The sequence below is a fragment of the Bombina bombina genome, chromosome 2, assembly GCF_027579735.1.
Source record: "Bombina bombina isolate aBomBom1 chromosome 2, aBomBom1.pri, whole genome shotgun sequence".
Classification (NCBI taxonomy): Eukaryota; Metazoa; Chordata; class Amphibia; order Anura; family Bombinatoridae; genus Bombina; species Bombina bombina.
In genome coordinates, this window is record NC_069500.1 from 1400840216 (window position 1) to 1400984394 (window position 144179).

Genomic DNA, 144179 nt, shown 5'->3' on the forward strand with positions numbered 1-144179 from the left:
GCAGGCTCCATCTGCCTTGGCACTAACACACAGTTGTGGGAAATATATCTACATCGATGTTTATACACTTTTCAAATAAGAATATAATAAAGACAGAAAAATAGATAGATTTTAAAGGTACATTTTAACATAAGTACCTTTATTTGTATATGTATTGTTTTTAGCAATAGAAGTGATATCACTTTGAAAATAGTCCAATTTAATTTTGTTTTACAGCTGTAAATGATATTTGCTATTTCACTTTTGTTTTCAACCTGTTAAATGTAACTAATTTACCTAACCCCTTAATGACCACAATGTACCCTGTATGTCACTGGTCGTTAAGGGTTTTTTCAGGACATAATAGCACAAGTCTAGCAAGAACACGCTATTAATGCCCTCCCTCCAGAAGGCTTTGTGGAATAGGGCAGTCTTAACTCTGGTGGCAAGACCGCTCTATAAAACAATCAAGTCCCAAAAAAAGGCCAGCGACATACAGGGTACGTCGCTGGTCCTTAAGGGGTTAAGACTGATGCAGACTCATACAGTACATAACATGAAACACCATGCACTTGATCCAGTTTAATTCAATCATTTTTTATGTAAAAAGAAATACAATATTTAATAGTGTGAAATATGTTTCATAGGTAGAAACCAAACAATTCAATAAAAATATACTTGTTTGTTTACAATTATTCGGATAGATTACGAGTTTTGCGTTATGAGTGAAAAAACAGCGTTCTGGCTTTTTTTCACTACCGCTGGTATTACGAGTCTTGCAGGTATATCTGTACCGCACACTTTTTTGGCCGTAACACAACGTAACTACCACATCTTTCAAAAAGTCCTTTTTCAATGGGACTTCCACAGCGCCTGTATTAATACTAGTTTGCCTGTCCGGCCAAGAGCGGTTCAGCCTATACTGTCAAGATCCGTACCGTAAACTGAACGTTAGTAGTTATGGGTTTTATGTTACAAAGCCGTAACATAAAACTCATAACTAAAGTGCTACAAAGTACACTAACACCCATAAACTACCTATTAACCCCTAAACCGAGGCCCTCCCGCATTGCAAACACTAAAATAAAATTATTAACCCCTAATCTGCTGCTCCGGACATCGCCGCCACTATAATAAACATATTAACCCCTAAACCGCCACACTCCTGCATTGCAAACACTAGTTAAATATTATTAACCCCTAATCTGCTGCCCCCAAAATCGCCGCCACTATACTAAAGTTATTAACCCCTAAACCTAACCCTAAGTCTAACCCTAACACCCACTAACTTTAACATAATTTAAATAAATCTAAATAAAAATTAACACCTAAATAATTCCTATTTAAAACTAAATACCTGTAAAATAAACAATATTATTAATTACAAAAAAAAAATTAAACACTAAATTACACAAATAAAAAAAGAAATGATGAAATATTTAAACTAATTACACCTAATCTAATAGCCCTATCAAAATAAAAAAGCCCCCCCAAAATAAAAAAAACCCTAGCCTAAACTAAACTGCCAATAGCCCTTAAAAGGGCCTTTTGCGGGGCATTGCCCCAAAGAAATCAGCTCTTTTACCTGTAAAAAAAATACAAACAACCCCCCAACAGTAAAACCCACCACCCACACAACCAAACCCCCAAATAAAATCCTATCTAAAAAAACCTAAGCTCCCCATTGCCCTGAAAAGGGCATTTGGATGGGCATTGCCCTTAAAAGGGCATTTAGCTCTTTTTCAGCCCAAACTCTAAGCTAAAAATAAAACCCACCCAATAAACCCATAAAAAACCTAACACTAACCCCCAAAGATCCACTTACAGTTTTTGAAGACCGGACATCCATCCTCAACGAAGCCGGGAGAAGTCTTCATCCAAGCGGCAAAAAGTCCTCAACGAAGCCGGGAGAAGTCTTCATCCAAGCAGCAAGAAGTGATCCTCCAGACGGGCAGAAGTCTTCATTCAGACGGCATCTTCTATCTTCATCCTTCCGACGCGGAGAGGCTCCATCTTCAAGACATCCGGCGCGGAGCATCCGCTTCTTCCGATGTCTCTTCAAGAATGAACGTTCCTTTAAGGGACGTCATCCAAGATGGCATCCCTTGAATTCTGATTGGCTGATAGAATTCTATCAGCCAATCGGACTAAAAGTTGAAACATTTCTATTGACTGATCCAATCAGCCAATAGGATTGAGCTTGCATTCTATTGGCTTTTCCAATCAGCCAATAGAATGCGAACTCAATCCTATTGGCTGATTAGATCAGCCAATAGGATTGAAGCTCAATCCTATTTGGCTGATTGCATCAGCCTATATGAATTTTTCACCTTTAATTCCGATTGGCTGATAGAATTCTATCAGCCAATGGGAATTCAAGGGACGCCATCTTGGATGACGTCCCTTAAAGGAACCTTCATTCTTGAAGAGTCGTCGGAAGAAGAGGATGCTCGGCGCCGGATGTCTTGAAGATGGAGCCGCTTCGCGTCGGAAGGATGAAGATAGAAGATGCCGTCTGGATGAAGACTTATGCCCGTCTGGAGGACCACTTCTTGCCGCTTGGATGAAGACTTCTCCCGGCTTCGTTGATGACTTCTTGCCACTTGGATGAAGACTTCTCCCAGCTTCATTGAGGATGGATGTCCAGTCTTCAAAAACTGTAAGTGGATCTTCGGGGGTTAGTGTTAGGTTTTTTTTAAGGGTTTATTGGATGGGTTTTATTTTTAGCTTAGGGTTTGGGCTGAAAAAAAGCTAAATGCCCTTTAAAGGGCAATGCCCATCCAAATTACCTTTTCAGGGCAATGGGGATCTTAGGTTTTTTAGATAGGATTTTATTTGGGGGGGCTTGGTTGTGTGGGTGGTGGGTTTTACTGTTGGGGGGTTGTTTGTATTTTTTTTACAGGTAAAAGAGCTGATTTCTTTGGGGCAATGCCCCGCAAAAGGCCATTTTAAGTTTAGTTTAGGCTAGGGTTTTTTATATTTTGGGGGGCTATTTTATTTTGATAGGGCTATTAGATTAGGTGTAATTAGTTTAAATATTTGATAATTTCTTTTTTATTTTGTGTAATTTAGTGGGTTTTTTTTGTAATTTAGTTAATTGTATTTAATTAATGTAATTTATTTAATTTTAGTGTAAGGTTAGGTTTTAGTGTAACTCAGTTTAGGTTTTATTTTACAGGTAACTTTGTATTTATTTTAACTAGGTAGCTAGTAAATAGTTAATAACTATTTACTAACTAGTCTACCTAGTTAAAATAAATACAAACTTAGCTGTGAAATAAAAATAAAACCTAAGATAGCTACAATGTAACTATTAGTTATATTGTAGCTAGCTTATGGTTTATTTTACAGGTAAGTATTTAGTTTTAAATAGGAATTATTTAGGTATGAATTGTAATTTTTATTTAGATTTATTTTAATTATGTTAAAGTTAGGGGGTGTTAGGGTTACGTTAGGGTTAGGTTAAGGGCTTAATAACTTTAGTATAGTGGCAGCGACGTTGGGGGCGGCAGATTAGGGGTTAATAAGTGTAGGTAGGTGGTGGCGGTGACGGGGGCTGCAGACTAGGGGTTAATAACTGTAATGTAGGTGGCGGCGACAGTGGGGGAGGCAGATTAGGGGTTAATAAGTGTAGGTAGATGGCAGCGACATTGAGGGTGGCAGATTAGGGGTCAATAAGTGTAGTTAGGTGGAGGCAACATTGGGGGCGGCAGATTAGGGGATCATAATTGTAATGTAGGTGTTGGCGATGTCGGGGGCAGCAAATTAGGGGTGTTTAGACTCAGGGTTTATGTTAGGTTTAAACATAACTTTTCTTTCCACATAGAAATCAATGGGGCAGCGTTACAGAGCTTTACGCTCCTTTATTGCAGGTGTTAGGCTTTTTTTTAGCTGGCTCTCCCCATTGATGTCTATGGGGAAATCGTGCACGAGCACGTAAAACCAGCTCAAAGCAGCGCTGGTATTTGGGTGCGGTATGGAGCTCAATTTTGCTCAACGCTGACATATTGCCGGCTAATGCCGGGTTTTTGCAAACCTGTAATAGCAGCGCTATAGGGAGGTGAACGGTGGAAATAACTTGCAAGTTAGCACCGAGCTGCTCATAATGCAAAACTCGTAATCTAGCCGATAGTCTTTATTAATAAAGTTGTAAACCAGTGTCACATGGGTTTGTGCGTCCTCCATTAGTAGCCCCCTATTAATGTGTGTGACTCAAATAGAAAGTGTTGATGTTTTAAGCAGGAATGTTTGGTGGACGTAAACGCACAAACAAAAGACATACACACAAACTGAACAAACAGATTGCATCCTGAATGTTGCTCTATAAGAGTTTTGAATGTAAATGATTGGCTCTTCTCAGGCTGCTTATAACAGATGTTTCAAAACTAACACAGTCAAACAAAAGAAGCTTTACAAAATGTAGCAAGTAAGGTCCCTCTAGGGTTGTCAGTAGCACAGGAGGAGCCAGAGCTACGTCAGCTTAAAAATCTAGATTCAAGTACTCTGCACATGTTCTGTCTCCTGGATGAGTCACCGCTTGCTATCATCTGGCTCTTAACACCACCTGGCACTGTCACTAGTTGGGCCCCTTTCAATTGGGGCCCGGCCACCGTTCCCTCTAATGGGAACTGAAATTTCTAAATATCATAGTAATATCTCAGGACCAAGTTACTGTGCCCTGCTAGTTCTCTTAGCTCCCGGGGGTCTTCCCACAGCTGCTGGCTGTAAACTGTGAGGGACAGTATGAATGTAACTTGCCCCCCACCCATGTGGTAGTGTCCTGCCAAGCTGTCATAACAGATTGTGTTGGTGGTATTTGGCAAAACTGGACTCCTCCAGATATACATTGAGCAGGGTACAAGAGCAGCACACACAAAGGATGCTATTTTTTTATTAGCATAAACATTTTGTAACTCTTACCAAACTGATGGATGTCAAAATTTCTATAAAAGTCTGGATCTATGTCTCTGTGTGTAAAATATAATATGCTCAATTTATTCAAAATATTTGTGTTTTTATTTATTATACCTACTTATTGTTTGATTGGGCTTACTATGTGTGTCCAGAACTATAACGTCTTGATCTTCTCAGTTATCTGCTGTCCTCACTCTTACAAAAACAGCAATATCAGAGAAGGTTTAGATTCTTGTGGGGCTGCTATTAAATGTATGTAATGTACCTATGTAGTGCAATATGGGTTGGGCTGCTATTTAAATGGACCTTTATTATCCCCCTGTTGGGTCCATAGGAAAAACAACAACAACAATGTTTCAGGCCTGCAATAGGCCCTTAATCATGTATATGATACATGACTAAGGGCCTGTTGCAGGCCTGAAACGTTGTTGTTTTTCCTATGGACCCATGAAGGAGATAATAAAGGTCCTTTTAAATTAATTGGAGACTGGAATATATGTGGTAATTTGTGATTATAGAAGACTTGGCAAGTCTGTGGTTTCGTGCCTCAGTGCTTTAAGTGTGCTGTTTTCCAATTTGTGTGAAGAATTGCGCTGCTATTTCTAAGTAAGGTTAAATGAGAAATGATATGCTACCCCCAAGCTCTATACTACCATGTGTACACCCTCAGTTCCTTAGTTGCATAAATTATTAACAAAAACACTGTAAATAAATAGTATACAAATTGTCCTTATAGTGGGAAAAGCACCTGTAATATAAACAATGTTGCCCCCTCACCTTGTTTGGTCTATATCTGTCATGTTTGTAAGTACTACGATCAAGTCCAATCTAGGGCAGTGTTTGCTGCAGAAGGCAAGGAGGCTCCGGAAGGGAGTGAGCGGTACAGTGTAGGAGTGTAAGGCAACAAGGAATCTAAAGTGCAGTGATAGCAGTGCTGCTCTATTTTAGTGGGTAAATAAGTGTTGAGCTCCAATTGAGAACACAGATACCCATGTGAGTGCATCCTTCTATAAGACTGACAATTATGCTTTGAGGGACAATTTTTGAACCATGTATTGGAATCTGTTTGGGAGGCCTGACCCATCGAAAACTAGACTATAATTTGTTTGGCTACATCACTGTAGAATTTTAGAATATTCTATTATAATCTGCAGAAAATACTTTTTATTTTGCAAGGGCAATGACTGATTGGGCTATATTTTGTTTAGCATTGAGACAATGGAACCAATTTATTAATGTCCACCCCACATCGATAAATGCTGACAGCATATGCTTTCAGGATTTAACATTACACAAGCATTTATAGTGAAATGCTTGTGCAATGCCGCCCCCTGCACATTCGTGGCCAATCGTATCCGATCGGGGTGATTGCAATCCGCTGCCTCAGAGGTGGTGGACGAGTTTTCTCGAGACCGAGACCGCTGCTTCTTAACTTAAGTTTCCGTTGAGCCTTAAGGCTCAAGCGGAAACAGCAGCATACACTGCTTCTTAAATCGGCCCCCAAATCATCAATATATTCCACTTTTGTATTTGTGTTACACAGAGTCTAGTAATTATTTGTTCACATGAATGTTGGTGTGTATATATACAGTATATATATATATATATATATATGTGTGTGTGTGTGTGTGTATAGAAGTATATGTGTGTGTTTATAAATGTATATGTGTGTGTTTGTATAAATGTGTGTCTGTGAATAACTGTTTGTTGTATAAAAGTAGGTGTGTGTGTTTATAAATGTATATGTGTGTGGTTATATAAATGTGTGTCTGTGAATAACTGTTTGTTGTATAAAAGTATGTGTGTGTTTACAAATGTATATGTTATTTTTGTATAAATGTATGCCAGTGTTAATTTTGTCTGTATGTAACGGGGTTTGGCCTAGGCCCACAATTACCCCTGTGGGTCTTTACCCCAGCTACCTCCATGTGCTCTGCAGGCTGATCCTGAGTCTCCGCTACCTGGGAGTTGGGGTACATGACTGTGGCAGTGCCTCCACCTGACTGGGCATCCAGGGCAAGAATGGGTTTCCCAGACAGGAACATAATAAATAACTACAACACACACAGTAATAACAGTAAAACAGTATGAACATGTATTAAAGGATTATGGTAAATAAAAATAAGGCAAGAAATACAGTGGCTAACTAACACACCGACTCTCTCTAACCAGGCCCAGCACCCTCCCAAACCACCTGCGAACCCACCCTCAGGCTTCACCCTAATGGCTGATGGGTACCAGTTGGTGCACATAAATGTTGGGGCCCTTTAAGGTAATCCACATGCATTTAAACAGTTGCAGCTCATAGGAAACTGCAATCCACAGGAAGAGCTGTTTATAAGTTTATGTGATGGACAGAATGCCCTGTCAGTATGACAAGGAGAGAGGATACTTCTTACCACTGACAGGATTCTGCACAGGCTGAAAGAAAACTCCAAGGTCTGCCAGTCATTTACTTTGTCTGCATTCTTCTCCACAGCTCTCTAACAGGGACAGACTGCAGCTGGCAGCATACACTAAATCAGCAGAGGGATGCTGTTACTTTACAAGATGAAGTCTGCAGCTCTCACACAGCCAGGCCTCACACACACCTTCACTGCTCTGACATGTCTGCTTCCTCCTGTGTCTTACACTCTTCTTTCAGTTTCACTTGATCACATGACCAACCAGTCTAATAGTTGCCTAGGCAACTTCTCCTGCAGAATGTATACAGGTGCAAATGTTCAACAGGAAGGGCTACATTCTCCCCCTTGTAAAATCCTTGCCTTCCACTGGCAAGGTTCCACCAAGAGGTAAATTGAAAAAACAAAACATATAAATAATAATAAATGCACTAACAGTCCTATAAACAAATGTTAACTATCTTACAGTTTATTCTAGTACAGAGAGGTTCCAACATTCATAATGTCCGCAACCGCATACAGTAAATCAACCATTTTAGATTGTACCTGGGGCATATGTACATAACTGGGTTCTCCGACTTGATCGTAAGTAAGAACCCTGGGAGGCTGTCGTATTCTAGTACCCAGTCTCTGTTCTCTCTGAGGAAGTCCAGAATGTTCCTGGGAATCTTCAGCTCTGGCCACTTGGGTGGGGAGGTCACCAGATGCTTGAGACCCTGGCTTTCCCATGATACAAGAGTCTCCTTTTGGGGTCCCAGGCACAAAGTTGGGGCTGTTGGGATTCAATGTAGAGGAGGCTAAGGGAGGAGAGGAAGGAAAGTGCTGTGTTTCCTCAGCAGGAGGAGACCACCATTGATCATCAGCACTAAGAGCTTCTGGGGTCTCTACTGCCTCATTTTCAGGACTCTCCGTTGTGCTTTTCTCCCATTCACTACTACTCCCTTCCTCTTCATCGATATAGGCTATTGGTAGTAGATGGTTCCTATGCCAAGCTTTGATCCGGCCTTCTGGGCCTTTTATATTATACACTGGCAGCCCCTTTAGCTTAGACACAACTTCAAATAGGGTATCCTTCCATCTGTCTGCTAATTTGTGTTTCCCAGGTAGCCCTAGATTCCGGAGGAGAACCTTATCTCCCGCTTGGACTTCCTGATGCTTCACTTTGGTATCGTATCTTCTTTTGTTGCGTTCCTCCATTTTTGCCGCAGCTTGAGTGGCCAACTCGTAGGCACTGTGAAGGTTTTGTCTGAGGGTCCTCACATACTGGAAGTGAGAGTCTGACTTTGTACCATCTGGGGACACCCCCAACCGGACATCTATCGGTAGTCTGGCTTCCCTTCCAAACATTAGGAAATAGGGTGAGAATCCTGTAGACTCATGCCTTGTGCAATTATATGCGTGGACCATGGCTTCTACATGCTTACTCCAGGACCGCTTCTCTACTTGTTTCAGAGTCCCGAGCATGTCTAGGAGTGTCCTATTAAAACGCTCAGGCTGGGCATCACCCTCAGGGTGGTAGGGTGTTGTTCTGGACTTGTGAACCTGCAACATATCCAGCAGTTCTTTGATCAGCTTACTCTCAAAGTCTCTACCTTGATCAGAATGTATTCGATTGGGCAGACCGTAGTGCATAAAATATTTCTGCCAGAGGACCTTGGCTACGGTCACAGCCTTCTGGTCTTTAGTGGGAAAAGCCTGAGCGTATCTGGTGAAATGGTCTGTTACTACCAGAACATTCCCAATTCCGGTAGTATCATTCTCAATACATAGATAGTCCATGCACACAAGATCCAGGGGTCCTGTACTTCTCAGGTGGCCCATAGGGGCAGCTCTCACAGGCAGAGTCTTTCTCTGAATACATCTTCTGCAGGTCTTCACATAATGTTCAACATGTTCTCTCATGCGAGGCCAATAGAACCGGTCTTGTACCAGGCCATAGGTCTTGTCTACCCCAAGATGCCCATGTTGATCATGGAGAGCTCTCAGGACCATTCCCCGATATCTATGAGGTAACACTAGCTGCTTTCGACCAGGGTGGTCATGGTATTTTATAACTCTATAAAGGATTCCATCTTCTAGATGTAGTTTACTCCATTCTCTCCGGTACAAATCTCTTTGTCCAATGGGAAGGGAGCTCAGTAATTTAGGGTTCTTGGCTCTCATTGCCTTGAGGACTGTACCTATATACCAGTCCTGTGACTGGGCTTTCTTCTTGTCTTCATTGGTTATGTGAGACCACTGTTGGAGCATTGCTGGAGCACAGAATACCTCTGGTACGGCTTCTGGGGAGTGACATATGGAGTCTATTCCTCTGAGTTCAGAGAACTCATCCTGCCTCTCAGCCACTACATATGTTTGGCACAGGGCTCCTACCCCAGGCACAGGGATTTCTTCCCATTCCTCCTTTTCTTCATGAGGAGGAAGTCCAGGTCTGCGGGACAGAGCATCCGCACTGACATTCTTAGGGCCTGGCTTGTATTTAAGGCTGAAACTATAGTTTGACAATGCTGCCAGCCACCTATGCCCTGTGGCATCCAGCTTTGCTGTTGTTTGAATATAAGTAAGCGGATTGTTATCCGTCCTTACCTCGAATGTTGCTCCATATAAATAGTCATGTAACTTGTCCACAATTGCCCACTTGAGCGCCAAGAATTCTAGCTTATGGACCGGATAGTTTTTCTCTGCACCAGTTAGACTTCTACTTATGTAGGCCACTGGTCTTAACCCTTCTGGGTAGCTCTGATGCAATACGGCCCCTAGGCCTTCCATACTGGCATCAACATGGAGCACATATGGTTTCTCGGGATCTGAATATGCCAATACAGGAGCTTCTGTGAGTCTTTTCTTCAAGATTAAGAAGGCTTCTTCGCATCCTGAGGTCCATTTCTTTCCGAAGGAGTCTTTAGGACTTGGCGCCTTAACACCCTCTATAGCTGAGGTAGTCTTTAACAGGTTGTGTAGCTCTCGAGCAATCTTTGAATAGTCTTTCACAAACCTCCGGTAGTAACCGCAGAATCCAAGAAATGAGCGCAGCTCACTGATGTTATCTGGCCTGGGCCAGTTCATCACCGCTTCAATTTTGGTCGGGTCAGTTGTCACACCTTGTGCGGAAACAATGTGACCTACATATGTAACAGAGTTCTGGGCAAATCGACATTTGTCTATTGATAATTTCAGACCCTCTGCTTGGAGTCGATCCAACACCTTCAGCAATCGCTGTTCGTGCTCTTCTGGTGTCCTTCCAAACACTATGAGGTCATCAAGATAGACTAGGCACTCTTTGGGATTCATATCCCCCACAGTCTTCTCCATCAGCCTTTGAAAGGTGGCGGGAGCTCCAGTGACCCCTTGAGGCATCCTGGTAAACTCGTAGAATCCCAAGGGACAGATGAAAGCTGTCTTTTCCTGATCCTCCTTCTTCATGGGTACCTGATAATACCCAGACCTCAAGTCCAGGACGCTGAACCACTGGCTTCCAGAAAGGGCATCTAGCAGATCTTCTATCCGTGGCAGAGTATATTGATCTGGCACAGTCCTTTTGTTTAAAGTCCGATAGTCTATGCAAAGCCGGACTGTGCCATTCTTTTTCCTAACTACCACTATGGGTGAGGCATATGGACTTCTGGACTCTTTAATAATGCCAGATTCTTCCATCTGTTTGAGTATATCCCGGACATCTTCCACATCTCGAGGGGGTATTCTCCTTGATCTTTCTCTGAAAGGAGCTGGGTCAGAAAGTCTCATAGCATGTGTGGCACTCTTTGCACATCCCACATCCATTTCTTTCCTGGAGAAAACTTTCTCTCGAGTAGCTAATTTGGATCGGAGGCTATCTCTCCACTTTGGTGGTAGAGGAGAATCTTCCAGTTCAAAAACTATAGGTCCTTCATGATCACCTCCCTGTTCTGCCTTTACAGACATTACTGAAGAGACTTGGTCCAACAAGTGAATCACACCAATCTTCTGGTGACGATCAATTCTGATCTCTGTGGGTGTTAAGTTTCTTATCATTATGGGAAAATCTTTACACCAGTGATTCCGCCAGTCTTTCACCTCAGGTATGAGAGTCCACCCTTTTTTTGCATCCTCCTCAGGCAAGGACTCAATGAGGTATTGCCTGGTTCCTCCTGATATTTCATGGTGCATAGATGCTATGGCTCGTAGAGTCTTAGTCTCTCCAGGCCTTACAAATAAAGGTTCTTTCCCCGAGTAGTGGCATGATCCTGGTCTAGCTTGTAGGGCTAGTCGATGGCATTCTTTCCCTAGAACAGGGCTGACTTCCATCAGTCTGGTTAGAGATACATCTCCCACTTCAGTTAGGTAGGCCCTGAACATGTCCTGCACCATTCTTGCGTTGGTACCCAAAATTATTGGGGCGCACATTGTTTTCTTCATGGAGCATACAAGAGCTTCCAATTCCATAGGGCAGATCATTCCTGTGTTTAACTGTGGGATTGTTATTGTCACTCTTATACATCCCTCTACAGGCTGGGCCTGAGATCCCACTCCCCACAACTGCAACTCTCCTGCTGGCTCCAGGGGAATATGTTTTAGATGATGGTCATAGAAGTCTCTATTAATGATGGTGACCTGGGATCCAGTATCTAACAAGGCCGAGGCATGAATATCTTCTATTTGTAACTGTATCAGAGATTTGGGCCCGATCTTGGCCCCCACAGATAATATGGGTGTGGTTCTTTTTCCTCTTTTCCTGAAAGGACTGGTAGCTTGAGCCTCCTCCAGCTCAATAGCTAGCACATCCACTTCTGTATCTGATGAATTAGTGGGACACTTCCGCTTGAAATGCCCTGATTTTCCACACTTAAAACAGTTCCCTCGGGGGGACTGTTCCTCTGGGAATAACCTTCCTGTGGTCTCCCTGCGGTGCTGCCTCCTGGTAGGAGAATAATCTGTTCTTCTTGGCGATGACTTAGACAATAATTCTAATTCAGCTACCTTTTTTTTAAGGACGAACAGTTCCATATCCTCTTTATCTGCAGCTTTAGAAGAATTTCCTTTTTGTGGAGGAGATGGGGACATTTGGTTCTCCAGTATTTTTGCTTTTCGGATCAGTGTGGAATAGGACAAGACTTGATCATCCAACTTAACTCTTAACATGATCATGACTGGATCATTGCTAAGGCCTCCCTTCTGAATTTGTTTGGATAGTCGAGCATCCAACTCAGATGCAGTGACTGCTCCATTATGAAACAGTTTTCCCAGTGACAATTGTAATCGATTGATATAGTCTGAAGCTTTCTCATGTTCCTTCTGTTTAGTGGCTAGGAACTTGATTAATAGATCATCAGAGTCCTCAGATTTTCCATACGCATCCTGCAAAACTTTCAGGTAATCTTGTGCGGTAGCTTGTTCATTCACTCCCCTAAACAGCCTTATCATATTTGTAGCTGGGAAACGAAGACTCTCCATTATCCGTTGTTTTTTTATGTTATCCGTACAAGACCATTCTTCCAAAAATTGTACAGCATTATCCTTCCAGGCCTTAAAGGGCTCCTCCCCGGCAGGAACAGGTTGATTCCCAGAAAACACTTTCAGCTTACGGTAACTGTGGGTATGGGTAGCTGTTACTATGGCTTCTGAGAGTTTTTGCAGTATTTCAGATATGTTACTCTCTCCTGAACTTGTGGTTCTCAATAGGGAATCGCCTGGTTTTGGGGATGTTGGAGATGAGGGAACCACTAGATCTGGGGTCTTAGGGGCAGTTGTCCCTTGCACACTGGAAAAGTAGACATTTCGTTTGGGGATGGCCCCAGTCTCTACAGGGGTAACCGGTAATCTCCTGGGGGGTTTCTCTGACAAAGGGGACAGAATCTGGGAATAACTTGATACATTAAAGTCTCTTTGGCCTATAGTGGAGGGTTGCTGCAGTGTAACCCCTTCCTCCTTATCAGGGAGAGCGTACACTAAGCGACATCCTTCAGGAGCTGTTTCAAGAAGGTATAGACATGTAGGCCTATGACGGCCTCTCAAATCTGCATGGGAATATACTAACATGTAAGTTTGACCGTATGAATCATGCAGGATGTCTCTGATGGTAACCATCTCTATTCCCAGTATAATCTCTACGCACTTGGTGACATGTTTTATCTCACTATAGGGAGGTACCTGGCATATCATCACTGCATGATGCAATGGTACCTTCTGTTGCTGGGCCCAATCTGTTACAAATGGGAGTGTGGGCCGGGGAATTAACGGATCCTTACTGGGTGTACCCCAATTTATCTCAGCAGTACCACCAAATGTAACGGGGTTTGGCCTAGGCCCACAATTACCCCTGTGGGTCTTTACCCCAGCTACCTCCATGTGCTCTGCAGGCTGATCCTGAGTCTCCGCTACCTGGGAGTTGGGGTACATGACTGTGGCAGTGCCTCCACCTGACTGGGCATCCAGGGCAAGAATGGGTTTCCCAGACAGGAACATAATAAATAACTACAACACACACAGTAATAACAGTAAAACAGTATGAACATGTATTAAAGGATTATGGTAAATAAAAATAAGGCAAGAAATACAGTGGCTAACTAACACACTGACTCTCTCTAACCAGGCCCAGCACCCTCCCAAACCACCTGCGAACCCACCCTCAGGCTTCACCCTAATGGCTGATGGGTACCAGTTGGTGCACATAAATGTTGGGGCCCTTTAAGGTAATCCACATGCATTTAAACAGTTGCAGCTCATAGGAAACTGCAATCCACAGGAAGAGCTGTTTATAAGTTTATGTGATGGACAGAATGCCCTGTCAGTATGACAAGGAGAGAGGATACTTCTTACCACTGACAGGATTCTGCACAGGCTGAAAGAAAACTCCAAGGTCTGCCAGTCATTTACTTTGTCTGCATTCTTCTCCACAGCTCTCTCACAGGGTCAGACTGCAGCTGGCAGCATACACTAAATCAGCAGAGGAATGCTGTTACTTTACAAGATGAAGTCTGCAGCTCTCACACAGCCAGGCCTCACACACACCTTCACTGCTCTGACATGTCTGCTTCCTCCTGTGTCTTACACTCTTCTTTCAGTTTCACTTGATCACATGACCAACCAGTCTAATAGTTGCCTAGGCAACTTCTCCTGCAGAATGTATACAGGTGTAAATGTTCAACAGGAAGGGCTACATGTATATAAAAGTATACGTGTGTGTCTGCGTATAATTGTGCGTGTGTATAAAAGTATATATACTGTATGTTTTTTTGTATATAAATGTGTGTGTGTATATAAACGTATATGTGTGTGTTTATAAATGTATATTTTTTTGTATAAATGTGTGTCTGTATATAATTGTGTCTGTGTTAAACAGTTAAACAGCTCTTTTACCTGTAAATAAAATACAAAGTCCCCCCAACAGTAAAAACCCATCACCCAACCAAACCCCCAAAATAAAAATAAATGGTAATATATGTTAAATTATTATTTAAAAAAAACACCCTGTATGGTTTTAATGTGTAATAAGAACTTTTCATTTAAATAGTGTTTGTTTACATTAAAAATAACATAATAATGCAGATATAAAATTCTGAAAATTATCGTTATTCTTAGTATTCATCTTTTGAAATTACATTTGTGTCAATAATAAAAACAGGGTTGTGAAGTATATACTTATTACTTATGATAACTTGTTCAGTTAACGACTTTTACATCACTCGCAGCGGTATGGTAGCAATGCTATTGGTTTGATAGAGTGGACGGATCACTTCCAATTGGCTTTACTTCCTGATTGTCAGCGCATAAAAAAACATTGATACAAGGAGGGGGCGGATTCTGCAGCTTACAAGACCTAAATAAAAAAAAAAGTAAAATAGAAGTGTAACCTTTTTCTTCCTTATCATCAGAGAAGACTACTCTGTCGTCTTATACACTATGGGCTAGATTACAAGTGGAGTACTAACTAAAGTTTTCGCTCTAGTATTATATGCGCTCAAAGTAAAGTTTTAATGCGGTTGAATTAATGCTCACATTACAACTTGAAAGTAAAAATGTGCTCTAACTTTAGGACTTCGGATATCGCAACTGAGCTAACTTCTTCTCTCCATAGACCTCAATAGGGCGCATTATTTAAAAAAAAGGAAACCACTCGCTCATTAACCTCACAATGCTTTAGACCAACAACACTAAACCCGAAGGTAGTAATGGTAATGTTCTTCAGATAGATGAAAATGTTCTTTTTACTTGCAAATATTTCTTTACACACACACACATACTGTATATATAAATATATTTATATACTGTATATATATATATATATATATATAAATATCTATTTAAAAATACAAAAAACATTTTCTTCTAAGTGAATGTAAAATATTTCTATTCAAAACCCAGTAAAACAAACTTTAACCTCTTCACCCAATCTGACGTATATATACGTCCTGCGGTACTTTGCCTATCGTACTGCAAGACATATACATATGTCTGAGCTTCAGGAAGCTCCAACAGTCTTGGCTGTTAAGTTACAGCCGAGAGCTGGAGTTCCTGAAGCTCCAGGCATCTGCTGCATATGGAACCAGAGCGCGATTGGTGCTCCGGTTCCATATAAGGGCAGATGCCTTATCGGTACAGGCGGTGACACTGTGTCTGCCAGGTCTTAAAATGGGGGTGAACAGTGGTTGGTGGGGGAGGAAAGAGAGTTGTTTGGGAGGGATCAGGTAAGGATCAGGGGGTGGGGAGTGTCAGGTGAGAGGGTAATCTCTACACTAAATCTAAAAACATAAATTATGCTTACCTGATAATTTTCTTTCGATGGAAGGAGTCCACAGCTGCATTCATTACTTTTGGGAAATAAGAACCTGGCCACCAGGAGGAGACAAAGACACCCCAGCCAAAGGCTTAAATACTCCTCCCACTTCCCTCATCCCCCAGTCATTTTGCCGAGGAACAAGGAACAGTAGAGGAAATATCAGTGGAAAGAGTCCACAGCTGCATTCATTACTTTTGGGAAAACAATTCCCAAGCTATAGAGGACACTGAATGCCAAAACAGGAGGGTACAATAGGCGGCCCATTCTGAGCGCACCAGGCCTGAAAACCACTACCCAACAATAAAACCCTGCTTCGTCCGAAGCCAAGAAAACAGGAAGGGAATAGGCCCCAAGGACACTGACCAGCAGATAGCCCGGAAGCCTAGCTAGAGACCGCAACCTCAGACTCAACTGAACCAACAGTCCTCCGGGAGACACCGTCGCCCAACAGTCGGTCCCACACCACACACCCTTCACTAGCGAAGGGAACTCCAGCCTACACTCCCAAAGGAATAAGGCAAGGAAGAACCAAATGGAAACTGAAAGGTTACCACAAATGCCACAAAAGGAAAAACCCCCAAATCAAACCAAGCTCGCAAGACCTAAATGGATCCTGACAATAAGGGGAGGCAATGTCCAATCCAAATAGATTTAAAACCAGGTAGCAGAACAGAGAGAAGGTTCTCCCAACATCCTGCAAGGATTGGAACAGCTAGCTAGCACACGATCAAGGCGCAAACAGCTACAGCTAGTTTCAAAGAGCAACCCTTCACTTGCCAGGCAGTAAGTCAACCAGCACCTAGAAACAACTGAAAACGGAGACCAAACATCATCCAAACTCAGAACACCTAAGTATTCAGGCAAAAGTACCTGTAGCAGATCCAGACGAAGGTAAACACCTAAGTCAAGAACACGCAGCAATCCTCAGGATGACACAGGGGAAATACTTGCTAGAAGCGGCTTCCAAAATGTAGAGTGCTAAACCTCCACTACAGAAGTCACACTCTAGGCAACCTAAAATGCTAGACCTACACATAGGTCTCGAAAATAAAAGGAGAGCCCAGAACCTCAACTAGGACCATGTGCCCCCAAGATCTGAGAAGAACAACGGATCTCAGGACCTACCTCCAGCCGGGCCAGCCCAAGCATCGGCAGATCTGAAACCATGGGATCAGAAAAGCCCCAGCTCAAAAAATGAGTTGAAAAATGGCACAGCCCTTGCAACAGTGCTTGGATACCAACCCGAAACACCCAACATAGACTCAAGGCGGAGCCAGCAACTCTCCAGATGGACAGAACAACCCAGAGAGCATACCTCTCTCCAAAATAGGATAATCCATCTGTCCCAACCTCTTGAAGACAGAAAAAGCCCTAAGATAAGGACCACACTTCCGAAAGAAAGGTATAAGCACCCCCCAAGACAAAGGAGGTTGTCAAAAGGGCCGGAAGGACAGAGCACCTGCCCCAGGACACAGCCATAAGCAGAACCGAGAAAACAAATCTCTAACACCCTGACCTGGAAGGAATCCCCTGAAGATTTGAACTTGCTAGCATACAGACAAGGTGCCATAGCTGTAGTGGTTCCACAGCGAACCCTCTGCTTGCAGAGCAGCGAAGCTATCACACTATTTTAGCAAGTTGACCAAGGGAAACCGACCATAGGTGAAAGGCAAGCCCAAGGAGCATCGGCACCCAGAGAAAGCTGGCCAACTTATCCAGTTCAACTAGCCCAATCAAAGGACCAAGCCCAAGTTTCCTAGAACTGGGGAACCTCAGACCAGCACTAGATACTAACAGTCTGGTACAACCCGCAACGGGATCCACAAAGGAAACGGTGAGTGAGAACCTCAGCCACGGAAGAACCAGAGCGAGGAGAGGTCTGAGCCCCCAAACAAACAAGAACCCAGAAACTGAAATCTCCGATGTAAAAACCAGACCCCCGGGAGATAACAATACAATGTCCAAAGTAAAATGGACAACGAGAAAAACTCGTAAGTCCCGACCAAAAGACGAGACCACCCCTTGCCCGAGTCCAATGCTCCAAGGAGCTAAGGAAGCAAAGACCGAAACAAGGACACTAGAGCCCTAGGCGGAACAAGGGGATACCTCAAGGACAAAGTCACTCGTGTAAAGGCTAGTCTCCACATCACCCCCATACACCAGAGGAGAAGATGAAAGAAGAATGTGGCTCCAGGGAAGAAACCCTAACAGAGCTCAAGGAGACCACACTGCCCATGTCCCTACAAAGGAACCAACTCCCGAAGGGAACCAGGTCCCCCTAGGAACCAGAGGAACGGACAAAGTCCAAAAGGTCTCAAGAAGAGAACCACAGAAGGAACAAGTCCAAGGACAATTCCAGAGCCTTAGAAGGCCAAACTGGCCAAAACAGTGGGAAGGAGGTGCTAAGCCCCCAATCCTCCCAAGAGAGGAAATAAACTCTAGGCCCAGAGGAAATCGGAGCAAGAAGAGTGATGCAGTGGAACTCCACTGACCCGGTCAACCAGACTGAAGGCTAAATAAGGACTGACACAATCCTCCCTGCTGTACGGATCCTTTTAGAGTTCTTAGCTGAACTTGTAAAGAAAGACAAGAAAACATACAAATAATAATGTGAGCACTCAGCACCCCACCGGACCAGGCAGAACAGGTGCCACGTGTCTGAATAAGCCACAGGACAGAAGATCTGAATCCCAGCAGGACCAGCCACAGCTGGGGTCATAACTGTCAAGTTGCCTAAATCCTCCATCAGAGGGGAAGGTAAAACAGACAAACATAGGACTAACGTGTCCCCTAACAAACTTCCGAAGAAGCAACCAGAGAGAATCGATCCCAGAAGTTCCCGAAGGAAACTCACAATCAAAATTAAAAGTCATCCGAACCGGATAAAAGAAAATATAAGGAAACCCGTAGGTTAACGCCCAGGAAAAAAACAGGCATACACGCAGGGCCAGCCAAACGAATCCCTGCTCTTCCAACAAAACACTTGGAAAGATCTCAATAAGCAGACAATTTGGAAATTACGTCATCCCCTCATGTCTAATGAGGTGTGCCATTCGAAGTAGAATACTGCAAATTCCCATATCTGTTAAGGATAGGATCCTTTAATAACTCAAAAACGTGTCTGAGTAAAACGCGGACGCACTATTCTGTAACAAAAGGAACAACACTCAGGGACATCTACACCTGCAGGGAACTGTATAGGCCCACCCAAGGCCGGTAGACCCGGGACGATCGGGCACAAGCACAAATAAACGTCTGGACTTTGCAGACGTATAATCGCCAAAAATATGTGACAGCGAAAACGAGCTGCAACCTCCGGAGGGAACAAGCCGCCCTGTAAGGAGGGATAAACATAATCTGGGTTACCCACATGTGTAGTAGTAGGGAGCGGTAGGGAACTCGCCCCTCGGAGGGCAGAACCCACAGAGGCGGATGGCTCAGCAGACCCCTGGTTCCCTGAGCCCAAGTAACAGGGCGCTCTAGTACGGCATATCGAACATAACTAATTGACCTGTGTCAACAGGGTCAATTCGCATTCTTCACAAGTCGAAGAATCTGAATCTGAAATTTGAACAGTCTCAGCATCAGAATCCTCCATAACTACATAGAGAATATAATAATAATGGACTAAAGAAAAAACTTAAACAGCACCTGACACCCACAATGGTTGGGGCACTCACCACCTCCTAGAACCAGACACTGGCAGACTTTAATTTTTCAGTCTCCATCAGGAATGCGGAAATGGAAGACCAGAACGTAAACACATCCAGTCACAAGATGAACCGTACAGTCCACAAAAAGTGCGCCCAACTATAAGGTTGCGTCACTTCCAAAGGCTCTTATGTTCTAAGCCAAGAGCCCAGTAAACACTACACATAAGCAGATTAAATCACATAACAAACATTATTAAAAAAAACCCTGTTCAATAATCCCTCTCGGGAGATATTAACCCTCGATTCCAAGATACCAAAGGAGTCTCACTGAGGCCCTATATATGTATATACTTAAGAAGTCCCGCAAGATAGTTCCTTACGGGAAACAAATAAGTTACAGTACATTCTGATAAAGTAAAATGAAACGATCTTACCGGCATCTACGCCGTGGAACAGGACCACGGCCCTTCAAGTGTGACGAATAGTAGCAGCACCTCCGCCATGAACTTGAGAGAAGAAAGCAGGCAACGAAGCAAAGTTTGACAACGCTGATTGCTTGTGGAGCTGTTAATATGAGTCGGGATGGTTTCGCAGAAAGTCTCCCTGCATTTCTGGACTCTAACTTTCATCCAGGCCTTCACTGAGAGACTGATAGGATTACATAAAGCTCCCATCCCATGTCGAAGAGCACTACCCTCCAAAAGAGACAAAACAAACTTCTGACACTTCTCTGCCAACCTCCTGGGATGAAAGGCAAAGAATGACTGGGGGATGAGGGAAGTGGGAGGAGTATTTAAGCCTTTGGCTGGGGTGCCTTTGCCTCCTCCTGGGGGCCAGGTTCTTATTTCCTAAAAGTAATGAATAGAGCTGTGGACTCTTTCCATTTAGGAAGAAAATTAACTTTACAAGCTCCCTAATTAACCCATTCACTGCTGGGAATAATAGAAGTGTGGTGCGCAGCTGCAATTAGTGGTCTTCTAATTATGAAAAAGCAATGGCAAAGCCATATATGTCTGCTATTTCTGAACAAAGGGGATCTCAGAGAAGCTTTTACAACCATTTGTGCCATGATTGCACAAGGAGTATGTAAATAATTGCAGTGAGAAACCCAAAGTTTGTGAAAAAAAATGATATTTTTTTTATTTGATCATATTTGATGGTGAAATGTTGGCATGAAATATACCATGATTGGCATAGATCAATATCTTGGGTTATCTACTTAAAATATATATAAACGGCTAGATTTAGAGTTCTGCGGCCAAAGGGGTGCGTTACCGCTGGTATTTAGAGTTCACAGAATGGCTGCGTTAGGCTCCAAAAAGGGAGCGTAGAGCATAATTTACCGCCACTGCAACTCTAAATACCAGCGGTGCTTACGGAGGCGGCCAGCTTCAAAAACGTGCTCATGCACGATTCCCCCATAGGAAACAATGGGGCATTTTGAGCTGAAAAAAACACCTGCAAAAAAGCAGCGTTCAGCTCCTAACGCGTCCCCATTGTTTCCTATGGGGAAACACTTCCTAAGTCTGCACCTAACACCCTAACATGAACCCCGAGTCTAAACACCCCTAACCTTACACTTATTAATCCCTAATCTGCCACCCCCGCTATCGCTGACCCCTGCATTACACAATTAACCCCTAATCTGCCGCTCCGTACACCGCCGCAACCTACGTTATCCCTATGTACCCCTAATCTGCTGCCCCTAACACCGCCGACCCCTATATTATATTTATTAACCCCTAATCTGCCGCCACCAACGTCGCCGCTACCTACCTACAATTATTAACCCCTAATCTGCTGACCGGACCTCACCGCTACTCTAATAAATGTATTAACCCCTAAAGCTAAGTCTAACACTAACACTAACACCCCCCTAAATTAAATATAATTTAAATCTAACGAAATAATTTAACTCTTATTAAATAAATTATTCCTATTTAAAGCTAAATACTTACCTGTAAAATAAATCCTAATATAGCTACAATATAAATTATAATTATATTGTAGCTATTTTAGGATTAATATTTATTTTACAGGCAACTTTGTATTTATTTTAACCAGGTACAATAGCTATTAAATAGTTAATAACTATTTAATAGTTACCTAGTTAAAATAATTACAAAATTACCTGATGGCGTCCCTCGAATTCCGATTGAACTTGAATCTGAATGGCTGATTCCATCAGCCAATCAGAATTTTCCTACCTTAATTCCGATTGGCTGATAGAATCCTATCAGCCAATCGGAATTCGAGGGACGCCATCTTGGATGACGTCATTTAAAGGAACCTTCATTCGGACTTAGGACGTCGGAAGAAGAGGATGGATCCGTGCCGGAAGTCTTCAAGATGGAGCCGCTCGTCATCGGATGAAGATAGAAGATGCCGCTTGGATGAAGATGGTTGCCGGTCCGGATCTCCTCTTCTGCCCGGATAGGATGAAGACTTTGGAGCCTCTTCTGGACTTCTTCAGCCGCTTGATAGAAGACTTCAGCCGGATGATGGATCTCCAGCCCCCGCTTGGGCTTGGATGAAGATTTCGGAGCCTGGACGGATCGGTCATACCCGGTGTGGTGAAGATAAGGTAGGAAGATCTTCAGGGGCTTAGTGTTAGGTTTATTTAAGGGGGATTTGGGTTAGATTAGGGGTATGTGGGTGGTGGGTTGTAATGTTGGGGGGGTATTGTGTTTATTTTTACAGGCAAAAGAGCTGAATTATTTGGAGCATGCCCCGCAAAAGGCCCTTTTAAGGGCTGGTAAGGTAAAAGAGCTTTTCTATTTTAATTTTAGAATAGGATAGGGCATTTTTTTATTTTGGGGGGCTTTGTTATTTTATTAGGGCGCTTAGAGTAGGTGTAATTAGCTTAAAATTGTTGTAATATTTTTATTATGTTTGCAAACACATCTCTGAGGATTTGACCTGGTCTTTGAACACCTCAACTTTAGTGAAAAAAGCACAACAACGTCTCTATTTTTTAAGAACACTGAAAAAAGTTAATTTATCTACTCAGATTTTAATTAATTTTTATCGCTGTACTATTGAGAGTATTCTCACCAACTGTATCACAGTATGGTATGGAAACTGTACTAATTCTGATCGCAAAGCTCTGCAACGGATAGTTAAAACCGCCCAGTATATCATAGGTGCTCAGTTACCTACCATTGAAGATCTTCAAAGCAGACGTAGTCTTTTAAAGGCCTATCGAATTATTCATGATCCCTTCCATGTTAGCAACAGACTATTTGCCCTTTTACCATCTGGGAGACGTTATAGAAGCTTAAAAGGAAAAACTGCTAGGTTACGGAATAGTTTCTTTCCAAGAGCCATTACTCTGCTAAATAATAACTTTAAAAAAACCTCTCTTATGCTCATAGCCTTTTTTAATTTTTAAATTTTTATCCTTCTGATGATTAGATTTTTTTATTATAATGAAGAAAGTGCTAAATTAATGGTCTTAATTTAATTTGATTATCCTGTTAATGGTCTTTTTTCACCTCACTCTACATTCACATAACATATATAATATAAAATACACATATGATTCATATAAAACACTCACGACTCACATCATGTATATAATGTAAATATACACATATGTGTGCAAGATGACTAATTTTTTATTAAATTTTTTTACACATATATATACTTTTTTGTATGGAACTGATTTTTTTTGCACTTTCACTTTATTTCACTTGCATTGTACTTACTTTTGTGGTATAGAAATTTTTTGCACAAGTCACTTGAACTTTTTGCTATCTACTAGTTTTACCATTATAGTGCTATCTGTGTATAGGATTGGTTAGATTTTCAAATATAATTTCGTTGTCTCTGTTTTCCTACTTTGTACAATGACAATAAAATGAATCTAATCTAATCTAATCTAATTATTTTTTTTATTTTTTGTAATTTAGCTTTTTTTATTTTTTGTACTTTAGTTAGTTTATTTAATTGTATTTATTTGTAGGGATTTGTATGTAATTAATTTATTGATAGTGTAGTGTTAGATTTAATTGTATGTATTTTATTTAATTAATTTATTGATAGTGTAGTGTTAGGTTTAATTGTAACTTAGGTTAGGATTTATTTTACAGGTAATTTTGTAATTATTTTAACTAGGTAACTATTAAATAGTTATTAACTATTTAATAGCTATTGTACCTGGTTAAAATAAATACAAAGTTGCCTGTAAAATAAATATTAATCCTAAAATAGCTACAATATAATTATAATTTATATTGTAGCTATATTAGGATTTATTTTACAGGTAAGTATTTAGCTTTAAATAGGAATAATTTATTTAATAAGAGTTAAATTATTTCGTTAGATTTAAATTATATTTAACTTAGGGGGGTGTTAGTGTTAGACTTAGCTTTAGGGGTTAATACATTTATTAGAGTAGCGGTGAGATCCGGTCAGCAGATTAGGGGTTAATAATTGTAGGTAGGTAGCGGCGACGTTGGTGGCGGCAGATTAGGGGTTAATAAATATAATATAGGGGTCGGCGGTGTTAGGGGCAGCAGATTAGGGGTACATAGGGATAACGTAGGTTGCGGCGGTGTGCGGTCGGCAGATTAGGGGTTAAAAAAATTTAATACAGTGGCGGCGATGTGGGGGGACCTCGGTTTAGGGGTACATAGGTAGTTTATGGGTGTTAGTGTACTGTAGAGCACAGTAGTTAAGAGCTTTATGAACCGGAGTTAGCCCAGAAAGCTCTTAACTCCTGGTCTTTTTCTGCGGCTGGAGTTTTGTCGTTAGATTTCTAACGCTCACTTCAGCCAAGACTCTAAATACCGGCGTTAGAAAGATCCCATTGAAAAGATAGGATACGCAATTGACGTAAGGGGATCTGCGGTATGGAAAACTCGCGGCTGCAAAGTGAGCGTTAGACCCTTTAATGACTGACTCTAAATACCAGCGGGCGGTAAAAACCAGCGTTAGGACCCCCTAACGCTGGTTTTGACGGCTACCGCAGAACTCTAAATCTAGGCGAAAGTTTTTACTGGTAAACAAAAAACCCAAGGCTCTATTTTTGCTTAAATGGAGTGATAGCAAAAATGCTAAAAGTTCTCTGGTATTTTAGGCAAGTATTTATCTGAAAGTCCTGCTAGTGAAGGGGTTAAATAGTAAAATTGCTAAAAAATAATTTTTCATGTTTCAAGGTATTTGACTAAAAAGGGCTCAAAAGTGTATATATATATATATATATATATATATATATATATATATATATATATATATATATATATATATATATATATATATATATATGTTTATGGGGCATATTTACACATATTTACACATATAAACACATAAATACACATTACTCATTCCCCAAGGTTCACTTGGGGTGGATGCTAGAGGATCGGCGGTGCGACTTCCTTGAACCCCCAGGCGGAAGCAAGAGAAATAGTGTAGATGGGGGAATTACAGTACATCTGGCTTTACTCACAGCTGCTTGGGTAATGTCCGTTTTACCCTGGTAATCCTAGGATTACACAGATTTTTTACTTTACTTATAACATATACACATTATAGCCCTTTCCAGTCAAATACCTTGACATTTACCATATCCGTTTTAACCCTTAGAAAACATTTTTATTAATATTTATATGATTTTTTTTTTATCAGAAAGTGTTTTATATGTGTGTAATAGTTTATTTTGATGAGTATGGTAAAAAAAAAAAAAAAATAACCCTAGGGGGCCTATCCATCAAGCTCCGTATGGCCACGAATCTGCAGGGGGTGGCATTGCACAAGCAGTTCACAAAAACTGCTTGTGTAATGATAAATGCTGACAGCGTATGCTGTCGGAATTTATCGATGTGCGGCGGACATGATACGCTACATTGTATCATGTCCGCTCACACTATGATAAATCTACACCTAGGTCTTCAGGAGCGTTAATACTTTGAGTGGAAATTTTGTTTGTGCTCGAGCACAACCTTTTACTTTCATCTCATAATATGTGTGTTAGCAAGGTCGCGATATTGCTAATCACACCTCACGCTAACATACTTACGCCACTAATCTAGCACTATATTTTCAAGACATTTATAACTAGTGTAACTTACAGTGCCTCAGCTTACTAATAACAGACAGCAATGAGACAGTGAGTAACACATGTATGGTAATAGACCAGTTGCCATTTACTAAAAGGAGGAATATAACATGATTATAAAGAGGGCAGTATAAGACAAATGAGCAACAGTAATAGATATTATGTGGCATTAAATAGTACAATATGAAACAAATGAAGTTACAGTTGCCTGACTATCTAAATGAATGAACTAGAACTACTTGCGGTGGCATAACAACAATATAACAAATAGTTCAAACATTCTAAGGGGACCCTCCTCACAACAGACCACAGTACAGTTCCTCTATTGGTGGTGCACATTGGAGCCCTTGATGAGCTGCAGGTAGCACTACCTGTTATTGAGAATTAGTGAGTAAAGATGTTTCACTCCTTGAATCCTCCTGTAAAATAATCTGGATTAAAACCTGATTTTCCTGGCTTCTCATTTCTCACTACGTGATCACTTCACCAGAGGGTTGGGGGTGCAGTCAGGACTCCATAAGAGCACAGGTGCACGTGAACCCCTTGAGAGAGAAAAAAGAAGAAAAGCAGAAAAAAAAAACATTTTTGGCTGAATAAATATCATTTTTTCATTAGCCTGCCTATTGCTGAAATTATATTTATTCATTCAAAAAGGTTCCACTCTAGTTTTGTAATAATAAATAAAATAAAATAAAAAATGCAATTTTTACTTCTATCTATCACACCGCACGTGTGATAGATAGAAGTATAGGCTTCAAGTCCTTTGCACTTATTTCTAAGTGCCTGTTAGCGCCGCCCCCAACCCAGCCCTATACCTTCTTAATCGCACATCTTTTGATGTGTGAGTGAGAAGAACCAGCCTAAGCCTTTATTGTTGTGCTGACGAGGCTCCTCCTCCCACATGTGCGTGATGACGCATACCTGGCCTCAACTGCCTGCAGTCACTGTTCCCTCAAAGCAGGAGCTGGACTATGACTGTGAGGACACCAAAGGAGGTCTCCACTGTGGTGATGGCTGACAGACACAGAAGTCGGATCATCCAGCATCAGGGGGTGCCGTCACAGCTAAAGCAATGTGTGATGGGCTGTCTCAGTAGGTGACGTCTGGGGCAGGGGCGCCATGATGATTGGGAGTAGCCGGTGGTTGAGCGCTCTTATTGCACTGTATTTGGGGATCCCAGCCGCAGTGTCTTTTTCTGGAGATGAAGGAGGTAGAAAATGAAGCCAAACATTACCCAGATTTGCTTACAATATACTGCTAATAAATTCTGATGTGTCCTTATATAGAAAATAACCGTACATATCATATAGTCCGTATAATCATAAAGCAAAAGAAGAAAAATAAAGATTGCAAATTTTATCCAAACATATTTTATTATTTAATTATATATAAAAAAGAAATATAATAAACACAATGTCATGAGAAAATAAATAGTTACACAAAATAAATCATATTTGAGTACTCAAATAAGAAATATATAAATAATAATAATAATAATAATGAAATTAACTGCAAATTGCAGGACAATAAGCAAAATAAAAGTGACACATTTTTTATTTTTATTCTATTACATCTAAGAAATAGTGCTTTAAAATATGTGATTTTTTATTTATTATTATTATTTATTGAATTTATTTTTGGAAAACATATACTTCTATACTGAGGGAAAAAACTCATATGTTTTTGTCTTTATGCTTGCAAGACATGCATCCCTATGTTAAGGTTTTTTGTTTTTGTCTTTATCACTCACACACACACACACACATATTTAAACAACACTCAGGGCTTGAAATTTCCCCCCAGACAAATAAGAAATTACATTGTTTTTGTCTTTTTTTTTTACTTTCACATTCTTTTCTGCTCCTTAGCAGATGGTTGTAGTGAGAAACCAGGAGTTGCATAGAATTGAGTTATTTTTTTTCTTTAACGTACAGATGGCAATATTTATGCATTTTTGGAAATATATACTATCCTCTGTTTTGTTCCACTGGGTAAAACTTTGTGAAATCTCACCCTTAGTTTTTTTAAAACTTCAAAATAAAGCCAAGTGGTTTTAGGAGTTAATTCACATTTAAACTTCAAGCTTATTTAATTCCTCAATATAATGTAAATAATGAATAGATAGATAGATAGACTGTATATCTATCTATCTATCTATCTATCTATCTATCTATCTATCTATCTATCTATCTATCTATCTATCTATCTATCTATATACAGGTTAAACTCGAAAAATTAGAATATCGTGCAAAAGTTCATTTATTTCACTAATGCAACTTAAAAGGTGAAACTAATATATGAGATAGACTCATTACATTCAAAGCAAGATAGTTCAAGTGTCATAATTTGTCATAATTGTGATGATTATGGCTTACAGCTCATGAAAACCCCTAATCCACAATCTCAGAAAATTAGAATATTACATGCAATCAATAAAACAAGGATTGTACATACCTGTAGAACAATATTGGACCACTGAAAAGTATAAGCATGCATACTGTATGTACTCAGTACTTTGTTTAGGCCCCTTTTGCAGCAATTGCTGCCTCAATGTGGCGTGGCATGGAAGCTATCAGCCTGTGGCACTGCTGAGGTGTTATGGAAGACCAGGATGCTTCAATAGCGGCCTTCAGCTCTTCTGCATTGTTCGGTCTCATGTATCTCATCTTTCTCTTGGCAATGCCCCATAGATTCTCTATGGGGTTCAGGTCAGGCGAGTTTGCTGGCTAATCAAGCACAGTAATCCCATGGTCATTGAACCAGGTTTTGGTGCTTTTGGCAGTGTGGGCAGGTGCTAAGTCCTGCTGGAAAATGAAGTCAGCATCCCCATAGAGCTCATCTGCGGAAGGAAGCATGAAGTGCTCCAAAATCTTCTGGTAGATGGCTGCGTTGACCCTGGACTTAATGAAGCACAGTGGACCAACACCAGCAGATGACATGGCTCCCCAAATCAACACAGGCTGTGGAAACTTCACACTCGGCTTCAAGCATCTTGCAGTGTGTGCCTCTCCATTCTTCCTCCATACTCTGGGTCCTTGGTTTCCAAATGAGATGCAAAATTTGCTCTCATCAGAAAAGAGGACTTTGGACCACTGAGCAACAGACCAGGTCTGTTTTTCTTTAGCCCAGGTAAGACGCTTCTGAAGTTGTTTGTTGTTCAGGAGTGGCTTGACAAGAGGAATACGACATTTGAAGCCCATATCCAGGATCCGTCTGTGTGTGGTGGCTCTTGTGAAAGTCCCCAACACTTTTACATGGCCTTTTCCTGACAATCCTCTCCAGGCAGCGGTCATCCCTGCTGCTTGTGCACCTTTTTCTTCCACACTTTTCCCTTCCACATAGCTTTCTATTAATGTGCTTTGATACAGCACTTTAGGAACATCCAACTTCTTTTGCGATTACCTTTTGTGGCTTTCCCTCCTTATGGAGGGTGTCAATGATGGTTTTCTGCACAACTGTCAGGTCAGCAGTCTTTCCCATGATTGTGATTCCTACTGAACCAGACTGAGAGACCATTTAAAGGCTCAGGAACCCTTTGCAGGTGTCATGGCTTAATTAGCTGATTAGAATGGGACACTTTGAGCCTAGAATATTGCACCTTTTCACAATATTCTAATTTTCTGAGATTGTGGATTTGGGGTTTTCATGAGCTGTAAGCCATAATCATCACAATTAAGCCAAATCACGGCTTGAACTATCTTGCTTTGCATGTAATGAGTCTATCTCATATATTAGTTTCACCTTTTAAGTTGCATTAGTGAAATAAATGAACTTTTGCACGATATTCAAATTTTTTCAGTTTCACCTGTATATATGTATAGCGCAAGAGAGACAGGGCGAAACGGAGTCGGAGCAAGTGAGAGGAGAGGCAGTATTGTGAATCCCCTTTTGAATAACCCATGAGCCACCACTGGTCAGGAGTCCTCTGAAACAATGGAAGCCTGGCAAGTCCTTTATGTCCAGAAGCAGAATGTGGGAATGTGCTAAAAAAACGCTAAGAGCTTACCCATTTGTTTCCGGGACAGTTGTAGATCCAGGATAGTTCTGGCTCTGGTCTTATTGGCTCTGCGTCCCAGACATTTAAATGTCTCCAATGAAAGATGATTCAATCGTTGAAACGCGTTGAGCTGTACAAGAATAAAAGCTGTTGTTTTATCAGAAGAATTCTGCTGTTTTTGTCACATCACTGAAATCTTAATTTTATACCAGTGAGTATTCTGCATTTATATACATTGGCTTTGTGCTCATACACAACTGGAGTTTTATTCCTAGTGCAACCAAGAAGTCATTCCAAACTGACAAAATCTGTGGTTGTGTGGAGACACTCGATTGAGCTGATAGATACCCCTGGACCTGCGCCCCTATATTCAAAACATCAGAATACCACCTGCTTCTTGCTCTGGGGTAAGTCAGATTAGTCTCACTAGAAGGCTAGAACCTTCTAAACTCACACCTGCTCCTTATAAAACACCAGCTTCTTGCTTCTTGGGTTGACCTAACTAAACCTTCAGGGAGCCAGTGTACCACATACCTCTCACACGTACTTGTGCACTGACAGCAATTCTACAGCAGCTCACTTCAGCCACAAAATGACCCTTAGAATCACCTCCAGATGTGATGTCCAGCAGGTAAGGCTTCTGTCACCCTTGGGATAGTTATTCTTCTTGCACACAGTACTGATTCTTCCTATCTTCCCTCTCTCACAAGGGAGCATGATTGGCTCTCACAACCATGTGAAGTAAGGGAGGACAGGGCACTTAGCTAAGCAGTCTGAAACCTGTGGTTACATAAGGTTTACGTGTCATTATGGTGAGCCGCATGTAAGTACCCTGCTTTTTATTAATGACACCTTTACTATTAATTTAACCTTTAACCTTTTATAGTCATTATATCAGCTAAAAAGTGAATACATTTGTCGTTTTATTTCATTTTTATTTATCAGCAGAGCTCAGTAATTGCTGTCATGTGCCCAGCTAATACAATATGAATCACCACAGTAAATTAACTCAGAAACAAATATATAATTTAAATTTGGAGGAATTAAAGGGGCATGAAACCCCAAAAAATTAATTCATGATTCAGATCATACAATTAAAAACAACTTTCCAATGTACTTGTATTATCAAATAAACTGCATTCACTTGGTATCACTTGCTAAAGGAGCTGCAATGCATTACTGGGAGCTAGCTGAATGCATCAGATCAGCCAATGATATGAGGCATATATGTGTAGCCACTAATCAGCAGCTAGCTCTCAGTAGTGCATTGGTGCTCAAAATAGTATACCAAAAGAACAAAGCAAATTAGATAATAGAAGGGAATTTGAAAGTTGTTTAAAACTACATGCTCTACATGAATTATGAAAGATTTTTTGGGGGTTTAAGCTGCCTCTGTCACTACTGAAACGTGTCAGTAGTGACAGAAGCCTTTTAAATATGTTAAAGTAAAGCTTTGTGATGACATTTAAACAATCTCCTATACTAATAGAAAATGAGTTGTTACGCAAAGACCGTATAGATTATACCTCTAATGAAGTACGGTGTAATACTAATCTATAAGATATGTGGGTAATTTAGTTTTACATATGTGAATCTAATGATAATTTACAAACATTAAGTGTATCGGTATTCGGCTCATATCTGACTCACATCCGGGTACTTTAAACTGGCTCATGAGACCGTTGAAACCGACGTAACAATAAATGGAGCTTACACTGTTAGCTTAACAATAGTAAATCTCCTACTAAATGGCAAATAAGTAATACCTTAATATAACAAATATACAGGGAGTGTGGAACCTCAGTAATTGTATTATAAGTTCATTTTGGAGTAGTTTATTAAATCTCCAAAATCGGACAACATCCGGGCCATGAATGAAGGATTGACGGCTTCTCTGTATACAATATAAAAACCTATAGCAGTTTTACAATCAAGCTTACATAGATAAAAATCTATTATAAGTATCAAAAATTGGGAGGTGGAGCTAGCAACCAAAGGAAGCAGACGCACAGAGTGAGAGCTCTCTGACTTAAAGCAATAAAACCGGGTTTTCTGCAATAAAACCCAAACTAATTCAGGACCGGTTTACCCCTCCAGACTAGTAAAGCGTAACCCAGTTATATTGGGGGTGAACACTTACGCATCGGGCACTAATAAACACTACCTGACCTGACGGTGTGCAAGGAGAAACTGCCCGCATGTAAAAGCGCAGTCTGGGCGGATCGGATCGTACCCCATAACAGAACCTCGGGATTTTCAGGTCAGGACCGGTGTTACCTGGTCTCCGGGGGAATCTGCACATTGACCCGACACAGCGGAGTGCTGAAGCCGCGCTGAGAATTGGCGCGAAGATCCGCCATCTTGCCTGATCCTCCATACTTCGCCCGAGCAGGGCCCAGAGAGACGGCGGAGACCACCGGAGTTGCCGGGTGCCATCGGACTTACACATCAGCAGGGAGGAACAAGCATCTGAAGGTAGGGGGGACCTGGGGAGGAAATTGTGGAGGTGAGGTGGCCCACAATCTGAGAAACAGCATACGATCCGGCTTAAGGCCCCACTCACTCCCAGTGAAGCTTAACAAACCCCGGACTGTCAGTGGCTATTAAAATAGAGCGCTCAGGAATAAAAATCAAGGAGCATAATTCTAAAGCTCTTCCTGTAACTACAGAACTAGCATTGCCCTGACCTCTATCATATAGATACCTTAGCTTCACTAACCCTCTCGTCAATACTTCTCCCAGGCACCCCCAGAAACAATCACAGCTGCAAATCCATTGCAGAAATTGGACATTGTGAACAAAGCTTACAAGCCAGGGACTGAGCCATAACAGAATATTGTTCCCCTTTCAAGCAAAAGCTTCACTCACCCTGGTGTTCCCGAGGGCTACATAATTAAGCTGAAAAACATACTTTGAAAACGGTTTTGCCTTGACCTGCTCTGTAAGATCCCAAGCCTCCTCAATATAAGCAAAACATAAAGGGGGAATTTTCCTTTTAATACAACTTGGAGCTTATCCAGTACTCTACCGGACATTATACTTATTTGCATGTTAAGTGAGTACACCTTCCACAACTTTAAACCCCATCTAAGCAACATGTAGCCTATGGTAACAGAAGGGGGGGGACACCTGCTTCTACATATGCTGCAAAAGAGACTAAGCAAGGCGCTGCCTGTTACTTAAATGAAGAAGAACCGCTAATATATAATTATACCTTAGTGGGGGATTTTGCCTCCCCCCCTTCTCTCTTTTTTGCCTCTTCCTCTTATTGCCCCAACTCTCTCGAAACATTAACCCCATCTGGGGAAACTACTGCTCCTGGGGCTGTGCTCCACCATATCCTGAGACAGAGAAAGACAAGGAACTTTTTAACCACCCTAAACTACAACAGTAACCCCTCTTTCTGGCGCCACTAGAGTCAATACCTGCTATATTCAACATACCAAAGCAATGGCGACCAGGAGAGGAGGGAAGGGAGAGAAAATAATTAACCCAAACACCCCTTCAACGGTATCTTCCTTTTTTAAAGCCTCTCATCCAACAAAAATTAATAAGGACATGGAGACAGACAAAGAATTAGATCAACCCTCACAGCCACCCAATATAGATCAATCCCCTATTACTAGAGCGGACCTGCACTCCCTAGTGTCCAAAAAAGATCTAACGGATAACTTTGAAAAGCTGTGGGAGAAGATAGATTCCATACACACGTCAGTGACGTCCAGTCTTGCTGAAATTAAATTTGATCTCACAGACATGGGAAACAGAATCGATATATTGGAAGACCAAAAAGATGCGATGGTGGAAAATGTAGACGAAATAGCGCAAACTGTCTCTAACCAACAACAGCTCCTACAGGACATGCAGGATAAGATGGAGGATTTAGAGAACAGGAGCAGAAGAAACAATATTAGGTTAAAAGGAATCCCAGAAGATGTCACAAATCAAAACATTCCAGCATATATTGCACAACTCTTCAGTCAGATAACAGGCTCACCCCCTGAGTACATATTCCACGTGGAGAGAGCACACAGAGCTCTTAAAGCTAAAACCAAAAATGGAATACCCCCAAGAGATGTGATAGTTAAATTGACATTCTTTCCTGATAAAGAAAAAATACTGCAGGCCTCTAGGAAAAACCCTACCTTTAAATTTCAGGGAAATATAATAAAATTTTTCCAAGATCTGAGTCTGCGCACCCTACAGCGCAGGGGATCACTGAGACCACTAACTACCATCTTACGCAAACAGCAAATCCCTTACAGGTGGGGATTCCCCTTTGTCTTAAGCATCCTCAAAGACTCTAAAACAATAAATATTAAAAACCAAGAGGATATCCCGGAGGTATGTGGCTTACTGGGCTTGGAACCACCGATCCTCCCGGAACAAGATTTACCACCACCACGAAAGGAACCCTCAGGGAGCTCTAAAATCCAAATAGCCTGGCAGAAGATCAACAACAAGAGGCAAAAAACCAGTGAACTCAGAGAAAAAGTATTGTGAATTCTTTCCCTTTCTTTCTTGGGTTCCCTTTCATACAACAAGAGACTTAGAGAAAGGGGAAACCACAAGGATTCTTCATAGACATGAGACTTCAACACTTGAGTACCACTAACCACCCTAGGGAACTAACCCCCACCAGCTATCTGATATGCATAAGATTAACACCATATCATGGACAGATATTATCCTTCCATCACTTATCCTAGCTGGTTGGGAGGTAGACGCACTTTGCGGTTACTCTCGCCCTGTTAACATTTCAGAGAAGTGGACAGTTACCCCCCACTACCTAAGGTTGAGTGACTATCACACAACCTTTAAGATGCCCTCGGGCACTGTTAAGTTGTCCCATTGTTAGGGACCAGTTAGATATTGTCTGTTTAATATGTTGTTATTTATCCTTTGCTTTCCTTTCTCCCCCTCTCAGCGATCCCTCCGAAATAAAGGCTCACAAACTACAACCCGCCACAGTGGACCAGACTTCCTGGGGTAAGATAACTCACTGTCTAGACCACATGTACTTGCATAGCCCACCAATCATGCACATGCAAATCTACACAAACACCTATGAATAATAAAATCAGACTGATATCTCACAATGTTCGGGGCCTCAATACTGATATTAAACGAAGGATGGCAATGAATCAGTATAGGGCACTGAACGCTAATATAGTATTCCTGCAAGAAACACACTTTCTTAGAGACAGCCCCCCGAAATACTGGACAAAACAATTCACCACACATTATCACGCCACAGCACCCAAGAAGACCCGAGGGGTGTCTATCCTGATACATTCTTCGGTAGGGTTCCATCATGACAGCACACTGGCCGACCCTGAGGGTAGATATTTAATAGTGAGGGGACGCATCCTGGACAGTGAGGTCACCCTGTGTAACGTATATGCACCCAATGATAACCAGCATACATTTTTTGCCAATGTGGCTCGTCTCTTGACAGGTTGGTCACAAACTAAGATTATATTAGCAGGAGATTTTAACATAACTATGACCCCTATTCAAACCCCACGCATCAAAACACTGACTCCCAAACACCACAGACACAACCGCATTATCAAAGACATACAAGACTCATTTGCACCACACACTCTTAGGGACACATGGAACACGCTATATGGTACTACCACAGACACTACCTTTTACTCAGCTGCACATGACTCCTATACTAGACTGGACTACATCTATACAAGCCAGATACTACTGCCCATGTTACAAAGCTCGAGTATACACGCTTGCGTGTGGTCAGACCACTCCATAATTTCGGCTGACTTAGAGGGATTAAGGGATATTAATAGAACCAGGACTTGGACATATGACACCACCTTACTGAGATCCAACCAAGATCATAATGACATACTTCGTGCTATGACTGAATTTTGGACTATTAACACCGACTCCACCACCAATCCTATGTACTCTTGGGCTGCTCATAAAGCAGTGCTTAGAGGTCTATTAATCCAACTCAAAGCTAAACATACCAAGAAATATAGAACCCACATAGCACAATTACATAACGATATCGAAGCATTGGAGAGACAGCACAAATTGACCAAGAGTCCAGCAGCGCTGCGAATCCTACAAGACAAGAAACAATCCCTAACTACACTATTAAATACACAAGCAGCAAGAGCGGCGCAGCGACTTAAATCGCAATACTTTATCTATGCGAACAAGCCAGACAGATTTATGGCACATAGGATAAGGGAGAGATGTAAAGCATCAGCGATACCCTCAATAGAAACAGAGGGGGGTACTCTAACCTCCCATCCCCAGGAGATAGTTGATACCTTTGCAAATTTTTATGGCAAACTATACGACGGAGAAAAGGTGATCCATAGCGTAGAGACAGTGACCCTAACAGGACAATTCTTAAATGACTGCAGACTAACATCACTTACAAAAGAACAAAGAGACACCCTTGATGCCCAGATAACTCCTGCAGAGATCCTAGGAGCCATTAAAGATTTAAAACCGGGGAAAGCAGCAGGCCCGACGGTTTCCCAGGAGAGTATTATAAACTTTTCAAAAGCACACTTGTCCCTCACTTAACTAAGTTTTGTAATTTTATTCTGGAAGGTAATCCCATCCCTCGGGAGTTATTAGATGCAAAAATAGTAGTTATCCCCAAACCAGATAAGGACCATAAAAAATGCAGAAACTATCGCCCTATATCTTTAATCAATCAGGATCTTAAGATCTTTACAAAAATTTTAGCCAACCGCCTTAAACCGATCATGCCATCACTAGTTCACCCTGACCAAGTGGGATTTATACAACACAGAGAAGCCCCAGATAACATCAGACGAGTGATTAACTTGGTTCACTACCTAGAAAAAACACAGACGCCTTCTCTGATCCTACCACTGGATGCGGAGAAGGCGTTTGATAGAATAGATTGGAAATATATGTTTGCAGTCATGGAGGAGATGGGCTTCGGAGACACTTTTCTGTCTGCTCTGCGGGCTATTTACTCCAGCCCACAGGCCCAAGTAACTTCGGGGGGGTATAGATCCAATTCTTTCCCCATACTGAACGGGACGAGACAGGGGTGCCCTTTGTCACCCCTGTTGTTCGCCCTCTGTATTGAACCACTGGCAGCCAAGATTCGAGCCCACCCGGACATATCGGGAGTTCAGGCAGCCCACTCTGAATACAAAATCTCTTTATTTGCGGACGACATCTTGCTCACCATCACTAAGCCACTCATGTCGCTTCCTAATCTACATTTGTTACTTCGAGTTTCGGTGGGTTCCCAAAACAATAAGATATCTAGGGATCAATCTCCCGGTTCAAATGCAACTATTGTATAAATACAATTATACTCCACTCCTCAACCAAATTAGAAAAGATCTGGCAAGGTGGCGGATGTGTGGCTTTTCCTGGATGGGAAGAGTAGCGCTGGTCAAAATGAACATGCTCCCACGCATACTATACCTTTTTCGGGCCCTCCCCATTCAACTGATCAAAACAGATTTTGTTAAACTACAGGCTGAGATATTAGCTTTTATCAGAGGGCCAAAATCGGCCAGAATAGCAAAACAAGTGGTCTGTAGGAGTAGAGCGGCGGGAGGAGTGGGAGCCCCAGATCTCCTGGAATACTATAAAGCCGCCAGATTAGCCCAGGACTCCTGCCTCCTGAGAAGGTCAGAAGAGGCCACCTGGGTGCTCCTGGAGATGGAACTGGGGGGATGGGAGGAAAGAGACTCGATTCTATGGGACGCACAAACCACTCACCCAACTAAGACATATACCAAAACATACACTACGGACCTGACTATAAAGACTTGGACACAGACACTTAAAAGAGCAGACTTGTTCCCGGAATTTTCTTTATTGACACCAATCAGATGCCTCTTATCAGGAGACTCCCGCAGACTAGTGGCCAAATGGGAAAACAAGGGGCTTTACAGAGTAGCGGATGTAATACAGGGGGGACAATTAATCCCTTTTACCCAACTGCAGACAAAATTGATTCCTATAAAACTCCACTGGTACCTATATCTTCAGTTACGTTCTTCCTTGCACTTATTCCTGAAAAACTCAAAAAAGGGACCAAATACGGTGTTAGAGACCTATGGCACAAGCCTTACAAGGACCAAACACAATATCTCTAAAATATACATAACACTACAGACACCTCCAAACAGATCTAAATCCAGGATAATGGTAAAATGGGAGAAAGACCTGAACATAAGTAAGGAAGTACAGGAATGGGAGGAACTATTCCAAACAGCTGATAAAGGGTTAATTAGTATGGACCTGAAGGAAAATGTCACAAAGACCCTATTTAGATGGTACTTAACCCCAGTGAGGACAGCCCATATACAGCCAAATAGCAGCAACTTATGTTACAGAGGGTGTGGAGAATTGGGATCCTATAAACACATGTGGTGGGAGTGCAGGGAAATACAGGGGACATGGCAAAAACTTTCCGCCCTCATTAGCCAAATACTAGAAGAAGAAGTTACACTCACCATCCAACAAGCATTACTACACGACAACATAGATAGATTCCATAAATACATCAATACATTCATTAGAATTCTGTGCACAGTGACAAGGGTTTGCATTGCAAAATATTGGAAGATAGGATCACCCCCATGGTCAGAAGTATACAATAAAATATGCCACACCTACACTATGTATGAATATGCAACAGACACGTTAAACAATAGGGCCACTTTTCAAAAGACATGGTACTACTGGATTAGCAACGCAACACTCCCAAGAGGAGAACGAGCTGGCCGACCTGACCCCTAGAGGTTGGGTCTGAACATCTTCCGTAGGCCTTGGAGGATCGCTGGGAGGGGGGACACTATTTCCCCCTCCTTCTCCCTTTCCCCCCCCCTACCCCCCCCCCCTACCCCTTCCGAAATCATTATGTTTGAAAAGAGTTTTTGAAGAAAACTACATACCTAAATCTAAATGTTTACTTGATTATTATGAAAATTTAGAAATTATCAACCTTGTTTTTTTTTTTGCTGTCCTATTACTGAACAACAAACATACATGATGATTATTTTGTAACGATCAATCTGGAACAACCTCCAGGATACAAAGACTCAACTTGGATTACTCTGAATATGGATGCAATATTTCAGAACCCTCTACACACAAAGATAGATCTCTTTGGGACTATGAAAGGTATTGGGATGTGGAGAAGGGTGGAGGAGAACACTGCTTGGGTATATTGGGATTGTCATCTACTGTTATCTTGATGATTATGTTTCTGGAGAAATGGTTGATAAGCTTTTGTATTGTAAGTAAACAAGAATTATATTACCAATAAAAATATTTAAACATAAGTATCAAAAATTAGCCACAATCACACAATTAGTTGCTACAAGGTTGTGTATCAAATACAAGTCTGCCAAGAATTACATATACTCCAAATGAAGTGACTTTATGACAAGATTACTGTGGAGCAGCATAATAACTCGTTCACAAACGGATAATATCCCTGCAACTAATGAAGGGTTAAAGGTCTTGTTGTATTTATTGAGAAACTAATGTGAGTCACACAACCTATAATATACAGATAAGAGCGGTTACTAAGTACATATACAATACACAGTCATAAAACCAATTTATATAGGTTATGCAAAGGACATAAACCTGCGTAGGATTATATACACATCCAATGCACATAGAATAAAAAATATAGAGGATTGTGGCGTTGAAGGGATAGTGAGGTAGTCCAACAGTCGGCAGTACACTGTATATAATTAGCAATCCAGCATGTATTACTGTGAATCGCCATAAAACTAAATATAAGTATTTCCCGAGTGCTTGATAATATTTAAAGGGATATAGTACTAACACACACTAGCAATTAATACTCACAATTATAATAGTGAGAAACCCTAACGCAAGCCAGCAACACCACTAATCAGTGATTGGCCAATAGATGTGGTGACACACTTAGATGTGTAAGACAGACTAGCAGACAACGTATCCACAATCACAAGATCCGAGTTATTGCTATCTCCACAGACATATCTATAAAGAGCGTATCAAGGGGGAAAGAATAACAGGATTAATATTCCTGATACATAAATCGGTGTACATAAATAGATTTCACCTATAGATTAATTTTGTGCTATGGGGGTGAATGCTAAGGAGGATAAGACAAGCACTGAGTATTTCACTTGTATAAATATAAAAAAGGAACCAGTATCAATACTTTTACAGTTCATTGTAATTATATTGATCTATGATACTATAATAAAACCCTTTTTATGAGAGGTTATTATAACAACATCGGTGGCAATATACCACCTACTCATAATATATAATTTATATGAACGACTGAACATACCTCTGTGTTCCAACAACTTATATAATATATTTGTATCCTCATTTTATTTAAGCTTGATATAATTGCTATAGAGAGATCGTTTCACTATTAAACAAACCAATCACAAGGAGACTAGTTTTAGCTATTATTTGTAAATGTTATACATCTCCAGACAAGCAACTCATACAGACAAACTCAAGTGCCTGATTATACTTCAATGTTATAGTTGCGAGGAGAGACCCAGTCATCAATAGTAAACGTTATACATCTCCATATGAGCAACTTATATAGACAAACTCAAGGGCCTGATTGTACCTTGTTATAGTTGCTAGGAGAGACCCACAGTATACACCCATTTGCGGAATAATTTATATAAATATTACTACTGATATCCACCTATATGAGGTACTATTTGCATAGGAGATATTAATATTGCAATGCTACTATAATCTAAGTGACACATCGGTATAGAACATTAAAGGCATTTACCTAATATTTGTGTTCACTATATTTAGCATTTAACAAGCATAGCTTACTTTGAGGTTTTTAATACCTTGTGTGTTGAATGTAATTTGTCTATAGTTTTTAATCAATTTGAATAAAAGTTATATTTTAATTATTTTCTCACATTTAGTACCACTCCCAAGGGCAAAATTTATCAAGCCCCGAAAAAATGCGCCTAAAAAGTTGCGATTATTTTCGCAATAGTTCGCAATGTGTGAATTCAAAAATGTCGCCAGTATTTATCAAGATTCTAGAGACATTTTTGGGGCAAAACTTTTTTGCGATGTCAAGCGAATGGCTGATCCTAGTTTTCTTGCGAAAATGTCATTTTCACTTTATTTATCAATCTTAATTTTAGACACCAATAAATGGTTTATTGTTTTAATCAAGTGATTGTTTAAAAGAATGCTATTTCTTATATATTAAAGTTAGTTTTATTTTGCCCCTTCTTTGGCTCTCTTTCATTAAGGAAGGTTGCCCGTTTTTTGGAGCTCATCTTCGTTCTTTTTAATATATTTATTTCAATTGCACTTAAATTATTTTACTTTTTTATAATATATTTATTATTATTCAGGATCTGCGCCTTGTTGTGGGCAATTTCTAACCCTAGATAAAGCAAGTAAAAGACATATTTCTATTTTCCCTCCAGACAAACAACAATATTGCTCTTTATTTTTCACTCCTCGCAACCTACAAATTGGCGAGATTAAAAGCAGTGAATATTACATGCACCACTTTTCATAAATATATGAGAACTGCGAATATATACGGGCATTTTAAAATGCCAATAGAGATTAATACAAGAATTAGGCATTTCCAGACAATTTATTCGCATATACTTAAGACTTGCGAATGTTACGAGTCAATTTGTTCGCACATATGAAAAGTTGTGACTTTATTGGCGCATTACCTTTCATAAATATGGTGATATAATTTGTGAGTTTTTTTTTTACGACAAATGTGAGAATTTTCTTATTCTCACTTTGATAAATCTTGCCCCAAGTCTGGGCGTAGAGTGCTGGAGGTGCATACTGTTTCGTGGTAAGTGTCTATACTTCCACAACTCTAGTTTGAATTCTAATTTATGCACAGCACCAACCCACCCACAATACTTCCATTTCAGAAGTGTAAAGAATTCTAGAATATACTTAGGGCAAGCAACATAGTGGGGATCGCCTAAATAGTGCCATTGTTTAAATTGTTTCTTGTACTCCTCGTTTTATCTGGTTAAACCAGATTTTCCAAGCAATAGAGCACACAGACTTAACAGCAATCATGGACTCAATATGGGACAAGGATAGACAAGCTAGACAGTTGAAAAGAACAGCTGATCTAAACGAAATATTTGAGGGTAGTGATACTGCAACCACTAATATTATTCCAACCTCAATGGAAGGATTATTAAGGGATGCTCACAAAACCATGTTCAAACAGGATAAAAGCTGGTGGAATCGTCACTTTTTTGAAAAGTATATTGAAAAAAAGCTGATACCAAGAGGCTTACGAATTCAATTGTTTCCGGCATTCGAATTCAAAGATCAGTCACTCACTATGGAATGGGAAGATGCCTTAACAAAATGCTCGAATAAATTAATGAAAATACTAATGAAACACGACCAGGCGGAATACGATCTATTAGAGTGAACAGTGAATTTGAACAACTTTATAAAACATTCCAGAAAGAGTTAGACAAATATGAAGCCGAACTAAAAACAACAAAACAAAATAAACTTAGCAGAGACATCCAAGACTTTAGGGATAACAAAGTTTACAAATGGAGGAATAGAGGTTTCTTCAAGAACCCAACCAAAAATCCCAAAGTAACTTTGGTACAAAGTGATGTCTCTGACACAGATGGCGAAGAAAGCAGCACCAGTGAAGCATCCAGCTCAGCCAGAACCCCAGTAACATTAGCCCCGAGATCCTCCAGTCGCAACAAAAGGAAAGATTTTTTACACTCAGGCGACAAAGAAGACGAACCAGGAGAGGAAAGGGGAAGAAACAAAAAACTGGCAAGAGGTCATGGACAGACACAAGTAGGACATCAAGGGAATTGGAGACAAATGAGAAGACCACCGAGCCCGTTCTCACAGATAAGACTGAACAACTAAATGTCATTAACCTATCAGAAAAAATAACGTTAACAGATGATCATATTTCAGTGCTCTCAAAAGGCTTATCTTTCTGTCCAACAAATAAGATTGATACATTTGAAACAGTAAAAGATATCCAATTGTATCTAAGAAAACTGGCTCTCAAAAACTTCTTTGCAACAAAAAAGAAAAATGAGGAATGGAGTACAGAGGAATTAGAAAGCATTCAGACTTTGGAGATTCTATTGGAAGAATCCAATCCTAAAATCAACTACAATTGGAGAAATAATATTAAAAACAAATCAACTTTCATCCCAAGCAATATCAACTTACCTCAACTGGAAGTTTTAATAAACTGGTTTGTGATGAAATTACGGATTTACACATAACAGCTACTCAAAGCAATCTAACTTTTAGGGAAGTAAAGCACTAGAGGAACTCCAACAACAGGAAGAAATTATTATACGCAATGCGGATAAAGGAGGGAATATAGTTATCTGGCCCGTAGATATGTACCTCAAAGAAGTCAACAAACAACTAAAAAATACTACATGTTATAATAAACTACTGTGTAATCCAATGATGGGATACAAGAAAATCTATGACCACACGATAAACCAAGCATTTGGCCATGGGATCATTTCAGATAAAGAAAACAAATACTTAACTGTGTCTGACCCAAAAATACCAACCTTTTATCTGATACCTAAGATCCACAAAGATCCTAAAAACCCTCCCGGAAGACCTATTGTATCCGGTATTGGATGCCTCACTGAAAAAGCAAGTCAGTATATAGACTTCCGGTTGAGAGAATATGTATGGGAATTACCCTCATACATACAAGATACGATGCAACTACTTCAAAAACTGGAAAACATTAATCTCAATGAAAACACTTGGCTGGTAACCACGGATGTGGAATCACTATATACTTCAATAAACCACAAGGATGGAGTGTCAGCAGTACAATACTTCCTGGATCAAAAATCGGAGGAAGATGAAGAACACAACGAACTGATAATAAAATTGTTAAAGTATATATTGAATTACAACTTCTTCATATTCGATGGTAAATTTTACCTTCAAACCCGGGGAATAGCCATGGGGACAGCATGCGCCCCCACGTATGCGAACCTATTCTTAGGGTGGTGGGAGGCGAAGTATGTATTCACAGATATGAACACAGAATATACTAATATGATTCCTCTATGGCTCCGCTTCATAGATGACATATTTTTCATCTGGGAAGGCTATGAAGATCTACTCAAATTTTTTAAAATATTGAACACAAATAACTTAAACATCAGATTAACACATGAGGCAAACCAGAGTAAAATAAACTTTCTGGATGTCACCATCTATAAAGACCAACGGGGCAATATTGAAACAGATTTATATAGAAAGAAAACTGCCACAAACAGCCTACTTTATAGTACCAGCTCTCACGCACCAGGAACCATCAAAAGCCTCCCGGTAGGCGAATTTTTAAGAATTAGACGAAATTGCTCAAATGATGAGATCTTCAAGATAAGAGCCAAAGAATTATCGGAGAGATTGATGAAACGAGGTTACAGTAAAACCAGCATTAAAAAAGCAAGATACAGAGCCCTTCATACCAACAGGAAATAATTACTATATAAAAAAACGAAAAAAGACACACAAATTCCAAGACTTATTCTCACGTATAACCATAAAACATCAGAGGTGGTTAAAATCATAAACAAACATTGGAATATACTCATGTCTGATGCAAATTTAAAACAACAAATAGGAGATAAACCAATGATTGGATATAGAAGAACCAAGAACCTAAAAGATCTGGTAAGCAGTAGTCACTTTCAAACCAAAAAACTACAACGGCTTTTAGACCAGGTTCTTATAGATGTGAAAATTGTAGCACCTGTAAATATATGATTCCAACTACAGAAATAACCGATAGATTTGGAACAAAATATATGATCAAGAGATATATCAGTTGCAATACGGAGGGAGTAATATATGCTCTAAGATGCAGCTGTAATTTATTATATATAGGCATGACCTCACGTAAACTCCACACACGACTAATGGAACACCTAAGGAATATAAAAAATGCGGCAACAGACAGAGAAAGAGGTAAAACACTTACAAGTGTAGCAGCCAATTTTTTAAATTACCATCAATCCAGCAAACAAGATCTCTGTTGCTGGGGGATAGAGAAAAAAAGTTTGGGAATTAGAGGAGGTGACCTGGAAACGGCACCCCTCAAGGCTGAAACTAAATGGATATATCGGTTAAACACAGTGGTCCCTAAGGAAATGAATGAGCAGAACAACTACTATATATTCTTATAAATTACCAACCTTTCAACAAGAGTTGAGTAATTATTTGACGCTAGCATGTAACCTAAAATTAAGCTTTACGTCAACCACAAATTCCGTAAGACATGTATCTTCCAATAACATCACCTAATATCCTAAAGTACGCACTCCCCAAATCACTAAGACACTGGTCTAAGAAACAGATCAACTCACGATATTATTTATGTAATTTAGAAATCACTTTATGTATATTTAATCCTTGTCTAATATAAAAAAATTCTTCACTATTTATACACAAAGAATTTTAATAATTTTTATTTATTTAAAAACATTTTTTAAAGAAAAAATAAAAAAATGTTGTCACTACACTTTGTGAATCTTTTTGCCCCTTATTTTGATCACTCAATAACACATTGATAACCGCCACACATAACTAATTGTCTTAGCAGGTAAATTTTATTTAAAATACAACCCACAGAGAGGCTATCACACCCATTGTAAGTCACACAATTTTAAGCATGGTTAAGTGATGAAACACAGCAACACATTCACACCCACACAAAATTATAGCACAGTTCAATACGAGATATAATATAATAAAATAGTATGACATCAATATGTAGAGGATAATACAAAAACCTAAAGCAGAATAGCACAATCAAGAATACATAGAACTAACTAATGGGAAGGAACTAATTCCAAATTCCATAACAAGACCACTGCCAGATGTGTTAATATGTAGAGGATAGTATAAAAACCTCAAGCAGAACATCATAATTTAAGAATACAAAGAACGAACTAATGTGAAGGAACTATATCCAAATTTCATGATAAGATCATTGCAAAGATATGTTAAAGACCGTATTTGTACTGTACCGAATACACAAGTAGAACAGTACCAGATCCTCACTGCACAGAAAATAAGAAGTAAAAAAGTACCATACATAATGAATTAATACTTCAACATTGGTAAAGTATAAAATATGGAACTAGTAATCCTTTAAGTAAACAATTTCTCCAGTCACTATTTAATATAAAAATAAAACCAATAACGGGGGGGCGGAGCTAGCCATTGCAAGGGTCAGACGCATATTTTGAGAGCTCATGCTTATAGTTGATAATTGGACCCAAATAATAGTATATTTTTCTCAAACTTCTACCTAAATCCATTGGAAACCTCCTTGACGCTAATCCAATACTAGAATTTGTAAAGATTTAGATCCTACACTGAACACTGGATTGCCCGCACTCTGGTTAAAGCAACGTGGAAGATCTTGCTAAAAGACGAGGCTTGGGAGCTGGTCTAAATCTCTCTAAACGAGTGTTCTGTTAGCTCTACAGGCTGGGATCTTACATTTTTATTATACACTGGCCATGGTGGACATTTTTACGACTATCTCCATCTTATTTGATGACTTTGCACTATCGCTGCAACAATTGGTGGTTTGTACACTACAGAGGGCCCGACCTGGGGAGCCGACTCGACAGATGTTGATACATGCGGAGGAACTGCCGCATAGTCAGGCAGTTACTTCGCCGTTGGAATCCCCATTGCCTACCTCATTTGTTTCTCCGCCGGAGGTGGCGGCCGAACCCTGGTGGGGTGATTTGATTGTACGAGACAGTTTCCTTCAGGCAGATGGGGAACCTGGTGGTGCGGCAGGGGATCAGCTTACCAGGGTCTTTGATGTATGGCCTGCAGAGCTAATACCAATAGGGATGCCACGTGGCTCTCTATGTGGGGACTTAAAGAAGCTTACCAGTACAAATATATTGGTCGCAGATCCGGGAGATTGTCTCATAACCAAGTTGGTTGATGTCTCACTTTTGTTGAAACAAGACCCTTTTACAGGAGAGTCTCGAAGTTGTTGCCTACAGCGATTGACAAGGGACATGACCATGCGGCCTAGACTTGGCATTAGATAAGGCCCTTATAACATTTTTCATCCCCTGGTAGTCGCATGGTTGAACTATGTGGAGCCCGGTAACACATGAGGTTTGGCTGGACTGATATGGGACTCTGTGTTTATTGGACGTTAGCTGTTTTAGTTTAATATATTTTAATAGTCTGTTTTTATCTCCCGAGAACACTAGGTTGTTTCCAGTGATATTTTGCCCTATATGTTTAAAGTCCCTATATTATAGATAATGCTCACACAGTTATATTGGTTGCTACACAGATTGCTCCACTATTGGATTTTCTTCAGATATGCTATTACTTCCATATATATCTATATTGCTCAGTGCACGTTGTGTGCTGGGTTATGCCTAACATAATTGCTTTCACAGGCTCTGGAACTTAGCGGTTACATATTATAAAGGACGCTTCAAGGAAATGTTCAAAGCTTATAAGATATACCTATACATATATTTTAAGTCACCTAATTGTTAATTGTGAGAAGGGTTACTTAGGACCCTGTAAATATAGTACGTTTGGCAGATTAAGGTCGTGGTCCATTCCCAGTTTTGAGAATATGATAATAGTTCCCATTGGACTGCAGTGACAATATTATATTTCAATGGCCTTTCTGCTAACCTCTTAAATTTTCTATACCAGTTATATCTTTGGGAAGACTCACATTCCGTCTTCAGCCTAGGGATATAGGGCCCATGCTCCTGGGTAGGTGGTATAGTGTACTTTTTGATAGATATGACCTTAACTGTATCACTACTAGTAATTCTCTAAGTGGATATCATAAGTTTGGTGCTCCAGTTTTATTTAAATTGCAAGTTATCTACTAATAGTTCTCCATGTTTACAACTACTCGAAATATGTAAATTGATACTTAATATTATAGCTCATATTTTACCAGGTTGTGGTTAAATTGTGTACCCTACTATGCAAATGCATTCAGTGTTATTCTGTTATAGCCCAACTTGGTTTTATATATATTGATCGCATTTTATGTGACTTCTATTAGATTGCCCCCCCCTTGCTTTAATAGCTTACTGGTTAAGCCTAGGGGCACAGACCCCATTTGAACTCCCTAATTTTGTTCAAGTGCGTTCATTTTAAGCATGATACTAATATACCCCCCTTTCCCTTAAAATGAGGTATTGGTTATATTTGATTTACAGACAATTCTACATGGGCTGTTGCTATGTCTATTTACCTGTATGCTACATGTTGCATTTATGTTAGATAACAAACTTTCTGTATAATTTTCAAATGACAGCTTCTCTGTATGCCCTTTTTTCTCTTTTTAACCTCAATAAAAGTTTTCAAATACAAAAAAATAAAAAAATAAAATAAAAATAAAACCAATAACATTATACTACCAGTAATTGATACACATTACAGGTGTATAAATAATTTGTGCAATTTAAAAAATAGACATTCATGCAAAAAGAAACAAAAAGGTTTTTGAAATGATAATCAATAAATTAGGAATTTTAGAACCAAATCTCTTGAAAACCATCATATTAATATAGGGACATAAATGGATTATATAACCTAAGACAATTAGTTCGTTCTATGAAATTTAAATTAATGGATAAACAGAGGAACCAAAAGCAATGATATAAGACATCATAACAAGATATTATCTATTTCAGCTTTTTAAATAACAATAATAACTCCTTTGAGTGAAATGAAGTAGTTATAGATGCAGATCAACACAATAGGTATATACCACCTTACAAAATCAGATAAAAAAACACCCATCGAGCCCTTAACCAATCAGGAACCAAAAGGGTGGTACTACAAGAGAACTGAGCACATAAATATTTGAAAAATTGGCGGCTCGCTGCCTTTGAGAAAGCACTTTACGGGCGAAACGCGTCAGTAGTGACAGACGCCTTTTAAATATGTTAAAGTAAAGCTTTGTGATGACATTTAAACAATCTCCTATACTAATAGAAAATTAGTTGTTACGCAAAGACCGTATAGATTATACCTCTAATATAGTACGGTGTAATACTAATCTATAAGATATGTGGGTAATTTAGTTTTACATATGTGAATCTAATGATAATTTACAAACATTAAGTGTATCGGTATTCGGCTTATCCAGGTACTTTAAACTGGCTCATGAGACCGTTGAAACCGACGTAACAATAAATGGAGCTTACACTGTTAGCTAAACAATAGTAAATCTCCTACTAAACGACAAAGAAGTAATACCTTAATATAACAAATATACAGGGAGTGTGGAACCTCAGTAATGTGTATCAAATACAAGTCTGCCAAGAATTACATATACTCCAAATGAAGTGACTTTATGACAAGATTACTGTGGAGCAGCATAATAACTCGTTCACAAACGGATAATATCCTTGCAACTAATGAAGGGTTAAAGGTCTTGTTGTATTTATTGAGAAACTAATGTGAGTCACACAACCTATAATATACAGATAAGAGCGGTTACTAAGTACATATACAATCCACAGTCATAAAACCAATTTATATAGGTTATGCAAAGGACATAAACCTGCGTAGAGGTATATATACACATCCAATGCACATAGTATAAAAAATATAGAGGATTGTGGCGTTGAAGGGATAGTGAGGTAGTCCAACAGTCGGCAGTACACTGTATATAATTAGCAATCCAGCATGTATTACTGTGAATCGCCATAAAACTAAATATAAGTATTTCCCGAGTGCTTGATAATATTTAAAGGGATATAGTACTAACACACACTAGCAATTAATACTCACAATTATAATAGTGAGAAACCCTAACGCAAGCCAGCAACAACGCTAATCAGTGATTGGCCAATAGATGTGGTGACACACTTAGATGTGTAAGACAGACTAGCAGACAACGTATCCACAATCACAAGATCCGAGTTATTGCTATCTCCACAGACGTATCTATAAAGAGTGTATCAAGGGGGAAAGAATAACAGGATTAATATTCCTGATACATAAATCGGTGTACATAAATAGATTTCACCTATAGATTCATTTTGTGCTAGACAAGCACTGAGTATTTCACTTGTATAAATATAAAAAAGGAACCAGTATCAATACTTTTACAGTTCATTGTAATTATATTGATCTATGATACTATAATAAAACCCTTTTTGGCAATATACCACCTACTCATAATATATAATTTATATGAACGACTGAACATACCTCTGTGTTCCAACAACTTATATAATATATTCGTATCCTCATTTTATTTAAGCTTGATATAATTGCTATAGAGAGATCGTTTCACTATTAAACAAACCAATAACAAGGAGACTAGTTTTAGCTATTATTTGTAAATGTTATACATCTCCAGACGAGCAACTCATACAGACAAACTCAAGTGCCTGATTATACTTCAATGTTATAGTTGCGAGGAGAGACCCAGTCATCATTAGTAAACGTTATACATCTCCATATGAGCAACTTATATAGACAAACTCAAGGGCCTGATTGTACCTTGTTATAGTTGCTAGGAGAGACCCACAGTATACACCCATTTGGGGAATAATTTATATAAATATTACTACTGATATCCACCTATATGAGGTACTATTTGCATAGGAGACATTAATATTGCAATGCTACTATAATCTAAGTGACACATCGGTATAGAACATTAAAGGCATTTACCTAATATTTGTGTTCACTATATTTAGCATTTAACAAGCATAGCTTACTTTGAGGTTTTTAATACCTTGTGTGTTGAATGTAATTTGTCTATAGTTTTTAATCAATTTGAATAAAAGTTATATTTTAATTATTTTCTCACATTTAGTACCACTCCCAAGTCTGTGCGTAGATTGTTGGAGGTGCATACTGTTTCGTGGTAAGTGTCTATACTTCCACAACTCTAGTTTGAATTCTAATTTATGCACAGCACCAACCCACCCACAATACTTCCATTTCAGAAGTGTAAAGAATTCTAGAATACACTTAGGACAAGCAACATAGTGGGGATCGCCTAAATAGTGCCATTGTTTAAATTGTTTCTTGTACTCTTTATTTATACCCTGTCACTAAACGTCGCCACTATACTAAAATGTTTAACCCCAATCCTGCCACTCCCGGACCCCGCCACCACCTAAATAAAGTTATTTACCCCTATCCCGCCGCTACCGGACCCCGGCGCTACCAAAATAAATGTATTAACCACTATTCCTCCACTCCCCGACCCCGCTGCCACCTAAATAAATGTATTACCCCCTATCCCACCGCTCCCAGAGCCTGCCGCCACCTAAATAAAGTTATTAACCCCTATTCCGCCGCTCCCAGATCCCACCGCCACCTAAATAAATGTATTAACCCCTATTCCGCCGCTCCCCAACCCCGCCACCACCTTAATAAATGTATTAACCCCTATCCCGCTGCTCCTGGACCCCGCCGCCACTAAATAAACTAATCCTCTGGCCTCCCACATCACTACCACTAACTAAATCTATTAAACCCTAAACCGCCAGCCCCTCACATCGCCATAAACTAAATTAAGCTATTAACCCTTAAACCTAACAAGCCACTAACTTTAAATTAAAATTACCACATCCCTAAAAAAAATTTAAACTTACCTGTAGAATTAAAATAAACTATTTTTAAACTATTAATTAACCTACCCTAACTATTGTACTACACTTAAATTAAATTAAACTACCAATTAAATTAACTAAATTACATATAAAAAAAAACTAGCCCTACTCAAATTATTTAAATCTACTATTTAACCTTATTAAAAATTACTAAACTACAAAAAAAATAAACGCTAAGTTACAAAAAATAAAAAACACTAAATTACAAAAAAAACAAACACATTATCAAAATAATGCCCTATAAATAGCCCTATAAAAATAAAAAAGCCCCCCCCAATAAAAAAAACCCCTAGCCTACACTAAACTACCAATGGGCCTTTTGTCGGGCATTGCCCCAAAGAAATCAGCTCTTTTACCTGTAAAAAAAAAAATACAAACAGCCCCCAACAGTAAAACCCACCACCCTCACAACCAACCGCCCAAATAAAAACCCTATCTAAAATAACCTAAGCTCCCCATTGCCCTGAAAAGGGCATTTGTATGGGCATTGCCCTTAAAAGGGCATTTAGCTCTTTTACTGCCCAGACCCTACTCTAAAAATAAAACCCACCTAAAAAAAAACTTAAATAAACCTAACACTAACCCCCGACGATGCACTTACAGTTCTTGGAGTTCCGCTTGAAGGATCGATCCAGGCATCTTCTATCTTCATCCATCCAACGTGGAGCAGGGCCATCCTGAAGACATCCGGCGCGGAGCTCCTCTTCAATAAGGTCGCCACCGTAAACTGGAACTTGAATGAAAGTGGGTTTTACTGTTGGGGGTGTTTGTATTTATTTTTACAGGTAAAAGAGCTGTTTTTTTGGGGGCAATGCCCCACAAAGGGCCCTTTTAAGAGCCATTGGTAGTTTACGATGCTTACGATGACGTAAGCATCGATCTGTGTCGGATCGAAACTGTCGGATCGTATGTTACGTCACAGATTTCAAATTTTCTGTAGGCTTTGATAACTAGGTCGGATCAAGCTCACAACAATTACGCTGCGGAATTCCAGCATATTTGCGGTTGACAGCTTGATAGATATCCCCCAGAGCATGTAATAAAAATAAAATAATTTCAATTTATATTTATTATCAAACAAAATATCCAAACAAATGCAGCATAACGTTTAAAGAAACTGAAGGAATAATGCTGATTTCTGCAGTATTCATTCTTTTTCTTTAAAGGGACAATCTAATATTAAGCGTTCATGATTCAGATAGGGCATGCAATTTTAAACAGCTTTCCAATTCACTTTTGTCATCAAATTTGTTTTGTTATCTTGGTATTCTTAGTTAAAGGCTAAAACTAGGTAGGCTCATATGCTAATTTCTAAGCCCTTGAAGACCGCCTCCTATCTTAAGCATTTTACAGTTTTTCACAGCTAGAGGGCAACAGTTCATGTTTGTCATATAGATAACATTGTATTTACTCCAGTGGAGTTATTTATGAGTCAGCACTGATTGGCTAAAATGCACGTCTGTCAAAATAACTGAAATAAGGGGGCAGTCTGCAGAAGCTTAGATACAAGGTAATCACAGAGGTAAAAAGTGTAATATTATAATCATGTTGGTTATGCAACACTGGGGAATGGGTAATACATGGATTATGTATCTTTTTAAGTAGACTGTCCCTTTAAATAGTCAAGAATACTAATTTTCAGCGAGCTGGAGACCCACAATAACCTGCTGTTCTTCACAGATCTCCGGCAGCGCTAGCAGGATGCTTAGCGAGACGGCTCCCAGCACCTGCACTAATGGTCTCCTGGCTCTGTGAAGAATAGGAGCGGCTCTCCAGCGTTCTGAAAGTAAGTATTTTAAGCTACAGGTGAATTTTTCACCTGTAGCAGCGGTACACGTACATTCATTTAATGAAAATGAATGTAAATGTTCCACAAACCAAACTAATACAGAACAGCACGGGAAACAAATATTAGAAACAGCCAATAGAATGCAAGCTCAATCCTATTGGTTGATTGCATCAGCCAATAGGATTTTTTAAACCTTAATTCCAATTGGCTGATAGAATTCTATCAGCCAATCGGAATCTAAGGGACGCCATCTTGGATGACATCACTTAAAGGAACCTTCATTCGTCGGGAGTCGTCGGAAGAAGAGGATGCTCCGCACCGGATGTCTTGAAGATGGACCACGCCGAATGGATGAAGATAGAAGATGCAGTCTGGATGAATACTTCTACCCGTCTGGAGGACCACTTCTCTCGGCTTGGATGAAGACTTCTCCCGGCTTCGTTGAGGACTTCTCCCGGCTTCGTTGACGATGGATGTCGACTCTTCAAAACTGTAAATGGATCTTCGGGGGTTAGTGTTAGTTTTTTTTAAGGGTTTATTGGGTGGGTTTTAGTTTTAGATTAGGGTTTGGGCAGCAATAGAGCTAAATGCCCTTTTTAAGGGCAATGCCCATTCAAATGCCCTTTTCAGGGCAATGGGGAGCTTAGGTTTTTTTAGTTAGGGTTTTATTTGGGGGGTTGGTTGTGTGGGTGGTGGGTTTTACTGTTGGGGGGTTGTTTGTATTTTTTATTACAGGTAAAAGAGCTGATTTCTTTTGGGCAATGCCCCGCAAAAGGCCCATTTAAGGGCTATTGGTAGTTAGGCTAAGGTTTTTTATTTTTTATTTTGGGGGGGGCTTTTTTTTATTTTGATAGGGCTATTAGATTAGGTGTAATTAGTTTAAATATCTTGTAATTTGTTTTTTATTTTGTGTAATTTAGTGTTTTTTTTTTGTAATTTAGGTATTTGTATTTAATTTTGTTAATTGTATTTAATTTAGGTAATTTATTTAATTGTAGTGTAAGGTAGGTGTTAGTGTAACTAAGGTTAGGTTTTATTTTACGGGTAAATTTGTATTTATTTTAGCTAGGTAGTTAGTAAATAGTTAATAACTATTTAGTTACTATTCTACCTAGTTAAAATAAATACAAACTTGCCTGTAAAATAAAAATAAACCCTAAGCTAGATACAATGTAACTATTAGTTATATTGTAGCTAGCTTAGGGTTTATTTTATAGGTTAGTATTTAGTTTTAAATAGAAATTATTTAGTTAATGATAGCAATTTTTAGTTAGATTTATTTTAATTATATTTAAGTTAGGGGGTGTTAGGGTTAGGTTTAGACTTAGGTTTAGGGGTTAATAACTTTAGTATAGTGGCGGTGACGTTGGGGGCGGCAGATTAGGGGTTAATAAATGTAAGTAGGTGGCGGCGATGTTAGGGGTGGCAGATTAGGGGTTAATAATATTTAAATAGTGTTTGAGATGCGGGAGAGCGGCGGTTTAGTGGTTAATATGTTTATTATAGTGGCGGCGATGTCCGGAGCAGCAGATAAGGGGTTAATAAATATAATGTAGGTGTCGGCGATGTCGGGGCGGCAGGTTATGGATTAATAAGTATAAGATTAGGGTGTTTAGACTCGGGGTTCATGTTAGGGTGTTAGGTGTAAACATTCCTCATAGGAATCAATGGGGCTGCGTTATGGAGCTTTATGCTGCTTTTTTGCAGGTGTTAGTATTTTTTTCAGCCGGCTCTCCCCATTGATGTCTATGGGGAAATTGTGCACAAGCACGTACAACCAGCTCACCGCTGACTTGGAGTGCAGTATGGAGCTCAATTTTGCTCTACGCTCACTTCTTGTCTTTTAACGCCGGGTTTATAAAAACCTGTAATACCAGCGCTGTAGGTAAGTGAGCTGTGACAATAACGTGCAAGTTAGTACCGCACCCCTCATAACGCAAAACTCGTAATCTATTCATTTATTAGGTACACTATGCTAGTACCAGGTTAGACTCCCTTTTGCCTACAAAACTGCCTTAATTCTTTATGGCATAGATTTAACAAGGTGTTGGAAACATTCCTCAGACATTTTAGTCCATATTGACATGATAGCATCATGCATACAATTACGGTATTTAGAGGGCGCCTAACGCGTTTAGGTTTACACTCTATTTGGGAAGTAAAATTAAGATTAAAGTTATGCTGTCCTCTATTTTCGTTGGTAACCTTAAAATATATGTATTTTTACGCCTTTTAAACCACCTGTAAATCATACCCACCAAAAGACAAATGGTTTTCAATAAATAATTTGATCTTATATACAGATTTTTCTCTATGAAAAGATAGAAAAAGAGATTCTATATACCTTTAAAATAAATTTATTGTTAAAAAATTCCCTATACAATGTCATCTAGATCAAAATTGGCTGTAACACATGGTTAAACTAACATTTTCGGTCATATAAAATTCATAAAAAATAGCTACAATGAGTATTGCATAATTTGATACAATTAATATAAATAATCTATGAATATTCACTTTATTGTAATACGATTGTTACATTAGTATCTTCATTAGGTCTATTAAAAAAATTATAAAAAACTGTGGCTAACGAATTGACTCAGGTAAAATTATGCTTAAAAATAATGCATAAAAAATTATAAAAATAAAAATATAAAAAATGAAAAAATGAAAAAATAATCAGCGCTTTAAAAATAGAATTGTAAATATATGTGACTCCTCGTGAAATATCTAAATGTGAAAGTGAAAAATAATACCTAGGTGATAGTCCAAATATAAACTTAGAATGATATGTGCAATCCTTAATTTGATTCTTTTAAGAATCTTTCGGCTAGATTTAGAGTTTTGTCGGTAAAGACCCGCGTAGCTAACGCAGCTTTTTTTTTCCAACGCACCCTTAAGACAACGCTAGTATTTAGAGTTGTCTGAGGGGCTGCGTTAGTCTCCAAAAAGGGTGCGTTGAGCTGAATGTACCGCCACTTCAACCCTCAATTTTGTATTGAAGTGGCTGGCAAAGTCTTGAGCTGACAGAGAAGTTGTATTAGGAGGTGGGGGAGGGCAGAGGAGAGTATTAAAAGTGGAGAACAGACGTTTTGGGTTTGAAGAAAGATTAGAGATAAGAGTAGAGAAGTAGTGTTGCTTATGGAGATTAAGGGCAGAATAGTAGGAGTTCAAGATTAATTTCTAATGAAGAAACTCAGCTGAATGGGAACATCTGCCGCTCAGCAGTACGGGAACATCTGCGTAGGTACCGTGTCAGAGGAGTATGCCAGGGCTGAGGATGAGTGTGTGATTTCCGAGCTATGGTAAGAGGGGCGAGATTGTCAAGGACGGATGTAAGGGTGGAATTATAGTGGCAGATAGATTGTTCAGGGCAGTAAAGGGAGGAGAAGGATGAGAGGAGAAGTTCGAGGGAATTAGCAAGTTGTTGCTGATCTAATGACATAATGCTTCTGTATAGTTTGGTGTGAGGAGTAGAAGGAGTTGTAGGGTGGGTTGATATTGCAAGTAAGGAGATGGTGGTCAGAAAGAGGAAAGGGGGAATTTGTGAAGTTTGAGAGAGTAAATCGATAGCTAAAGATCAGGTCAAGAGAGTGGCCGTCTTTGTGAGTGGGAGAATCAGTCCATTGTGACAGACCGAAAGAGGAAGTGAGTTGCAGAAGTTGTTTTGCAGAGGCGGCAGTGAAATTGTCAAGAGGGATGTTGAAGTCACCAAGAATGAGGGCAGGGGAAATAAGGTAGCCAGGCAGCCAAGTGATCTAGAAACTGAGTTGAGGAGCCAGGGGGTTGGTATATGACTGCAACATGTATAGAGAGAGGAGAAAATAAGCAAATTGTGTGGGTTTCAAATGAGGGAAATGTGAGGGAAGAGATGGGATGTATTTGTTGAAAGGTGCAATGAGAGGAAAGTAAAATACCTACACCACCTCCTTGTCTATTACCAGACCTAGGAGTGTGGCTGAAATGGAGACCCCCCATGTGACAGAGCAGCAGTGGATGTTGTGTCTATGGGAGAGAGCCAGGTTTCTGTTAGGGAAAGAAGGTTGAGGGAGCGGGAGATAAAGAGGTTATGTATTGAAGTGAGCTTTTTGCAAACAGAGGGAGAGTTCCAGAGAGCGCAAGTGAAAGGGTAGTGGCTTTTGATGCAAGAGGAATGTGAGTAAGGTGTGCAGAGTTTTTTTTTCTGAGTCTATGGGACGGTACACATGGATGTGCACGGCTAGGCAGTTGTTGGGGACCAGGATTAGGGGAGATGTCACCAGCAGTTAGTAAAAGCAAGAGGAAGAGTGACATGAGATGAGATACAGATTTGCAGTAATGAGACGAGGTGCAGGGGGGAGAGAGAGTGTTTAGGAATAGGTAAAGTTCATGAGTACAAAAGTAAGGTGAGTTTAAGAAAGATGGGCTAATGAACAGTGCAGGTGGAGAGGGAGAAGGAGTAATTGAATAATGTAGTTTGTTATGGAGACAAGATGCAGCAAAAATGAATATGAATATATTGAGCATTTTTACAAAAGTGGGAACCAGTTAAACACATAAGACACAGTATTACAGTAGAAATTGCATAAGAAAACAATAAAGTATATAAAACATAATAATACAGAAGTACTTGCCTTGTGTCTTGCCCCTTGCCCAATCCTTGTTCAATTCTTGTATAATTATATTGTTAATGCCTCACTTATAAAATGTTTACTTAATTCTTGTATAATTCTATTGTTAATGCCTCACTTATAAAATGTTTACTTAATTCTTGTATAATTCTATTGTTAATGCCTCACTAATAAAATGTTCACTTTAAAAATGTGAACATATGCTATTGTAGCAATGCACCCCCTGTGCAATGCACATCGCAAACTAGTGATTAATAGGGATGGGCGAATATGTAAATTTTCGAATTTCGAATGTAGAACGAATGTTATTACCGAAATTCGAATTCTAAATCCGAATGTCGATAAGAACGAATATTCATAAAAATTCGAAAATAGAATGTTATTTACAGTTTTCGAATGTCACGTTCGAATTCGAATGTTTATAATTATATCGAATGTCCACATTCGAAATTTCGAATTTAACATTCTATTTAACAAATACTATTCAGAAGTTCAATAGTTCATGTGGTAGGGCGGGAATCTAGTAAATTGATACATAATAGATACAAATATATCATTTCGAATGTTTCCATATAGAATATTGCATAATTCGAATATTACATTTAAAGAAAGCATTAGAAATACTATTACAAACATATAAATTCAAATTTTTCGAATTCAAATATAAATTCGAATTTTTCTAATTCGAATATTGCATAATTCGAATATTACATTTAAAGAAAATGCATTAGAAATACTATTACAATCTAAATTCGAACTTTTCGAATTCGAATACACGTATTGTATAATTCGAATATTACATTTAAAGAAAAAGCATTAGAAATACTATTACAATCTAAATTCAAATTTTTCAAATTCGAATATTGCATAATTCGAATATTACATTGATAGAAAAAGCATTAGAAATACTATTACAATCTAAATTCGAATTTTTTGAAAAGAATATTTTCGAATGTAATCATAAAATTCGAAACCGGACATTCGAAAAATCGAATGTTAGAATGTTATGTAAACATTCAAAATTTGATACGAACGAATGTGTTAAAATTCGTGCCGTTTTTTGAATGTTGCGAAACATTAGCCCATCACTACGGCTAGATTTAGAGTTTTGTCGGTAAGGACCCGCGTAGCTAACGCCGGCTTTTTTCTGGCCGCACCATAAAAATAACTCTGGTATTGAGAGTCCACATAAAGGCTGCGTTAGGCTCCAAAAAAGGAGCGTAGAGCATTTTTAACGCAGCTTCAACTCTCGATACCAGAGTTGCTTACGGACGCGGCCAGCCTCAAAAACGTGCTCGTGCACGATTCCCCCATAGGAAACATTGGGGCTGTTTGAGCTGAAAAAAAACCTAACACTTGCAAAAAAGCCGCGTTCAGCTCCTAACGCAGCCCCATTGTTTGCTATGGGGAAACACTTCCTACATCTGCACCTAACACCCTAACATGTACCCCGAGTCTAAACACCCCTAACCTTACACTTATTAACCCCTATTCTGCCGCCGCCGCTATCGCTGACCCCTGCATTTTATTATTAACCCCTAATCTGCCGCTACGTAAACCGCCGCTACTTACATTATCCTTATGTTCTCCTAATCTGCTGCCCCTAACACCGCCGACCCCTATATTATATTTATTAACCCCTAATCTGCCCCCCACAACGTCGCCTCCACCTGCCTACACTTATTAACCCCTAATCTGCCGAGCGGACCTGAGCGCTACTATAATAAAGTTATTAACCCCTAATCCGCCTCACTAACCCTATAATAAATAGTATTAACCCCTAATCTTCCCTCCCTAACATCGCCGACACCTAACTTCAATGATTAACCCCTAATCTGCCGACCGGAGCTCACCGCTATTCTAATAAATGTATTAACCCCTAAAGCTAAGTCTAACCCTAACACCCCCCTAAATTAAATATAATTTTAATCTAACGAAATTAATTAACTCTTATTAAATAAATTATTCCTATTTAAAGCTAAATACTTACCTGTAAAATAAATCCTAATATAGCTACAATATAAATTATAATTACATTGTAGCTATTTTAGGATTAATATTTATTTTACAGGCAACTTTGTAATTATTTTAACCAGGTACAATAGCTATTAAATAGTTAAGAACTATTTAATAGTTACCTAGTTAAAATAATTACAAAATTACCTGTAAAATAAATCCTAACCTAAGTTACAATTAAACCTAACACTATACTATCATTAAATTAATTAAATAAAATACCTATAATTACCTACAATTAAACCTAACACTACACTATCAATACATTAATTAAATACAATATCTACAAATAACTACAATGAAATAAACTAACTAAAGTACAAAAAATAAAAAAGAACTAAGTTACAAAAAATAAAAAAATATTTACAAACATAAGAAAAATATTACAACAATTTTAAACTAATTACACCTACTCTAAGCCCCCTAATAAAATAACAAAGACCCCCAAAATAAAAAATGCCCTACCCTATTCTAAATTACTAAAGTTCAAAGCTCTTTTACCTTACCAGCCCTGAACAGGGCCTTTTGCGGGGCATGCCCCAAGAAGTTCAGCTCTTTTGCCTGTAAAAAAAAACATACAATACCCCCCCCAACATTACAACCCACCACCCACATACCCCTAATCTAATCCAAACCCCCCTTAAATAAACCTTAACACTAAGCCCCTGAAGATCATCGTACCTTGTCTTCACCTCACCAGGTATCACCGATCCGTCCTGGCTCCAAAATCTTCATCCAACCCAAGCGGGGGCTGGCGATCCATCATCCGGTGGCTGAAGAGGTCCAGAAGAGGCTCCAAAGTCTTCATCCTATCCGGGAAGAAGAGGCGATCCGGACCGGCAACCATCTTGATCCAAGCGGCATCTTCTATCTTCATCCGATGACGACCGGCTCCATCCTGAAGACCTCCACCGCGGACCCATCTTCTTTCGGCGACGTCCAACTGAAGAATGATGGTTCCTTTAAGGGACGTCATCCAAGATGGCGTCCCTCGAATTCCGATTGGCTGATAGGATTCTATCAGCCAATCGGAATTAAGGTAGGAATATTCTGATTGGCTGATGGAATCAGCCAATCAGAATCAAGTTCAATCCGATTGGCTGATCCAATCAGCCAATCAGATTGAGCTTGCATTCTATTGGCTGTTCCGATCAGCCAATCAGAATATTCCTATTCCTATTCCTATTTAATGATAGTATAGTGTTAGGTTTAATTGTAACTTAGGTTAGGATTTATTTTACAGGTAATTTTGTAATTATTTTAACTAGGTAACTATTAAATAGTTCTTAACTATTTAATAGCTATTGTACCTGGTTAAAATAAATACAAAGTTGCCTGTAAAATAAATATTAATCCTAAAATAGCTACAATGTAATTATAATTTATATTGTAGCTATATTAGGATTTATTTTACGGGTAAGTATTTAGCTTTAAATAGGAATAATTTATTTAATAAGAGTTAATTAATTTCGTTAGATTAAAATTATATTTAATTTAGGGGGGTGTTAGTGTTAGGGTTAGACTTAGCTTTAGGGGTTAATACATTTATTAGAATAGTGGTGAGCTCCGGTCGTCAGATTAGGGGTTAATAATTGAAGTTAGGTGTCGGCGATGTTAGGGAGGGCAGATTAGGGGTTAATACTATTTATTATAGGGTTAGTGAGGCGGATTAGGGGTTAATAACTTTATTATAGTAGCGGTGCGGTCCGCTCGGCAGATTAGGGGTTAATAAGTGTAGGCAGGTGGAGGCGACGTTGAGGGGGGCAGATTAGGGGTTAATAAATATAATATAGGGGTCGGCGGTGTTAGGGGCAGCAGATTAGGGGTACATAGCTATAATGTAGGTGGCGGCGCTTTGCGGTCGGCAGATTAGGGGTTAATTATTGTAGGTAGCTGGCGGCGACGTTGTGGGGGGCAGATTAGGGGTTAATAAATATAATACAGGGGTCGGCGGTGTTAGGGGCAGCAGATTAGGGGTACATAAGTATAACGTAGGTGGCGGTCGGCAGATTAGGGGTTAAAAAAATTTAATCGAGTGGCGACGATGTGGGGGGACCTCGGTTTAGGGGTACATAGGTAGTTTATGGGTTTTAGTGTACTTTAGAGTACAGTAGTTAAGAGCTTTATGAACCGGCGTTAGCCCAGAAAGCTCTTAACTACTGACTTTTTTCTGCGGCTGGAGTTTTGTCGTTAGATTTCTAACGCTCACTTCAGACACGACTCTAAATACCGGAGTTAGAAAGATCCCATTGAAAAGATAGGATACGCAATTTACGTAAGGGGATCTGCGGTATGGAAAAGTCGCGGCTGAAAAGTGAGCGTTAGACCCTTTTTTGAGTGACTCCAAATACAGGAGTTAGCCTAAAACCAGCGTTAGGAGCCTCTAACGCTGGTTTTCACGGCTACCGCCAAACTCCAAATCTAGGCCTTAGTGATTAGTATTTTGTTTTCTAGGGATATTTTGAATTATTTCTTAAGCAACCAGAACATAGTTGTGTGCACTTTTCTCATGCTTAATTTGCACTAGACCTACTTGTAATTGGGACTTTAAGGTCCTATTTGATGTTTTTGGCAAAGAAGTCCATAATATTTATTGTTACATGTTGTTAGTCTAGGCTCATCTAGTATTTTTCTGGCAAATCCAAAGTCAATATGATTTGTGTTTCCTTGATATATTATATATTGAGAGGTGACATTTCAGTATTTTTATGTCTGACACCTTACGCTAATTCTATAAGGGGAATTAACAATCATATATTATTTTGGTGTTTACTTTGTTATATTCTCTCTAAAGCTAGATCCAAAAGTGACCCTATATTTTACTATACAACTGCACCCCCCCTTATTTGTTTTTGAGCAGACCGTTTTTATTTGTGGTTCAAGAGTAACTTTTTGGACTCTTCCATCTATGTTCTATACTATGTTCCGTACTAAGAATACTCTCTCATAATATGTAGAGATATTGTAGTATAGGCTAAATTGTTTATGGTTGTTTATTTAATCTGCACAAATGTTTTGATCTATCTCTTTGTATTACATACACAGAAAATATTATATATGTATGATTTAAATGTTAACTGTCCTGGGCTCCCCAGTTATGATATCATATAATGATTTTATACACGCAGTGACTGGGGACCTACAGACTTAAACTGTAAAAGACAGAATCGGGGCAGCACAACTAACTACAGAAATCCATTATTCAGCATTTAGTATGGGCTTACATCTTTAAGAATAACATTGGATAGCCTATATATACTATTACGAATTACTATGCCTTAAAAATGCTGGAGATACTCTTATAAGTGTGACTATCCATGGTATTACCTATCCCCTTGGGCTCCCCCCATAGCTCATATTTTTTCAAACCCTGAGGCACTGTGACTTATGTAATCTCCTTACAACCTATATGACCCGAGCAGCCCCTTTGAAGCTATAAACTTATTTAAGTCTTGTGCTATCGTCACCCAGTGGCCACTGTTTAATAAAGGCTGGGGCTTCGACTACCCACAAAAAACTAAATAAGGTCCAATTGACAGCTACATAGAGACCTATCCCCCCCTAAAATTTAGCATATTATTTTTTGGTTCATGGGAAGGAATCGCCAGTAGTTCCATTGTTGCTTCTTATCTCTTATGTCATAGTTTTTTTTAGTGTTTTCTCAGCATCTCTATATTTTCCCCTTACTATTCTCCTAGATATACTGTACATCGGTTCAAGTGAGGCCAACATTTTCTTTATTGAGGGAAAATCTTTGAATATTTTTATATGTTGAGTATAGGGGGGCAAGAAATTAGAATACATACCTTTTGATACCCCTTGCTCACCAAATTAATAATGGTAGGTCCAAAAGTGACCATTGTTTATTAACCAGGTGATATATCTTAGACCAACATATATTTAGTAAAATACCACTATAAAGAAAACCTGAGATATTGCTGTTTTTCACATTGTTCCTCTGCACTATAAGCTTAACTTTCTATTTTACTTATCATTTATAATATTATATGTGTTAAATAAATAAATATATATATATATATATATATATATATATATATATATATATATATATATATATATATATATATATATATATAAAATAAGGAAATAGAGGTGTTCCTTTGAGTCTCAAGAGTAGTCTCCTAGTGTTCATGATAACCCTCTGTAGCTTCACATTCTCAGTAGTACTACAAGGTCCAAAAGTGGCCTCATGTGTCATTTAGAGGATCTCCAGTACAACAGGCTACCTGTATGTTACCCTATACTTTTGAACTATGTCAGATAAACATATTCTATATATCATTTCTAGTTTGTATTTATAATATGTTTGGAAACAATTTTACTGTACAATTGTCACTGACATGTTGGATTGTATTCCTTGATTTATACCTCAATACAAAATATACAAAAAATATAAAAAAAAAAAAGTTCTGTGTGTGCCTAAGTGTCCGGCAAGAGGTGAATCACGGATAGTCTGTAGAATTAGAGGTCAGAAATTAAGTGGGACATAAAGTTGGTCTCTATAATAGAGGATTCCATCTTTGTCTTTAAGCAGCATGCTTGTAGGTTTTGTCTGATCAGCAGTTTGGGATTTTTTTATGTCCTGTAGGAGATTGGTGAGAAGTCCAAGGGAGTTTTGTTGAGGTAGGACAGTAGATGGGGTATTGTGTTGAGGTAGTCTATTATCCTTCCTGGAAAGGGCACCTGCCTTGCCATTTTATTGTGCCTGGATGGTAGGTGATGACATATTGGAAACGTGAGAAGTAAAGACTCCATCGGAGTTGTCTAGCTCAAAGAGTCCTGTTAGTCTGGAGATACTGGAGATTTTTGTGGTAGTAGTTGATAATGGGATGTAAAGCTCCTTCAAGAAGATGTCGCCAATGGTCGAATGAGCTTTTACTTGCTAACAGTTCCTTCTCCCCTATGGGTAGTTGATCTCAGCCGAGGTCATGATTCTAGAGAAGTAGGCAACAGGATGTAACTTCTCCTTGAAAGATCTCCTCTGGGAAAGCACTGCGCCTGTAGCGTAATCCGACGCATTCACTTTGAGAACAAATTGTAGATTGGTATTGGGGAACTAAAGAATAGGCGCAGTGGTGAACTTTTCCTTCAGATGATCGAAAACATTTTGTGTCTGATCAGTCCATTTAAATGAGATATAGCCTTTAATTTGTTCCCAATGATCCACTGTACCTGCTGGAGTGTATTAAATTATTTACAAGTATTTCCATTACCCTTATATTGGCATTTGTGGTATCCCCACCTATCCTGAAAGTTTTTGGCCTTAAGACCAAGCTGTGTAAATACAGCCAGTAGAATAAATTACACTCCCAGTGGGGTATAGAAGAGATAAGGTAATAAAATGCTAATTTTCCATTGTTCTATCCAAGTATTGGTGATTGGTTTATGGACAGATATAAGATAAAGAAGCATGTATATGTACACAATGTTATAAAGTTAGGTGAGATCTGATTATACCTACAAGCTCAACCCATTTTATTAGGTTGTGGCTTCAAAACACAAAATCAGCTATTTCATATAAACAAATAAACCTTAAAAAGCAAATTTCATACATTTTATACTCTGCAGCTGGTAAAAAAAAGTAATTAGAAACATTAAGGGAAAAACTATTTTATAGTATACTGTCCCTTTAAGTCAGTTAACAGTTTAGCAAGAGAAGCAAACTTTTTAATGAACTTCCTGTAGGAGTTTACAAACCCTAGGAATCGCTGGACCTGTTTCTTAGTTTTTGGAATCGGCCAATTCTTGATGGCAAGAACTTTACTATCCTCCATGCTTATGCCACTTTGGGTGATATGATACCCCAGGAAGGATAAAGTAAATGTTTCTATTTTGGCATACAGACTATGTGCTCTTAACCTAGATAGGACAGTTCTAACATGTGTTATGTGTTCTGCTATGTCACGTGAATAAATCAGAATGTCATCTAAATTGACAACTAGAAATACGTCAAGTATGTCTCTGAATAAGTCATTAATTAAATTCTGGAATGTCGCCGGAGCATTACAAAGGCCGAATGGCATTACTGTATACTCAAAAAGTCCATATATGGTCTTAAAAGCAGTTAGCCACTCATCTCTGGCTCGTATTCTGATCAGGTTATAGGCATCTCTAAGGTCCAATTTAGTGAAGACCTTTGCACCACGTAACCGTTCAATGAGTTCTGCAATTAACAGAAGGGGGTATCTATTCTTCCTAGTACATTTTTTTTAATTCCCTATAGTCAATAATAGGGCATAGGGAGCCATCCTTATTCTTTACAAAGAAAATTCCAGCGCTAGCTGGAGAGGTGGCTGGTCTAATTAATTCCTTTTTAAGATTTTCGTCAATGTATGATTTAAGATGGTCCAATTCAGGTTTGGATAGTGGATAAATATGTCCAACTGGGATGGTAATCCCAGGAAATAAATCTATGGGGCAGTCATAAGCCCTCCGTGGAGGTAGGGACTCTGCCTCTTTTTGATCAAATACGTCAAGAAAGTCGTGATAATGATCAGCGATGGATGGATTAGATACATGTAAGATAATAGCGATAGGGAAACAAGTCTTTTTACAAAAGTCGGAAGTTAGTGAAATCTTGAGGTTCATCCAGTCAAAAGTGGGTTGATGTAACCTAAGAAAGTTAATACAAAGAACTATAGTGTACATGGGGGATGGTATAATGTCAAAACTAAGCACCTCCCTATGTCTCATGTCTGTAGTAACTATTAAGGGAGTAGTATAACGGGAGACAGGTCCGAATGATAACTGAGAACCATCAATAACCTTAATAGAGACTGGATAATGATTGGAAAGAAATGGTATTTTATTACAATAAAGTTGCCACAGGCACTGGTGTCAACCATGGCATCACAGTTAAGTACATGTTGGTCCCACTGCAGTGACAAAGGTAATGTGAAGTAAATGGAAGAAAGTGATTTGGTAGTTAAACAAGGAGTCAATGTTATAATCTAACTGGATTTTTGTTTAGATAAGATGGGACACTCTTTCACCTCATGCTCACGGGAGGCGCAGTACATGCAAAGGTTTAGTGACCTTCTCCTGTTTTTCTCTTTTGAACTCAGTGGACCTCTGATGGACCCTATCTCCATAGATTGTTCAGATTCTCTAGTAGAGTAAGGGGAGAAGGTTTGAAATTCCTTGTTGCGCCTCTCTCTGATCTCCTTTCGAGTAATCTCCTATCAACGTTAATTGAAAGGTTATATAGTTCTTCTAATGTATCAGGTTTGCCGACCCTGGAGAGTTCGTCCTGTATCTCCTTTAGAAAGTTCTAAATGGTTTCTTAGTGAAACTTCGTCCCAAAGAGAATCTTTAGCAAAGATCTTGAATTGGGCTATATAATCCTCAACTGTTTTTTTCAATTGCTTGAGGGACCTCAATGTGGTCTCTGCAGTTAACTGCTTAAATGGATCATCATATAGTGCAGTCATGGCATTTAGGAAGGAATCTAGCAAGTTGAGTATGGGATCCTGTGATTCATAAAATGTGTCTGTCCAAGCCCTGGGTTCAGCTCTTAAATAAGAAATTATAGTAAGAACTTTTATTCTTTCAGTAGCATAGGTTTTTGGCTTTAGTTTGAAAAGAAATAAACAGGCATTTCTAAATTCCCTGAAGAGGCTGCGGTTACCTGAGAATTTCTCTGGAGGAGAAACATGAGGTTCAGAGGAATGCTCAGTTGAGCTAGTTTAAGCAGATAGTACCTCTCTGAGGCAAGTCTTAACTGCTTGATTCTCCACTTGGAGGTCACGAAATACCTGTGAGAGGTATTCCATTCTCTGAGTAAGGTGGACAACCTGATTGGTAATATCAGCAGGATCCATAATTTTTAAGGCTGGTTTATTATGTCAGAACCCAGAAAGTATAACTAAAGTCACTCACTATGGATCTCCTATTTGGAGCTCATTGAATGTGTGGGAACAAGGTTAGGATTTGAGTATGTGACAATCAGGCTAACCCAGAGTATAATGTATGCATGACTGCCCAACTGTCTTAGTTTAGCCAGAAGGTATTGCACATTAAACATCAAAAGAATAAGTGAGTAATACCCCTGGCATTTAAGGTACCTGAAATAATGAATAACAGTAGTATGTCTGCACAACTGAAGTGTAAAGTAAGAGTTGGTACCTTACTGCAGCTGAAGTCCCTGGAACTGTAAGCACAACTTGCGAGATCTGGCTAAACCAAAGCCGCTACACGCTGATACAGGGAGAGAGTCTGCAGCATGTGTTCTCAGATGGAGCTGCTATTCTGTAGTGTGACAAGCGGATTCTCACCAAACGAGGAAGACTGATTAGAGACAGACGATCTTAGGAGGATGCTGTGTAGAGGATAGTGATGTCGCAAATTGTTCGCCGGTGAATAGTTCCCGGCGAACATAGCATGTTCGCGTTCGATCCGCCCCCTATTCGTCATCATTGAGTAAACTTTGACCCTGTACCTCACAGTCAGAATACACATTACAGCCAATCAGCAGCAGACACTCCCTCCTAGACCCTCCCACCTCCTGGACAGCATCCATTTTAGATTCATTTGGAAGCTGAATTCTTAGTGAGAGGAGGGAAAGTGTAGCTGCTGCTGATTTAATAGGGAAATCGATAGCTAGGCTAGTGTATTCAGTGTCCACTACAGTCCTGAAGGACTCATCTGATCTCTGCTGTAAGGACAGCACCCCAAAAAACCCTTTTTAGGGCTAGAACATCAGTCTGCTTTTTTTTTTTTCCTGTGTAATCTAATTGCAGTTGCCTGCCTGCCAGTGTGTGTGACAGGCTCACAGCGTATACTGTGCCCACTTGCCCAGTGCCACCACTCATATCTGGTGTAACAGTAGTGTACATTTAAAAAAAAAACTTTTTTGACTGTGAAATAATAGCAGACAGCTGCCAGTACCCAAGATGGCCGCCAATAAGGCAGATGGGGAGGGTTAGAGAGCTGTTTTGGGGGGACCAGGGAGGTTGGGGGCTAAGGGGGGATGCTACACCACAGCATATGTAAATATGCTAAAAAAATAAATAAAAAAAATGTAAAAATCTTTTATTTTAGTACTGGCAGACTTTCTGCCAGTACTTAAGATGGCAGGGATAATTGTGGGGTGGGGGAGGGAAGGGAGCTGTTTGGGAGGGATCAGGGGGTCTGATGTATCAAGTGAGAGGCTGATCTCTACACTAAAGCTAAAATTAACCCTGCAAGCTCCCTACAAACTACCTAATTAACCCCTTCACTGCTAGCCATAATACACGTGTGATGCTTAGCAGCATTTAGCGGCCTTCTAATTACCAGAAAGCAACGCCAAAGTCATATATGTCTGCTATTTCTGAACAAAGGGGATCCCAGAGAAGCATTTACAACCATTTGTGCCATAATTGCACAAGCTGTTTGTAAATAATTTCAGTGAGAAACCTAAAATTGCGAAAAAATGTAAAGTTTTTTTAAATTTGATCGCATTTGGCGGTGAAATTGTGGCATTAAATATACCAAAATGGGCCTAGATCAATACTTTGGGTTGTCTACTACAATACACTTAAGCTAAAATTAACTCTACAAGCTGCCTACATGCTCCCTAATTAACCCCTTCACTGCTGGGCATAAAACACGTGTGGTGCGCAGTGGCATTTAGCAGCCTTCTAATTACCAAAAATCAACGCCAAAGCCATATAAGTCTGCTATTTCTGAACAAAGGGGATCCCAGAGAAGCATTTACAACCATTTATGCCATAATTGCATAAGTTGTTTGTAAATAATTTCTGTGAGAAACTTAAAGTTTGTGAAAAAGTGAACAATTTTTTTTTATTTGATCGCATTTGGCGATGAAATGGTGGCATTAAATATACCAAAATGGGCCTAGATCAATACTTTGGGTTGTCTACTGCACTACACTTAAGCTAAAATTAACTCTACAAGCTGCCTACATGCTCCCTAATTAACCCCTTCACTGCTGGGCATAAAACACGTGTGGTGCGCAGTGGCATTTAGCAGCCTTCTAATTACCAAAAAGCAACACCAAAGCCATATAAGTCTGCTATAATGGCATGTCTGGCACACAGTGTTGGGGCAAGGTCTGCAAAGCATGTTCAGGGCAGGTATATCACCTACACTGCGCACTGTGAAGCGGGCGTAAGCCTTACACGTAACCCTTACACTACCTGATCGATACAACATCATACCTGATGTTTTAAAGCAAGATATTCCAAACAATTTAGGAATGTTAGGTGATTTATGCCCTCTATGGATTAAAAACAGACTCTGTAATTTTCCATGGGAGTTTTGCCATGGATCCCCCTCCGGCATGCCACAGTCCAGGTGTTAGTGCCCTTGAAACAACTTTTCCATCACTATTGTGGCCAGAAAGAGTCCCTGTGGGTTTTAAAATTCGCCTGCCTATTGAAGTCAATGGCGGTTCACCCGGTTCGCCGGTTCGCCAACTTTTGTGGAAGTTCGAGTTCTCCGTTCGCAAACCCAAATTTTTAGGTTCGCGACATCACTAGTAGAGGAGCACTTGAATTGAGGAAAGTATAGCCAAAGATTTTGAAGGCTAGAGTAGGAGAGGTAGGTGATACCTAGTAATCCTCAATAACCCAGCAGATTATAATGGAAGGAGGAGCCTTAAATATGGTAGGAGTAGGTAAGAGTTAAAGGGACAGTACAGGTCCTGACAGTGAGCCTGTGCGAATTGTAGCCTCAGTATCCTATTCTTAGCTGACAGGAGTCACGCCCGGTGGGGCTTTCTGCTGCTGTAGCCCATCTGCTTCTAGGTTTGACATGTTGTGCATTCAGAGATGGTATTCTGCAAACCTTGGTTGTAACGAGTGGTTATTTGAGTTGCTCTTGCCTTTCTATCATCTCAAACCAATCTGCCCATTCTCCTCTGACCTCTGACATCAACAAGGCATTTTCATCCACACAACTTCCGCTCACTGGATATTTATCTTTTTCGGACCATTCTCTGTAAATCCTAAAGATGGTTGTGTGTTAAAATCCCAGTAGATCAGCAGTTTTTGAAATACTCAGACCAGCTCATCTGGCACGAACAACCATGCCACGTTCAAAGTCACTTAAATCCCCATCCTTCCCCATTTTGATGCTCAGTTTGAACTTCAGCAAGTCGTCTTCAACACGTCAAGATGCTTAAATGCATTGAGTTGCTGCTATGTGATTGGCTGAACAGGTGTACCTAATAAAGTGTCCGGTCAGTATATATATATATATATATATATATATATAAACACACACTCTTTGAAGCCCTTCCCTGTCAAATACCTTTAAACATGCAATTTAATTTTGAATAATTTTTAAAATGTTTTGACTAGAAATCTTTTACATTTATATGTTCATCACTTAGAAAAAAAATGTTATTTTTACTTTTTAAAAACTATTTATTTATATATATATATATATATATATATATATATATATATATATATATATATATATATATATATATATATATATATATATATATATAATATACAATATATCTATAAATATCTATATATATATAGGTATAGACATATATTTTACAAAAAAATAATAATATACAAATATAGAAATATTTATTAAAAAATAAAAATAAAATTTTCTTCTATGTGAAAAACATAGGAATCTAAAGTATTCTTAACGCATTTGAGTTTAGCGCACTTGACCTAGCACAGTGACGGGTTAGCTGCAATGATTACTAATATCTATTTTTTTTCAGCTCACCACATAGAAGTAGTTAGCATGGTCGCAAACTCGCAATATCCGAATTACTGAAGTTATTGCACGTCTTTTCGTTCTTGTGCTCAGTTTTACTTTCAACTTGTAATACTCACACCAATGAAGCCACAATAAATTTTGACTGTGAGCATAGTTAGTGCACGAGTGGGGAAACAAATAGCACACCACATGTAATTTAACCCATAGTTCACAAGGCACGTGCACACTATTCAGCCTGAGGCTGAGTATACTCTTTGTGCTATTAGAGTTACTGATTGTGCAAGGCTGTGTGCAACATAATGTGCCACATGTTAACAATTCCGCTTCAATTGTAATCTGATCTGACCCTTGTATTTGACTTATAGTAGATCATTAAGATTTTTTTTTTAAATAGTTTGGAATTTTAGTTTAATATTGAGTTCAGTTGCTCTATAATTTAAAACTCATCAGTATTTTTTCAATTATTGCAGCAAATTATTTTCTGAAACATGTTTTACAAAGAAGTTTTATTGACTCTACGCCATAACCTATACTTTATAATTCTAAATAAGATTTCTCTGCATTTTTAATCTTTGCTAGACATGTGCGATTCGGATCGATTCGGAAATTCGGCAAAATTCGTAAAATTCGGGATTCCGATCGATCCGAATTTCCGAATTAAAATAGTGCCGAATCTACCGAATAAGTCCGAATTAGTTCGGATTTATTCGGATTTATTCGGATTTATTCGGATTTATTCGGTAGATTCGGATGGCCATGGATTACACTAGTATTGTACAGTATATTAGGTTATATCACTCTGCTATGGGTTACACCTAATATACAGTACATAATACTAGTCTAATCCCACCTAACACTTACCGAAATTCCGAATGTACGAACCGAACCCGAACTGAATCGAACCAAATCCAGCCGAATTTATTCGAATCCGAATGAATCCGAAACAAATCCGAACCAAATTTATTCTAATCCGAATGAATCCGAAACAAATCCGAACCGAATTGATTCAAATTTTTCCGAATTCGTATCGCTCCGAACCGAAATTCGAAAAAATCAGAATCGATCCAAACCGAACCGAATTTTTTCGCCATGCACATGTCTAATCTTTGCTTGTGCAGCCTCATCCTGTCCTCCATTCTAAGACAAAACGTATTTTATTATTAAAGGGACAGTCTAATCAATATTAAACTTTCATGATTCAGATAGGGCATGTAATTTTAAACAACTTTCCAATTTACTTTTATCATCAAATTTGCTTTGTTCGCTTAGTATTCTTATTTGAAATCTAAACCTAGGTAGGCTCAAATGCTAATTTCTAAGTAATTTATGGCTGTCTCTTATCTGAATGCATTTGACACTTTTTTAACAGCTAGTGGACGTTAGTTCATCTGTGCCATATAGATAACATTGTGCTCACGCACATGGGTTTACCTAGGGGCCAGCACTGATTGGCTAAGAAGCAAGTGTGTCAAAAGCACTGAGATAAGGGGGGCAGTCTGCAGATGCTTAGCTATAAGGAAATCACAGAGGTAAAAAGTATATTAATATAACAGTGTTGGTTATACAAAACTGTGGAATGAGTAATAAATGGATTATCTATCTTTTTAAACAATACAAATTCTGGAGTAGACTGTCCCTTTAACTTCCACAAATTTTAACAAAATATATTCATTCTGCTGCAGTTAATACAACAGAGGGTTAATTTATTAACCCTTTGCATAGCAGATCTGCAAGATGTCTACTTTTCCTAAAAGTCAAGTTACTTTTCAGCATCAGGTTTTAATTATGCTATTTTAGGCAAATTGGACACTTTCATTTTGTTGTATTTATTACTAGAATAATCAACCAAACATCTGGAAGCCATTATGCCGCTGTCCTCTTTCAGATTAAGGTGTATGAGTGACTTGAGGTATTTAAGGAAGAAAAAAAATCAAAGAAAACCCCCTTTTTCTGGTATTCTGGCTCTGAGTGACAGATTTCCAAACTTACTGCAGTTGTTTAACCAACAACCTCTGAGAGTGATATTCAATCTCTTCCAGAGCTGTTTTTCTTGGCTATACTAAAAATACCATTAAAATGCTAATAAAGCTGTTTTGACTAACTAGCAAGAGAGAAAAAAAATCACAAGAAAGATGTATAATAGAGTTATTAAAAATAAAGATATTAACAGAGAAAAACGTTGAGATTTGTTACCCGGCTGTGTTATGTCACTGACACTCATGATGAATAAAGTTTTGTTCTGTACATATAACTTATATGGATCATATAACAGTTTCAGCAAAATAGTGTCCTGGTATGTGTGCAAATTATTTAGCGCATGGAAATAACACATTTTTGTTCCCAGTGTTGGCTTTATAGCAAATAAATGTTTTTACGTATACTCTATGGGGTCGATTTATGAAGCAGCGGATGCTGCCTCCGACCTACTCCGCTTCAGTTCCGCCTGAAGCGGAAGTTAAGAAGCAGGGGTCCAAAGACCGCTGCTCCTTAACTCGTCCGCCACTTTGGAGGTGGCGGACAGCAATCAGCCCGATCGAATATGATTGGGTTGATTGACACCCCCTGCTAGGGGCCGACTGGCTGCAAATCTGCAGGGGGCGGTATTGCACCAGCAGTTCACAATAACTGCTGGTTCAATGATAAATGCCAACTGCTGTCAGCATTTATCGATGTGCGGCGGACATGATACGCTATAGCAGATCATTTCTGTTTGCACCATGATAAATTTACCCCTATAACTTATAGGACAGTAACCACTGTGTAATGATAAGACATTTCTGTTGTTTTGCTATAAAATAACTTATCAGCCAAGTCTTAACATTTTTAAAACAAATAAACATTCTTTTTACCACGGTTATTTGCTAATAGCTAAACTCCACGCACCATTTGTCTTATTTGGAGGAGCACATTTGGGCTTTAGTCTGCAGACAACAAGGCTAGTCACAGTCATAAAGTTAGTATAAAGGGAATTGTTTTGCAGTTGTTATAAGCTAAAGCCAATTAGGCACATTAATGGAGCAGGGTTAGCCTTGATAAGTCAGCAGGGGCATAGCAAGTTCTGAGAATTAGAAATTGCTCAATTTTCAGAGCTAAATTGCATGAAAAGGGGACAAAAAATATGAAAATATATTGCAAAGTTGTTACATTACGCATAACTAAACACTTAAAAAAAATCTCAAAGTGTTTACCGTCCCTTTAAGACTGTTTTCTTGTACTGGAAAAGGAATGCTTACAAATATCTATCTATCTATCTATCTATCTATCTATCTATCTATCTATCTATCTATCTATCTATCTATCTATCTATCTATCATCTATCTATCTATCATCTATTTATCTTCTATCTATCTATCTATCTATCTATCTATCTATCTATCTATCTATCTATCTTCTATCTATCTATCATCAATCTATCATCGATCTATCTATCTATCTATCATCTATCTATCTATCTATCTATCTATCTATCTATCTATCTATCTATCTATCTATCTATCTATCATCTATCTATCATCTATCTATCTATCTATCTATCTATCTATCTATCTATCTATCTATCTATCTATCTATCTATCAATCTGTCTCTATCTATCTATCTATCTATCTATCTATCTATCTATCTATCTATCTATCTATCTATCTATCTATCTATTTATCTATCATCTATCTATTTATCTATCTATCTATAATCTATCTATCTATCATCTATCTATCTATCTATCTATCTATCTATCTATCTATCTATCTATCTATCTATCTATCTATCTATCTATCTATCTATTGCACGCTAACCCAACAAAAGCAAAAAGCCAAAGTTAGAATATTGCGTGCGCTTTCACGTATTCCCCCATAGAAGTCAATAGAGAAAAGAAAGTGGGAAAAATATCTAACACCCCATTCTCACACAAACCCGATTGCATATTCTCATGTGCGCTAACCGGACAAGAAAATATGAATATTTAACATTCCAATGTATTTCACATAGAAGAATATGTTTAATTTAGTCATAAAAAATATTTCTACATATATCTGATGTTTTTTTGGTACAATATATACCTATACCTATAAATATAGATGTTTATATATAGGTATAGATATATACATATTCCAGGAGCAGCGAATAAGTTTCTTCTTCGGCTCGCTACAGGTGAAGATCATTTGAGGCTTGCATACAGCTTGTTTGATGTAGCGGTGAGTGCAGGTCTTTTTGACCACCATTCTCCACAATTGTTGAGTACTTGTGCGCTTCAAATATAAACAACCGCTTACTTTCATCTACGTTTCTGAGTGCCTCAATATTTCACTGTCCTGTAAGTGGAGCATTAACGGCTGCTGCCTGTTGCTTATACAATTTACATGTTTATGTATGTGCTGGCGTTTTGGGGTGGCTATAAATTATTGATACAAGTGTCACAAGAATAAGATTACTACAGCAGAATACAGGCTTCCGATTGGGACTTTTTATCCTGAATAAAACGGTCTGTGTTTTTGGCTCTATTGATATATAACACAGATATAGGGTAGCTGTGCTCTCCTTTCCTACTTATATTATTTATTTATTTGTGCTAGCCTGACAGCACTTACTGCACAGTTACCCTTATCACAGGGAATCTCTTACACATTTCCCATGGAGAACTCACAATTTTACTCCTTAATGCCCCTATCTGCAAGGGATTATACAGATATTGACATTTCCAAAATATTTTCTACAGATAAAGCTAATTACACATTGCCTTGCCTGTTTGATGAAATGGAGAAACTTTTGTTAAAAGAACACAGATTACAGTGGGACATTTGGACTATGGAAACATATACCAAACTTAAAATAATACCACGTGGTTTACGTTTAACCAAATTTCCAACTTTTGAGGTTACAGATCTGGACTTTGTTAATTCATGGAATGAGATACTTTCTGATTGTTCATTACGTTTAATGGCTTTGCTAACTTCTTATAAAGTACATCTGTTGAATGCAGTTAGAGAAGAAATTGCTATTTTACAGGCAGAAATGAACAAAAGGTTAACTGACAATAATTTTTCTAGGTTTGATGTGATATTGCAAACTGGTGTGGCAGAGGCCAAACAAGTAGTTCTAGAGACTAAACGTATCAAGTTTATTAGGGATCAGTCAGACTATGCTAATAATAGTGTTTATGTCTGGAAGCGTTCTGAAAGGAGCTCTTCTAGGAGAAACTATAGGGGAAGGTCCAGGAATAGACGAAATAACAGTAGGAATAACAGTAGAAACAACAAGTCTGAACAGTCTAACCAGTCTAACCAATCACATAACTCTAAAAAAGTCACATACTCGGATAGTGAGTTTGAGTCAGGCGATGAAAGGGGTGCCTCAGGAGGTGAGGAACCACCAAAAGGTATTTTAAAAGTAACTCACACATCCCATGAGAAACCTATAAATGATTTATATAATCAACAGGCCACTAGGCCTCAAGACATACATTCAATCCAGAACCCCACAGCTTCTAAATATGTTTATGTTAGTGACATCACGCCCACAATACATACACAAGGGTCCAGGGTCTCCAATGAAGATCTGCATAATATGGCGCAGGTTTTTTGCCTTCCCCCACAAAAAACGGGGATTGGTCAAGGGACCAGTCGCGAAGCAGATGGGTACAAACTGAGGGGGAACAGGGGCAATCGGGGAAAACAAAAATACAAATAATTAATAATGTGATTAATTTGTCAGATCATACTTTGACACCATCTCAGCTTTCAGTTCTTGGTTATGGTCTTAATTTTTCACCAACTAATAACTTTGACATCTTTAAAACATTACTAGATGTCAATAAGCTTATCAGAAATATCACTCTAAATAAATTTTATAATGACACCCCGGAAAATGCCCCTGATAATGCTGAATTTTCCATTAACAACATGAGCATTAATCCAAAAACCTCCATTCACAAAGCTTCCTTTAAGGAAGCATGTGATACTTTAACTCTTGAACATCTCCTAAGGGAAGGTTCAGAAGATTCTGAATCAGACAGACTAAACTCCCATGGTGGTTTCAGAAACCCCTCTACCTTTTATCCCATACAGCATAGGGGCCAGGTTCTTGAAACCTTTTTCAAGAGAGTGGAGCGTGATCTTTTGGAACTCAAATCCAGTGGCTCACGTACCAAACAAAATCTTACTAGGCAAGAAAAAGTGGCTCTGGAGGAGTTGAGATGCAGGGAGGACATAGTTTTCCGCTCGGCGGATAAGGGTGGCTCCATAGTCGTCCTTAATCGGACTGATTATGTTAAGGAGGCCCTTCGCCAGCTCAGTGACACGGAGAACTATGCCCCCCTTGCGTCCGATCCAACCAGAGCCTTCCAGAAAGAGCTATTTAGCTTGCTGGACGATGGATTAGAAGATGGACACTTTGACATTAAAACATTTGAGTATTTGTGTGTTAAACACCCTATAGTGCCCATCTTCCATCACTTGCCTAAAGTGCACAAATCCCTTACAGATATCAAGGGACGTCCGATAGTGAGCGGAATAGGTTCTCTAACTGAACACATTTCACAATGGATAGACAGCCTTCTGCAACCACTGGTAGTCTCTTTGTTTGGTTACCTTCGGGACACCAAACATGCAATTGAGATATTGGAAGGCACAGATTGGAAATATGATGTATTCAGATGGGCATCAATTGATGTTGTTGCCCTATACTCATCCATCCCACATAAAGAGGGTTTGGAAGCGATAGCATACTTTCTGAAACATCATTCCAATCTTACCCATGACTTTCAGATGTACATCTTACGGCTACTTAAATATCTACTGACCCATAACTATTTTAAATTCGAGGATCGATTCTATCTCCAGAGATGTGGGACAGCCATGGGGGCGAAATTCGCCCCCTCCTATGCCAACCTGTTCATGGGTTGGTGGGAGCTGTCCCACATCTATGGAGATGGTAATCCCTTTAGACATTTCATCCATTACTATGGGCGATACATAGATGACCTTCTGGTCATCTGGTTGGGTGATGATGCAGATTTTTCTAACTTTATGTCCAATCTTAATGACAATACCTATGGTATTCGATTTACTTCTGAATTACATAATAATTCAATTAATTTTTTGGACATTACTCTAACTGGCACTAAAGAAGGAAAAATCATCAGTAACATCTATAGGAAACCCATTGCTGGGAATGCGTTGCTACACGCCAAAAGCTGCCACCCAACCCATGTCCCTTTTGCTGTTGCCAAAGGACAATTTGTCAGAGTAAAGAGAAACTGTAGTCAGGAAGATATGTTCTGCAAACAATCTGAAGACCTTACTAGAAGGCTCAAGCAAAGAGGCTACCCTGACAAAATCATACATAAAGCAAAGAGACAAGTTCAGAGTATTGATAGACATGAACTAATTAAAGAACAGTCTATGACATCCAGAAAACTCAATACTGACTCTCAGGGCATTACATTTGTTACAGAGTTTAGTGCACAATATCAAGAGATATGCAGTATCGTTAAAAAACATTTTAACTTCTTGTCCGCTGATGACAAATTGGAAAAATGTGTGAAAAACGGACTACGTTGTTCCTATCGGAGAACACGTACTCTAGCAAATACTCTATCACCATCATCATTACCAGAACTTGACAAACCAACTAGTTCATGGCTTACACAAAAGGGCCTTTACAAGTGCAGACAAAAATGTCGGGTTTGTGAGTATATCACCGCTTCTAACATATTTAGATCAGAGGTTACAGGGGAAACTTTCCCAATCACCAGTTGTTTGAAATGTACTACCTCATATGTGATATACTTGCTCACCTGTACATCGTGCCACCTACAATATGTAGGCCTCACCACTAACGAGGTAAAAGTTTGCATCAGAAACCACCTGTCTACAATACAGGCAGGTGAGGCTAGCACCCCACTCGTTAGACATTTTGCCCGCTGCCATGACAATAACATCAATACTTTGAGATGGCAAGCTATAGAGAGGGTTCTCTGTCCACCTAGAGGTGGCGACCGAGAGAAGTTGCTACAGAAGAGGGAGATGTACTGGATTTTCAAGCTCCAAACTAGGGTGCCAAATGGCCTTAACTCTGAATATGACTTAATCAATTTCTGGAAATAGTTGTCATTTTTGGGGCTTTTGTCCGATGGTTATCTCCCTCTTCTGCAGCGTATTTACATTTACATTTGTATTTACATTCATTTTCAATTTGCTTTTGTGCAAGAACCACATTTGCTATTGCTATCTCCATTTCTATTTTTTGTTATTCTCATATGTATACCATAGTGAGCTAAATACATGAATCATGAATAGTATACAAAGATTTTTGTCATGTAAACCAATATATTTTCACACTTTATTTGCTTTACTTGCTTCATGGTTTACTTTAAATATTTTTCTTAAACAAGATGTTTATCATCATGCACTGATATTCAGCTCACTATTTCCAACAGTCATTTAGTGATTCAGTTCACTCAAGTCCCATTCTCAAAACTCTAGTATTTCTACATTTAACAAATTTAGTATTTCTACATTTAACAAATTTAGTATTTCTACATTTAACAAATTTAGTATTGTATATGATATATAATGCTTACTATGAATATTTAACACAATGTCAATTTATTTACCTATGTATTTTCCCTAACTGGTTTATCCAGTGACTTATCTACACTTTAATATAAAGCATCTTTTGTATAGGGCTCTTTAAATTGTGGAAGCAGGAGTTTAAAATTGTATGAGCAGGCAATGAAATTACCTATTGACACACCTTGTTGAATTTTTAATTCATTATCTTTTAACCAATGAGATGTAACCTACTCCCTTAAATAGGTTGTAAGGTGTTTCCTTAAACAGCTATGATTACGACCTGAGGGTCGAAACATGTCAGCCGTTTTGCACAAGTGACTGTGTCTCACTCACTGTTCCCATGGATGTTGTGGACTTTTAACCCATTTGTAATAAAGTTTGGACTTTTATCTATTTCGTCTGCTGCACTCTGCCTTTTGTTACCTTTATATATATATATATATATATATATATATATATATATATATAGAAATATCTATTTAGAAATACTTATATTTTTCATGTTTTCATCTACTTGAAAGCAAAGGGCTCCAATCCATATATATATATATATATATATATATATATATATATATATATATATATATATATATATATATATATATATATATATATATATATATATATATATATATATATATATATATATGTCTATATATGTGTACACATGTATTTATGTGTTTATATGTGTATATATGTCTGTAAACACATATACACACACATTTAAATACCTATGTACACACACACACACACACACACACGCACAGACACACACATACATATATATATATATATATATATATATATATATATATATATATATATATATATATATATATATATATATATGTTGAAGCCCTTTACCTGCCTTTTTTAACACCTGAGATCTGATATCTTTGAGCCTTTATAACTTTTGTGTGAAATTGTTTTTGTGAATAATTTTTATTAGATGGTGTTATTATGAGTATACTTTGTAATGTATTTTGTGCAACTTTTTGTTTTGCAAAACAATTAGCCAGAGCTCTAAAGTCGCGGTAATCTAGTGTGAATCTTCACTGCGCTCAAGCAACTCGTAATATGAGGGATAAGCCCGACGAGCACAAACCCTCGTGATAAACCCCTTATTGTCGGACACAAACGTTTGCATTCCGCTTATAATCTGGCCCTTAACATTAACTAAATTGATTTAGTGCAGATTTTTTCCCCTTTGTTGTATCCTGTTTATTTGCTAAGTGAATCTATGTTTTGTTCATTAGTTACTCACAGCATTTCCTAGTCAATCACAGCAAATCATTTTTAGTTTGTCAGTAGCGTGAGATATGATAAACTTATTCTCGTGTTTGTTTTTGTGACGCCCAATGACAATAGTTCAACTCTATAAATAAGTCACAGGATATAATTGTTTTCCATAAAGAACAACAGGTGGAAAGATAAATGTGATAAGTTATGTGACAACACTCTGCACCAATAGTTTAGGTTTGTGAATGATACAAATTAGCTGAGATTAGTAGAGGATTTTTCAAAATGTGTGACATTAGTTTGTTTTTTTGAAAATTGATGTTTCGGTGCTGAATAAACCATTTTTTTTATGTTGGAGTCGTCTTTGTCAGCCAGTGAGCAGTAGAGTCCCATGATACAGTTGCACACACCAATGCACTTTCTGTTAGTTCATTTTAGATTTATATGGACAGTCTGCTTGAAATATTTTAATGTTTAAAAACAGGGGTCAAGTCCTACAAAAGAGTGTGGGAACTCACCAAGACTTCACCCCCCCCCCCTCACAATTGATATAATGTTATATATATAAATAGTGATGTCGCGAACCTAAAAATTTGGGTTCGCGAATGTCGAACTCGAACTTCCGCAAAAGTTCGCGAATGGGCGAACCGGGCGAACCGGGCGAACCGCCATAGACTTCAATAGGCAGGCGAATTTTAAAACCCACAGGGACTCTTTCTGGCCACAATAGTGATGGAAAAGTTGTTTCAAGGGGACTAACACCTGGACTGTGGCATGCCGGAGGGGGATCCATGGCAAAACTCCCATGGAAAATTACATAGTTGATGCAGAGTCTGGTTTTAATCCATAAAGGGCATAAATCACCTAACATTCCTAAATTGTTTGGAATAACGTGCTTTAAAACATCAGGTATGATGTTGTATCGATCAGGTAGTGTAAGGGTTACGCCCGCTTCACAGTGTGCAGTGTAGGTGATATACCTGCCCTGACCATGCTTTGCAGACCAGGTATCAGTGGTCAGATGGACCCTTGCCCCAACACTGTGTGCCAGACATGCCATTATAGCAGACTTATATGGCTTTGGCGTTGCTTTTTGGTAATTAGAAGGCTGCTAAATGGGTTAATTAAGGAGCATGTAGGCAGCTTGTAGAGTTAATTTTAGCTTAAGTGTAGTGTAGTAGACAACCCAAAGTATTGATCTAGGCCCATTTTGGTATATTTCATGCCACCATTTCACCGACAAATGCGATCAAATAAAAAAAAATTGTTCACTTTTTCACAAACTTTAGGTTTCTCACAGAAATTATTTACAAACAACTTATGCAATTATTGCATAAATGGTTGTAAATGCTTCTCTGGGATCCCCTTTGTTCAGAAATAGCAGACTTATATGGCTTTGGCGTAGCTTTTTGGTAATTAGAAGGCTGCTAAATGCCACTGCGTACCACACGTGTTTTATGCCCAGCAGTGAAGGGGTTAATTAGGGAGCATGTAGGCAGCTTGTAGATTTAATTTTAGCTGAAGTGTAGTGTAGTAGACAACCCAAAGTATTGATCTAGGCCCATTTTGGTATATTTCATGCCACCATTTCACCGCCAAATGCTATCAAATTTTTTCGCAATTTTAGGTTTCTCACTGAAATTATTTACAAACAGCTTGTGCAATTATGGCAAAATTGGTTGTAAATGCTTCTCTGGGATCCCCTTTGTTCAGAAATAGCAGACATATATGACTTTGGCGTTGCTTTCTGGTAATTAGAAGGCCGCTAAATGCTGCTGTGCATCACACTTGTATTATGGCTAGCAGTGAAGGGGTTAATTAGGTAGTTTGTAGGGAGCTTGCAAGGTTAATTTTAGCTTTAGTGTAGAGATCAGCCTCCCACCTGACACATCAGACCCCCTGATCCCTCCCAAACAGCTCCCTTCCCTCCCCCACCCCACAATTGTCCCCGCCATCTTAAGTACTGGCAGAAAGTCTGCCAGTACTAAAATAAAAGGTTTTTAAATTTTTTGTATTTTTTAAGCATATTTACATATGCTGTGGTGTAGCATCCCTCCTTAGCCCCCAACCTCCCTGTCCCCCCCCCCCCAAAACAGCTCTCTAACCCTCCCCATCTGCCTTATTGGCGGCCATCTTGGGTACTGGCAGCTGTCTGCTATTATTTCACAGTCAAAAAAGTGTTGTTTTTTTTAAATGTACCAGATATGAGTGGTGGCACTGGGCAAGTGGGCACAGTATACGCTGTGAGCCTGACACACACGCTGGCAGGCGAGCAACTGCAATTAGATTACACAGGAAAAAAAAAAAAAAGCAGACTGATGTTCTAGCCCTAAAAAGGGCTTTTTGGGGTGCTGTCCTTACAGCAGAGCTCAGATGAGTCCTTCAGGACTGTAGTGGACACTGAATACACTAGCCTAGCTATCGATTTCCCTATTAAATCATCAGCAGCTACACTGTTCCTCCTCTCACTAAGAATGCAGCTTCCAAATGAATCTAAAATGGATGCTGTCCAGGAGGTGGGAGGGTCTGGGAGGGAGGGTCTGCTGCTGATTGGCTGTAATGTGTCTTCTGACTGTGAGGTACAGGGTCAAAGTTTACTCAATGATGACGAATAGGGGGCGGATCGAACATTGCATATGTTCGCCCGCCGCGGCGGACGCAAACATGCTATGTTCGCCGGGAACTATTCGCCGGCGAACTATTCGCGACATCACTATATATAAATATATATATATACACACACACACACACTGTATTTAAATTTATATAATCTATACACTTTGGTTAATGAAAGGAAATTAAATCCAATGAAGGGTTGAATGGTAGACATGTGCATTTCATTTCGTTTCCGAATTTGAATTCAGAGCTTCGGACCTATTCGAATATCTGAATCAAATCCTTGCCGAAATCATACTAATCCGAATGAATTTGTTCCGAAATATTTGAATCGTTCAGAGTTATTCGATTTCATTCGGATGTGCTTGGCGCAGTTGTCTGACTTTGTGTAAATAATATTAGTTCCGAAATAATGATTTAACGGAATATAACTAATTTTGCCGAAATAACGATTCGATACGAAATTATGAATCGATCCGAAATTACTCATGAGTCGATTACGTTTTAGAATGAATCCAAATTTACGAATTCAGCACGACACGAATGAAACAGAAACGAATTTGCACCACATACCGAATGAAATCGACTATATCGAACCGAAAAAACCCGAAATGAAATGAACCAAAACTAATTTTTCAATCTCGCACATGTCTTTTGAACGGTTGCCTGAAAATCCTGTTCTGTCACAGAGTCTTATCCACTTAAGGTGCAATAGTCCTATTTCTGCTGAGGGGAGCTAAATAACCCCAGACCAAGCCATACAGAAATGTAAGCACCATACGTTACACACATTCGGCTAGATTACAAGTTTTGTCGGTAAAAACTTGCGGGGCTAACAAGCCTTTTTTTTCCAGCGCTTACTTTAAACAACGCTGGTATTACAAGTTTTCTGAATGGCTGCGTTAGCCTCAGAAAAGTGAGCGTTGAGCATAATTTAGCTCCACTTCTACCTGTATACCAGCGTTGCTTATGGTAGCGGTAAGCTGGCAAAACGTGCTCGTGCACGATTTCCCCATAGGATACAATGGGGCTGAGCTGGCTGAAAAAAAAACCTAACACCTGCAAAAAAGCAGTGTTCAGCTCCTAACGCAGCCCCATTGTTTCCTATGGGGAAACACTTTCTAAGTCTACACCTAACACCCTAACATGAACCCCGAGTCTAAACACCCCTAACCTTACACTTATTAACCTCTAATCTGCCACCCCCAACATCTTCGCCACCTGCATTATACTATTAACCCCTAATCTGCAGCTCCGGACACCGCCGCCACCTACATTATACCTATGAACCCCTAATCTGCTGCCCCTAACATCGCCGACACCTACATTATAGTTATTAACCCCTAATCTGCCGCCCCCAATGTCGCCACCACCTACCTACACTTATTAAACCCTAATCTGCCGACCGGACATCACCGCCACTATAATAAATGTATTAACCCCTAAACCGCCGCACTCCCGCCTCGCAAACACTATAATAAATTGTATTAACCCCTAATCTGCCGTCCCTAACATCGCCGCCACCTACCTACAATATTAACCCCTAATCTGCTGCCCCCAACGTCGCCGCTACTATAATAAAGTTATTAACCCCTAAACCTAAGTCTAACCCTAACCCTAACACTCCCCCTAAATTAAATATAATTTAAAGAAATCTAAATAAAATGACTATAACTAAATAAATTATTCCTATTTAAAACTAAATACTTACCTATAAAATAAACAATAAGATAGCTACAATATAACTAATAGTTACATTGTAGCTATTTTAGGATTTATATTTATTTTACAGACAACTTTGTATTTATTTTAAGTAGGTACAATAGCTATTAAATAGTTAATAACTATTTAATAGCTACCTAGTTAAAATAATGACAAAATTACATGTAAAATAAATCCTAACCTAAGTTACAAATACATCTAACACTACACTATCAATAAATTAATTAAATAAATTAACTACAATTAGCTAAAATAAAATACAATTAAATACACTAAACTATAGTACAAAAAAACAAACACTAAATTACAAAAAATAAAAAAATATTACAAGAATTTTAATCTAATTACACCTAATCTAAGCCCCCTAATAAAATAAAAAAGCCCCCCAAAATAATAAAATTCCCTACCCTATACTAAATTACAAAAGTAATCAGCTCTTTTACCAGCCCTTAAAAGGGCTTTTTGCGGGGCATTGCCCCAAAGTAATCAGCTCTTTTACCTGTAAAAAAAAATACAAGACCCCCCCAACATTAAAACCCACCACCCACACACCCCTACTCTAAAACCCACCCGATCCCCCCTTAAAAAAACCTAACACTAACCCCTGAAGATCACCCTACCTTGAGCCGTGTTCACCCAGCCGGGCCGAATTCTTCATCCAATCCGGGCGATGTGGTCCTCCATCCGGCAGAAGTCTTCATCCAAGCGGGGCAGAAGAGGTCCTCCATCCGGCAGAAGTCTTCATCCAAGCGGGGCAGAAGAGGTCCTCCATCCGGCAGAAGTCTTCATCCAAGCGGGGCAGAAGAGGTCCTCCATCTGGCAGAAGTCTTTATCCAAGCGGGGCAGAAGAGGTCCTCCATCTGGCAGAAGTCTTCATCCATCCACAGCTCCATCTTCAAGACCTCCAACGCGGAACATCCTCCTCGGCCGACGGACTAACGACGAATGAAGGTTCCTTTAAATGACGTCATCCAAGATGGCTTCCCTCGAATTCCGATTGGCTGATAGGATTCACATTCTATTGGCTGATCCAATTGAACTTCAATCCGATTGACTGATTAAATCAACCAATCGGATTTTTCCTACCTTAATTCCTATTGGCTGATAGAATCCTATCAGCCAATCGGAATTCAAGGGACGTCATCTTGGATGACGTCATTTAAAGGAACCTTCATTCGTCGTTAGTCCGTCGGCCGAGGAGGATGTTCCGCGTCGGAGGTCTTGAAGATGGAGCCGCGGATGGATGAAGACTTCTGCCGGATGGAGGACCTCTTCTGCCCCGCTTGGATGAAGACTTCTGTCGGATGGAGGACCACATCGCCCGGATTGGAGGAAGAATTCGGCCCGGCTGGGTGAGCACAGCTCAAGGTAGGGTGATCTTCAGGGGGTTAATGTTAGGATTTTTTAAGGGGGGATTGGGTGGGTTTTAGAGTAGGGGTGTGTGGGTGGTGGGTTTTAATGTTGGTGGGGGGGGTCTTGTATTTTTTTTTTACAGGTAAAAGAGCTGATTACTTTGGGGCAATGCCCCGCAAAAAGCCCTTTTAAGAGCTGGTAAATGAGCTGATTTGTAATTTAGTTTAGGATAGGGAATTTTATTATTTTGGGGGGCTTTTTTATTTTATTAGGGGGCTTAGATTAGGTGTAATTAGATTAAACTTCTTGTAATATTTTTTTATTTTTTGTAATTTAATGTTTGTTTTTTGTAATATAGTTTAGTTTATTTAATTGTATTTTATGTTAGATAATTGTATTTAATTTATTTAATTAATTTATTGATAGTGTAGTGTTAGGTATTTGTAACTTAGGTTAGGATTTATTTTGCAAGTAATTTTGTAATTATTTTAACTAGGTAGCTATTAAATAGTTATTAACTATTTAATAGCTATTCTACCTAGTTAAAATAAATACAAAGTTGCCTGTAAAATAAATATAAATCCTAAAATAGCTACTATGTAACTATTAGTTATATTGTAGCTATATTAGGGTTTATTTTATAGGTAAGTATTTAGTTTTAAATAGGATTAATTTATTTAATTATAGTAATTTTATTTTGTTTTATTTAAATTATATTTAAGTTAGGGGGTGTTAGGGTTAGGGTTAGACTTAGGTTTAGGGGTTAATAACTTTATTATAGTAGCGGCGACGTTGGGGCGGGAGATTAGGGGTTAATAATTGTAGGTAGGTGGTAGCGACGTTGGGGGGGCAGATTAGGGGTTAATAAATATAATATAGGTGTCGGCGAGGTTAGGGGCAGCAGATTAGGGGTTCATAGGTATAATGTAGGTGGCGGCGATGTCCGGTCGGCAGATTAGGGGTTAAATAATTTTATTATAGTGTTTGCGATGTGGGGGGCCTCGGTTTAGGGGTTCATAGGTAGTTTATGGGTGTTAGTGTACTTTGTAGCACTGTAGTTAAGAGCTTTATGTTCCGGCGTTAGCCCATAAAACTCAACTACTGACTTTTATATACGGTAGGAGTCTTGGAGGTAGAGGCTGTACCGCTCACTTTCTCCAAGACTTGTAATACCAGCGTTAGGCAAATCCCATTAAAAAGATAGGATACGCAATTGATGTAAGGGGATTTGCGGTAGCCAAAAGTCGCAGAAGAAAAGTGAGTGGTACACCTGTACCTGGCTGACTCGTAATACCAGCGGGCGTTAAAAAGCAGTGTTAGGACCCCTTAACACTGCTTTTTAAAGCTAATGCAGAACTCGTAATCTAGGCGATTGTGAGGTGATCACACAGCAGGACTGCTGACAGGCTTGCATTTAGTGTATTGTAGGAAGTATTACTGCCCATTACTAGAGGATCTCACTATCCCTCTAACCAGATTGTGCTCCAGCTCCTCCCACCAGCAGCAGCAGTTTTTACTGAATCATTTCTGTTTTCTGACCAGAGGGAACTTATTTTCTCCTGCAAAAATAGTGCAGGAACTCCATGCGTTCCCGCTCGATTTGACCCCTGTTTAAAAAGATAGATATCCCTTTATTACACATTCCTCTGTTTTTCATAACCAACACTTTTATATTAATATATTTTTTTTTTTATTATTTTTTTATTGAGGTTTTAATGACTTGACATACAACAGATTAGAACACATGCTCAATACAATAAACATAGTCATAGACAGCTGGTTTCTGTAAATAATGATAGAATAAGATGTCAAAAGGATAAGCTTCACTACTCCCCTCATTCTAGAATGTATTAAAGGGAGCATCAATCATAGTATTTTTTTGGTTCATCAGGTGCAGGATCTGTAGTGTATTAGGAATCTGGCTATGCAGTGAGCAGATGAGCCTTCTGGAATATTATTTCAAACAACAATGGCTGGAAGACTTAAGCAGAGTGGTACTGTGAGACCTATCATGGCCGCTTCCCGGAAGTTCCCCCATATTAATATATTTTTTACCTCTGTGATTACCTTGTATCTAAGCCTCTGCAGACTGCCCCCTTATCTCAGTTCTTACATTTTAGCCAATCAGTGCTAAGTCATAAATAACTTCACGGGAGTGAGCACAATGTTATCTATATGACACATCTGAGCTATCACTGTGAACAACTTTCAAAATGCACTGAGATAAGAGGCAGCCTTCAACGGTTTAGCGATAAGTTTTTGAGTCTAACTAGGTTTAACTTTCAACACAGAATACCAAGAGAACAAAGCAAATTTGATGATAAAAGTAAATTGGAAAGTTTAAAATTGCATGCCCTATCTAATTCATGAAAGTTTAATTTTGACTAGATTGTCCCTTTAAACAGCTTTTACTTTATCTATTTCATGCAAAAAAACAATTTACTATGCGTAACTACAACTCATTCAAACAGACCTTACATATTTTTAGGCTTAAAACAATTTCAAAATCTTTAAAGTATAGTCTACTCCAGATTTTTTATTGTTTAAAAAGATAGATAATCCCTTTTTTTTTTAATTGTCTTTTATTGAGGTTTTAGAAATTACAGAATAAATATGAAAGGTCAGTGCATATAACAAACAAAAACAAGCAATGTTACACATTCAACTTAACATCGTAGATACATATAGGATTCTCTGTGTACAAGTATGACCTACTAATTTAAGACCTCATTTGCTGTATTAAATATCTCCCACTGATACTAAAAGGCCACTTTTGGACCTCACATTACTAATCAATGCTATATAAGGGAGTCTAGATATGGTATTGGTCGCTCATGGACCAATATGATATGTACTAATGGCTGATTCAAAATTGTCAGCCAATAGGAATGCAATGGTACCCACAGTATAAAAGGGGTACCTTGTATTTCAATCCTCAGTGTGCGGTGGACGATCGCATGAAGGGGACCTCCATGTCGGATCGATGGACCGCCACCTTGGACCTCCGCCTGGACCTCCGCATTGGACCTCTGCCTGGAACTCCGCCTTGGACCTTCGTCTGGATAAAGAAGATGCCGGTCCCACGATGGATGAAGATGGAGCCGCCTGGATGAAGATGCCGCTTGGATGAAGATGGAGCCGCCGGGATGAAGATCCTTCAAGCAGGAGTTCAACAACTGTGAGTACCTAAAGAGGGGTTAGTGTTAGGATTTTTAAAGGTTTTTGGGGTGGTTTTTTTTGTTTGTTTAGGGTTTGGGCTTTTCATAAAAGAGCTAAATGCCCTTTTCAGGGCAATGCAAAAGAGCTAAATGCCCTTTTAAGGGCAATGCCCATACAAATGCCTTTTTCAGGGCAATGGGTAGATTAGGTTTTTTAGATATTTTTATTTTATTTTGTGGGTTTGGGGGGGGGTCTGTAATGTTAGTGGGACTTTGTATTTTTTTCAGGTAAAAGAGCTGTTTAACTTAGGGCAATGCCCTACAAAAGGCCCTATTAAGTGCTATTGGTAGTTTATTCTATATTAGTTTTTTTATTTTGGGGTGTTTTTTTTAAATGGGTATTAAAATAGGAATCATTTTTATTATTTTTGATAATTCGTTATTTTGTGTAATGCTTATTTTTCATTTTTTTTTTTTTTTCAGATTAGGGGTTGGGCATTTCATAAAAGAGCTGAATGCCCTTTTAAGGCCAGAAAAAATAGCTAAATGCCCTTTTAAGGGCAATGCCCATACAAATGCCCTTTTCAGGACAATGGGTAGATTAGGTTTAACTTTATTTTTATTTTGTGGGTTTGGGAAGTGGGGGTTTGTATACTGTTAGGGGGTGTTTGATTTTCTTTTTTAGCAAAAGAGCTGTTAACTTTCAGGCATTGCCCTACAAAAGATTGTATTTTGGGGTGTTTTTTTTTTTTTTAAAAGGATATTAGAATAGGAATAATTTTTATTGTTTTGGATAATTTAGTTTGTTATTTTTTGTAATGGTAGGTTTTAGAGTAAGGCAGGTTAGGCCTTGCGTGTCTCTTTCTGCCATTCAAAACAGGGCAAATAAGTTTCAAGGGTTAAAGGTACATTAAAGGGACAGTAAAGTCATAATTAGACATTGATAATTCAGATAGAACAAACAACCTTCCAATTTATTTATATTATTTAATTTGCTTCCTTCTCTTGTTATCTTTTGCGGAAAGGTTTATCTAGGTAAGCTCAGGAGCAGCAAATAACCTAGGTTCTAGCTGCTGATAGGTGGCTGCATATATATACTGATTGTCATTGGCTCACCCATATGTTCAGTTAGAAACCAGTAGTGCATTGCTGATCCTTCAACAAGCAAGTGATACAAAGAGAATGACGCACATTTGATAATAGAAGTAAAATGGAAAGTTGTTTAAAAATGTTTATGTTCTACCTAAATCATGAAAGAAAAATTTGGGTTTCATGTCCCTTTAAGGCTGCTGAAATAGAAATCTCAGAGAACAAAGAGCAGATTGAAAAGTATTTTCTAATTGGTTGGAATACCGGTGTTAAAGTCTCACACTGCACAGTATTGGTGGAGTTAGTGCCAAGCCATGCAGTAGCCATGCAGTAACCTGGTTTTCTTTTAGACTTAAAGGGACACAAAACCACAATTCTTTCTATCGTTATTGAGATAGGGCATACCAATTTTTTCCAGTTTACTTCTATTATCAAATTCTCTTGTTATCCTTTGTTAAAGGAGCAACAATACACTAACAGGAAATAGCTGAGCACATCAAGTGAGCCAATTACAAGAGGCAAATATGTGCAGTTAACTCCCAGTAGTGCATTGTTGCTTCTTAGTCTATCTAGTTAGCTTTTCAACAAAGGATACCAATAAAACAAAGCTCACTAGATAATAGAATTAAACTAGAAAGTCTTTTTAATATGGCATGTTCTATCTCTCTGGGCAGAAAAGCTGAGCACGTGCTCTCTGTGAAAGGAGGGAGAGCTGCTTCTATCTGCAAGAAAAAGATTACTAGCAGCACGTGTGCACATCTCTACTATCTGACAACTACCAGCTAGCGACTGAGGCACAGGTTACACAGAACCATCTGATGTGAGCCCTCAGATAGGCATCCGTGAAGAGAGCCTGGCGGATTAAGTAGGGACAGTTTTGTGCTTAGAGCAGAGTTACTAGAGGTATCAGATGTACTGGGCGACTGTGAAGTACTAACCCACCCCATAGGCACCTGGAGGTGCTACTTGTAAGTGTTACTTTTTATCCAGCACATTGTTTTTAACATATTACACTAGGGGCTAGATTACAAGTGGAGCGGTAATTTATAGAACGCCTGAAATTTCAATAATTCAATAATTCACTCGTTTGTGGGCGCGTGATAAATAACCAGCTTGTTATTGCGAGCTTGCTGTAGAGTAGGGCTCAGCAAATTAACTAGAGGTCAGATCTCTGGTTAATTTTCTAAATGTCCTCCAATTGCCCCCAAAATTCAGCAAATATTGTGCTTGTGAAAGCGCAATTTTGCGCTTCACTTGTATTATAGCCCTTTGTGGGGCCTTGTTTTTTTTCTTTGGTGTAGATCCTTGCCTGAATGGCTTGCAGGGCCAGAGCTGCCTGAGTGTGGATCGTACAAATGAACTGTGTTTATCATCTTTGAAGAAATAACCTTTAATCCATTGGACTGTGGAATATGTTTGATACTTAGAACTCGTGATTGCTAATCGTAGGCTATATTTGTAGATCTCATAGCTCTTGTGTTACTGATCATGTGTGGAGCTCCCCATCTAGATTCCATTTTATTGGTTATTTTGATATATAGGATATTTTATTATTGTACTATTGCTTTTATATAACTGTGCATTCAACCCATGCAAAGTGATTAAACACATAATGAAAGTCAGTTCAAGAGCAGCAATGTAATACTGGGAGCAAGCTGAAAATATCTGGCGAGCCAATGACTTGAGTCATGTGTGGAGCCACCAGTCACCAGCTAGCTCCCAGAAGTGTCGAACATGTAGATATTAGTATTTCAAGAATACCAAGAGAACAATGTTTGAACAAAATTTGAAAATAAAAGTGAATTTAAAAGTGACATACAGTATATGAATCATACAAGTTACATTTTGATTTTGTTACACCTTTAATAAAATGTACTTGATTGTCTGACATGCTATCACACAGTAATTAATTTGCTCAGGTCCCTATGAGATGTCAGCTTGCACGTTTTAACCTGCCAGACAGAAGCTAAAATTCTAGAACACAAAATCAAGATTAAGATGTTGCATTTGACCCATGAGCAACAGTTACATTTTGGCTGCTTAATATCCTTGTAGGAAAAGTTTACAAAACAAACGCTCTGATAAAAATTTACTATAAAAGCCAAGATTTAATAAAAGGGTATCTGGTATCACTGAATTTGATTTTCCTTGCTAAACTGATGTGTTGGATTGTGGAATTGTTTCACCTTTGGGCTTTCTAAGTATAAACCAGAAAGCGTAGCAGTTCAAGGGTTAATTAACAGTCTATTTATTTGTATAGCCAGGAAGTTCTTGGCCTCACCCCTGGAAGAGCATTGTTCAGCAGTATTAGGATTCTTTAATGTTTCCTCCCAGGAATTCCGTCGTTTTCTGGCGTATATTTTTTTCTAATAATCCCAGCTACCCCATCCCAACCTGCTTGTATAATACACCCATTTCCTTCATAGGTGGAGTGCTTTAAAAGATGTCTGATCTTCGGTTATTGGAATGTGGAAGTCATTTCACTTGGAAGTCATCCATTACTATCGCTTATGCGCACACACAATGCGGTGCAGAGCATGAGTGCCAGTCGACTGAGATCAGTTATTTTTCCCCATAGTTTGAGAATTAATAATGATAACTACAAAAAGTGTTACTAAATTTGGACTGGATAATTTGGAATTTTAACTTGTTGCAACGTTTCCCTTAAAAGGACATTAAAGTGTAACCATTTAATGATTTAATTCAGTTGAGCATTATTTAATTATGTTATTAAAATACTTCTTTACAATAGATTTTTTTCCAGTAGATCAGAAACCCTATACAAAATGTACTGCCTATCTTTTCATCAGGGTTTTCCAATTCAATCGTATTCCAAATTGTTAAAAAATGTGATGACCTTATTTCTTACTTTTTTTGTAAACCACATGGTGTCATGTAAACAACTCCTATATTGCTATTGGAGATAATGCAATTAATTAGACAGCATATTTCCAGCAGCTTTTCAAAAGATTTTTCCTATTTCAACATTTTTTTCCTTTTCTTTTGTTCACAAATATCACTTTTGAAGTAGATTTAAGTTTATCATCTTGTGCATGATCTATAGGAATAAGCTAAACCATGGTCATGGTGGATTTTTTTAAATTGGGGTTTGCAATTAAATGGGTTAATGGCACTACTTTTAGCAATTGTACAATCAAGACTGTAATATACAAAATGACATGTCTGTGTCCGGCAAGATTCCAAGATTGATCATGCTATGTTTGAACTGGTTCTAATGGAGTTGAACATGAAGAGGCCTTGGTCTGTGAGAGAGGTAGAACTAATAATGGTGGTGCTTCATGTTAAGGCTTTGAAAGTGGGTCATGGGCAGCCAGTGGCCAAGGTTGAGCTGAAGAAACAGAGAAGGTAGAAGGTGGACGGGCATGCGAGAGGAGCATTTCTATTGGATGCCGGTTTGAGAAAGGTGGGTGGCTGTGAAATTGTCCTAGTTTACAACAGGCAAATCAGAGGTTCATAATGTGCAGAGCTCCATGAATACTGCACCAATGGGTTCTTCTCCAGAGACTGAGGTACGTGGAAATAATGGTAGCGGCCCTATCTAAGTCACTTTGCTTTGTGTGACCTACTAAATGATAACTTGGAACCAATATCCTGGGCTAACAGGGCTTACATGGTTTGGCAAGCATGTTGGCATGTATTCATTCACAGCTTGTCAAAGGACTGTCCCACTCTACTATATCAGAGTTTCTCAGCCATTTCCAAGTGCCTCTGAGGGGGTTCTGCCAGAGATAAGTTTCCTTTCCTTATACTCCTGAGGGAAAGCACAGTGTAAAGAGGGGCTTTTATACAGGACTGAAACCCAATATCCTGGAAGCCATATCTAACTCATATCGGAGTCTGGACATCCCAATAGAATAAGCTACTTTACATGAAACACAAAAAGATTTACTTTATCAGTGAGAAAATGGTTTATGCATGATTAAGGTTTAGTTAACATTTACTGGAAATACTCATATGTTCAGCATACCTGGTTTGAGACAGGCTATTTCTCTCAAGGATGGTTGTTGAGTAACTAATTGTGCCATATGGGTATGTGTTATTCATATCTTATTTTTCTCTCTATACTTGTTCCATTCATGCATAAGTAGTCGCTCATCCTGTGTGCACCACTACTTAATTTACTATCACTTTAGTGCATTGTCTAGGATGCGCATTAAATAATTTTGTGTAAGGATATCAATGAATTGAATTTGTTTTAACCCATTCCTATTTTATAAAAGGCACATTTAAGTCATAACTATTGATCATTTATAAACATCAAAAATCTTTTAATCTTTTAATTATATTGTACACTATAGAAGGTGAAATTCCCAAAATCCTACCGATTAGTCTTTGGGGAATATTCTGAGATCGGATTATTCGCTGACGCATCTGTTAGACAGATTGCGAGCCTCGACCCATCCTTGCTCTTGAAGGACTAGGCATTTTTTGGAGACTCCTTATATACTACGATTACACGATTGCCTCACCTGTTTCACATCACCTTCTTATTTCTACTAGTCACATCGCTATTAGTCCTAAATTTCCCCTATCCCAACTTTTTTGTAGTGTGTTGCAGTCATCAGATTTGAAATGAGTGTATATTTTCAAAAATACATTAATTCACAAAGTAAAAAATCAAATAATGTGTTAATAATGTGTTTTCAATATAGTACAGGGTGAATTGAATTTTCAAATGACATTTTTATTTTTTTGCATTTTCAGAATTTTGGTTGTACTTCAGAACTATACAGCAGCCAAGGGTTCTAACACCAAGAATCTGCTCCAAGATTATTTTTTTTCCTAAAATAATTTTTATTGAATTTCAACTTTTACATAAAAACAAAAAGAATAGCATGTTCACAGGTATCCAGCAAAAGGAATAAAGTTTTACAAATTGTCAATTATACAATCTATACGAACACTCAGAGATATATCCTCTCTAGGCTCTTGCAAATTCCCGTCAAAGTAGTTATGTTTTTTTTTTCTTTCATATAGTTAATAAAGGTGAATCAAAGTTTCTCAGAGAAAAGGTGATTGCTAACAACCACTAGTGTTCTTATGAGGTAAAGTTAAGGTTTGAGGGGACTCGGTCGGTTGCTAAGATTGTTCTTCTCGTGTTACTATTTGCAGCCTCTGAGTACATTATCCAGGGTTCCCAAACTTGCAAAAGGCTCTCTTTCTGATCTAGTGAGTCTGCTGATAGGCTAGATAGTTGGAATATGTGTTCAATCTTACGAAAGATGAGTGTGAAGGTTGGGATTTGGCGCTTCGAATACCGAGCAATACTTAGTCTGGTAGCTGTGAAAATAATCATGGAGAGTTTGTTTTCCCTTGGTGACAGGCCAGGTATAGAATAATGTAATAGGGCCTGCGAAGGCAGAAGTTTTATTTGTGTATCAAAGATGGCACTTAGTAAAGTTGAAGTCTGAGTCCATATCTGCGAACCAGCCGAACATTCCCACCACATATGTATATAGGTGCCTCTCCCCCCACATCCCCTAAAACAATTATTAACATTACCCCCATCTCCCCTTTGTAATCGCGTCAGGTGTAGATACCATCTATAAGCAGTTTTTATATCATTTTCTCTTAGGTTTGCGCTAATGGAGAAGGAACATCCTTTATTTATTATGTTCATCTATTCTGCCTGGTCCCATTTGAAATTGAGTTCAGTTTCCCATTTTAGTGTTCTTTATTTTCTGTGGCAGGAATATTGAATGTAGGATATATCCTAGCGATAACACTTTTGGGTCTATTTCAAGCAAGACATATCAATTCAAAGCTAGTTGTGGTGCTCAGAGGTTTAGAATGTAATATTGCCTGAACCTTTGATTTAAGTTGTAAGTAATGAAACCAAATATTGGTGTCGGAAGTTCTGCATATTAATTGAAAGATAGGACAGAGTTGTTTATTAATACATTGGCTATTCTATAAAGGCCTCTGTTAGCCCATTTATTTACCACCAGGGTTGGGAGTGGAGCCGACAAGGAATCTAGGGGAGTTGCTCTGGAGTTTTGTAAAATCAAAGAATACGTGGCAGTTAATCTGTCCCAGAGATATACTGTGTGTGCTATGGTGACGAATTTCTGGCATTGAGGTGGTCTTGTTGATCTACCAGCCCATAGAATTTTATATATGGGGTTTATCTGTGTTAATTCGGATTCTAGTTGTACCCATCTAATCCTGTTATGTATATTATGCCATAAGGATGTTTGTGCCATCCTGGCTGTGTAATAGTAGGAAGATAAGTGTGGAACACCCAGTCCCCTGCTGTTTTTATGTTTTGTTAGGGTAGATCTATTAATTCTGGGCTTTTTTTCTCTCCCATATGAAATTATTAATTTCTTTCTGTATGCGGTGCAGCTCGGCTACCAGGACCGACCCTGGTAATGACCTAAAAAGATAAAGCAATTTGGGTAGTATGATCATTTTAGTAGCTACTATCCTACCGTAGAAGGAAATGTTCTCCCTAGTCCAGCTATTTAGGAGATTTTTAATTTGTAGGAACATCGGTTTATAGTTAAGTAGGAATAGGGAATTAATGTTATTTGAGAGGTTGATCCCTAAATATTTGAGGCCTCTGTGTGCCCAGGAGAATCCAAAATTAGTTTTTTCGTGTCTGTGGGTAGGTGTATACTCAGGCCCTTGCATTTGTCATAATTTAATTTATGATAAAGCATGGGGAGTGACAATAGAGGATTAGTAAGAGTTAAAATGAAATCTCCACGAATAGCGCTATTTTATAAGTGGAGTCTCCCACTCAATTCCGGAGATATCATGGCATCTTCGTATCTGGGCCACGAGTGGCTCTATGCACAATGCAAAAAGTAGTGGGGACAAGGGGCAGCCCTGTCTAGTGCCATTTTTTATTGAGATTTCTTCAGATTTATAACCTGCAATTTTGGTGAACGCTTTGGTGTCAGGGTTTTTTCCCTGTTGTGTTTGCCATGTGCTGCTGGCAGCCATTTTACTCACCTCTCTTCCTGACTATGGTGCATTGTGGGGGATGCTGCTCAATTCCTGAACTTCCTTTTATAGCCAGACTGGTGTGCATCATCCATGTGAGACAGGATGCAGTCTCAGAATTGTGATGTCATCACTTATTATTTAAAGTGCTTCTGTTTAGTATGCTTTGCCTTTGCATTGTCTCAGACCTGTTTGTGAGAGTTCCGGTGTATTATCTGGTTGCCTGATGTCCTTCCTGGTTCCTGATCCCTGGCTTGTTCCTGACTCTGCTGTTTTCCTTGTTCCTGATTCCGGCTCATCTGACTTTTCGCTTTGGCTCCTGACTCGGCTCGTCTGACTACCAGCTCTGGTTTTAAATCCTGGCTTGTTATTTGACTTGTGGACTTTTTATTATTTTTTGCTATTAATAAAGGTGTGATTATTTTTGCACTTCTCGTCTCAGTCTGATTCCTGGCACCCTGACATTACGCAAAGGCCATGAATCCTGATTGTGCTAATAATCCACCTTTACCTGCCATCATTTCCAGGATGGATGTACAGGATCACTGCTTGGATCAATTTGCACTAGCCCTGCAAACACTGCACATTTGGACCAAAGTGTCCCGCAAGTTATTGCTGCTCCTGTTTCCGCTGCTGCACCTATGCCTACCAGGAGCATGTCCAGTTCTGCACCTCTACCTCAGCGATATGAAGGCGATCCTATTCAGTGAAGAGGGTTTTTGAACCAGGTGGGCATTTACTTTGAGATGTTACCTCAGGCGTTTCTCTCTGACAGAGCTAAGGTGGGATTTCTCATCTTGTTACTCTCTGACACAGCTCTTGCCTGGGCTAATCCCTTGTGGGAGACTAATAAACCTGTGATTTCAAATTACCCTGCATTTGTGGCCTCCTTTCGAAGGGTCTTTGATGTTCCTGCTCGCTCCTCCTCTGCTGCTAAACGACTCATGTCCATTCAGCAAGGTACAAGATCTGTTGCTCAGTATGCTATTGAGTTCCGTAGGCTTGCCGCAGAGGTAGGTTGGAACAATGAAGCCCTTGTTGCCGCCTTCTTTCATGGGCTCTCTGATGCAATTAAAGAAAAAGTTGCTGCCAGAGATTTACCATAGGATCTCGAGGCATTGGTGTCTTTTTTGATCCTAATTGACATCAGACTCAGAGAGAGGCCCTCTTTCAAGGATCGCTTGCGGAAGTCTCCTGTTCCGTTGTCTCCTACGTGTTCGTTCCCACCCATGCCTCCCTCTCCTCCCATGCCTCCTGGTCCCGAGTCACCAGGTACTGCTGAGCCGATGCAGCTGGGTTCCACGCATCTCTCTGCGGCGGAGAGGGCCTTTAGGAGGAGGGAGGGGCTCTGCCTCTATTGTGGGTTACAGGGCCACCTTTTGAAGTCTTGTCCTACATGGCCGGGTAACGCTCACACCTAAGGTCCTGTCGGGGGCAGACCTTGGGTGGTTTATCCTCGTCCCCGGAACTGCTTAAGGAGAAACCTTTGGTCACGGTTGTCTTTTCCTGGGTGGACTCCTCCATAGTCACCCAGGCTCTTGTTGACTCCGGTGCTGCGGGCTATTTCATTGACAGTGCTTTTGTATCAAAGCACTCCATTCCTGTTTTGCCTCGGTCCATTCCGCTTGCTATTGAGGGCATTGATGGCAGGCCCCTTCAGCCCGCACTTGTTACTCACGAAACTGCTCCATTGTCCATGGCTGTTGGGGCTCTCCATTTTGAAACCCTCCAGTTCCAGGTGATAAACTCTCCACATTTTCCGGTTGTTCTGGGTTTTCCCTGGCTCCAAAAGCACAATCCCAGGGGGCTAGTTATCAAGCCGTCTACTTTTCTGGCTTCGCCGGCCCAATACGTCCGCCTAAGCTCGCCTACCTTCGCCGCCGCGGACCTTGAATACGTTCGCCTAAGTTATCAAATAAAGCTGTCAAAAAGCCGCGGGGCGATGAGCAGCGGACTGTGACAGTTATCACTCATCCGATCTCGCTGCCCTTCGGCTTTTTCCCAGCTTTATTGCTAGCCTGTCACTAAGCACTCACACTAAACTGCACTGTTCTACCCCCTATACCGGCGCCCCCGGAGCCCCCCGCAACTAAATAAAGTTACTAACCCCTAAACCGCCGCTCCTAGACACTGCCGCAACTCTTATAAATGTATTAACCCCTAAACCGCCGCTCCTAGACCCCGCCGCAACTCTTATAAATGTATTAACCCCTAAACCGCCGCTCCCGGACACCGCTGCCACCTACAGTATACCTAGTAACCCCTATCCTGCCCCCCCTACACCGTCGCACTCTATTATAAAATTATTAACCCCTATCCTGCTGATCCCGCACCTCTCCGCAACTAAATAAATAGTTTAACCCCTAAACCGCCGCTCCATGAACCCGCCGCAACCTATATTAAACCTATTAACCCCTATCCGGCCCCCCCTACACCGTCGCCACCTATAATAAATTTATTAACCCCTATCCTGCCCCCCACTACGCCGCCGCCACTGTAATAAAATTATTAACCCCTAAACCTAAGTCTAACCCTAACGCCCCCCTAACTTAAATATTAATTAAATAAATCTAAATAAATTAACTCTTATTAACTAAATGAATCCTATTTAAAACTAAATACTTACCTTTAAAATAAACCCTAATATAGCTACAATATAAATAAGAATTATATTCTAGCTATTTTAGGATTTATATTTATTTGACAGGTAACTTTCAATTTATTTTAACCATGTACAATAACTATTAAATAGTTATTAACTATTTAATAGCTTACCTAGCTAAAATAAAGAGAAATGTACCTGTGAAATAAATCCTAACCTAAGTTACAATTACACCTAACACTACACTATACTTTAATAAATTATTCCTATTTAAAAATAAATACTTACCTGTAAAATAAACCCTAAGATAGCTACAATGTAATTAATAATTATATTATAGCTATCTTAGGATTTATATTTATTTTACAGGTAACTTTGTATTTATTTTAGCTAGTTAGAATAGTTATTAAATAGTTATTAACTATTTAATAACTACCTAGCTAAAAGAAATACAAAATTACCTGTAAAATAAATCCTAACCTAAGTTACAATTAAACCTAATACTACACTATCATTAAATTAACTAAATAAACTACCTACAAATAACTACAATTAAATACAATTACATAAACTAACTAAAGTACAAAAAATAAAAAAAGCTAAGTTACAAAAAATACAAAATTAAGTTACAAACATGTTAAAAATATTACAACAATTTTAAGCTACTTACACCTAATCTAAGCCCCCTAATAAAATAACAAACCCCCCAAAATAAGAAAAATCCCTACCCTATTCTAAATTAAATAAATTTCAAAGCTCTTTTACCTTACCAGCCCTTAAAAGGGCTATTTGTGGGGGCATGCCCCAAAAAGTTCAGCTCTTTTGCCTGTAAAAGAAAAATACAATCCCCCCCAACATTAAAACCCACCACCCACATACCCCTAATCTAACCCAAACCCCCCTTACAAAAACCTAACACTAATCCCCTGAAGATCATCCTACCTTGTCTTCACTCAGCCGAGCCACCGATGGAACTGAAGAGGACATCCGGAGCGGAAGAAGTTAATCCTCCAAGCGGCGCTGAAGAAATCTTCCATCCGATGAAGTCATCATCCAGGCGGCGCTGAAGAAGTCTTTGATCCGGCCGATGTCATCTTCCAAGAGGTGCTGAAGATGTCTTCTATCCGGGTGAAGTCATCATCCAAGCCGGGTCTTGAATCTTCCTTCCGCCGACGCGGAACCACCTTCTTCACCGACGGACTACGACGAATGACGGCTCCTTTAAGGGACGTCATCCAAGATGGCGTCCCCTCAATTCCGATTGGCTGATAGGATTCTATCAGCCAATCGGAATTAAGGTAGGAAAAATCTGATTGGCTGATGGAATCAGCCAATCAGATTGAGCTCGCATTCTATTGGCTGTTCCGATCAGCCAATAGAATGCGAGCTCAATCTGATTGGCTGATTGGATCAGCCAATCGGATTGAACTTGAATCTGATTGGCTGATTCCATCAGCCAATCAGATTTTCCTACCTTAATTCCGATTGGCTGATAGAATCCTATCAGCCAATCGGAATTGAGGGGACGCCATCTTGGATGACGTCCCTTAAAGGAGCCGTCATTCGTCGTAGTCCGTCGGTGAAGAAGGTGGTTCCGCGTCGGCGGAAGGAAGATTCAAGACCCGGCTTGGAAGATGACTTCACACGGATAGAAGACATCTTCAGCGCCTCTTGGAAGATGACATCGGCCGGATCAAAGACTTCTTCAGCGCCGCCTGGATGATGACTTCATCGGATGGAAGATTTCTTCAGCGCCGCTTGGAGGATTAACTTCTTCCGCTCCGGATGTCCTCTTCAGTTCCATCGGTGGCTCGGCTGAGTGAAGACGACTCAAGGTAGGATGATCTTCAGGGGATTAGTGTTAGGTTTTTGTAAGGGGGGTTTGGGTTAGATTAGGGGTATGTGGGTGGTGGGTTTTAATGTTGGGGGGGGTTGTATTTTTCTTTTACAGGCAAAAGAGCTGAACTTTTTGGGGCATGCCCCCACAAATGGCCCTTTTAAGGGCTGGTAAGGTAAAAGAGCTTTGAAATTTATTTAATTTAGAATAGGGTAGGGATTTTTCTTATTTTGGGGGGTTTGTTATTTTATTAGGGGGCTTAGATTAGGTGTAAGTAGCTTAAAATTGTTGTAATATTTTTAACATGTTTGTAACTTATTTTTTTATTTTTTGTAACTTAGCTTTTTTTATTTTTTGTACTTTAGTTAGTTTATGTAATTGTATTTAATTGTAGTTATTTGTAGGTAGTTTATTTAGTTAATTTAATGATAGTGTAGTATTAGGTTTAATTGTAACTTAGGTTAGGATTTATTTTACAGGTAATTTTGTATTTCTTTTAGCTAGGTAGTTATTAAATAGTTAATAACTATTTAATAACTATTCTAACTAGCTAAAATAAATACAAAGTTACCTGTAAAATAAATATAAATCCTAAGATAGCTATAATATAATTATTAATTATATTGTAGCTATATTAGGGTTTATTTTAAAGGTAAGTATTTAGTTTTAAATAGGATTCATTTAGTTAATAAGAGTTAATTTATTTAGATTTATTTAATTAATTATTTAAGTTAGGGGGGCGTTAGGGTTAGACTTAGGTTTAGGGGTTAATAATTTTATTACAGTGGCGGCGGCGTAGTGGGGGGCAGGATAGGGGTTAATAAATTTATTATAGGTGGCGACGGTGTAGGGGGGGCAGGATAGGGGTTAATACATTTAATATAGGTTGCGGCGGGTTCAGGGAGCGGCGGTTTAGGGGTTAATACATTTATTATAGTTGCGGTGGGCTCCGGGAGCGGCGGTTTAGGGGGGTAATAACTTTATTTAGTTGCGGCGGTGTAGGGGGGCAGATTAGGGGTGTTTAGACTCGGGGTACATGTTAGGGTGTTAGGTGTAGACAGCTCCCATAGGAATCAATGGGATGTCTGTCAGCAGCGAACTTGTACTTTCGCTATGGTCAGACTCCCATTGATTCCTATGGGATCCGCCGCCTCCAGGCTGGCGCTTTGAAAACCAGGTACGCTGGGCCGTAAAAGTGCCGAGCGTACCTGCTAGTTTTTTGATAACTAGCAAAAGTAGTGAGATTGTGCCGTACTTGTGTGCGGAACATCTGGAGTGACGTAAGAATCGATCTGTGTCGGACTGAGTCCGGCGGATCGAAGTTTACGTCACAAAATTCTACTTTTGCCGGTCTCGAGCCTTTGATAACTAAGGCGAATCAGCCTCGCCACAAATACGCTGCGGAATGCGTATTTGAGGTTGACGGCTTGATAACTAGGCCCCCCAGTCTTGACTGGCGCAGGTCCGAAATTTTGTCGTTGTCCCCGCAATGTATTTCCACTTGTCTTCGGAAACCAGTTAAATTCTTGTGCACTTCTTCGGTTTCTCAATTGCCAGAGGAGTACCGAGAGTTCCTAGACATGTTTGACAAGGTGCATGCTGGTACGTTGCCTCCTCACCGGTCTTACGATTGTACCATAGACTTGCAACCCGGAGCCATTCCTCCTTGGGGCCGGGTGTACCCTCTGTCTGTTGCAGAGAATTGTGCTATGGAGGAGTATGTTGCCAATGCTCTGTCTCGGGGGATCATCCGCAAATCCTGCTCTCCTGCAGGGGCTGGCTTCTTCTTTGTGAAGAAAAAGTGTGGCGAGTTAAGACCATGTATCGATTATAGGGGTCTTAATTGTCTTACCATTAAGAATGCTTACCCTATTCCGCTTATTACGGAACTCTTTGACCGCCTTAAGGGAGCTACGGTCTTTACTAAACTTGATTTGAGAGGAGCGTACAATCTCGTTAGGATTAAGGAGGGCCACGAATGGAAAACAGCATTTAACACCAGGAGCGGGCATTATGTGTATCTTGTAATGCCCATTGGCCTATGTAATGCTCCTGCTGTTTTTAAGGAATTTATTAATGATGTCCTATGATATATGTTGCAACAGTGTGTTGTGGTGTACTTAGACGACATCCTCATACACTCACCCACACTTGAGGCTAATCATTCTGATGTTACACGGGTTCTTCAGAGACTACGTGAGAACGGCCTGTTTTGTAAACTCGAGAAATGTGAGTTCCATCAGACTCAAGTAACCTTCCTAGGTTATGTTATCTCCATTGCAGGGTTCTCCATGGATCCTGACAAGTTATCTGCAGTTCTGCAGTGGCCTCGCCCAGTTGGTCTTCGGTCTATTCAACGTTTTTTGGGGTTCGCTAATTACTATAGAAAGTTTATTAAAAACTTTTCTTCCTTGGTCAAACCTATCACAGACATGACCCGTAAAGAGAATGATCCACACCATTGGTCACCTACTGCAATTAATGTCTTTGATAGTCTTAAGACTGCCTTTGCTGCCACTCCAGTTTTGGCTCATCCTAACCCTGTCCTGTCTTTCGTTCTTGAGGTTGATGCATCTGAGACTGGAGTAGGTGCCCTCTTGTCTCAACGTCCTATGCCTGATGGTTCTTTGCATCCGTGTGGTTTCTTCTCTAAGAAATTGTCTCCTGCGGAGTGCAATTATGAAATTGGAGACAGGGAATTACTGGCCATAATTTTGGCACTTAAGGAATAGAGGCATCTTCTCGAGGGTACTAGCGTGCCAGTGCTCATTCTTACTGACCACAAGAATTTAACTTATATATCTGAAGCAAAACGTTTGTCGCCCCGACAGGCCAGATGGGCACTATTTTTGTCTTGGTTTAATTATGTGGTCTCCTACCTGCCTGGTAGTAAGAATGTTAGGGCTGATGCCCACTCTCGACAATTTTCACCTCTGTCCAAGGAGGAGTCTGTACCTAATCCTGTTATACCTCTTGACCATATTTTGGCTACCATACGTACTAATTTGACTTCTCCCTTGGAGGAGGAGATCCTGACTTCACAAACCAATGCACCTCCTGAGAAACCTAGTGGTAAGTGTTTTGTTCCTGAGAATCTTCGAACTACACTTTTGCACACTTACCCCTATCCTAAAGCCGCAGGTCACCCAGGCAAGAACCAAATGATTTGGTCTGTCACATTGCATTCCCTTGATGAAGCTGCCTACGCTCAGGAGCTTGCTTCAATTTTTGCCCGGGAGGTCTTCAGTTTACATGGGTTACCCAAGGAGATAGTGTCGGACTGGGTTAGCCAGTTTGTCTTCATATTTTGGCATTCCTTTTGTGCTCAAATGGGGATCCAGCTTTCCTTCTCCTCGGCATATCACCCTCAATCCAATGGGGCTGCGGAACGGTCTAATCAAGCTCTGGAACAGTTCCTCCATTGCTATGTCTCAGATCACCACAATAATTGGTCTGAACTGTTACCTTGGGCAGAGTTTGCTCATAATAGTGCTATTAATGCTTCCTCCAAGTTATCCCCATTCATGGCGAATTATGGGTATTCTGGCTTTGGAGGAGCATCTCTGGCAACTCCGTTCCACGTGGGTACAGATTCAGGATTGCCTTCCTCGTTCTATGCAGCGCCAAAAGTTCCAGGCTGATCGTAGGTGTCTGCCCGCACCTTCCTACCAGGTTGGTGAGAGAGTTTAGCTGTCCTCCCGCAACTTGAACCTTCGTGTGCCTTCCAATAAATTGGCTCCCCGTTATGTTGGTCCTTTTTGTATACTCCGATGGGTTAATCCTGTGGCCTACGCTCTTGACCTTCCTCCTGCTTTGCGCATCTCCAATGTATTTCATGTCTCCCTCTTGAAACCATTGGTTTGTAATCGGTTTACCACTGTGTTGCCTCGTCCCCGTCCTATCTTTGTTGACAACCATGAGGAGTATGAGGTCAGCAGCATTATTGACTCTTGTATGTCCAGGGGCCGTGTACAGTATTTGGTTTACTGGAGGGGCTACGGTCCGGAGGAGCATTCTTGGGTTCCCTCCTCTGATGTTCATGCTCCTGACCTCCTCTGTGCCTTCCATGCCTGTTTCCCCAATAAGTCTTTTGTCCTCCCGCAGTGGAGGGGTCGTTGAGGGGAGGGTACTGTCAGGGTTTTTTCCCTGTTTTGTTTGCCATGTGCTGCTGACAGCCATTTTACTCACCTCTCTTGCTGACTATGGTGCATTGTGGGGGATGCTGCTCATTTCCTGCACTTACTTTTATGGCCAGACTGGTGTGCATCATCCGTGTGAGATAGGATGCAGTCTCAGAATTGTGATGTCATCACTTATTATTTAAAGGGCCTCTGTTCAGTATGCTTTGCCTTTGGATTGTCTCAGACCTGTTTGTGAGAGTTCCTGTGTATTACCTGGCTGCCTGACGTTGTTCCTGGTTCCTGATCTCTGGCTTGTTCCTGACTCTGCTGTTTTCCTTGTTCCTGATTCCGGCTCGTCTGACTATTCGCTTTGGCTCCTGACTTGGCTCGTCTGACTACCAGCTCTGGTTTTGACTCCTGGCTTGTTATTTGACTTGTGGACTTTTTATTATTTTTTGTTATTAATAAAGGTGTGATTATTTTTGCACTTCTTGTCTCAGTCTGATTCCTGGCACCCTGACAGGAAGTCCCAGTTATACGCTACTCCCCAGGGAATTTGCCCTCACAGGGCGATCATGGTGAAAGGGACCTGGGATATGACCTGCTGACATGGAGGTCAGCAGGACAAGGGAGGGGGGAGAGCATATTATTTGTTAGTGAGGTCTTTAGAGTGGTAAATTTATAGGAATATAAACTGGTTAGCAATCTTTTGTTAGCAGGATTAACTTTTTCACCGAAATGCCTTGGTAGCTGAGGTGATGTTAAGTAAAGGACATATGTGGCCTCTTCAAGTGCAACCCCTCCTTGGTAGACCACGTGGTTTGTTCTTAATGTGGTCAGTAAGTCCCCTTATGTTTATTGTCCAACAGCACCTTTGGTCTAGGTGTTTATAGTATTAGAAGTGATGTGGGCTTCTCAAGAGTAAAATAGATCTACAGGCTGAAGTTGTAAAATAGCGCTGTTTGTAATTCACCCCCACTGCTGTATGTGGTCTGGTTTATATGTGGGGCTTTCCCATTTTCTTCTGCTAGTCTCTGTTACGTAGTATGTAGTAAAGAGATGTCTTGTGTAGTGTTCTCACTTTATTAGAGTAGACTCTGATGTTTAGGTGCAGCAGCGTGCTATTATACCTTCAGAACTGGGACACTGTTAGTATTTTATAGAGGTATTAGAATGGTGACGTAGCTTATAAGATAGTGGTAGAAATGGCGTATTTTCCCGCTAAGAACCTTCTCACTGGTAAACCCCTTTAGGGCTATATTTATTAAAGCTGAGATGGACAGGGGCGCTTATATGCACCCCTGTACGCCTCAGCTCGCCTGTGGCAGGGTGAAATTACCCGCAGGTATTCGCCATTGCACACGAGCGCAATCCCGCCCCCTGCCCGCGCACAGCCAATCATGCGCGGGCAGGAGCTGTCAATCTCCTCGGTCTGACTAGACCGAGGAGATTGAATTTAGCCACCTTAGAGGTGGCAAAGAGGTTAGGGAAGCGGCGGTCTGGTGACCGCTGCTTGATAAATGACGGCGAGCAAGTTCTTGTGAGAACTTGCAGCCGTAGGGCTTTAATAAATCTAGCCCTTAGTGTGCAAAAAGTTTTAGATTGGGGCCATCTAATATTTACTCCCATTTTCACTGGAACTCTGCTAAATCTCTGAGCCTTCTAAGTCCCCGTGGTTGCAGTACAGAGAGGGAGCCGCTAACTGAAGAGGGAGCCGAAAATGGCGACTCGCGCCAATAATAGTATGTCCTCCGTGTGTGTGTTTTCTAGCACCTGGCTGACTCTGAGCGCTGCCTGATCCGCTGCTGGTGTTAAGCTGTTTTGGGGGCCTCTGGGCGATGTGTAATGTGTGAGTATTGAAGATCCGTTACTTGTGTTAAACAGGCTTCCCATGGCTGGTCTTTTTCAATTTGTTGCCTGAGTGATCCTCTATTCGTGGCCCGCTGTGCAGCCCTGGTAGCAGTGCTACTGAAAGGTCTTTTCAGTTCAATTGGGCTCCAACATGTTCCTTGTAATGAGCACTTGGGTCTCCTCCAATCTAACCCTCCTCACTGAGTTGTGGAGCTGGAGCAAATTTTTTTTTTTTTTTTTTAATATATTTATTTATATATCCAGCAGTTTACAGAAATGCAAAAACAGATATAACAAAACAAAATCTTTTCGAAATTGCGCCACGCAGGGCCAAATCTCATCTGGGAAAACAATCAAACAGTAATCCTGTGTACCTGCTCACTAACAATTTGCCTTAGCTTCATAAGTATGCACACTGCTGGGGTTTTTTCATATTACTCAAACATTTCAAAAAAGGAAACTAAACATAAGCATAAATAAAACAAACGACTAAACAGACAACCAATTCATGATACACATCATACAATCAAAAAAGAGAAGAAAAAAAAAGAAAAAAAAAAAAAGAAGAGGCATAGATATAAGAAACTATAACCGGATCACATTATACATGTAATAAATATCCTTACAATGCTACCCTTAACATGATCCATATATAATATTGTCTTGCCTTATTAATACAACCTATGGCCAGTTACTCATAATACATGAATTGGGAATTTTCAAAAACTTGTTTTGTAATAGACCATGATAAACAACACCAACACAGGAAAAAAAAAAAATATATAGTTATTTATATAAGACCCAGAAAGCTGCAACTATATATCATTCTGGGGGTAGAGAGCTAGCCCACAATCAACCTTGTTTGATCACGTCAGGCCTAGCTACGTAATTATATCCAATACTATGTCTCTCACGGGGGTATAAAGCCTGCTTTATGCAAAGATTTCAAGATGTCTGCTTGTATCACCGATGGTTGTAATTTAATAATGTCTACCGATTTTATGTAAAAATCTCTAGCTTGGGTTTCTTTGTTTGGCTCTAGGTTCAGTAGTTCTATAATTAACTGAACAGTCATTTTTTGGGCAAAGTCCGCTAAACTCGGGTATTTTTTAGCTTTCCAGTGCCGGAAAATTAAATTCCTGGCAATTTGTATTGCAGATATTAATAAGGCATACTCCCCTTTTACATATTTATTGTCAAAAATAAAGAAAAATATCCTTATAGGCGTAAAAACCACCCTTTGACTCAAAAACCTATTCAGCCAAAACTCTATTTTCTTCCAGAACTGATATATCCTCGGGCAACTCCATAAGCAATGAACGATATCTGCCCGGGGCTCATAACAGTGAAAACAATTCCCTTTAGAATTCTTGTCCCATTTGACTAAACGTATAGGCGTAATATATGCAAGGTTAACCAAATAACTATGAGATTCCTTCCAGGCTGTGTATCTAAAACCCACTGTCCCTATACTCCGTTTAATATCTTGGGGTAGTAAGTCAGGGAAATGATTTTCCCATTTTTTAGTGAGGATTTCTAGGTGCATCTCACCCTTTTTTTTTCAAAACCATCCTGTACCAAAATGCTATTGAGTGAAAACCTGCCCGGTATATCTGTAATCCAGCTTCTATTGCCCCTAGACCCCCATCACCTTGGGGGTTTTGTGTTATGTAATTATAAAATTGTCTAACCTGTAGAAAAGCGAAGAAGTGCTGCCTAGGGATAGCATATTCAAGTTGTATCTGAGAAAATGATTTAATAGCCCCCGTGTCTTTATCAGATAGTTGTTGTAAAAATTCTAATCCTTTTTTTTTCCATAGATGGAAAATACCAAAACTTAATCCTGGCCCAAATTCCGGGTGTCCCACCATAGGAAGATACTTGGAAAACCTAAAATTTATTTTGAGATCTACACAGAATTTCTGCCATACTTTAACTATATTACTAACAATCTTATTCTTTAATATCATCGCTGGGATTTTAGATATAGGAGTATGTAAAATAGCTTTTAGGGTAAATGGTTTTATTATACTACCCTCCATATCTCTAAAAGAACAATGGTCTTTATCTGTAATCCAGTCAATTGCTATTTTTAACATTGCGACCTGATTATATATTTTAATATTGGGGAGACCAAACCCTCCAGAATCTTTATCTAGGTACAACGTATTTTTAGCAAGTCTCACCCGCTTTCCACCCCATATGAAAACTTTACATTCTCTATCATATTTCTTCATATCCTCGTTTTTTATAAAAATAGGGAAATTCTGCATTATATACAACAGTTGTGGAAATAAAAATGTTTTCAACATCATAATTCTAGCGGAGACCGAAATAGGTAATGGTCTCCACTTCTCCAACACTGTGGAACATTCAAGAAAAAATTTAGAGTGATTTAATGAATACCACAACTCTGGATTTGAACTTAAATATAGCCCTAAGTATTTAATTTGTTTGACCTCTCGAAAAGGGTGTTGGAAGCTATATTTTTTAGGCCGCCTTATCCACAATAGTTCTGATTTTGGCTGGTTTACCTTATACCCCGAAAAGGAGCTGAATTCATTAATTATTTCCAACAGTAAAGGGATACTTTGTGCAGTTCTTGATAAGAAGAGTATTAAATCATCTGCATATAAAGATAAAACAACATTGCAATCCCCCATTTTAATTCCTTGTAGTACTTGTCTAAGTCTAACCGCTAGGGGTTCAATTGAAAGGTTAAAAAGCAGGGGTGACAATGGACAACCCTGTCTAGTCCCTTTCATCAATGTTATTTTTGGAGAAAAATATCCATTTACAAACAATGTTGAACAAGATGCCTTATAGATCAATTTAATAAAATTGAGAAAGTTACCTGTAATACCAAATCGAAATAATGACGTAAATAGATGTTCCCATACAATCGCATCAAAAGCTTTTTCTGCGTCCAGTGTTAAAAGTGCCAAATCTACTTCATTTGCGTTATGTTTAATTTTAGTTTTATTCCAATAGTAGCTCAAAACTAATAAGGCTTTTCGTATATTTTTTGTTATACTTCTTCCTGGCATAAATCCTGTTTTATCATTGTGGATCAACTTATTTATATACTTCTTCAACCTATCTGCCATAATTGCTGTAATAAGTTTATAGTCATTATTTAATAATGATATCGGTCTATAAGCATTAAGGTTTTCCGGGTCCTTATCTTTTTTGTGCAATAAGATGACTGTAGAAGCACAAAAAAGGCTAGATTCTATTTCATGTTTAATAAAATATTGATTAAATAGATCTTGCAATGTACCCCCAATTTTATTTTTAAGTATTCTGTAGAATTCCACAGGAACTTGGTCCGGGCCTGGAGCTTTATTTAATTTAGCCTTATCTATAGCTGTTAAAATTTCCTCTTCTGATATAGGTTTATTTAATTCTATAAGATCCTCTGCAGGTATTTGAGGGAGAGGCACTTCCTTCCAAAAATGATCTTTAGCCGTTTCATTAACTAGCCCTACTGAGTAGATTTCACGATAGTAGTCATACATTAATTTATTTATCTCCTTTGGTGAGGTAATTCTACGATCCCCCATTTTAATACTGCTGATGTTCCTCTTCCCATCATTTCCGCTCTTATTTAATTTGGCTAAGAACTTAGCTGACCTTCCCTGATAACTAGAGAAAAAGGCGTTCGCCTTCCTATCCTGTTTTGCTATTTTGAGTTTAAGAAATCCCTCTCTTTCCGCTTTGGCTTTCCTATATCTAGCCCAAGTTTCGTCATTAGGATTATCAATATATGTTTTATAGTTATTTCTTAATTGATTTGCTAATTGTGAGTCCCGGGCTCTCATTTTCTTTTCCCGTTTAATTACATAACTTTTTATTTCACCTCGGAGGACAGCTTTTGCAGCCTCCCAAAAGACCTCTATTTTATGGTAGTAATTTATATTTTCTGTTTTGTATTGCTTCCATTTTTGTACTAAAAATCTATTGAAATCAATATCCTGTATCAAATATTTTGGGAAGAAAAAATTATTACTCCCTAACTTCCGAGATCTAATACCTTCTATATCAAGACCGATTATCGCGTGGTCCGATATAACTATATCATCTATTATTGGGTTTAGATCTAAAGATAACATGGACTCATTGACTAAAAAAAGATCTATGCGGGACATTACTTTGTGGGTCTTAGATACACAGGAAAAACATCTCATATCAGGGTACTTTGATCGCCAAATATCGTGAAGATTTAATTTGTGTCGAAAGGCTCTAAATAGTTTTTCTTCCGCTTTTCTACCTATAGGTCGATTACCAGCTCTTGTTCTATCCATCACAGGAACTGGTGTCATGTTAAAGTCTCCTGCAATAATCACATTCTTATTAATATAGGGAAAAAGTTTAACATACAAGTCATCCCAGAACCCTGGCTCTAATCTATTGGGGCCATATACATTACATATAAATAATGAAGTGTTACCATGTTCAATTCCAAATATAATATATCTCCCCCCTGGATCCCTTTCCTGTACTATAATTTTATATTTAAACTTCTTAGAAAATAAAACCGCTACCCCTCTCTTCCGGTTAGGTCCGGGAGCAGCAATTACCTCTCCTACCCATTTACATTTAAGTTTCTCCATTTCTGCCTCTTGCAAGTGTGTCTCTTGTAAGAGAGCTATGTCTGGATTCTTTTTCTTTAGTAATTTTAAAATTATAGACCTTTTGGCTGGAGAGGTTATCCCCCCCACGTTCCATGATACTAAATTAACCATTGCAGTTTCTGAGTCTTAAAACACAATAAAAACAAAACCAAACAGAACAAAACAAAACAAAAAAAAAAAAAAAAAAAAAAAAAGGAAAAGCAAAACCAATACCAATCAAACATCCTAACATAGGCCTAGATTTAGAGTTTGGCGGTAGCCGTGAAAACCAGCGTTAGAGGCTCCTAACGCTGGTTTTAGGCTACCGCCGGTATTTGGAGTCACTCAAAATAGGGTCTAACGCTCACTTTTCAGCCGCGACTTTTCCATACCGCAGATCCCCTTACGTCAATTGCGTATCCTATCTTTTCAATGGGATCTTTCTAACTCCGGTATTTAGAGTCGTTTCTGAAGTGAGTGTTAGACATCTAACGACAAAACTCCAGCCGCAGGAAAAAAGTCAGTAGTTAAGAGCTTTCTGGGCTAACGCCGGTTTATAAAGCTCTTAACTACTGTACTCTAAAGTACACTAACACCCATAAACTACCTATGTACCCCTAAACGACCCCTGTATTATATTTATTAACCCCTAACCTGCCCCCCACAACGTCGCCTCCACCTACCTACACTTATTAACCCCTAATCTGCCGACCGCAAAGCGCCGCCACCTACGTTATCCTAATGTACCCCTAATCTGCTGCCCCTAACACCGCCGACCCCTATATTATATTTATTAACCCCTAATCTGCCCCCCACAACGTCGCCTCCACCTGCCTACACTTATTAACCCCTAATCTGCCGACCGGACCTGAGCGCTACTATAATAAAGTTATTAACCCCTAATCCGCCTCACTAACCCTATCATAAATAGTATTAACCCCTAATCTGCCCTCCCTAACATCGCCGACACCTAACTTCAATTATTAACCCCTAATCTGCCAACCGGAGCTCACCGCTATTCTAATAAATGGATTAACCCCTAAAGCTAAGTCTAACCCTAACACTAACACCCCCCTAAGTTAAATATAATTTAAATCTAACGAAATTAATTATCTCTTATTAAATAAATTATTCCTATTTAAAGCTAAATACTTACCTGTAAAATAAATCCTAATATATCTACAATATAAATTATAATTATATTATAGCTATTTTAGGATTAATATTTATTTTACAGGTAACTTTGTATTTATTTTAACCAGGTACAATAGCTATTAAATAGTTAAGAACTATTTAATAGCTAAAATAGTTAAAATAATTACAAATTTACCTGTAAAAGAAATCCTAACCTAAGTTAAAATTAAACCTAACACTATACTATCAATAAATTAATTAAATAAACTACCTACAATTACCTACAATTAACAATTGCTACAAATAAATACAATTAAATAAACTTGCTAAAGTACAAAAAATAAAAAAGAACTAAGTTACAAAAAATAAAAAAATATTTACAAACATAAGAAAAATATTACAACAATTTTAAACTAATTACACCTACTCTAAGCCCCCTAATAAAATAACAAAGCCCCCCAAAATAAAAAAATGCCCTACCCTATTCTAAATAACTAAAGTTCAAAGCTCTTTTACCTTACCAGCCCTGAACAGGGCCCTTTGCGGGGCATGCCCCAAGAAGTTCAGCTCTTTTGCCTGTAAAAGAAAAAATACAATACCCAAGCCCCCCAACATTACAACCCACCACCCACATACCCCTAATCTAACCCAAACCCCCCTTAAATAAACCTAACACTAAGCCCCTGAAGATCTTCCTACCTTATCTTCACCATACCAGGTTCACCGATCCGTCCTGAAGAGCTCCTCCGATGTCCTGATCCAAGCCCAAGCGGGGGGCTGAAGAGGTCCATGATCCAGCTGAAGTCTTCATCCAAGCGGGAGCTGAAGAGGTCCATGATCCGGATGAAGTCTTCTATCAACGGCATCTTCAATCTTCTTTCTTCCGGATCCATCTTGCAGACCTCCGACGCGGAACATCCTGCTGGGCCGACGGACTAAAGACGAATGACGGTTCCTTTAAGGGACGTCATCCAAGATGGCGTCCCTCGAATTCCGATTGGCTGATAGGATTCTATCAGCCAATCGGAATTAAGGTAGGAATATTCTGATTGGCTGATGGAATCAGCCAATCAGAATCAAGTTCAATCCGATTGGCTGATTCAATCAGCCAATCAGATTGAGCTCGCATTCTATTGGCTGATCGGAACAGCCAATAGATTGCGAGCTCAATCTGATTGGCTGATTGAATCAGCTAATCGGATTGAACTTGAATCTGATTCCGCTTTTCTACCTATAGGTCGATTACCAGCTCTTGTTCTATCCATCACAGGAACTGGTGTCATGTTAAAGTCTCCTGCAATAATCACATTCTTATTTATATAGGGAAAAAGTTTAACATACAAGTCATCCCAGAACCCTGGCTCTAATCTATTGGGGCCATATACATTACATATAAATAATGAAGTGTTACCATGTTCAATTCCAAATATAATATATCTCCCCCCCTGGATCCCTTTCCTGTACTATAATTTTATATTTAAACTTCTTAGAAAATAAAACCGCTACCCCTCTCTTCCGGTTAGGTCCGGGAGCAGCAATTACCTCTCCTACCCATTTACATTTAAGTTTCTCCATTTCTGCCTCTTGCAAGTGTGTCTCTTGTAAGAGAGCTATGTCTGGATTCTTTTTCTTTAGTAATTTTAAAATTATAGACCTTTTGGCTGGAGAGGTTATCCCCCCCACGTTCCATGATACTAAATTAACCATTGCAGTTTCTGAGTCTTAAAACACAATAAAAACAAAACCAAACAGAACAAAACAAAACAAAAAAAAAAAAAAAAAAAAAAAAAAAAACAAAAAAAAAAAAAAGGAAAAGCAAAACCAATACCAATCAAACATCCTAACATAGGCCTAGATTTAGAGTTTGGCGGTAGCCGTGAAAACCAGCGTTAGAGGCTCCTAACGCTGGTTTTAGGCTACCGCCGGTATTTGGAGTCACTCAAAATAGGGTCTAACGCTCACTTTTCAGCCGTGACTTTTGCATACCGCAGATCCCCTTACGTCAATTGCGTATCCTATCTTTTCAATGGGATCTTTCTAACTCCGGTATTTAGAGTCGTTTCTGAAGTGAGTGTTAGACATCTAACGACAAAACTCCAGCCGCAGGAAAAAAGTCAGTAGTTAAGAGCTTTCTGGGCTAACGCCGGTTTATAAAGCTCTTAACTACTGTACTCTAAAGTACACTAACACCCATAAACTACCTATGTACCCCTAAACGACCCCTGTATTATATTTATTAACCCCTAACCTGCCCCCCACAACGTCGCCTCCACCTACCTACACTTATTAACCCCTAATCTGCCGACCGCAAAGCGCCGCCACCTACGTTATCCTAATGTACCCCTAATCTGCTGCCCCTAACACCGCCGACCCCTATATTATATTTATTAACCCCTAATCTGCCCCCCACAACGTCGCCTCCACCTGCCTACACTTATTAACCCCTAATCTGCCGACCGGACCTGAGCGCTACTATAATAAAGTTATTAACCCCTAATCCGCCTCACTAACCCTATCATAAATAGTATTAACCCCTAATCTGCCCTCCCTAACATCGCCGACACCTAACTTCAATTATTAACCCCTAATCTGCCAACCGGAGCTCACCGCTATTCTAATAAATGGATTAACCCCTAAAGCTAAGTCTAACCCTAACACTAACACCCCCCTAAGTTAAATATAATTTAAATCTAACGAAATTAATTATCTCTTATTAAATAAATTATTCCTATTTAAAGCTAAATACTTACCTGTAAAATAAATCCTAATATATCTACAATATAAATTATAATTATATTATAGCTATTTTAGGATTAATATTTATTTTACAGGTAACTTTGTATTTATTTTAACCAGGTACAATAGCTATTAAATAGTTAAGAACTATTTAATAGCTAAAATAGTTAAAATAATTACAAATTTACCTGTAAAAGAAATCCTAACCTAAGTTAAAATTAAACCTAACACTATACTATCAATAAATTAATTAAATAAACTACCTACAATTACCTACAATTAACAATTGCTACAAATAAATACAATTAAATAAACTTGCTAAAGTACAAAAAATAAAAAAGAACTAAGTTACAAAAAATAAAAAAATATTTACAAACATAAGAAAAATATTACAACAATTTTAAACTAATTACACCTACTCTAAGCCCCCTAATAAAATAACAAAGCCCCCCAAAATAAAAAAATGCCCTACCCTATTCTAAATAACTAAAGTTCAAAGCTCTTTTACCTTACCAGCCCTGAACAGGGCCCTTTGCGGGGCATGCCCCAAGAAGTTCAGCTCTTTTGCCTGTAAAAGAAAAAATACAATACCCAAGCCCCCCAACATTACAACCCACCACCCACATACCCCTAATCTAACCCAAACCCCCCTTAAATAAACCTAACACTAAGCCCCTGAAGATCTTCCTACCTTATCTTCACCATACCAGGTTCACCGATCCGTCCTGAAGAGCTCCTCCGATGTCCTGATCCAAGCCCAAGCGGGGGGCTGAAGAGGTCTATGATCCAGCTGAAGTCTTCATCCAAGCGGGAGCTGAAGAGGTCCATGATCCGGATGAAGTCTTCTATCAACGGCATCTTCAATCTTCTTTCTTCCGGATCCATCTTGCAGACCTCCGACGCGGAACATCCTGCTGGGCCGACGGACTAAAGACGAATGACGGTTCCTTTAAGGGACGTCATCCAAGATGGCGTCCCTCGAATTCCGATTGGCTGATAGGATTCTATCAGCCAATCGGAATTAAGGTAGGAATATTCTGATTGGCTGATGGAATCAGCCAATCAGAATCAAGTTCAATCCGATTGGCTGATCCAATCAGCCAGTCAGATTGAGCTCTCATTCTATTGGCTGATCGGAACAGCCAATAGATTGCGAGCTCAATCTGATTGGCTGATTGAATCAGCTAATCGGATTGAACTTGAATCTGATTGGCTGATTCCATCAGCCAATCAGAATATTCCTACCTTAATTCCGATTGGCTGATAGAATCCTGTCAGCCAATCGGAATTCGAGGGACGCCATCTTGGATGACGTCCCTTAAAGGAACCGTCATTCATCTTTAGTCCGTCGGCCCAGCAGGATGTTCCGCGTCGGAGGTCTGCAAGATGGATCCGGAAGAAAGAAGATTGAAGATGCCGTTGATAGAAGACTTCATCCGGATCATGGACCTCTTCAGTTCCCGCTTGGATGAAGACTTCAGCCGGATCATGGACCTCTTCAGCCCCCCGCTTGGGCTTGGATCAGGACATCAGAGGAGCTCTTCAGGACGGATCGGTGAACCTGGTATGGTGAAGATAAGGTAGGAAGATCTTCAGGGGCTTAGTGTTAGGTTTATTTAAGGGGGGTATGGGTTAGATTAGGGGTATGTGGGTGGTGGGTTGTAATGTTGGGGGGCTTGGGTATTGTATTTTTTCTTTTACAAGCAAAAGAGCTGAACTTCTTGGGGCATGCCCCACAAAGGGCCCTGTTCAGGGCTGGTAAGGTAAAAGAGCTTTGAACTTTAGTTATTTAGAATAGGGTAGGGCATTTTTTTATTTTGGGGGGCTTTGTTATTTTATTAGGGGGCTTAGAGTAGGTGTAATTAGTTTAAAATTGTTGTAATATTTTTCTTATGTATGTAAATATTTTTTTATTTTTTGTAACTTAGTTCTTTTTTATTTTTTGTACTTTAGCAAGTTTATTTAATTGTATTTATTTGTAGCAATTGTATTTAATTAATTTATTGATAGTGTAGTGTTAGGTTAATTGTAGGTAATTGTAGGTAGTTTATTTAATTAATTTATTGATAGTATAGTGTTAGGTTTAATTTTAACTTAGGTTAGGATTTCTTTTACAGGTAAATTTGTAATTATTTTAACTATTTTAGCTATTAAATAGTTCTTAACTATTTAATAGCTATTGTACCTGGTTAAAATAAATACAAAGTTACCTGTAAAATAAATATTAATCCTAAAATATAATTATAATTTATATTGTAGCTATATTAGGATTTATTTTACAGGTAAGTATTTAGCTTTAAATAGGAATAATTTATTTAATAAGAGATAATTAATTTCGTTAGATTTAAATTATATTTAAGTTAGGGGGGTGTTAGTGTTAGGGTTAGACTTAGCTTTAGGGGTTAATACATTTATTAGAATAGCGGTGAGCTCCGGTCGGCAGATTAGGGGTTAATAATTGAAGTTAGGTGTCGGCGATGTTAGGGAGGGCAGATTAGGGGTTAATACTATTTATGATAGGGTTAGTGAGGCGGATTAGGGGTTAATAACTTTATTATAGTAGCGCTCAGGTCCGGTCGGCAGATTAGGGGTTAATAAGTGTAGGCAGGTGGAGGCGACGTTGTGGGGGGCAGATTAGGGGTTAATAAATATAATATAGGGGTCGGCGATGTTAGGGCAGCAGATTAGGGGTACATAGGGATAATGTAAGTAGCGGCGGTTTACGGAGCGGCAGATTAGGGGTTAAAAATAATATGCAGGTGTCAGCGATAGAGGGGGCGGCAGAATAGGGGTTAATAAGTGTAATGCTAGGGGTGTTTAGACTCGGGGTACATGTTAGGGTGTTAGGTGCAGACGTAGAAGTGTTTCCCCATAGCAAACAATGGGGCTGCGTTAGGAGCTGAGCGCGGCTCTTTTGCAGGTGTTAGGTTTTTTTTCAGCTCAAACAGCCCCATTGTTTCCTATGGGGGAATCGTGCACGAGCACGTTTTTGAGGCTGGCCGCTTGCGTAAGCAACTCTGGTATCGAGAGTTGAAGCTGCGTTAAAAATGCTCTACGCTCCTTTTTTGGAGCCTAACGCTGACATTATATGGACTCTCAATACCAGAGTTATTTTTATGGTGCGGCCAGAAAAAAGCCGGCGTTAGTTTTTCGGGTCGTTACCGACAAAACTCCAAATCTAGCCGATAGTTTCCTATTATAGGACCTTCTAAATCTTTACATAGCTGGGCCATACCACTTTACCATTTATAACATAATAAAAACCTAATGTTGTAGAAGCCAACACTTTGGGGCCCATTTATGAAAGGGCTTGCAGACCTGATCCGATACTGCGGATTAGGTCCGCAAGACCTCGCTAAATGCGGAGAGCAATATGCTCTTCGCATTTAACATTGCACCAGCAGCTCACAAGAGCTGCTGGTGCAACGCCGCCCCCTGCTGACTCGCGGCCAATTTGCCGCCAGCAGGGAGGTGTCAATCAACCCGATCGCATTCGATCGGGTTGATTTCCGGCAATTCCTGTCCGCCTGCTCAGAGCAGGCGGACAGGGTTATGAAGCAGCGGTCTTTAGACCGCTGCTTCATAAGTTGTGTTTCTGGCGAGTCTGAAGACTCGCCAGAAACACGGCCCTTCAAGCTCCGTACGGAGCTTGATAAATGGGCCTGTTTATATCCCATTATAGAGACTTAATAAATTCTTTGGCTTCTTGCTGAGATTTTAATATAATATTTTCATTATTATGTTTAAAACATATTTTAGCAGGGTACATAAGTCTGGCCTGCATGCCTTTTTGTATTAGCGCCGTACAGAAGGGTGACATTTCTCTGCGTTTTATGGAAGTTTCATTAGAATAGTCCTGAAATAACAGGATTTTCTCTTGGCCTATCATTAATGGGCTTTTTTGTCTGAACTGTCTCATAATTGAAATTTTATCTTGGAAATTAAGGTATTTTACCATAATGGCCCTAGGCTTATTTATGCCATTACTGTCTACTCTAGGGGAGCCTAATCTGTGGGCCCTTTCTACTAAAAAAGACACTGGAGCAAATGTTGTTGTCTTAGTGTCTCGAGGCTCTGTTAGGAAGTTTGTATTAAAATTTAACATTTTTAGCCTTATTAAAAATTAAATAAAACCTATATAAAGAAGGTTTAGCTCAGGAGCTCAAAGCCTGTGTTGACTGTATACCATGGTGGTTAGCTCCTGCTCCAAGATTTTAATGTTAAAATGATATTGAATACACTTTTATGCACTACTTTTGCATGTGCACGATTTTAACTTCTAGCTTTGTACTTGTGTGTTTGTCTCTTTAAAAACCAATGATAACTTTCACAATTTAATGTTTACTTTTAGGAATACTAATACTATTTTTTTTATTTTTTTTTAAATAAGTAAACATGAAATGTGATATTAGAGATTAAATTACATGAAACTGTAAATTTTAAATTTAAGATTACTTTAAGGGATAAATTACCACCCAGTCATCCCTACAACCGTCCGATCTTCTTCCTGGAGCACCTATTGCTTTTGGACGAATCTATCTATAATCCAGTCCAGTACCTAAAGAAATACATTGATAAAAATTTGAAGAAGTGCTTCATTAGACCTACATCACAATCACAGTGAAGAATAAGTATTCCTTACCTCTTATAACTAATAAAGTAAAAGAAGCCAAGATATTCTCCAAAAATGATCTTCATGGGGCCTACAATCTGGTGAAGGATAAGTGGAAAATGGCATTTTGCACACATTATGTCAAATTCGACTACTTAATCATGCCCTTTGGTAATGTAATGAACCAGCAACTTTTCAGCACTTATTAAATTATGTCTTCTAAGATATATTGGATACCTACCTGATGGTGTATCTCAATGATATTTTAGTTTACTCAAACTCCCCTGAAGAACAGGTATTTTATGTAAAATTTTGCAAAGATTATGAGGACAGGTTAGAAAAGTGCCAATTTAATAAAACCTCAATTGAATTTCTTTTTTTTTTTTCTGTCATATGAAAGAATAGAGATGGATCCAAAGAAGGTGAAGGTAGTTCTTAATTGGCCTGTACCATCAAACCATAAAGCTATTAAATGATTTATAGGACAACTTCTACGGAAGAGGTTTTAGAAAGGTTTGTGCCCCATTCACCAAACTTAGTAAGAAGCAAGAACTAAATTGAAACATCTCTTCACATCTGCTCCATTGATTTATCCAGACATTGACAAACCTCTCAACTTGGAATTTGATGCTTCAGAACATACCATTGGAGCCATTTTATCTCAAAGAAAGGGAGAGGAGACTCTGCATCCTGTGGATTTTTATTCTAGGAAACTTACCCCTGCAGAATAGAACTATGAGTGGAGACATCTACTTGAGGGTTTTTCAGATTCTTTCACTATCTATTCTGACCATCGAAATCTGGAATATTTAAAGGCAGCTCGGTTACATCCCCAACAAGCAAGATGGGCTCTATTATTTACCCATTTCAAGATCCACATTACCCACTGTCCTGGAACTAAGGACCATAAAGCTTGTGCTCTATCTACTTCAGCAGACAAAATTCTACAACCAGGTAATTTTTTGACAACTCAGCAATCACTTCTAAACAAAATTTGTAATTGTAGCCAGACTTGTCCTACACCTGAATCTGTAACCAATGCACAAGGGTTATATTGGTACCTTAATACAATTTTTATACCATTACTCATGAGAGTGGAGATTATGCAGCATTTCCATGACACTCCTACTGCCGAACATGGAGGGGATCAGAAAACTGAAGAAGCTGTATCCCGTTATTTTTGGTGACCAATCATGTCTTCCAATGTTAAGGCTTTTATCTTTTTCATGTAACATTTGTACAAGGTCCAAACATACCACTCAACTTCCTACTGGTCTGTTGCCACCACTTCCAACCCCTAATAGGCCATGGTCTGAAATTGTGATGGACTTTATTGTAGCGTTACCTCTTCCTAATGGCTATAATACCATATTAGTAGTAGTCAACAGATTTACCAAGATGGCTCACTTCATTCTTTCTAAAGGTCTGGCTTCTGCAAGCAAAATTAACTCCTTATTTATAAAAGATACCTTCAGACTCCCAAACTCTCTTATTTCTGATTAAGGCCCTTAGTTTACTTCTAAATTTTGGACACATCTTTGCAAAACTCAAGATTACTAGAATTCTTTCTTCTGCTTACCATCCCTAGACCTATGGACATTCCAACTAGACAAATCAGTCACTATAAAAATACTTACATTGGTATACAACATATCTACAAGATGAATAGGTTTTATTACTAACCATTGCAGAGTTCGCTTTTAACAATCAAATTTCATCCATCGACACTCCCTAATTTTCCTTCTAGTACTCTTGTACCAACTCTCTATGAACATCTGAAGACCCAAGCTGATAATAGGTGATTTTCTCTTCCTATCTTCTCCATTGGGGATAAGGTGTGGTGGTCCACTGCTTACCTTTAACTAAGTTGTTCTACTAAGAAATTAGGACCCAACTACATTGGGCCTATTTCATATTTATTTTATCACTTATCTTCCTAACCCCCACTGCGAGTGACATTTTTTTCTGCTGGCTATGCTTACACAGCTTTTCTTTAGTGGAAACTTAAGTGTAGACATTTTCAGGATAGGTATAGATGCTACAGACAAAATCAGCTAATTTAAATTCCGACACAAAGGTAAATGACCTATTTGTAACCATTTTAATACAATCCGGCAGGTAAAATTGATCATTGGGAACAAATTAAAGGGGAGACAATTTTGTTGTAAATTGTCTCTTTTATAATTGTGTTTTTCATAAGGCTCTCTTCTTATAAAGCACATTATGGAAGTCATATTTGTAAATGACAGGCTAACTTATCATCCCCTGTTAAAAAGTTAAAGGGACAGTCAGGTCAAAATTAAAATGTCATAATTCAGATAGACAGCAGCCCACCTTACAAGGGTAAAATCATGTTTTTTATTTTATTTTGCACACCAGAAATAGAAAATGTATTGTCCCTTTAATCCACTTGTATTAAATATTTGATCTTTGATGCAGACTTAGCATATTGGTGTGGTCTTTGACCATCTACACAGTCAACAGATGGTCAGGTTATTTGTAGTAAATAGCTTTAAGTTCTACTTGGGAGTTTAACCACAAATATTTCTTTTTGCTTTTTGCAAATTGCTATTTTCCTTCATATGTCTTTAATGACAGCTTTGCTGAACTAAGAAAACTATTCTCATATGAAACATCAGCAGAATTAAAATGAAAATAATATATTGCCAGCCACCTGCTGTCAAAGGAAAAGGAAATCTGAGTTTCATAATGTTTGTTTCTTTTACCATAAGAAAAACAAATGTGAATACAAAATAACAAATGTTGTAAACAATCCAAAGAATCTCATGAATAAAGAAAAGAAAAGTGAACACCTTACAGAATTTAAAATTCCACAAAAGCTCTTTAAAGGGACAGGAAATTCAAAAGCAAACTTTCATGATTCAGAAAGAACATGCAATTTTAAACAATTTTCCAATTAACTTCTGTTATTTAATTTTCTTTGTTCTCTTGGTATCCTTTGTTGAAAAGCATACCTAGGTAGGATCGGGAGCAGCAATGCACTCATGAGGCGGCTATTTGCTGATTGGTGGATGCACTCTTGTGTTCAGCTCTCTCTGAAATATTAAAAAAATGGGCGTCATCTCTCTTTAATTATTAAAATACCTGCCACAGAAATGCCTTCAATAGCAGTGTTCATTTTTGGAGACAATCGTTTTCTTGTTTAAGATTCCCAGCAGATATTTGAGCATATAATGGTAGGTGGAAAAAATGGGTAAAATACCCCATGCCTCCTGAATACATAGATGCCAAACATGTTAGTGAATGTTACCTTGAGGGCCTGGAGCACCTTATTAAGCTGTGACCTTTCCTTTGCTCTTGATCCTTCTTAACAAATGCCTGCCCTCTCACCTCTTGTTCCTTTTTGTGTTTTAGTTTGCCTGCAGGTGGTTTTTATTGTCTCCTTTAGGGTTTCTGTAACTGAGGCAGCTTGTTTAGTTGAACTGGAATTTGTAAGTCTGGAGTTTTTCATTTTTCCACTCCCCCAAGGAGCGCCTGTTGCAAGGATCACACCAATCGGGCCCCTTAAGGAATTGAAATGTGTTTTACCACCTTATAACAATGGTTGTGACCCAGATAGAGAGCACAGATAGAAAGAATGCTGAATAATTTTAGTCTATGGACACCCCTGATATATATATATATATATATATATATATATATATATATATATATATATATATATATATACGTATATACATATATATATATATATATATATATATATATATATATATATATATATATATATATATATATATATATATATATATAAATTCCTAGCTATCATTTCTGATGGGATGCTGTTACATATACCCAACTCATCAGTAAAGCAATACTATATCATATTTGCCATCAGTTGCTGTCACAGGGAATGTAGATTACATCACTGTGCATCTTGCTAGTAGTGATGTCCCGAACTGTTCGCCCGCGAACGGTTCACAGCGAACATAGCTTGTTCGCGTTCGCGTTTGTGGGCGAACACATGGCGATGTTCGATCCGCCCCTATGTGTCATCATTTTGGAAACTTTGACCCTTTATGTCACAGCCGCCTAACACATTAGAGCCAATCAACATCAGACACTCCCAGCTACTCGGAATCCGCCATTTTAGACTCATAACGACCTTGCTTTCTTAATGAGAGGACGTGTTGTGTTTTTGCTCCTGACATTAATAGGAAAAACATAGCTAGGCTAGTGTATTTACAGTCCAGTAGGACTCCACTCATCTCTGCTGCAAGCACAGCACCCCAAAAAGCCCTTTTTTGGGCTATATTTCGTGCCGTTTTTTTTTTTTTTTCGTTTTTTTTTTTTATTAGCATTTGCCTGGCTTTCAGGCTGTGTGTTTAAGGCTCACAGCATATGCTGTGATTACTGCCACCACTGATATCTCCCTAACAACATTAGTTTATATTTAACTAACCAAAAAATTTAATTATTTTTCTAGTGTAATTTTTTTTCATTTTCTATCAGGCCAGTGTCACACAGCATATACTCTGGTTCATTGCTCTGTGCCAGCCAGCAGCCACCAGTGTTAATATCCGTTTATAACATTATTTTTAATTTACAAAAAAAAAAAAAACACAAAAAAATATTTTGCTAATGTAATCTAATTACATTTACTATCATGCCTGTGTCTGTCAGGCTCACTCAGCATTAATATACCATTAATATACCTCATTTTTTTTCAGTCTTTTGGTTAATTGGTCTGTGCCAGGCAGCCACCCAGCACTCATATCTATTCTTCTTCACCTTAATTTTAATATAAAAAAAAAAAGTTGGTTTGCTAGTGTAATCTAATATAATTTTCTATCCGGCCTGTGTGTTTTGCTGACATACAGGGCCTACTGTGTTTATTTGCTGCCCTCCCTAGTCTATGAGCCACGACTCATATGTGTTTAACCTTTTTTTAATTCCCCCCCCCCAAAAAATAATTTCAATCATTTTTCTAGTGTAATCTAATAGTATTTTCTATCAGGCGTGTGTGTATCCGACTTACAGAGCCTACTGTTTTTAATAGCTGCCCTTCCAAGGTTATCAGCCACGACTCATATGTATGTGCTTAACCTTTTTCTTTAAATTTCCAAAATAAAGTCTTTAAATCATTATGCTAGTGTAATGTAATTGTATTTTCTATCAGGCCTGTGTCTAACTGTCTATCTGACTTACACAGCATACTGTTGTTAATTGCTGCCCTACGTAGCAGCCAGCCAGTGCGACCACTCATAGAGTCATATGTGCATTGCACTTCTTAACATAATTTTAATATTAAAATCTAATATTTTTAAAATATTTTGCTAGTGTAATCTAACTTAATTTTCTATCAGGCCTGTGTTTTTGTCACTTACACAGCATACTGTGTTAAATTGCTGCCCTACCTACCATCCACGACTCATATCTGCTAGCCTGTGTGCCAGGCCCAACTAGCCAATTAGTGTCACCAATCACAATTCTTTTAACAGTATAGAAAAAAATTAAAATCATAATTTTTTGGACTGCAAATATTCAGTCTCCTAGTGCCATTGAATTGCATTTACCTCCTGCCTGCCACTGCCAGCCTTTTGTGCCAGGCCGTGTAGCCAACTATTTACACCAATCATAATTGTTGTCACAGACAGTACAGTTACTAATTAAAATTAACAAAATTTTGATTGTTGATCTTAATCCTCAGTTTGCTCGTGCCCTAGAATTGCACTTTTCTACTGCCTTCCAAGCCTGTGTGCCAGGCCTTCTTGAAAAATATTTACACCAATCATATTTGTTGTTAATAGTTGTTGAGAATCCTCAGTTTGCTGGTGCCATTGAATAGCACTTTCCTGCTGCCTTGCAGCCTGCTGTGAGCCAGGCCCACCTAGCCAATTTTTGCCAGCAATCATATTTCTTTTAACAGTATTTCAAAAATTGTCAATCATCACTGTTTTGACTGTCAGTAATCAGTCTCCTAGTGTCCTTGAATTGCATCTACCTCCTGCCTGGCAGCCTTTTGTGCCAGGCCGTCTTGCCAACTATTTACACCAATCATAATTTTTGGTCACAGTATAGTTACTAATTAAAATTAAAAAATTCTTGATTGTTGATGATCTTAATCCTCAGTTTGCTCGTGCCCAAGAATTGCACTTTTCTACTGCCTTCCAAGCCTGTGTGCCAGGCCTACTTGAAAAATATTTACACCAATCATATTTGTTGTGACAGTATTTTAATAATTAAAAATTAAAATTGTTGTTAATAGTTGTTGAGAATCCTCAGTTTGCTGGTGCCATTGAATAGCACTTTCCTGCTGCCTTGCAGCCTGCTATAAGCCAGGCCCACCTAGACAATTGTTGCCAGCAATCATATTTCTTTTAACAGTATTTCAAAAATTGTCAATCATCACTGTTTTGACTGTCAGTAATCAGTCTCCTAGTGTCCTTGAATTGCATCTACCTCCTGCCTGGCAGCCTTTTGTGCCAGGCCGTCTTGCCAACTATTTACACCAATCATAATTGTTGGTCACAGTATAGTTACTAATTAAAATTAAAAAAATTCTTGATTGTTGATGATCTTAATCCTCAGTTTGCTCGTGCCCTAGAATTGCACTTTTCTACTGCCTTCCAAGCCTGTGTGCCAGGCCTACTTGAAAAATATTTACACCAATCATATTTTTTGTGACAGTATTCTTAATAATTAAAAATTAAAATTGTTGTTAATAGTTGTTGAGAATCCTCAGTTTGCTGGTGCCATTGAATAGCACTTTCCTGCTGCCTTGCAGCCTGCTGTAAGCCAGGCCCACCTAGACAATTGTTGCCAGCAATCATATTTCTTTTAACAGTATTTCAAAAATTGTCAATCATCACTGTTTTGACTGTCAGTAATCAGTCTCCTAGTGTCCTTGAATTGCATCTACCTCCTGCCTGCCAGCCTTTTGTGCCAGGCCGTCTTGCCAACTATTTACACCAATCATAATTTTTGGTCACAGTATAGTTACTAATTAAAATTAAAAAATTCTTGATTGTTGTTGATCTTAATCCTCAGTTTGCTCGTGCCCTAGAATTGCACTTTTCTACTGCCTTCCAAGCCTGTGTGCCAGGCCTACTTGAAAAATATTTACACCAATCATATTTGTTGTGACAGTATTCTTAATAATTAAAAATTAAAATTGTTGTTAATAGTTGTTGAGAATCCTCAGTTTGCTGGTGCCATTGAATAGCACTTTCCTGCTGCCTTGCAGCCTGCTGTGAGCCAGGCCCACCTAGCCAATTGTTGCCAGCAATCATATTTCTTTTAACAGTATTTCAAAAATTGTCAATCATCACTGTTTTGACTGTCAGTAATCAGTCTCCTAGTGTCCTTGAATTGCATCTACCTCCTGCCTGCCAGCCTTTTGTGCCAGGCCGTCTTGCCAACTATTTACACCAATCATAATTTTTGGTCACAGTATAGTTACTAATTAAAATTAAAAAATTCTTGATTGTTGTTGATCTTAATCCTCAGTTTGCTCGTGCCCTAGAATTGCACTTTTCTACTGCCTTCCAAGCCTGTGTGCCAGGCCTACTTGAAAAATATTTACACCAATCATATTTGTTGTGACAGTATTCTTAATAATTAAAAATTAAAATTGTTGTTAATAGTTGTTGAGAATCCTCAGTTTGCTGGTGCCATTGAATAGCACTTTCCTGCTGCCTTGCAGCCTGCTGTGAGCCAGGCCCACCTAGCCAATTGTTGCCAGCAATCATATTTCTTTTAACAGTATTTCAAAAATTGTCAATCATCACTGTTTTGACTGTCAGTAATCAGTCTCCTAGTGTCCTTGAATTGCATCTACCTCCTGCCTGCCAGCCTTTTGTGCCAGGCCGTTTTGCCAACTATTTACACCAATCATAATTGTTGTCACAGTATAGTTACTAATTAAATTTAAAAAAATTCTTGATTGTTGATGATCTTAATCCTCAGTTTGCTCGTGCCCAAGAATTGCACTTTTCTACTGCCTTCCAAGCCTGTGTGCCAGGCCTACTTGAAAAATATTTACACCAATCATATTTGTTGTGACAGTATTCTTAATAATTAAAAATTAAAATTGTTGTTAATAGTTGTTGAGAATCCTCAGTTTGCTGGTGCCATTGAATAGCACTTTCCTGCTGCCTTGCAGCCTGCTGTGAGCCAGGCCCACCTAGCCAATTGTTGCCAGCAATCATATTTCTTTTAACAGTATTTCAAAAATTGTCAATCATCACTGTTTTGACTGTCAGTAATCAGTCTCCTAGTGTCCTTGAATTGCATCTACCTCCTGCCTGGCAGCCTTTTGTGCCAGGCCGTCTTGCCAACTATTTACACCAATCATAATTTTTGGTCACAGTATAGTTACTAATTAAAATTAAAAAATTCTTGATTGTTGATGATCTTAATCCTCAGTTTGCTCGTGCCCAAGAATTGCACTTTTCTACTGCCTTCCAAGCCTGTGTGCCAGGCCTACTTGAAAAATATTTACACCAATCATATTTGTTGTGACAGTATTTTAATAATTAAAAATTAAAATTGTTGTTAATAGTTGTTGAGAATCCTCAGTTTGCTGGTGCCATTGAATAGCACTTTCCTGCTGCCTTGCAGCCTGCTATAAGCCAGGCCCACCTAGACAATTGTTGCCAGCAATCATATTTCTTTTAACAGTATTTCAAAAATTGTCAATCATCACTGTTTTGACTGTCAGTAATCAGTCTCCTAGTGTCCTTGAATTGCATCTACCTCCTGCCTGGCAGCCTTTTGTGCCAGGCCGTCTTGCCAACTATTTACACCAATCATAATTGTTGGTCACAGTATAGTTACTAATTAAAATTAAAAAAATTCTTGATTGTTGATGATCTTAATCCTCAGTTTGCTCGTGCCCTAGAATTGCACTTTTCTACTGCCTTCCAAGCCTGTGTGCCAGGCCTACTTGAAAAATATTTACACCAATCATATTTTTTGTGACAGTATTCTTAATAATTAAAAATTAAAATTGTTGTTAATAGTTGTTGAGAATCCTCAGTTTGCTGGTGCCATTGAATAGCACTTTCCTGCTGCCTTGCAGCCTGCTGTAAGCCAGGCCCACCTAGACAATTGTTGCCAGCAATCATATTTCTTTTAACAGTATTTCAAAAATTGTCAATCATCACTGTTTTGACTGTCAGTAATCAGTCTCCTAGTGTCCTTGAATTGCATCTACCTCCTGCCTGCCAGCCTTTTGTGCCAGGCCGTCTTGCCAACTATTTACACCAATCATAATTTTTGGTCACAGTATAGTTACTAATTAAAATTAAAAAATTCTTGATTGTTGTTGATCTTAATCCTCAGTTTGCTCGTGCCCTAGAATTGCACTTTTCTACTGCCTTCCAAGCCTGTGTGCCAGGCCTACTTTAAAAATATTTACACCAATCATATTTGTTGTGACAGTATTCTTAATAATTAAAAATTAAAATTGTTGTTAATAGTTGTTGAGAATCCTCAGTTTGCTGGTGCCATTGAATAGCACTTTCCTGCTGCCTTGCAGCCTGCTGTGAGCCAGGCCCACCTAGCCAATTGTTGCCAGCAATCATATTTCTTTTAACAGTATTTCAAAAATTGTCAATCATCACTGTTTTGACTGTCAGTAATCAGTCTCCTAGTGTCCTTGAATTGCATCTACCTCCTGCCTGCCAGCCTTTTGTGCCAGGCCGTTTTGCCAACTATTTACACCAATCATAATTGTTGTCACAGTATAGTTACTAATTAAATTTAAAAAAATTCTTGATTGTTGATGATCTTAATCCTCAGTTTGCTCGTGCCCAAGAATTGCACTTTTCTACTGCCTTCCAAGCCTGTGTGCCAGGCCTACTTGAAAAATATTTACACCAATCATATTTGTTGTGACAGTATTCTTAATAATTAAAAATTAAAATTGTTGTTAATAGTTGTTGAGAATCCTCAGTTTGCTGGTGCCATTGAATAGCACTTTCCTGCTGCCTTGCAGCCTGCTGTGAGCCAGGCCCACCTAGCCAATTGTTGCCAGCAATCATATTTCTTTTAACAGTATTTCAAAAATTGTCAATCATCACTGTTTTGACTGTCAGTAATCAGTCTCCTAGTGTCCTTGAATTGCATCTACCTCCTGCCTGGCAGCCTTTTGTGCCAGGCCGTCTTGCCAACTATTTACACCAATCATAATTTTTGGTCACAGTATAGTTACTAATTAAAATTAAAAAATTCTTGATTGTTGATGATCTTAATCCTCAGTTTGCTCGTGCCCTAGAATTGCACTATTCTACTGCCTTCCAAGCCTGTGTGCCAGGCCTACTTGAAAAATATTTACACCAATCATATTTTTTGTGACAGTATTCTTAATAATTAAAAATTAAAATTGTTGTTAATAGTTGTTGAGAATCCTCAGTTTGCTGGTGCCATTGAATAGCACTTTCCTGCTGCCTTGCAGCCTGCTGTGAGCCAGGCCCACCTAGCCAATTGTTGCCAGCAATCATATTTCTTTTAACAGTATTTCAAAAATTGTCAATCATCACTGTTTTGACTGTCAGTAATCAGTCTCCTAGTGTCCTTGAATTGCATCTACCTCCTGCCTGCCAGCCTTTTGTGCCAGGCCGTCTTGCCAATAAAAAATTCTTGATTGTTGTTGATCTTAATCCTCAGTTTGCTCGTGCCCTAGAATTGCACTTTTCTACTGCCTTCCAAGCCTGTGTGCCAGGCCTACTTGAAAAATATTTACACCAATCATATTTGTTGTGACAGTATTCTTAATAATTAAAAATTAAAATTGTTGTTAATAGTTGTTGAGAATCCTCAGTTTGCTGGTGCCATTGAATAGCACTTTCCTGCTGCCTTGCAGCCTGCTGTGAGCCAGGCCCACCTAGCCAATTGTTGCCAGCAATCATATTTCTTTTAACAGTATTTCAAAAATTGTCAATCATCACTGTTTTGACTGTCAGTAATCAGTCTCCTAGTGTCCTTGAATTGCATCTACCTCCTGCCTGCCAGCCTTTTGTGCCAGGCCGTTTTGCCAACTATTTACACCAATCATAATTGTTGTCACAGTATAGTTACTAATTAAATTAAAAAAATTCTTGATTGTTGATGATCTTAATCCTTAGTTTGCTCGTGCCCTAGAATTGCACTTTTCTACTGCCTTCCAAGCCTGTGTGCCAGGCCTACTTGAAAAATATTTACACCAATCATATTTGTTGTGACAGTATTCTTAATAATTAAAAATTAAAATTGTTGTTAATAGTTGTTGAGAATCCTCAGTTTGCTGGTGCCATTGAATAGCACTTTCCTGCTGCCTTGCAGCCTGCTGTGAGCCAGGCCCACCTAGCCAATTGTTGCCAGCAATCATATTTCTTTTAACAGTATTTCAAAAATTGTCAATCATCACTGTTTTGACTGTCAGTAATCAGTCTCCTAGTGTCCTTGAATTGCATTTACCTCCTGCCTGCCAGCCTTTTGTGCCAGGCCGTCTTGCCAACTATTTACACCAATCATAATTGTTGTCACAGTATAGTTACTAATTAAAATTAAAGAATTCTTGATTGTTGATGATCTTAAACCTCAGTTTGCTCGTGCCCTAGAATTGCACTTTTTTTACTTCCTTGCAAGACTGTGTGCCAGGCCTACTTGAAAAATATTTACACCAATCATATTTGTTGTGACAGTATTCTTAATAATTAAAAATTAAAATTGTTGTTAATAGTTGTTGAGAATCCTCAGTTTGCTGGTGCCATTGAATAGCACTTTCCTGCTGCCTTGCAGCCTGCTGTGAGCCAGGCCCACCTAGCCAATTGTTGCCAGCAATCATATTTCTTTTAACAGTATTTAAAAAATTGTCAATCATCACTGTTTTGACTGTCAGTAATCAGTCTCCTAGTGTCCTTGAATTGCATTTACCTCCTGCCTGCCAGCCTTTTGTGCCAGGCCATCTTGCCATATTTACACCAATCATAATTGTTGTCTACAGTATAGTTACTAATTAAAATTTAAAAATTCTTGATTGTTGATCTTAATCCTCAGTTTGCTCGTGCCATTGAATTGCACTTTTCTACTGCCTGCCAGCCTGTGTGCCAGGCCCAACTATCCAATTAGTGCCAGCAATCATATTTCTTTTAACAGTATTGCAAAATTTGTCAATCATCACTGTTTTGACTGTCAATCTGCAGTCTACTAGTGCCCTTGAATTGCATTTTCCTCCTGCCTGCCTGCCTGCCTGTGTGCCAGTCCCAACTAGCCAATTAGTGCCACCACTCATATTTATTGTAACAGGATTGGAATTTTTGTTAATCATAACTGTTTTGACTGTGATTCTTCAGTCTCCTAGTGCCATTGAATTGCAGTTTCCTTTCTCCCAGCGTGTGTGCCAGACAGGCCCATTTGCCAACTAGTGCCAAACAATCATATTTGTTGCCACAGTACTTGTAATATTTTAAAAAATTAATAATTTGTGATTTTTAAAACATCTGTCTTTTTTGTTGTTGTCAGTCTCACAGCGTATACTGTGCCCACTTTCACAGTGCCACCACTCAATTGGTGTAATAGTATTGTTAGTGTCCATTTAAAAAAAAAATGACAGGCAGAGGCAGGCCACCCCGCAGGTTCCGTGGTCGTGGTCGTGGTGCTGTGATTCCTTTAGACCCTACAAATATGCACATTGTTCAGACGCCGGGTGCCAGGGGGGACGCACAAAGTTCTGAGGAGGACCTAGTTGAATGGCTAACACAGGACACCCAATCTTCTTCAGCTTCCGCTGCTAGTCCTCCTAACCTTGACGCACCATCTACGTCCAGCTGTGCTTTGGGCAGGTCTCAAGTGACCAGTGCCACTCCCCCGCCTGTCGCCACCACCAACACTAGCACCACAGCCGCTTCACTTGATCTGTCACAGGAGTTATTGACACATCATTTGGAAGAAATGAGTGATGCACAACCATCATTGACAGAGGATGTAGATAATAGTGATCAGTCTCAGTCAGGCAGCATTACCGACATGGAGGTACGGTGTGATTATGATGATGATGATGTCGTACCTGCTGCTGCTTCCTTTCTTGATGTTTCAGATACAAGTGAAGCGGTTGATGATGATGTGTCGGTGGATGTCACGTGGGTGCCTGCTAGAAGAGAAGAAGAAGAGGGGGAAAGTTCAGATGGGGAGTCAGAGAGGAGGAGGAGGAGGAGATGATTTGGAAGCACGGGGAGGTCGTCTCAAGGAGCTAGTGGCACAGTCAGACAGCATGCATCGTCACCAGGGGTCAGCCAGACAGCACGCCGATGCCCATCAACGCATGCTGTTGCCAACACCAGAATGCCGTCATCGCAGAGCTCAGCAGTGTGGCATTTTTTTTATGTGTCTGCCTCTGACAACAGCGATGCCATTTGCAACCTGTGCCAAAAGAAACTGAGTCGTGGGAAGTCCAACAGCCACCTAGGTACAACTGCTTTGCGAAGGCACATGGTCTCCCATCACAAAGGCCGATGGGAAGAACACATGAGTAGAAGCAGCACACAAAGTGAAAGCCGCCCTCCTCCTCCTGCTCCATCACCTTCAGCCACGTCAACCAGTGCTGTCCTCCTTGCCCCCTCTCAACCATCCTCCACTCAGTCTCTCTTACATAGCAGTTCCTGGTCATCTGCCCACAGTCAGGTGTCTGTCAAGGACATGTTTGAGCGTAAGAAGCCTATTTCTCAAAGTCACCCCCTTGCCCGGTGTCTGACAGCTGGCTTGGCTTGTCTGAACTCTTAGCCCGCCAGCTTTTACCATACAAGCTGGTGGAGTCTGATGCTTTCAAAAAATTTGTATCTATTGGGACACCGCAGTGGAAGGTACCTGGCAGAAATTTCTTTTCACAAAAGGCAATCCCAAACCTGTACTCTTTTGTGAGAAAGGAAGTTATGGCATGTCTGGCACACAGCGTTGGGGCAAGGGTCCATATGACCACTGATAGCTGGTCTGCAAAGCATGGTCAGGGCAGGTATATCACCTACACTGCGCATTGGGTAAACCTGCTGACTTCTGACAAGCATGGAATGCGTGGCTCTGCAGAAGAGTTGGTGACACCGCCACGACTTGCAGGCAGGCCTGCTGCTACTTCCTCTACTCCTCCTACTCCATCCTCTTCCATAACCTCTTCCTCGGCTGAGTCCTCTTCAACTTCTGCGTCTTGCTCCACATCTATGGCACCCCCCCAGCTCCCCAGGTACTATGCTACATCCCGGGTACGGCAGTGTCACGCCGTCTTGGGGTTGACTTGCCTGAAAGCGGAGAGTCACACCGCACCAGCACTCCTGACCGCCCTGAACGCACAGGTGGATCAGTGGCTGATTCCGCACCAACTGGAGATTGTCAAGGTTGTTTCTGACAATGGAAGTAATTTGGTGGCGGCATTGAAATTGGGCAAGTTGACACATGTGCCGTGCATGGCACATGTGTGTAATCTAATTGTACAACGATTTGTCAATAAGTACCCAGGCTTACAGGACGTCCTGAAGCAGGCACGGAAGGTGTGTGGCCATTTCAGGCGTTCCTACATGGCCATGGCGCACTTGTCCGATATCCAGCGTTGAAACAACCTGCCAGTGAGGCGCTTGTTTTGCGACAGCCCGACACGGTGGAATTCAACACTCCTAATGTTTGACCGCCTGCTCCAACAAGAAAAAGCTGTTAATGAGTATTTGTATGACCGGGGTGCTAGGCCAGCCTCTGGGGAGCTGGGGATATTTTTGCCAAATTACTGGACGCTCATGCGCAATGCCTGTAGGCTCATGCGTCCTTTTGAGGAGGTGACAAACCTTGTCAGTCGCACCGAAGGCACCATCAGCGACATCATACCATTTGTTTTATTCCTGGAGCGTGCCCTGCGAAGAGTGCTGGATCAGGCAGTAGATGAGCGTGAGGAGGAAGCGGGAGAGTTGTGGTGTCCATCACCCCCACAAACAGCCGAATCAGCATCGCTTGATGGACCTGCGGCAACGCAGGAAGAGGATTGTGAGGAAGAGGAGTCAGAGGAGGAATGTGGCTTTGAGGAGGAGGAGGAGGAAGACCAAGCACAACAGGCATCCCAGGGTGCTTGTTGTTGTCACCTCTCTGGTACCCGTGGTGTTGTATGTGGCTGGGGGGAAGAAGATACCATCAGTGAGATCAGTGAGGAGGAGGAACGGGACATGATTAGCTCTGCATCCAACCTTGTTCAAATGGGTTCTTTCATGCTGTCGTGCCTGTTGAGGGACCCTCATATAAAAAAGCTGAAGTAGAACGACCTGTACTGGGTGTCCACGCTCCTCGACCCCCGGTATAAGCATAAAGTGCCTGAAATGTTAACAAATTCCCGCAAGTCGGAAAGGATGGAGCATTTTCATAATAAATTAAAAAATATGCTTTACACAGCGTATAAGGGTGATGTCACAGCACCACGGGAATGTAACAGGGGAAGAGATGAAATTAATCCTCCTCCTCCCACGACCACGGCGGCAAGGACTGGACGCTTTCCTGACGTCTTGTTGATGGAGGACATGCGTACCTTTTTAACTCCCATGCACCATCAGAGCCTTTCGGGATCCAGCCTTAGAGAAAGACTCAACCGACAGGTAGCAGACTACCTAGCTTTAACTGCGGATCTCGACACTCTCAGGAGCGATGGACCCCTTGACTACTGGGTGTGCAGGCTGGACTTGTGGCCTGAGCTATCCCAATTTGCAATGGAACTTCTGGCTTGCCCCGCTTCAAGTGTCCTGTCCGAAAGGACTTTCAGTGCAGCAGGAGGTTTTGTCACTGAGAAGAGAAGTCGCCTAGGTCAAAAAAGCCTTGACTATCTCACTTTTATAAAAATGAATGAGGGCTGGATCCCGAAGGGACTGACATTGGGCGATACATTTGAATAAAAAAGGCCTGATGACGAGATGAGCTGGCTTGGGCTACAACTGGTACACAGGCTGGCCTTTTTTTTTTTTTTTATAAAGCCGGAGGACTTGCTTGACTTATCTGCCAACAACTAGTGTTCAAGCCACAAGCTTTTAGGGGACTTTATAAATGTTTTACAAACATCAATTTTTCTGGCCGCTGCTACAGCAGTTGCTACAACAATACCCCAATTTTTCAGTCATTTGTACATTCCGAATTTTTATGGCCTCTGCTGCAGCTCTGTGGGTACAAAACTCAAATAAAAAAAATAAGGCACATAACACTAGTGATTAAACTGTTACGAATTGTACAACTTAGCACACCACTCATATCTGGTGGACCATTAAATTGAACGCAAAATGCCACAAATTTGAAAGAGTAGGACCGACCAAGCATCTTTATCCGTCTCTTGGTTGCTCTAAATTATCTCCGTGTTCCATCTATGCCATACCTGTACTCTATTGTGCAAAAGGGTGGCATATGTGGTGTTTCATGCTGTTGTGCCTGTTGCGGGTCGTGGCCCATGGTATAAAAAGGCTTAAGGAGAACGACCTGTAATGGGTGCCCCATCACATTTTTAGAAAAATGTTCCTGGTTCCTCTCAATTATCTCTGGGTTTCTAAAATGGATGCCATACCTGTACTCGCTTGTGCAAAAGGATGGCATATGTGGTGGTGTTTCCTGCAGTTGTTTCTGTTGAGGGTGCTGGACCCTCTTATAAAAAAGCTGAAGTAGAACGACCTGGAGTGGGAGTCCAAGCATGGTTTTTGGGGCTATTTCACTTTTCCAAACAATTATCTGTGGGTTTCTAAAATCAATGCCGTACCAGTACTCTATTGTTCAAAAGGATGCCATATGTTCTCTTTCCTGCTGGTATTTTGTTTGAGGGTCCTGGACCCTCTTATAAAAAGGCCTAAGGAGAAAGAGGTGTACTGGGTGTCCACTCATTTGTTTTTTCTATTTCACATTTGACCAAAATTATCTCTGGGTTTGTAAAATTAATGCTGTACCTGTACTCTATTGTTCAAAAGGATGCCATACGTCCTCTTTCCTGATGGTGTTTTTTTTGAGGGTCCTGGACCCTCTTATAAAAAGGCCTAAGGAGAAAGAAGTGTACTGGGTGTCCATCGAATCTTTTTTTTTTATTCAAATTTCCATTTGCAACAAATTATCTCTGGGTTTTTTAAAATCAATGCCTTTCCTGTACTCTATTGTTCAAAAGGATGCCATACGTCCTCTTTCCTGCTGGTGTTTTTTTTGAGGGTCCTGGACCCTCTTATAAAAAGGCCTAAGGAGAAAGAGGTGTACTGGGTGTCCACTCATTTTTTTTTTCTATTTAACAATTGACCAAAATGATCTCTGGGTTTGTAAAATCAATGCTTTACCTGTACTCTATTGTTCAAAAGGATGCCATACGTCCTCTTTCCTGCTGGTATTTTGTTTGAGGGTCCTGGACCCTCATATAAAAAGGCCTAAGGAGAAAGAGGTGTACTGGGTGTCCACTCATTTGTTTTTTCTATTTCACATTTGACCAAAATTATCTCTGGGTTTCTAAAATCAATGCCTTCCCAGTACTCTATTGTTCAAAAGGATGCCATACGTCCTCTTTCCTGATGGTGTTTTTTTTTAGGGTCCTGGACCCTCTTATAAAAAGGCCTAAGGAGAAAGAAGTGTACTGGGTGTCCATCGAATCATTTGCTTGATTCAAATTCCCGGTTGCAACAAATTATCTCCGGGTTTCTAATATCAATGCCTTTCCTGTAATCTAAATTTCAAAAGGATGCCATATGTCCTCTTTCCTGATGCTGGTTTTGTTGAGGGTCCTGGAGCCTCTGCTAAAAAGGCCTAAGGAGAAAGAGGTGTACTGGGTGTCCACTCATTTTTTTTTTCTATTTAACAATTGACCAAAATGATCTCTGGGATTCTAAAATCAATGCCTTTCCTGTAATCTATTATTCAAAAGGATGACATATGTCCTCTTTCATGCTGTTGTTTCGGTTGAGGCTCCGGGACCCTCTTATTAAAAAGGCCTGAGGAAAAATAAGTGTACTGGGTGTCTAATCAATGTTTTTTTCTATTTCACAGTTGCAAATAATGATCTGTGGGTTTCTAAAATCAATGCCTTTCTTGTAATCTATTATTCAAAAGGATGACATATGTCCTCTTTTATGCTGTTGTTTCAGTTGAGGCTCCGGGACCCTCTTATTAAAAAGGCCTGAGGATAAATAAGTGTAATGGGTGTCTAAGCAATGTTTTTTTCTATTTCCCAGGTCATATAAATCATCTCTGGGATTCTAAAATCAATGCCTTTCCTGTAATCTATTATTCAAAAGGATGACATATGTCCTCTTTCATGCTGTTGTTTCGGTTGAGGCTCCGGGACCCTCTTATTAAAAAGGCCTGAGGAAAAATAAGTGTAACGCGTGTCTAATCAATGTTTTTTTCTATTTCCCGGGTCATATAAATGATCTCTGGGATTCTAAAATCAATGACTTTCCTGTAATCTATTATTCTTAAGGATGACATATCTCCTCTTTCATGCTGTTGTTTCGGTTGAGGCTCCGGGACCCTCTTATTAAAAAGGCCTGAGGATAAATAAGTGTAACGGGTGTCTAATCAATGTTTTTTTCTATTTCCCGGGTCATATAAATGATCTCTGGGATTCTAAAATCAATGCCTTTCCTGTAATCTATTATTCTTAAGGATGACATATCTCCTCTTTCATGCTGTTGTTTCGGTTGAGGCTCCGGGACCCTCTTATTAAAAAGGCTTGAGGAAAAATAAGTGTACTGGGTGTCTAATCAATGTTTTTTTCTATTTCCCGGTTGCAAATAATGATCTGTGGGTTTCTAAAATCAATGCCTTTCTTGTAATCTATTATTCAAAAGGATGACATATATCCTCTTTCATGCTGTTGTTTCGGTTGAGGCTCCGGGACCCTCTTATTAAAAAGGCCTAAGGATAAATAAGTGTAACGGGTGTCTAATCAATGTTTTTTTCTATTTCCCGGGTCATATAAATGATCTCTGGGATTCTAAAATCAATGCCTTTCCTGTAATCTATTATTCTTAAGGATGACATATCTCCTCTTTCATGCTGTTGTTTCGGTTGAGGCTCCGGGACCCTCTTATTAAAAAGGCTTGAGGAAAAATAAGTGTACTGGGTGTCTAATCAATGTTTTTTTCTATTTCACGGTTGCAAATAATGATCTGTGGGTTTCTAAAATCAATGCCTTTCTTGTAATCTATTATTCAAAAGGATGAAATATATCCTCTTTCATGCTGTTGTTTCGGTTGAGGCTCCGGGACCCTCTTATTAAAAAGGCCTGAGGATAAATAAGTGTAACGGGTGTCTAAGCAATGTTTTTTTCTATTTCCCGGGTCATATAAATCATCTCTGAGATTCTAAAATCAATGCCTTTCCTGTAATCTATTATTCAAAAGGATGACAAATGTCCTCTTTCATGCTGTTGTTTCGTTTGAGGCTCCGGGACCCTCTTATTAAAAAGGCCTGAGGATAAATAAGTGTAACGGGTGTCTAATCAATGTTTTTTTCTATTTCCCGGGTCATATAAATGATCTCTGGGATTCTAAAATCAATGCCTTTCCTGTAATCTATTATTCAAAAGGATGACATATGTCCTCTTTCATGCTGTTGTTTCGGTTGAGGCTCCGGGACCCTCTTATTAAAAAGGCCTGAGGAAAAATAAGTGTACCGGGTGTCTAATCAATGTTTTTTTCTATTTCCCGGTTGCAAATAATGATCTGTGGGTTTCTAAAATCAATGCCTTTCTTGTAATCTATTATTCAAAAGGATGACATATGTCCCCTTTCATGCTGTTGTTTCGGTTGAGGCTCCGGGACCCTCTTATTAAAAAGGCCTGAGGATAAATAAGTGTAACGGGTGTCTAAGCAATGTTTTTTTCTATTTCCCGGGTCATATAAATCATCTCTGGGATTCTAAAATCAATGCCTTTCCTGTAATCTATTATTCAAAAGGATGACATATGTCCTCTTTCATGCTGTTGTTTAGGTTGAGGCTCCGGGACCCTCTTATTAAAAAGGCCTGAGGATAAATAAGAGTAACGGGTGTCTAATCGATGTTTTTTTCTATTTCCCGGGTCATATAAATGATCTCTGGGATTCTAAAATCAATGCCTTTCCTGTAATCTATTATTCAAAAGGATGACATATGTCCTCTTTCATGCTGTTGTTTCGGTTGAGGCTCCGGGACCCTCTTATTAAAAAGGCCTGAGGAAAAATAAGTCTACTGGGTGTCTAATCAATGTTTTTTTCTATTTCACGGTTGCAAATAATGATCTGTGGGTTTCTAAAATCAATGCCTTTCTTGTAATCTATTATTCAAAAGGATGACATATCTCCTCTTTCATGCTGTTGTTTCAGTTGAGGCTCCGGGACCCTCTTATTAAAAAGGCCTGAGGAAAAATAAGTGTAACGCGTGTCTAATCAATGTTTTTTTCTATTTCCCGGGTCATATAAATGATCTCTGGGATTCTAAAATCAATGACTTTCCTGTAATCTATTATTCTTAAGGATGACATATCTCCTCTTTCATGCTGTTGTTTCGGTTGAGGCTCCGGGACCCTCTTATTAAAAAGGCCTGAGGATAAATAAGTGTAACGGGTGTCTAATCAATGTTTTTTTCTATTTCCCGGGTCATATAAATGATCTCTGGGATTCTAAAATCAATGCCTTTCCTGTAATCTATTATTCTTAAGGATGACATATCTCCTCTTTCATGCTGTTGTTTCGGTTGAGGCTCCGGGACCCTCTTATTAAAAAGGCTTGAGGAAAAATAAGTGTACTGGGTGTCTAATCAATGTTTTTTTCTATTTCCCGGTTGCAAATAATGATCTGTGGGTTTCTAAAATCAATGCCTTTCTTGTAATCTATTATTCAAAAGGATGACATATATCCTCTTTCATGCTGTTGTTTCGGTTGAGGCTCCGGGACCCTCTTATTAAAAAGGCCTAAGGATAAATAAGTGTAACGGGTGTCTAATCAATGTTTTTTTCTATTTCCCGGGTCATATAAATGATCTCTGGGATTCTAAAATCAATGCCTTTCCTGTAATCTATTATTCTTAAGGATGACATATCTCCTCTTTCATGCTGTTGTTTCGGTTGAGGCTCCGGGACCCTCTTATTAAAAAGGCTTGAGGAAAAATAAGTGTACTGGGTGTCTAATCAATGTTTTTTTCTATTTCACGGTTGCAAATAATGATCTGTGGGTTTCTAAAATCAATGCCTTTCTTGTAATCTATTATTCAAAAGGATGAAATATATCCTCTTTCATGCTGTTGTTTCGGTTGAGGCTCCGGGACCCTCTTATTAAAAAGGCCTGAGGATAAATAAGTGTAACGGGTGTCTAAGCAATGTTTTTTTCTATTTCCCGGGTCATATAAATCATCTCTGGGATTCTAAAATCAATGCCTTTCCTGTAATCTATTATTCAAAAGGATGACAAATGTCCTCTTTCATGCTGTTGTTTCGTTTGAGGCTCCGGGACCCTCTTATTAAAAAGGCCTGAGGATAAATAAGTGTAACGGGTGTCTAATCAATGTTTTTTTCTATTTCCCGGGTCATATAAATGATCTCTGGGATTCTAAAATCAATGCCTTTCCTGTAATCTATTATTCAAAAGGATGACATATGTCCTCTTTCATGCTGTTGTTTCGGTTGAGGCTCCGGGACCCTCTTATTAAAAAGGCCTGAGGAAAAATAAGTGTACCGGGTGTCTAATCAATGTTTTTTTCTATTTCCCGGTTGCAAATAATGATCTGTGGGTTTCTAAAATCAATGCCTTTCTTGTAATCTATTATTCAAAAGGATGACATATGTCCCCTTTCATGCTGTTGTTTCGGTTGAGGCTCCGGGACCCTCTTATTAAAAAGGCCTGAGGATAAATAAGTGTAACGGGTGTCTAAGCAATGTTTTTTTCTATTTCCCGGGTCATATAAATCATCTCTGGGATTCTAAAATCAATGCCTTTCCTGTAATCTATTATTCAAAAGGATGACATATGTCCTCTTTCATGCTGTTGTTTCGGTTGAGGCTCCGGGACCCTCTTATTAAAAAGGCCTGAGGAAAAATAAGTGTAACGGGTGTCTAATCAATGTTTTTTTCTATTTCCCGGGTCATATAAATGATCTCTGGGATTCTAAAATCAATGCCTTTCCTGTAATCTATTATTCTTAAGGATGACATATCTCCTCTTTCATGCTGTTGTTTAGGTTGAGGCTCCGGGACCCTCTTATTAAAAAGGCCTGAGGATAAATAAGAGTAACGGGTGTCTAATCAATGTTTTTTTCTATTTCCCGGGTCATATAAATGATCTCTGGGATTCTAAAATCAATGCCTTTCCTGTAATCTATTATTCAAAAGGATGACATATGTCCTCTTTCATGCTGTTGTTTCGGTTGAGGCTCCGGGACCCTCTTATTAAAAAGGCCTGAGGAAAAATAAG